This window comes from Haliotis asinina, chromosome 12, assembly GCF_037392515.1.
Source record: "Haliotis asinina isolate JCU_RB_2024 chromosome 12, JCU_Hal_asi_v2, whole genome shotgun sequence".
In the NCBI taxonomy this organism is placed as follows: domain Eukaryota; kingdom Metazoa; phylum Mollusca; class Gastropoda; order Lepetellida; family Haliotidae; genus Haliotis; species Haliotis asinina.
The window spans coordinates 55,997,824-56,142,002 of record NC_090291.1 but is presented as its reverse complement, the minus strand read 5'-3'; the positions used below and the strand labels follow the sequence as shown (position 1 = coordinate 56,142,002).

Here is a 144,179-nt window from a genome sequence, read left to right as displayed (position 1 = left end):
TACAACGCTAACAACCATACACGAAGACTGGATACGGGAAGACATACAGACACCATCACAACATGGCACCTGCATACAACGCAAACACCGATACACGAAGACTGGATACGGGGGATAAATACACACACCATCACAACATGGCACCTGCATACAACACAAACAACGATACACGAAGATTGGATACGGGGGACACATACACACACCATCACAACATGGAACCTGCATACAACGCTAACAACCATATACGAAGACTGGATACGGGGCATACAACGCAAACAACGATACACGGAGATTGGATACGGGGGATAAATACACACACCATCACAACATGGCACCTGCATACAACGCCAACAACCATACAAGAAGACTGGATACGGGAAGACATACAGACACCATCACAACATGGCACCTGCATACAACGCAAACACCGATACACGAAGACTGGATACGGGGGATAAATACACACACCATCACAACATGGCACCTGCATACAACGCAAACAACCTTACACGAAGATTGGATACGGGGGACACATACACACACCATCACAACATGGCACCTGCATACAACGCTAACAACCTTACACGAAGATTGGATACGGGGGACACATACACACACCATCACAACATGGCACCTGCATACAACGCAAACACCGATACACGAAGACTGGATACGGGGGATAAATACACACACCATCACAACATGGCACCTGCATACAACACAAACAACGATACACGAAGACAGGATACGTGGGACACATACACACACCATCACAAGATGACACCTGCATACAACGCTAACAACCATATACGAAGACTGGATACGGGGCATACAACGCAAACAACGATACACGGAGATTGGATACGGGGGATAAATACACACACCATCACAACATGGCACCTGCATACAACGCCAACAACCATACACGAAGACTGGATACGGGAAGACATACAGACACCATCACAACATGGCACCTGCATACAACGCAAACACCGATACACGAAGACTGGATACGGGGGATAAATACACACACCATCACAACATGGCACCTGCATACAACGATAACAACCTTACACGAAGACTGGATAAAGGGGACACATACAGACACTATCACAACATGGCACCTGCATACAACGCAAACAACCATACACAAAGACAGGATACGGGGGACACATACAGACACTATCACAAGATGACACCTGCATACAACGCAAAGAACCATACACGAAGACTGGATACTGGGGACACGTACAGACACCGATACAACGCGGGCACTTGCATACATACCACAAGCAAACAGTGATACACGAAGACTGGATACGGGGGACACGTACAGACACCATCACAACGCGAGCACCTGCATACGTACCCTAAGGAAACAGTAATCCAAGAAGACTGGATACGGGGGACACGTACAGATACCATCACAACGCGGGCACCTGCATACTTGCCACAAGCAAACAGTGATACTCGAAGTCTGGGTACAGGGAACACGTACAGACACCATCACAACGTGGCCACCCGGCAATGTACCACACGCAAACAACGATACACGAAGACTGGATAGGGTGGACACGTACAAACATCAAGTATACACATACATGTCCACATACACGTACAGACACCATCACAACGCGAGCACCTGCATACGTACCACAAGCAAACAGTGGTCCAAGAAGACTGGATACGGGGGATAAATACACACACCATCACAACATGGCACCTGCATACAACGCAAACAACCTTACACGAAGATTGGACACGGGGGACACATACACACACCATCACAACATGGCACCTGCATACAACGCAAACAACCTTACACGAAGATTGGATACGGGGGACACATACACACACCATCACAACATGGCACCTGCATACAACGCTAACAACCATATACGAAGACTGGATACGGGGCATACAACGCAAACAACGATACACGGAGATTGGATACGGGGGATAAATACACACACCATTACAACATGGCACCTGCATACAACGCTAACAACCATACACGAAGACTGGATACGGCAAGACATACAGACACCATCACAACATGGCACCTGCATACAACGCAAACACCGATACACGAAGACTGGATACGGGGGATAAACACACACAATCACAACATGGCACCTGCATACAACGCAAACAACGATACACGAAGATTGGATACGGGGGACACATACACACACCATCACAACATGGCACCTGCATACAACGCAAACAACCTTACACGAAGATTGGACACGGGGGACACATACACACACCATCACAACATGGCACCTGCATACAACGCTAACAACCATATACGAAGACTGGATACGGGGCATACAACGCAAACAACGATACACGGAGATTGGATACGGGGGATAAATACACACACCATCACAACATGGCACCTGCATACAACGCCAACAACCATACACGAAGACTGGATACGGGAAGACATACAGACACCATCACAACATGGCACCTGCATACAACGCAAACACCGATACACGAAGACTGGATACGGGGGATAAATACACACACCATCACAACATGGCACCTGCATACAACGATAACAACCTTACACGAAGATTGGATGCGGGGGACACATACACACACCATCACAACATGGCACCTGCATACAACGCAAACAACCTTACACGAAGATTGGACACGGGGGACACATACAGACACCATCACAACATGGCACCTGCATACAACGCTAACAACCATACACGAAGATTGGATACGGGGGACACATACACACACCATCACAACATGGCACCTGCATACAACGCAAACAACCTTACACGAAGATTGGATACAGGGGACACATACACACACCATCACAACATGACACCTGCATACAACGCAAACAACCTTACACGAAGATTGGATACAGGGGACACATACACACACCATCACAACATGACACCTGCATACAACGCAAACAACGATACACGGAGATTGGATACGGGGGATAAATACACACACCATTACAACATGGCACCTGCATACAACGCTAACAACCATACACGGAGATTGGATACGGGGAAGACATACAGACACCATCACAACATGGCACCTGCATACAACGCAAACAACGATACACGGAGATTGGATACGGGAGATAAATACACACACCATCACAACATGGCACCTGCATACAACGCTAACAACCATACACGAAGACTGGATACGGGGAAGACATACAGACACCATCACAACATGGCACCTGCATACAACGCAAACACCGATACACGAAGACTGGATACGGGGGATAAATACACACACCATCACAACATGGCACCTGCATACAACGCAAACAACCTTACACGAAGATTGGATGCGGGGGACACATACACACACCATCACAACATGGCACCTGCATACAACGCAAACAACGATACACGAAGATTGGATGTGGGGGACACATACACACACCATCACAACATGGCACCTGCATACAACGCTAACAACCATATACGAAGACTGGATACGGGGCATACAACGCAAACAACGATACACGGAGATTGGATACGGGGGATAAATACACACACCATCACAACATGGCACCTGCATACAACGCTAACAACCATACACGAAGACTGGATACGGCAAGACATACAGACACCATCACAACATGGCACCTGCATACAACGCAAACACCGATACACGAAGACTGGATACGGGGGATAAATACACACACCATCACAACATGGCACATGCATACAACGCAAACAACCTTACACGAAGATTGGATACGGGGGACACATACACACACCATCACAACATGGCACCTGCATACAACGCTAACAACCATATACGAAGACTGGATACGGGGCATACAACGCAAACAACGATATACGGAGATTGGATACGGGAGATAAATACACACACCATCACAACATGGCACCTGCATACAACGCTAACAACCATACACGAAGACTGGATACGGGAAGACATACAGACACCATCACAACATGGCACCTGCATACAACGCAAACACCGATACACGAAGACTGGATACGGGGGATAAAAACACACACCATCACAACATGGCACCTGCATACAACGCTAACAACCATACACGAAGACTGGATAAGGGGGACACATACAGACACTATCAAAAGATGGCACCTGCATACAACGCAAACAACCCTACAGGAAGATTGGATACGGGGGACACATACACACACCATCACAACATGGCACCTGCATACAACGCTAACAACCATATACGAAGACTGGATACGGGGCATACAACGCTAACAACGATATACGGAGATTGGATACGGGGGATAAATACACACACCATCACAACATGGCACCTGCATACAACGCTAACAACCATACACGAAGACTTGATACGGGGCATACAACGCAAACAACGATACACGGAGATTGGATACGGGGTATAAATACACACACCATCACAACATGGCACCTGCATACAACGCTAACAACCATACACGAAGACTGGATAAGGGGGACACATACAGACACTATCACAAGATGGCACCTGCATACAACGCAAACAACCATATACGAAGACTGGATACGGGGCATACAACGCTAACAACGATATACGGAGATTGGATACGGGGTATAAATACACACACCATCACAACATGGCACCTGCATACAACGCTAACAACCATACACGAAGACTTGATACGGGGCATACAACGCAAACAACGATATACGGAGATTGGATACGGGGTATAAATACACACACCATCACAACATGGCACCTGCATACAACGCTAACAACGATGTACGGAGATTGGATACGGGGTATAAATACACACACCATCACAACATGGCACCTGCATACAACGCTAACAACGATATACGGAGATTGGATACGGGGTATAAATACACACACCATTACAACATGGCACCTGCATACAACGCAAACAACGATACACGGAGATTGGATACGGGGTATAAATACACACACCATCACAACATGGCACCTGCATACAACGCTAACAACGATATACGGAGATTGGATACGGGGTATAAATACACACACCATCACAACATGGCACCTGCATACAACGCAAACAACCTTACACGAAGATTGGATACGGGGCATACAACGCTAACAACGATATACGGAGATTGGATACGGGGGATAAATACACACACCATCACAACATGGCACCTGCATACAACGCCAACAACCATACACGAAGACTTGATACGGGGCATACAACGCAAACAACGATATACGGAGATTGGATACGGGGGATAAATACACACACCATCACAACATGGCACCTGCATACAACGCCAACAACCATACACGAAGACTGGATACGGGAAGACATACAGACACCATCACAACATGGCACCTGCATACAACGCAAACACCGATACACGACGACTGGATACGGGGGATAAATACACACACCATCACAACATGGCACCTGCATACAACGCCAACAACCATACACGAAGACTGGATACGGGAAGACATACAGACACCATCACAACATGGCACCTGCATACAACGCAAACACCGATACACGACGACTGGATACGGGGGATAAATACACACACCATCACAACATGGCACCTGCATACAACGCCAACAACCATACACGAAGACTGGATAAGGGGGACACATACAGACACTATCACAAGATGGCACCTGCATACAACGCAAACAACCATACACAAAGACAGGATACGGGGGACACATACAGACACTATCACAAGATGACACCTGCATACAACGCAAAGAACCATACACGAAGACTGGATACTGGGGACACGTACAGACACCGATACAACGCGGGCACTTGCATACATACCACAAGCAAACAGTGATACACGAAGACTGGATACGGGGGACACGTACAGACACCATCACAACGCGAGCACCTGCATACGTACCCTAAGGAAACAGTAATCCAAGAAGACTGGATACGGGGGACACGTACAGACACCATCACAACGCGGGCACCTGCATACTTACCACAAGCAAACAGTGATACTCGAAGTCTGGGTACAGGGAACACGTACAGACACCATCACAACGTGGCCACCCGGCAATGTACCACACGCAAACAACGATACACGAAGACTGGATAGGGTGGACACGTACAAACATCAAGTATACACATACATGTCCACATACACGTACAGACACCATCACAACGCGAGCACCTGCATACGTACCACAAGCAAACAGTGGTCCAAGAAGACTGGATACGGGGGATAAATACACACACCATCACAACATGGCACCTGCATACAACGCAAACAACCTTACACGAAGATTGGATACGGGGGACACATGCACACACCATCACAACATGGCACCTGCATACAACGCAAACAACCTTGCACGAAGATTGGATACGGGGGACACATACACACACCATCACAACATGGCACCTGCATACAACGCTAACAACCATATACGAAGACTGGATACGGGGCATACAACGCAAACAACGATACACGGAGATTGGATACGGGGGATAAATACACACACCATCACAACATGGCACCTGCATACAACGCAAACAACCATACACGAAGACTGGATACGGGAAGACATACAGACACCATCACAACATGGCACCTGCATACAATGCAAACACCGATACACGAAGACTGGATACGGGGGATAAATACACACACCATCACAACATGGCACCTGCATACAACGCAAACAACGATACACGAAGATTGGATACGGGGGACACATACACACACCATCACAACATGGCACCTGCATACAACGCTAACAACCATATACGAAGACTGGATACGGGGCATACAACGCAAACAACGATACACGGAGATTGGATACGGGAGATAAATACACACACCATTACAACATGGCACCTGCATACAACGCTAACAACCATACATGAAGACTGGATACGGGAAGACATACAGACACCATCACAACATGGCACCTGCATACAACGCAAACACCGATACACGACGACTGGATACGGGGGATAAATACACACACCATCACAACATGGCACCTGCATACAACGCTAACAACCATACACGAAGACTGGATACGGGAAGACATACAGACACCATCACAACATGGCACTTGCATACAACGCAAACAACCTTACACAAAGATTGGACACGGGGGACACATACACACACCATCACAACATGGCACATGCATACAACGCTAACAACCATATACGAAGACTGGATACGGGGCATACAACGCAAACAACGATACACGGAGATTGGATACGGGAGATAAATACACACACCATTACAACATGGCACCTGCATACAACGCTAACAACCATACACGAAGACTGGATACGGGAAGACATACAGACACCATCACAACATGGCACCTGCATACAACGCAAACACCGATACACGACGACTGGATATGGGGGATAAATACACACACCATCACAACATGGCACCTGCATACAACGCTAACAACCATACACGAAGACTGGATAAGGGGGACACATACAGACACTATCACAAGATGGCACCTGCATACAACGCAAACAACCATACACAAAGACAGGATACGGGGGACACATACAGACACTATCACAAGATGACACCTGCATACAACGCAAAGAACCATACACGAAGATTGGATACGGGGGACACATACACACACCATCACAACATGGCACCTGCATACAACGCAAACAACCTTACACGAAGATTGGATACGGGGGACACATACACACACCATCACAACATGGCACCTGCATACAACGCTAACAACCATACACGAAGACTGGATAAGGGGGACACATACAGACACTATCACAACATGGCACCTGCATACAACGCAAACAACCATACACAAAGTCAGGATACGGGGGACACATACACACACCATCACAAGATGACACCTGCATACAACGCAAAGAACCATACACGAAGATTGGATACGGGGGACACATACACACACCATCAAAACATGGCACCTGCATACAACGCAAACAACCTTACACGAAGATTGGATACGGGGGACACATACACACACCATCACAACATGGCACCTGCATACAACGCTAACAACCATATACGAAGACTGGATACGGGGCATACAACGCAAACAACGATACACGGAGATTGGATACGGGGGATAAATACACACACCATCACAACATGGCACCTGCATACAACGCAAACAACCATACACGAAGACTGGATACGGGAAGACATACAGACACCATCACAACATGGCACCTGCATACAATGCAAACACCGATACACGAAGACTGGATACGGGGGATAAATACACACACCATCACAACATGGCACCTGCATACAACGCAAACAACGATACACGAAGATTGGATACGGGGGACACATACACACACCATCACAACATGGCACCTGCATACAACGCTAACAACCATATACGAAGACTGGATACGGGGCATACAACGCAAACAACGATACACGGAGATTGGATACGGGAGATAAATACACACACCATTACAACATGGCACCTGCATACAACGCTAACAACCATACATGAAGACTGGATACGGGAAGACATACAGACACCATCACAACATGGCACCTGCATACAACGCAAACACCGATACACGACGACTGGATACGGGGGATAAATACACACACCATCACAACATGGCACCTGCATATAACGCAAACAACCTTACACGAAGATTGGATACGGGGGACACATACACACACCATCACAACATGGCACTTGCATACAACGCAAACAACCTTACACAAAGATTGGACACGGGGGACACATACACACACCATCACAACATGGCACATGCATACAACGCTAACAACCATATACGAAGACTGGATACGGGGCATACAACGCAAACAACGATACACGGAGATTGGATACGGGAGATAAATACACACACCATTACAACATGGCACCTGCATACAACGCTAACAACCATACACGAAGACTGGATACGGGAAGACATACAGACACCATCACAACATGGCACCTGCATACAACGCTAACACCGATACACGACGACTGGATATGGGGGATAAATACACACACCATCACAACATGGCACCTGCATACAACGCTAACAACCATACACGAAGACTGGATAAGGGGGACACATACAGACACTATCACAAGATGGCACCTGCATACAACGCAAACAACCATACACAAAGACAGGATACGGGGGACATATACACACACCATTACAACATGGCACCTGCATACAACGCTAACAACCATACATGAAGACTGGATACGGGGGACACATACACACACCATCACAACATGGCACCTGCATACAACGCAAACACCGATACACGACGACTGGATATGGGGGATAAATACACACACCATCACAACATGGCACCTGCATACAACGCTAACAACCATACACGAAGACTGGATAAGGGGGACACATACAGACACTATCACAAGATGGCACCTGCATACAACGCAAAGAACCATACACAAAGACAGGATACGGGGGACACATACAGACACTATCACAAGATGACACCTGCATACAACGCAAAGAACCATACACGAAGATTGGATACGGGGGACACATACACACACCATCACAACATGGCACCTGCATACAACGCTAACAACCATATACGAAGACTGGATACGGGGCATACAACGCAAACAACCATACACGAAGACTGGATAAGGGGGACACATACACACACCATCACAACATGGCACCTGCATACAACGCTAACAACCATACACGAAGACTGGATACGGGAAGACATACAGACACCATCACAACATGGCACCTGCATACAACGCAAACAACGATACACGGAGATTGGATACGGGGGATAAATACACACACCATCACAACATGGCACCTGCATACAACGCTAACAACCATACACGAAGACTGGATACGGGAAGACATACAGACACCATCACAACATGGCACCTGCATACAATGCAAACACCGATACACGAAGACTGGATACGGGGGATAAATACACACACCATCACAACATGGCACCTGCATACAACGCAAACAACGATACACGAAGATTGGATACGGGGGACACATACACACACCATCACAACATGGCACCTGCATACAACGCAAACAACCTTACACGAAGATTGTACACGGGGGACACATACACACACCATCACAACATGGCACTTGCATACAACGCTAACAACCATATACGAAGACTGGATACGGGGCATACAACGCAAACAACGATACACGGAGATTGGATACGGGAGATAAATACACACACCATTACAACATGGCACCTGCATACAACGCTAACAACCATACACGAAGACTGGATACGGGAAGACATACAGACACCATCACAACATGGCACCTGCATACAACGCAAACACCGATACACGACGACTGGATATGGGGGATAAATACACACACCATCACAACATGGCACCTGCATACAACGCTAACAACCATACACGAAGACTGGATAAGGGGGACACATACAGACACTATCACAAGATGGCACCTGCATACAACGCAAACAACCATACACAAAGACAGGATACGGGGGACACATACAGACACTATCACAAGATGACACCTGCATACAACGCAAAGAACCATACACGAAGATTGGATACGGGGGACACATACACACACCATCACAACATGGCACCTGCATACAACGCTAACAACCATACACGAAGACTGGATAAGGGGGACACATACAGACACTATCACAAGATGGCACCTGCATACAACGCAAACAACCATACACAAAGACAGGATACGGGGGACACATACAGACACTATCACAAGATGACACCTGCATACAACGCAAAGAACCATACACGAAGACTGGATACTGGGGACACGTACAGACACCGATACAACGCGGGCACTTGCATACATACCACAAGCAAACAGTGATACACGAAGACTGGATACGGGGGACACGTACAGACACCATCACAACGCGAGCACCTGCATACGTACCCTAAGGAAACAGTAATCCAAGAAGACTGGATACGGGGGACACGTACAGACACCATCACAACGCGGGCACCTGCATACTTACCACAAGCAAACAGTGATACACGAAGTCTGGGTACAGGGAACACGTACAGACACCATCACAACGTGGCCACCCGGAAATGTACCACACGCAAACAACGATACACGAAGACTGGATAGGGTGGACACGTACAAACATCAAGTATACACATACATGTCCACATACACGTACAGACACCATCACAACGCGAGCACCTGCATACGTACCACAAGCAAACAGTGGTCCAAGAAGACTGGATACGGGGGACACGTACAGACACCATCACAACGCGGGCACCTGCATACTTACCACAAGCAAACAGTGATACACGAAGTCTGGGTACAGGGAACACGTACAGACACCATCACAACGTGGCCACCCGGAAACGTACCACACGCAAACAACGATACACGAAGACCGGATAGGGTGGACACGTACAAACATCAAGTATACACATACATGTCCACATACACGTACAGACACCATCACAACGCGAGCACCTGCATACGTACCACACTCAAACAGTGATACACGAAGGCTGGATACGGAGTACACGTACAAACCTCAAGTATACAAATACATGTCCACATACATACATCAAGTACACACAGATATACCACCACAAGTTTTATGACAACGTTAATATTTGATGTCTCAGCTGTTTCTGAACTGGCCTAAGGACAGAACTCAACGCTTCTTTCACACCCTTGGTTTCGTCAAAAGGTACATGATTACAGATTAACTGAGTATATCATTCTATCTTAAACGTGGCAAGGGTCACACTGATACAAACAAGGGTAACAAACAAGGAGTTTAATGCACAGCAGTCACAGGATCATTTTACTCGATAATTCAATAGTGTTACGAGTGTGTATTTCCGGTGTATTTTTGTTATTAATTCAGTAATAATTATTATTGGGTCACAATGTTTAGTGTTTTGAATAGTAAATATTATGGATCACATTTCGTTTTAATATCTGGTCAACACTTTTAGCATTCTGGCATTCCGGAATTTATCTTTTCCCAGTTTTCGATGTTTCACTTCCGGGATACTACAGTGTTGACGACGTTCGTTTGTGCCCGAACTTTCGGGAAAAACTTTGTAAATTTATATAAAGGCTGGTTGCCATGTGAAGGGCGACACTCACACTGACACTCATTTACATCACTGCCACGCTTGATAATCAAATCCTGTCAACGCCTGAATCTACAATATCTGCTGTCGCACCGATCGCTGTGTTTACATTTTGCCATAGCTGTTCCATCTCACATCAAGACTTTGGTGAGTTTGATATATTGTATTTTTGTGACCCACTGACTTAGATTTTGTCTCTCTTGAAATGTATTTGTAATCAGCATTGTTATATTGACTTGTGACTCTGTATATCTTGCTCTCGTCGTATAACAATATAGAATTTGAACGTTAACAACTTTGTTCTGTTTTGCTGGTTTACAAGGGGATTTCTTAAATAGTTTGTCACGGTAAATTCTTAACCGTAGCAATAGTAATATGTTACAATTATACTTATCAATCAGCTTTCAAAGAACATAAACACCATACTTTGATTCGGTATACAATTCGTTATACATACTACATTGGTCACTACACACATTCAAAAGTATACAACGTAATGTATATAATTTACATTGTACATAGTTACAACACAGCATAGTATTCACAACGTAATACAATAGATGAAATTTACTTCACAGCCACCCCTTGGTTTGCGACTGTCATTCCGTATTATATACCTATCGCGTTTCAGAAAATAGTTACGATAATGTCGTGATTGTGAACTTGAGATTATGTCATTTAGAGGACCAAGCTTACGGCATCGATGGCCAGTCGTGAGTATGCCAAGAAGGCATACGTGGCACGCACGTGATTTCACCAGTGTTAACTACAAACAGCCGCAAAGACATACATGCATTGCACCTTGGCTCTGTTAGCTTTAGAGATACTGGACACGGATTAAGTCCGATGCTCGTTATCACCGTGACCCCTTGACAGGTTTAACATTGATGAACGTAGTCAGTTGGTCTGTACATTTCCAGTTTTCAGTAACACATACAGTTATAAAATATTGGTAAAACTTTGTCCAATTTTCCCATGTTAATATAACCAAGGTGCAGTACATTTATTTGTCTTTACGGCTGTTTGTAGTTCATGCTGATCGAATCACGTGCGTGCTTCATATACATTCGTGGTATACACGTAAATGGTCGTCGATGCTTCGGTCAAACTATAGACTCAGTCTCAAGCTCACAATAACAACGTTATCGAAATTTTATCAGTAAATGGAAGCAGCACATAATACGGATGATATCTTTACCATCACTATTTTACCTTTATAATAACTTTAATCTGTGAATACCTTTACTATATGTTACGATCGTTTGGCACGTCCTTCAGATGCATTCAGAATATGTTAGGCACCCGTGGCGAGCCACCTCTTCGTGGTGGGTGCTGGGTAACGCTAAGAGCTCGCCGACACCCCCGTAGTGGACCCGGGGGGATATTTGGTCCACCAACCCGTTTGTCGTGGGTTGCGGCCCGTGTCAGTGGAGGAAGGGATCCTGGTGGTTGAGGGCAATAGGAGCCTGCAACTGTGTTCCTGTTGCCTAATACACCACTTCGGCCCTGACTTCACCTAGACGGGAGGTTGAATGGGCCAGGTTCAACCAATCGGCTGGTCATGCCAAGCCCTGAGCATTGTCATTATTTTTGCTCAAATTTGACTTTTTCAAATGTTTGTAAATGGGCCTTTGTCATATAGCTTGTAGACCAGTAATATCTATTGATATATTGATGCCACATTAACCAAACTGTTATTACCTAGAGTCTAATGCCCAGAGGCACCCATGAAGAGCCACCTTCTCGTGGTGGGTGCTGGGTAATGCTAAGTGCTCTTCTCCCGTGTGGACCCGGGACAGAATGTGTCCACAGCACCCCACTGCTTGTCGTAAGAGGCGACTAAATTGGGCAACCTGTTGGCCGTGGGTTGCGTCCCGTGTCGGTGGAGGACGGGATCCTGGTGGTTGAGGGCAGATGGGCTTTTAACTGCGTTTCATTTTCCCAACACACCACTTCGGCCCTTACTTCACCTAGACGGGTGGTTGAATGGGCCCGATTCAACCAATCAGCTGGTCATGCCAAGCCCTGTGCATGGATTATAATTATACAACCGCACAGAATTTTTATTCGGAATTGTTGAACTTATGGTCTTGGCACCCTTATTCTTGGAACAATATTTGACTTGACTTTGATATGGTTTTCGTGAACTTTGCCTAGAGTCCTATGCCAGAAGGCGGTGGCTCATGGGCCAATCTGGTAGAATCATTAATCTCTTAATTTTTCTGCTGGAGTATATCACCTGGGTATCCTTGGTGCTGCAAGCTGGAGATCCGCTTGTTTTTAGCATTGTCCTTGAGATACTCCGTGGTGGGTGGGGAGCTCGGGTGATGAACAAATATGTCTTAAACATGGAATACCAAACACCCCCTAAAAAAACAAAACGTCCACTCGATGATGTTGGAGAACAGCGAGAAGGTGCTTCTGCTGATCATTGGCCACGATTTTTGATAATGGAAACTCCGGATAAGACTCCCTTGAAACGTAATCCTTTTGCGGTTTCTAAAGGTATCAACAGAATAGCTGGAGAGGTACAAAACATCAAACACTTGCGTTCAGGATCCATTCTAATTGAATGTAGCAGAAAACAGCAGGCTATCAACCTTTTATCTACGGATATGTTTGTTGGAGTTACTGTGATAGTCTCTGCCCATAGATCACTAAATACCAGTAAAGGTATAATCAGAGACAGGGATCGACTGTTGGCTGCTATGTCTGAGTTAGACGTTGCTTCTGAAATGAAAGATCAGGGAGTAATATTTGTCTAGCGTTTTACTACCCGCAGAAATAATGAAACCATTCAGACAAATACCTACCTCTTTGCTTTCTCTTCACCGAATCCTCCAAAGTCAGTCAAGGTTGGTTACAGCAATATGTCTGTTGACATCTATATACCAAATCCTTTGAGATGTTTTAGATGTCAAAAATATGGACACAGTGTTAACAACTGTACAAAACCAATAACATGTGGCCACTGCAGTGAAACTACACATGTTACAGAAGACTGTACTAGTAACATAAAGAAGTGCACAAACTGTACAGGAAATCATTCTTCCTTCTCAAAAGACTGCCCAATTTGGAAAAAAACAAATGGAAATTACTAAAATCAAATTTACCCAAAATATTAGCTTTGTAGATGCCAAAAGAAATCGTTGAATCAACAGCACCAAGTGGTTCATATGCAGCAGTTGCCAGGACATCTTCGGACACTAACCCACAGGTAAACACCTTATCAGTACCCACCTCCTCAATACATTGTCAGACGGACTTGACATGGGTTAAAACCAACACACCTCAGCCACTCACACCTGAACAGTCTACTCAGACTGTGAACTCTGGAAATAACGTGGGTATCCAGCCAGACATTCCATCACAGTCTTCTAATCAAGATTCTTCTTCATCCGGGGAACATTCATTATCTCAGTCCAGCCAACAAACTCGAACTAAAGTCAATTCTAAAAACACTGTTCAAAGTATTCATAAACCAAGAACAGAATCACTGAAAAAAAGTGGCAGACCTCAAAAGGGTTCAGAAAATCCAATCAAGATATATAACAAATACGGTTCTCTAGAGGACATGGAAGTGTCCGAAAACTCCTATCCCAGGGCACATAGCTTGTCGCCCTCGAAGAAAGTGAGGGGCAGATCCCCTATCAATCCACCTAAAAGATAAGTCAACCTGCTACTATCGTACAGTGGAATTGTAGAGGTCTTAGGACTAATTTTAATGAATTACAGCTATGAGTCCAGGATCTAACACCATCGGTTTTTTGTCTACAAGAAACGTATCTAAAACAGACGGACAATTTTACTTTGCGCCAGTTTACAGCCTATCATTGTTTTTCCCCTGTAGGTGACAGGGCCACTGGAGGATCTTCTATACTTGTACGGAGGGATGTTACTCACAGTCCCGTTATACTAACAACTTCTCTCCAAGCTGTGGCAGTACGACTTACTCTCGGTGTTGCATTTACATTATGCTCTCTCTATATTCCACCTTCCTCTGCACTTCAACAGACTGATCTTCAATCACTCTATGATCAACTCCCGAAGCCATGTCTTATTATGGGTGATCTCAATGGTCACAACCCACTTTGGGGCAGCACTAACACTAGCATTAAAGGCAAAATACTTGAAGATTTTATTTCCAATAATGATCTGTGCATATTTAATAATGACGCAAGTACATATCTGCATCCTGCAAGTGGTACTTATTCTTCTCTGGATCTGTCTCTTGCAGATTCTAATTTACTGAATGAATTTGATTGGTCCGTTCATAATTACCTTTGTGGAAGTGATCACTTCCCAACTATTCTCTCAGAACTAACTCCATCTGCTTCTCCATCGCATACAAGATGGAACTTTCCGAAGGCTGACTGGCCTTTATTCCAAACTATTTGTAAATCGAAACTGCGACCTGGCTGTTTCAGTGATATAACTGATCCCATTCAAACATTTGCTGATATTTTAAATGAAATAACTGATGAGTGTATACCGAAGTCCTCTACGACTCCACATGTACGAAAACCATGGTTTAATACAGATTGTAGACAAGCTAGAAAAGCGAGAAAAAAAGGCAGAAAATTATTTCCGTCGCCACCCAACTGTCCACAACTTGAATAAATTTAAAATACTCAATGCGAAGGCACGTCGCACCTTCAAACAAAATAAAAGGCAATCTTGGAGGAACTATGTGTCCAAACTTAATTCACGTACACCAATGTCCAAGGTATGGAACATGGTTCAAAGAATTAAAGGTAAAGGTTCAAAAGCTGCTGTTCACCATCTTAAAGATGGGGATAATTTCATTACTGGCACATTTGAAATTGCAAATAAAATTGGCGAAACTCTGCCAAGAACTCATCGTCGGCGAATTATGTCCCTGAGTTTCAGAGATATCAGAAACAACAGGAAAAGATAAAGCTTAATTTCGATTCACATAACGGCGAAGATTACAATGAAGTGTTTTCTTTACATGAGCTCCATACGGCTCTTGAGCAAGCTCATGACACTGCTACAGGTGATGATAATATACATTACCAGCTACTAAAACACTTACCTGAATCATGTTTGATGACACTTTTGGATCTATTTGACCAAATATGGACGTCTGGCAAATTTCCTCCTTCATGGAGAAATGCCATTGTAGTTCCAGTACCAAAACCTGGTAAGGATCATACAGATCCGTCGAATTATAGACCAATATCGTTAACTAGCTGTGTCTGCAAAACCATGGAACGTATGGTGAATAATAGACTAGTTTGGTATCTTGAAACCAATAACCTTCTCACAAATATTCAATGTGGTTTCAGAAAAAATCATAGTACCATTGATCATTTGGTACGTTTAGAATCCTTCGTTAAAAATGCTATAGTCAGTAAACAACATGCTGTATCAATTTTCTTTGATCTTGAAAAGGCTTACGATACCACCTGGAAACATGGCATTTTGAAGGATCTGCATGATTTTGGTTTGAGAGGCCGTTTGCCTCTTTTTATATCACAATTTTTAAAAGACAGGCAATTTCAAGTCCGTGTGGGTTCAACCCTGTCTGATCATTATAATCAGGACCAGGGTGTTCCCCAGGGCAGTATTTTGTCGGTGACCTTATTTAGCATTAAGATCAATAGTTTATCCAAGGTTTTAAATGATTCAATTGATGGATCGCTTTTTGTGGATGATTTTAATATTTCCTGTCGTGGTAAAAATATGTATACTATTGAACGGCAATTACAGTTGTGTTTAAATAAAATAAATAAATGGTGTCTTGAAAACGGTTTCAAATTCTCCAAGTCGAAAACGAACTGTCTACACTTTTGTAGGAAATATAAACCGCATAAAGACCCTGAACTATATTTAAGTGGCACTCCCATTAAAGTTGTAAAGGAGGCCAAGTTCTTGGGCCTAGTTTTCGATTCCCATTTAACCTTTTTGCCGCATATTAAATCCCTAAAAGCCAAATGCCTGAAAGCACTCGATCTGTTGAAAGTTGTTTCCAACTCTAAGTGGGGAGGGGATCAGGCTACCCTCCTAAAACTATATCGATCACTGGTCCGTTCAAAACTTGATTATGGCTCCATCGTATATGATGGAGCCTGCAAAAGCAACCTGAAACTATTAGATTCTGTCCACCATCAAGGTCTGAGACTTTGCCTTGGGTCTTTCCGAACTTCACCTATTGACAGTCTTTACGTTGAGGCCGATGAACCATCTCTTACACAACGTCGTATAAAATTATCCTTACAATATATTACTAAATTATATTCTAATGAATCTAACCCTGCATATACCTGTGTGTTCAATGCATTTTATGAGGATTTGTACGACAAGAGATCTTCTCTTGTTCCACCTCTAGGGCACAGAATTAAACCATTTCTTTCTTCGGCCGGCATTGGGCTGGAAAACATATCTCCCTCCCGTCTTCTTTCTTCTCCTCCTTGGCAGTTGGTTAGGCCACAAGTTGACCAAACATTGACTTCATGTAAGAAATCAGAAACTAATGAACTACAATATAAACAAGAATATAATCAATTAAAAACAAAATATAGCAATTACAAACCCTTATTTACAGATGGATCCAAGGACGGTGGTGCAGTGGCTTGTGCCACTGTCATTGGATACAGAACAATATCTTCTAGACTACCAGATAACAGCTCTATTTTTACAGCAGAAGCTAACGCCATACTAACGGCTCTTAAATATATTCAAAGACACCCTAAACGTAAACAATATATAATCTATTCCGACTCTCTTTCTTGCCTTCAAGCTATTAAAAATATTTCTTGTAAACATCCTCTTTTAATAGAAATTATTTAATTGTATAATGATCTTGCTACTGGCCAATACGACATCGTCTTTTGTTGGTTACCCAGCCACGTAGGCATTTCAGGGAATACACTGGCTGATCTTGCTGCCAAGGCGGCACTCAACAAATCTGTGACTCCACTTCTTATTCCATATTCAGATTATAAATCTACAATTAGATCTTATATCCGTGATCTAATGCAGAAGAAGTGGGACACTCAAGTAGGTATCAATAAATTACATGAAATAAAACCGTATATTGGTTACACCTACTTGGGTTGTCAGTCCAGATTTGAGGAGGTCATTATGCGACGATGTCGCATTGGCCATACGCGGTATACACATGAGTACTTGTTAAAAGGTGAGGATCCTCCGTTTTGTATCGATTGTGATGAAAGAATCACAGTCAAGCATGTTTTGCTTGACTGTGTTGATTATTCCATCACAAGGGATAACTATTTTACATCACGAAGTATGAAGGATCTTTTTAGTAATGTTAGTTGTCATTTAATCATTGCGTTTTTAAAAGAATTAGATCTGTTTCAGAACTTATAAATAGATAAACATTTTATGATTGGAAGTTGAATTAGCAGATAACATTGTTAGTGGCTGTATCCTCGAAGGGGGTTGAAGTACCGTAAAATAATTGTCCTCCTGAGAGGGTACGTAAGTCCCAAAACATTGGAATCAGATTTAATCTTCCACATTTTTTAGCTGTAGTATATGTGTCATCGTAATTTTTGGCTAATCTTGTATACAGTCGCCAGCAGCTGAGGGATGGTGTAAACCCAGCTAGGGACCATGCAGGTAGCAGAGGTACTGTAAGTCCCCATGGCCCCTAGTATGGTGATCTACCCTCTGTTGTTGGCGATCTACGGCCTGTTTTTATACTGTACTGTCCCAATAGTGATACTATTATTTTTTAAGTTTCCACACTAGTATCACTAACTGTGATAATCTAGTGGTTTTACTGTCCTTCGTCGACAGGTTCTTCATAATATGCATATATATTCTTTTTGTCACGTGTGTTCTCGTCACGATATGGCTGCAATATTGCCGATGTGACGTTAAATATTAACTCACTCACTCACTAATGCCCAGAAGGCGATGGTGGATTTATTGATCTTGAATTGATACTTCTGCTGGAGTATATCATCCCAGTATCCTTGGTGCTGTCAGTAGGAAACCCACTGGCATATAGCATTGTCTTTATGATACTCCGTGGTGGGTGGGGAGCTGGGATGATGAAGTTCTATGACTTTACCATGATACCCCCAAAACAACTCAAACGTACTTTAGAGGATAGTTCATCTTCTGATGATGACACAGTCTCCAAAGGCAAATCTGACCATTGGTCTCGTTATTTAGTGATTTCTTCTTCAGATGATGGTCCGTTGAAACTGAATCCGTTTGCTCTGTCAAAAGCGATTTATGGCATTGCTGGTGACGTTGTGCCAATGAAAAAGATGCGATCTGGTCTTATATTACTTGAATGCAAATCAGCGTTTCAGTCATCTACACTCTTAGCTGTTAAGCATCTCGTGTCCGTACCTGTTACTGTGTCCCCACACAAAACTCTCAACTGTTCTAAGGGCATTGTCAGAGACCGAGAACGTTGTCTGTTAGACATGTCTGAAGATGAGATGGCGTTCGAACTAAAAGACCAGTGTGTAACAGGTGTAAAACGTTTTACAAATCGGCAAAATGGTCAGATTGTAAACTTAAACACGTATCTGCTCAACTTTTCTGTTCCTGTTCCACCGTCATCCATCAAAGCAGGGTACTGCAATATCAATGTTGATAAGTACCTACCGAACCCGCTTCGGTGTTACTCACCGAAGTTGAGGCCTGGTGCTAAATCTTGTACCAACAGCAAGAAATGTCATAGCTGTGGATAACTTGCTCATGACACGTTAGATTGTCCAAACAACCCTAAATGCGTTAATTGCTCTGGCGATCATGCTGTCTCATCAAAAGCTTGCCCTTTCTGGCAACAACAACATCAGATAGTGAAACTTAAACATGAAAGAAACATTACTTTTGCAGAGGCTAAACGTTTGGTTGCACATGATAACACTCCAATTGCAACTGTGTCATACTCTGCAGCTGTTACCCGTCAACGTACTAAGACTGTTAAATCAGTTGAATGCCAGACTGAAATCACTTGGGTGAATACTGAGACTTATTCTACGTGTGAAATGCAAACTGTTGCTTCCACGCAAACAGCATCACAATCCCGTCCACAATCTCGTTCACCATCACCTGTCATAGTGAATGCTAGCAAGACAGTGAACTATTCAAAAAAGTCAGATCGGGTTCCAAAGAGTCAACGAAATCCGGTACAAGTATTTAATAAGTATCAACTTCTGGAAGATATGGATGTCACTCCTCACCACCGTGTGCGCCAAAAAAGTCATTCGCCACGGTCCAGGAACAGATCGCCCGTGTTACCACCTAATGTAACATGAATAATACACTGATCCAGTGGAACTGCAGAGGCCTTAGGACAAACTTAAATGAAACACAATTATTAGTACAAGATTTTCAACCATCAGTTTTCTGTCTCCAGGAAACATATCTTAAGCAGACTGATAAATTTGACTTACGTCAGTATAGCTCTCACCATTCCTTTTCTCCTCCGGGTGACAAAGCCACTAGAGGCTCCTCTATCTTGGTGAGGCAGGGTATAATACACAGCCATGTTAATCTCACTACTAACCTTCAAGCTGTTGCAGTTCGGATTTCGTTACACATTGCGTTTCACAGCAAAAATAACTTGGTTTCCGTTCTTGCGGAAACCTGATGGATACTGGGTAATGTAGGTTTCCGCTAGGTTTCAGTTTCAGGAAACGCGCAATGAGAGTTTCCGCATAGTTTCCACAACTGAAACTAACAAGTCTTAGTTTCCGTCATGTTTCCGTCAACTGAAACTGTAGTTGGAAGTTTCCATTTAGTTTCAGTTTACTGAAACCTTTATAGCTGGAGTGAGTAAGTTTCTGGTCTTGCGGAAACCTTGTGGATCTTGGGTAATGTAGGTTTCCGCAAGGTTTCTGTACAAGGAAGATGACAATGAGAGTTCGCTTAGTTTAGAAAGCTGAAATATGTTGTATTATCTTGTTATATTTATTACATATTTACTTGAACAAAAAACAAACGCTGGAAATATTATGATCCAACTGTTTCATTTCTTAGAAAAGCTCACATTTTAATGCAACAGGGCAGTTGCAGTAGTACACAATTCGCTGTATTAAGAAACTGGGGCGCTCAGAGAAGAGTAACAGAATTCTCTGCACACAAGCATTGCTCAGGAAGTAGGCACACTGAATGAAGACGAGCTAGCCAGTACACAAATTGCTTGGTTCTTCTGTAGATGTTTGTTGGTGTATGCGAGTCCTGGTTAATATCTGGCGAAACATCTGAATCCGAATCAATCAGGCTCTCACATTGTGGTGGTAATAGCTCGCAAACCTTGAATGTGCTGTTAATATCTTGGTCACTGTCAGTGTCTGGAAAGGAAAAGGACCATCAGTTTGAATCACCAATTCAACTGAGAGACAATTCAATGAATGAAACACAGCAATATATATGATAATGCAGATAACATGTATTACAAATATTAAATACGTATTACCATTTGCTCACTTTCAGTTACTACAGTTACATGTATGATACATACATTAAATATATTAAACATGGATAGCAAAGTGACAGTGCAAACTCGATTTTTAGTGAAATCTAAACATTCTTTGATGACTAACCTGATGAAACATTTGTCATTCACCCGAAAAATCTTTACAAACTAACAAACATCTTGTTACGGAGATGGAGATAACGTGTTTTTCTTGAAACAGACGTCTGGCTGTGAGGACAGAAAAGCCGTATTTCTCCTGGAATTTAAAGTATATGTATATATTATGCTTGAATCCATGTACAGTTACACTTTGAGTGAGGTCAAAAAGGTTTGTTGTATGTATTAACATAGTGTCAGCTTCATTATAAAGCTATATGAATAATCAAGTCTTTGAATGTCATTTAGAAGTGAAAATACATAAGAATGAAGATTTTTATGGATATCAACTTCTTTATGAGAGAACACAACGTTTCGGAGTTAATGCTTACTCCTTCATGATGGCAGGTGAGCGAGGGACAGGAGATGACAGTTGAAATCCTCTGGGAACGAGGTTGTTGTCTCGGCATCGTAACAGGAAAGGAGTAAGCATTAACTCCGAAACGTTGTGTTCTCTCATAAAGAAGTTGATATCCATAAAAATCTTCATTCTTATATATGAATAATATTGTTATAAAAGAGATTCCCTTACCGGGCATCATTCTCCGAGTTTGTTGGTCCACAATCCATATCTGTAAATCAAATAACTGACACAACGATTCTTTCAGAAATATGAAACTTGAGGTGTGATGATAATGTCAATGCATTGTAGGGCTAACACATGCAACATGTACTGATGGACAAGGTTTTAATGGTTATAAAACAAATATCAAACCATGAAACTGATTAACTGGTACAACTGGATACACAGAACTGACACAGAACATAAGATACTAGATAATTTGATGAACTAATAAATGTATGATGTGACTTGGTTGAAATAATTCTGGAGTACAGATTATATGAATAGATATAACGAAGACATATATGCGGAATATCTCTGGGTACCCATGTTAAAACAAATATTGTAGAAACCAACCATATTTCAGAAACGTATTTCTCGTGATTTTAGGCTGTTTTTCTTGACAATTACTTGTCGCAATGTCCACAAAGAACTGTGTCCCTGCAGCAGAAAGTGCCACGAATAGTCTACAGAAATTATGCATGTACAAATCATAGCCAAAGGGTCAGTGGGATTGTGCTTCATTCTTCATTCACATTGACAAATGAATTAAGGTTTCAAAGGAATTGTGACACATCACCAAATTATATTAGTAATAGTAGTAAAGTTAACTTAAAGGGTAGATAGGGATAGTAGATCTGGGTGTATAACTGAAAAGAACAAACAATGTTAATATTTCTAACCCCCGTGCATGTTGTGAGCACAGTGCGTAAATTACTTACATGGTATGTGGTGGTGGTGGTGGGGGGTCCATCCAGCAGAAATATATCCGGATACTACCTTCTCCTGACAGGATTTTAGAAAATAACTTATTTGCCACAATAAAGTTTCCCATGAGTGCTAAATAAGTAGGACTCATGACGCTCGGGCATGTTAAAGTAAGGTGAACATGTTTTCACAATTAATCACTGTTGATAATCACAAGGTCTACATATTGATGCTTGACACTGAGAAAAAGCAATCAGTGACGCTAATGCGATGAAAAGACTGCTAAAACCATAACTGCTCACTGTTGTCACTTTGAGTACTTACATTCAATCCGCTGAATTCCACTTTTCACACTCCCCTTTGATGTCGGCAATGTAAACAAATAAACGAATGGCGACAGGATCACGTCCACGCGAGACTATCTAATTGTTAACAAAACAACTCACAACAGGGTGTACCTTCCTCTTTTGTTGTAGAACGAGGAAATCTACTGTCAAATGGTCACATTAGATTTATTTAAAAAAACACAATGACAAAACTGTGTATTTCCCGTGAGTGTTAGCGAGACGCCATCTTGTTTGGCGGGTAGGAACAAATTTGTTTTCCTAGCAATTATTTTTCAAAACTGTAAGCATAAGATGGCTGCGTCGTGTAAACTTTGCCATGGCCACCTCACTTTCCCCAAAAGCACTCGACGAAAGAATTCGCGACTTGGAAAAGAAAGCAGAGAACGGATACGAGCAACTCGGAGTACCTCGGATGTGTCAGGTAAGACCGAGGGTATTTTATTGTAAATAACGTTTAAAGATAGAATTGCGTTAATGACAGAAATCCGGATAGATTATAAAGTTTATCCCGCGAATGTATATTTTCACTCGTATTATTTTTAAATGTTATCGTTAAATCTAAGTAAAATAGGCCTGAAAAATAAGTTTGTTTATATTCCACTTCAAAAGATCGACATGGTATAGAATACACCAAGCTTGTATTTGTAAGTAACTATCTTAGTACTATCCACAAGTATTTATTTAAGTTTAAAGGGGCAGACTTTTGATTTTAGTGCTCCTGTTAATAGTTTGCAAATTTTAGCGTTGCAACTCGGTTAGCACTTGTACAAAAGGTGTGTGTGTGTGGGGGGGGGGGGATGAATTACGATCTGCATCAAAAAGATCCGCCATGTGAAATTGTTTACCCCCAAATTCGCTCAGAGGGGTCAGATGTGTTTCTGAACTATTTGAGGCAAACACTAAATTCATATAAGAAACTGTTAGCTCTGCATAGGATACATTTAAAATTTCATGTAATTTTTCAATAATTCAATACATACGTGTTGAGCATAATCATATATATATACCTGATTTAATCTTTTAGGCTGTTGTGAGAAAAATCTGGACACGACTGCTCCTGGAGGATGACCCTTGTCTATCGAAGGTATGTGCTCATGTTACTAGGTAATTTCACTTTGAATATTTCATTAATTCACTTCCCTACGTACGTTTTCTCATTTGCAAATGGATTTGAATAGCGGGTAAACTAAATCAGTTTAACATTACACCTGTGTGAAATTGCCATCAAACTGGCCCCTTGATTTTACAATGCTTAATTGCTGCAAGGTTATGTCATGTGATATAACTAAACTTCTTTTATCATGATCTTTATGTCAGTTGTTCACTTACCGGTTGCATAACTTTGGCAAACAGGATGTACATAGAATTTGCACGAAATAACACAAAGGATGGTTAGCCTTTTTGGAAATTATTTTAAATCATTTAACTACAAAATGGTAAACTTTCAGAACAACATATGTATTCAAAGTTATAAATCTGCAGTTTACTTGGTTGTATAATTTTCACTGACGATCGTTAATTTTAATAGACATTGTGTTGAATGCATGATTGAATGAAGTGCAAGAAAAATGACATTTGTTTTTATTTCAGTAAAGCCGATGACGAGGACTCTATGAATATAGTAGTCAAAGAAACAAGTGACTATATCACGACCAAGGATGGTCAATAGGATCTTGTGAAGGTAATTTTCACTCACCTGCCTGTCATTATAAATAGTTAATGATTTAAATAATAGTGTAAAGACAGATTTATGGATGTTAACTTCAGTAACCAAGCCAGCATGGCATATACAAATACCTTTGCCTAACAGATGAACTAAAATGTGTGAAACATGCTGTATAGTACTTTAAACATTTATTTTCAGAAGCGCTTTGTAGAGTGTGGCGGAACAGGCGTGATGATCTCAGTAGACAAGAAACCGGAAAGAAAGTGTCACACAGAACAGCAGCAAAAAAAAAACAAAAGCAAAAAGAATGAAATCCGTAAGTATATCTATTCGAATAATAACATGTAACAATTCTTCTCATTACAATGTGTGTCAGATTCTAAGTTCCGGAAATATACATTTAAAATGTTTATGGATTATTGCTTTTTACATTTTTAAGATATGTAACACACGATTCAGATCATAATTTCATAAATCATAACATAAGAATCAAGTCAGTTAATGGTGATATATAAACATGTTATTACACTTCAGTGACTTCATGTCACTTCAGAGCAACAGATTGTGTGTCCATAAGAAAACAGGATATGTCATTAAATGTGATGAACTGCTTAACTTGTGTTGGGGTGATTAATGAAGTAAATAATTTTTCACGACACTTCCTTTTTAATAATTTGCAATCCATCTTGTCATTATGGTTTATCTGTTGATTGATTTTTGTTTAATTTTCAGAAAATTGCACTGCGCATGAAAAGCCTGAAAACTATTGACTGGCCAGATCGACGAAAGGAAAGGGTTTCAACTATACTTACCTTGGAAATGACTTCACCAGTTGTGAGTGATGAAGAAGATGCCAATTCATTGCTCTCTTACCCCTTTACCTGGGAATCTAAACTCAAGATGTCTGCACTGGACTCAGCCACAATTTTCAACGCCACCACCAAAGCTAAGGCCAACATGAAGACCAGGATGCGGCATCCAACCACAATGACAGAGATATCCGCTCAAGGATGCCCAAGTGGGCTAGTAAATAGCTAATCGATCACATGAACGTAATTTTATCTGTGATCAATTAAATTTGAATTATTCTCAATGTAAAACTTTAATAGTTTTGATATTCTGATTGTATTTCAATTAATACAATTTTATTCAATCTTAATTTTTATCTATTTTCCAAGAGACCTTTGTTTACTTTAAATACATTTTTTGTACTTTCAATGTAACCTAAGTTCTTTATTGCATTTTATTTCATTGTTGTATTGTATTGCATGGTGTGTGTTATTATATGTTTAGCATTGACTGACTGGGGTGTGTTTTTCTGTGTCAGCGTGAGGAGGTGCAGGAGGAGTCAAGGGATGCAACTGTTATAGCATGTTTTTAGAAATATTTTTGTCATAAGTGACAAATATTGATCTGTTATCTAGTGCTATATCTTTTTATTATTTATTAGATATATGTTTGATCCATATTTGTCTGAAAATAAAACAGTGAATCTTATTGTATCTTTTGTTTTTCTTTATGCATACGTGATGATTGTACACAAACTCCTTATATTGTCTTTGTCAACCAGGAGTAACAAGAATGTTATATGCAATGACACACATTGAATGACTCCTGTGAACCCGAGTAAATGAAATGCTGTGGAAAGTTTTCTGGCAACAGAAACTCTGCGGAAACCTGATGGAGTCTTGGTAACTGAAACTCTGCGGAAACCTGATGGAGTCTTGGTGACTGAAACCCTGCGGAAACCTGATGGATCTCTAACTTAACTGAAACTCAACGGAAACTTGTTGGAGCATGGGTAACGGATACCGTGCGGAAACCCTTAGAAAGTGGGTAATTGACAGTTTCCGTCATTGCGGAAACTCAGTGTAAAAGAACGGAAACTCACTGGATTCTTGGTGGAAACTTAAGTTTCAGTCCACTTTCCATCAGGTTTCCGCACTGCGGAAACCAGGTTATTTTTGCTGTGTTTACTTTATGCTCTTTGTATATCCCTCCATCTTCAAACCTCCAGAAATCTGACCTTCAAGCTCTGTATGATCAGCTTCCTCATCCCTGCATACTCATGGGGGATTTGAATGGACATACTCCTTTATGGGGAAGTAATGTTATCAATACCAAGGGGAAAATAATAGAAGATTTTATTTCTGATAACAGCCTCTGCATATTTAATGATGGTACACACACATATTTACACCCTGCTACAGGTAGCTATTCTGCCTTGGACGTTACACTGACAGATGCAGATCTTCTGAATGAATTTTCATGGTCAGTTCATGATGATTTATGTGGAAGTGACCATTTCCCAACACTTCTCTCAGTCAATAACCCGTCTGATGTTCCACCCTCATCAAGGTGGAATTTTTCAAAGGCTAACTGGTCTAAATTCACATCACTGTGTACTCAGATACACTGCATACTATAGCTACCGAAACAATTCCTAAGTCCTCTGTACATCCACACATTCTTAAGCCATTGGTTGATGGCGATTGCAAACAGGTTAGGAAAAACAGGAAGAAGGCGGGAAAATATTTTCGCAAACATCCAACTGTACATACTTTGAATAATGTTAGAGTAACCAGAGCTAAAACTCGACGTACATTCAAGCAAAATAAACGGAAGTCATGGAGAGCCTATGTCTCCAAGATTAACTCCCGCACACCTATATCAAAGGTGTGGAATATGGTACAAAGGATCAAGGGCAAGGGTTCCAAAACAAGCGTTAAACACCTTAAAGACGGAGATCACATTTTGGAAGATGCTTCAGATATTGCAAACAAACTTGGTGAAACATTAGCTAAACATTCGTCATCATCAAACTATCTTCCTGAATTCCAGAGGTACCAGAAGTTAGAAGAAAAGAAAATCATTAATTTCACCTCTGACAATGGTGAAGACTACAACGAAGTATTTTCTTTACATGAACTACAAACTGCTCTAGTGCAAGCTCATGATACAGCAACAGGGGCTGATAATATTCACTATCAGCTCTTGAAGCATTTGCCTGATTCATGTCTTGAGGTACTTTTAGACATATTTGATGAAATTTGGACTTCAGGAACATTCCCTCCCTCTTGGCGGAATGCTATTGTGGTTCCTATACCTAAGCCAGGTAAAGACCATTCAGATGCATCTAATTATCGACCTATATCATTAACTAGCTGCGTTTGCAAACCTATGGAACGAATGGTAAATAATCGTTTAGTGTGGTATTTGGAGACCAATAATCTGATTTATAACATTCAGTGTGGTTTCCGTAAAAACAGAAGCACTATTGACCATTTGGTTCGATTGGAATCTTTCATTAAGAACTCTATTGTTAATAACCAGCATGCTGTATCTATATTTTTCGACCTTGAAAAGGCTTATGATACTACATGAAAACATGGTATTTTAAAAGATTTACATGAATTTGGTTTACGAGGTCGTTTGCCTCATTTCATATCACAGTTTTTAACGGGCAGACAGTTTCAAGTCCGAGTGGGGTCTACCCTCTCTGATCATTACCAACAGGACCAGGGTGTTCCACAAGGCAGTATTTTGTCTGTGACTTTATTTAGTATTAAAATAAATAGTCTTTCAAAGGTTTTAACAGATTCAATCAATGGTTCTCTTTTCGTGGATGACTTTAATATTTCTTGTCGTGGCAAAAACATGCGAACCATTGACAGACAGTTACAAATCTGTCTCAACAAAATTCATAAATGGTGCCTTGAGAACGTGTTTAAATTTTCTCAATCTAAAACAAACTGCATTCACTTCTGCCGAAAATACAAACCTCATAAAGACCCTGACTTATTTTTAAATGGTGCACCCATCAAAGTTGTCAAGGAAGCTAAGTTCCTTGGTCTCATCTTTGACTCACACTTAACCTTTCTGCCACATATTAAATACCTAAAAACCAAATGCCTGAAGGCGCTCGATTTGTTGAAAGTCGTTTCAAATACAAAGTGGGGAGGAGACCAAACAACCCTCCTACATTTATACAGGTCACTCATCAGATCTAAACTGGATTACGGCTCCATTGTCTATGGTGGAGCCTGTAAAAGTAACCTCAAAATACTTGATTCTATCCATCACCAAGGTCTAAGACTTTGTCTTGGATCATTCCGAACTTCTCCTGTTGACAGTCTATACGTTGAAGCAGACGAACCTTCTCTTGGCCAGCGTCGTATTAAATTATCTTTACAGTATCTCACTAAACTGTATTCAAATAAGTCCAATCCTGCATATAACTGTGTCTTCAATCCCCCGTATGGAGATTTGTACAATAAGATGTCTTCTCTTGTTCCGCCTGTTGGACTGAGAGTTAAACCTTTTCTTTCTGCTGCTGGCATTGAGCTGGATAATATAGCTCCTTCTCGCTTGTTTTCTTCTCCCCCTTGGCAACTGGTTAGACCACAAGTTGACCTTACATTAAGTAAATATAAAAAATCAGAAACTAATGACTTACAATACAAACAGGAATATAATCAATTAAAAAGTAAGTATAGTACATGTAAATCCTTATTTACAGATGGGTCCAAGGACGGTGGCACAGTTGCTTGTGCCACTGTCATTGGATCCAGAACAATATCTTCTAGATTACCAAATAGCAGTTCCATTTTTACAGCACAAGCACATGCCATATTAACAGCCCTAAACTATATTAAAAACACTCTAAATATAAACAATATATCATTTATTCAGACTCACTTTCATGCCTCCAGGCTATTAAAAATGTATCTTCTCAGCATCCACTTTTAGCTGACATTGTTGAATTGTATAATGAACTTGCTACTCTCCAATGTGACATCGTCTTCTGTTGGTTACCCAGCCATGTTGGAATCTCCGGTAACACAATTGCTGATCGTGCTGCCAAGGTAGCACTCAACAAATCTGTGACACCGATTCTCATACCCTATTCTGATTATAAGGCTGCCATAAGATCATATATCCGTGATCTAATGCAAAAGAAGTGGGACACCCAAGTAGGTATCAATAAATTACATGGAATAAAGCCCTATATCGGTTATACCCACTTGGGTTGTCGGTCCCGATTTGAAGAGGTTGTTATACGACGATGTCGCATTGGCCATACGCGATATACTCACGAACACTTGTTAAAAGGTGAGGATCCTCCGTTTTCTATCCCTTGTAATGAGAGAATCACTGTTAAGCATGTCCTGCTTGATTGTGTTGATTTTGCCATCACAAGGGATAAATATTTCAATGAGAAAACTGTAAAGGATCTTTTTTTATAACGTTAATCATCATTTAATAATTGAATTTTTGAAGGAAATAGAATTGCTACATAAATTCTGAATATGTTTTGTACATAGATAATATATCTTTTATGCATGGTATTGTAAATTAGCAACTGCGATCGTTAGTGGCTGTGCCCTCGAGGGAGGTTGAAGTAGCGTAAAATTATTGTCTTCCCAAGTGGGTACGTAAGTCCCAAAAACTTTCAAAGTCGATTTTGCTGAACCATACTTTTTAGTCGTAGTGTGTTTGTTGATTTAAATTCTGGCTAAATCTTTCTATCATCGCCACTGTCTGAAGCGCTGGTGTAAATCCAACCAGGGTCCATGCAGGTAGCAAAGGTACTGTAAGTCCCCATGGACCCTGGCATGGTGATCTACCTTCAGCTGCTGGTGATGTGTATAGCCCGTGTTTTATCTTGTCTTGTCCAAATAGTTCTATCAGTTTTACCGTTCCACACTAGTTTTATCCGTAGCTGTGATATTCTAGTTGTTTTACTGTCCTTTGACGACAATGTTTTTATAGTATGTACATTTCCCATTTAAATTTCCAATCTGTTCTCGTCACGATATGGCTGAAATATTGCCGATGTGACGTTAAATATTAACTCACTCACTCACTCACTCAGAATATGTTATCCTTTCATATACTTCTGTATTTCTGCTCCGTGACTGTTATAGATTGCATTACATAAAGTTGAGAGCAGTATGCTGTTTTGTGAATGTATGAACGCCTACTGGGATGGTGTGTATTGTACTGACCTATCATATTCCGTTGTCACTAATGTGTGACAAATCTACCTGAGGTGTTTATGTATAATATCAAAAAAAAAAAGAAACGCATAACTGATTTGTATTTTTTAAAGTCTATAAACTACCTATTGTGTTCAAACAATCGTCAAGTATCGTCAGCTTCGAAACAGTCACTCATAAAGCATGGAACAGTACCAGTGATACTATGACACTGGTACTGAAAAGTCACAATAAATACGTTACTTGGTGACACAAGCACAAGGTCATGTATCAATGCAGACGTTGCTGCAGAGGTAGGGCTGCAAGGTGAAACCAAAAATGTGACGGTCAATGTCTTCAATGACAAGACATCATCGGTTGTTCAGTGTTCACACTTAGCCAGACAGGATAGTAGGCTCCAGTCTGCGTACATGCGAACGGTTCGGGAACACACACCTAACAACGTACTTCCCGGAAAGCTCTCGAGCATGAAAAAACCCCAAACATGCTGGGTTCGAAGTGAAAGTTTAGTCGATTCATTTCGATACGTTAATAAGGCAGCACGCCATGGAGTGAGTTGAGTTGGTCTTTAGGTCACATCGGCACCATTCCATCCAGATCAAGAGTAAATTCATACACATTTTAAGTACAAAGTGCAAATGATTTCTTTTACATTTGAATATTCATTGCATTATTGTTTAAAAAAAACAGACAGTCTTGTAGCACCAATTTCAAAAATCAAGTGTGAAAGATCTTCAATAGTTATTTAAAGGTGTTAAGGAAACGAGAAGCATGTAGCTTGACACAGGTGTTAGACACTGTTCTGAAATATTTTCTCTGCACTTATGTTCTTCTTCATGCATGGTGTATCTGTACCTGAATCAACTATATTTCACCATCACCATTACAATGACACATATCACAAATATCAGGTATGAGAAGATGCGATACTTCAGACCTAAAACAAAGCTTCTGACCAAAAAACAGCCGGAAATTCTGTCAAAAGCGACCTTAAACCCTTATCACTTACTGACACAAATTGTCTCGTCCGTATTGTGGTCAGTTTCCAAGTAAGCTGAAGGTACGCAGTAAACCTGTTACAGCCGTTGTGTGCACTGTTCCTGCGGTTTATTGTTAACAACTCAGGCAAGTCGTAATGGCATTAGTTCATTCAGGTGGGCAGGAATGCCAAGTGAGGAGGCGTGACCATTGCATATTGAAAAATGAAACTCTACAGAGTTCATGGGTAAACTCACAAACGAGAGAGAGATGTTTAAAGGTTCAGTGCTCTTCAATCTCACGGTCTTTCTTAGAAGGATAACTCTTGTCGGACCTCTTATAAGTGAGTGAGTGAGTTAAAAGTTGAAGTCATATCGGCAATATTTCAGCGATATCGCGACTAAGACAAGTTTAGAATTCTCCATATATACGTGTTATAAAAACCTGTCATCACATGACAGTAAAACCGACTAGAATATCTCAGGAGAAAAGTAATTTTACCGGTTCTAATAAGAAGATCGAACCAGCTTGAGATTAATACATGTCAGTATCTGACATGTTGTATTTCTCAAAACGTATGGAGCGAGTTGTTGCATCAATAGGGGTACAAATAGCACAGTTGACAGATACAACAAGAGACAAACATGAATGTCTTTGCTCACGCCTGCACATCCTTAGGAGCGTCTGTGACCACCTCTAACCGCAATACAAGCCCAGACTCGCCCTCTCATCGATGTCGTCGGTTGACGAATGACGTCATTTGGAATCCTATTCCACATGTTCCGGAAAGTGTCTACAAGTTCTTGTCGGTATGCTAACGGTCGTGGTCGTCTTCTCACCTGGCCAGTCAGGTGATTCCATGAGTGTTCTGTGGGGTTAAGTGCGGTAAGCGTGTTGGCCATGAAAGAACTTGGATATTTCTTCAGACAATTCCAGCTGCGCTGATGGGGCAATTTCGATTGTCGTCTGTCAACTGAGATATATTGTCTATTTATACATGTCCTCGACAAGTATTTTGCAAAATCTCCGAGATGCACGTATTGTCTTTTATCGCAAATTTACATGCTTCTAACCAACCACCATGTTGCGTCATGATCTGTCAGTGTGTGGGCGAACCGTTTTCTTTTAACTCAAAAAAATAGCAAAAATCAAAGAGTGTTTACTTTCTTTCGCCCTTGAGTTAAGGTCTTTTCAGTTTATCGGACCAGCTTTGTGGAACAAATTACCTCCTCTCTTCCATCAGTAGAGACAATTTTCTGAAGGCTGCATATATGCGCTACATAAATGTAAAATGTATGTTTGTATGACTCGCTAATCCAGATTTTCTTGGATGAGTTGCTACTGCCCTGTTCTGTGTGTGGGTTCTGCGGTTCACTGTGTGTTATACTAGCCTCAAACGTCACCTTCCTGTATCACATTCCTTGCACTTTCGCTCATAACTGTCATGGATGACTTAGATTCCATTATCTGTAGGCAGCCTGGTCTAATAATGCATATTAGAAACGTGACAAAAACATAAACCTGCTTTCTCTTCCTGGTTGCATGTGAAAGTGGATCTAATCAAGGAGTACAGAGAAGGCAGTGAAATGTATCGTTTAGATCTGGATACAGATGCGTTGGGTAAGCAAGAGACTTCCGCTGGCCGTGATTATTACTAGTCCCCATACCAAAGTCTGGCTGTGATCATTACTAGTCCCCATACCAAAGCCTGGCCGGGATCATTACTAGTCCCCATACCAAAGCCTGGCCGTGATCAGTACTAGTCCCCATACCAAAGCCTGGTCGGGATCATTACTACTTCCCATAACAAAGCCTGGTCGGGATCATTACTAGTCCTCATACAAAAGCTTGGCCGTGATCATTACTAGTCCCCATACCAAAGCCTGGTCGTGATCATTACTAGTCCCCATACGAAAGCCTGGCCGTGATCATTACTTGTCTCCATACCAAAGCCTGGCCACGATTATTATTAGTTCCCATACCAAAGCCTGGTCAGGATCATTACTAGTCCCCATACCAAATCTTGGCCGTGATCATTACTAGTCTCCATACAAAAGCCTGGCCGTGATCATTACTAGTCCCCATACCAAAGCCTGGCCGTGATCATTACTAGTCCCCATACCAAAGCTTGGCCGTGATCATTACTAGTCCCCATACCAAAGCCTGGCCGTGATCATTACTAGTCTCAATACAAAAGCCTGGCCACGATTATTATTAGTTCCCATACCAAAGCCTGGTCAGGATCATTACTAGTCCCCATACCAAAGCCTGGCCGTGATCATTACTAGTCCCCATACAAAAGCCTGGTCGTGATCATTACTACTTCCCATAACAAAGCCTGTTCGGGATCATTACTAGTCCTCATACCAAAGCTTGGCCGTGATCATTACTAGTCCCCATACAAAAGCCTGGCCGTGATTATTACCAGTCCCCATACAAAAGCCTGACCGTGATCATTACTAGTCAACATACCAAACCCTGGCCGTGATCATTACTAGTCACCATACCAAAGTCTGGCCGTGATCATTACTAGTCCCCATACAAAAGTCTGGTCGGGATCATTACTACTTCCCATACCAAAGCCTGGCCGTGATCATTACTAGTCCCCATACCAAAGCCTGGCCGTGATCATTACTAGTCCCCATACCAAAGCCTGGCCGTGATCACTACTAGTCCCCATACCAAAGCCTGGCCGTGATCACTACTAGTCAACATACCAAACCCTGGCCGTGATTATTACTAGTCCCCATCTCAAAGTGTGGCCGTGATCATTACTAGTCCCCATACCAAAGCCTGGCCGTGATCATTACTAGTCCCCATACCAAAGCCTGGCCGTGATCATTACTGCTTCCCATAACAAAGCCTGGTCGGGATCATTACTAGTCCCCATACCAAAGCCTGGTCAGGATCATTACTAGTCCCCATACCAAAGCCTGGCCGTGATCATTACTAGTCCCCATACCAAAGTCTGACGGTGGTCATTACTAGTTCCCAGACCAAAGCCTGGTTGGGATCATTACTAGTCCCCATACCAAAGCCTGGCCGTGATCATTACTAGTCCCCAGACCAAAGCCTGGCCGTGATCATTACTAGTCTCCATACAAAAGCCTGGCCACGATCATTATTAGTTCCCATACCACAGCCTGGTCAGGACCATTGCTAGTCCTCATACCAAAGCCTGGTCGGGATCACATCTCATTTCCCTTTCAAAAGCCTGGTCGGGATCACATCTCATTTCCCTTTCAAAAGCCTGGTCGGGATCACATCTCATTTCCCATTCAAAAGCCTAGTCGGGATCATTACTAGTTCCCTTTCAAAATTCTGGCCGTGATCATTACTAGTCCCCATACCAAAGCCTGGTCGGGATCACATCTCATTTCCCTTTCAAAAGCCTGGTCGGGATCATTACTAGTCCCCATACGAAAGCCTGGTCGGGATCATTACTAGTCCCCATACAAAAGCCTGGTCAGGATCATTACTAGTCCCCATACAAAAGCCTGGTCGGGATCATTACTGCCTCCCTTACCAACGCTTAGTCTTGATTGATCATTAGTAGTGTCTATAGCAAAGCGTGATCGGGATCATACCGTGTCACTTTAGTACAGACCAATATGTTCAACCAGCTATATCTGTAAAAGAATGGAAAGAAAGGTAAATAATTGATTAATTTGTAATCTCGAAAGCAATAATCGAGCTAGAATTGTTTAGCAAACGTTCCGGAAAAAATGTTCAGTTAGTACGTTCAACTCCTTTGATAAAATGCTACGGTAAATACACAACACGTAGTATTCATTGTCTTTTATTCGGAGAAAGCCTACGTTACATTGTCTCTCTTGCAGTACCCGACATGTTGACCAACCTGTTTTCGATGATCACATGGTGACAGTCGCGATTAGTTCCCCACTGCGCAGACTATGATCTCGCTCGGTCGGATAAGAGGTTATTCATAAGCCAAAAAGGCACAATGACGATCCCGGGAAGTGTTTCATTTCACCTATTAACTACGGCGTTGTGGTGGTGACAGAAAACCCAGAGGTCAACCAAAACATATGTCAGCTGACCCACTTCCACGTGACCACATTTCTCTGTCTCCACATGACTATTTCTGGCACAAATGCGAAGTGGACTTCCCACCCGAGCAGGCGCAAACAACCGCCCACTGTTTGGAACAGGATGGCGTTTTCATAGATCAGCCTATTCTAAAGCATACAATAGCCAGTGGAGAGGGACACAATACACTGCACTGAAGGAAATCTGATTGTAATATCCCCGAGTGATTGATCATACAGGGTTCACGCAAAATTCAGTACAAACATTAGAAATCCCACAACATTCTTCAAGACCTGAAATCCACGTTTCAGGCCACGTATCAAGTATAATGCTGCAGGAGTGGGTGGCCACTATCATTTTGATTTATGCATGTGACTTTTGTCAAGACTAATACTATTACAATAACATGTATTATAATATTATTCGTGAATATATACTGGGCAAAAATAGTTCGGGATATTTGTAAATTTTGAAATTATGAATAATGATGTATTTATTCGTTGACACACTAATAAAATATCACTTTATAAGATACTTTTATCCCTAACATGGTTTGTCCCGTGTAGATAAGACTACACATGCTTGTCTACGTGCTTCGATGGTTCACGCATCGCAGGCTTACAAGGAAATAGGCGTACATGTATGCATATACGTTGATACGTATTCATTGTGGCGGGGTTTTTTTTCAAACTCTTAATGCCAAGACTACTTTTTATGAATTGAATGAATTAAATGAATTGAACGTTACATATATGATTACACGCACCAGTCGCAACTTGTTTCTTAGACCACTCGTTGTAAAGTACTAGCGACGTTCCAGCAGGGTTCTGGCACAAATCAAAACAACAGAAGCGTTCAAATGTTTAAATATCCAGTTATGAAATATTGTTTGATCATAATCCTCCTGGCAGCATACTATGACGCATGCCTCATCAACAGCCATCAGCATGTGTGATGTGTGAACAGGCCAGCAGCATGTGTGATGTGTAAACAGGCCAGCAGCATGTGTGATGTGGAAACAGGCCAGCAGCATTTGTGATGTGGAAACAGTTACATGCATGCATGGAGTCGAACCCGTGACGCGTATCCGGAACACGTCAGACACGGTACACGTTAGATGGGAATACACGTAAAATGCACAAACAGTAACCCTTTATATGATGACAGAAACACTCTTTATATGAAGACAAAGTAACACATATGCTACGCTGACTGTGAATAACGCCAGAAAATAACTTATAACTAATAAATTATATGAATGTTTCACTGAAAATCACTAATGCTACCAGGTGTAAGCAATGGTTGTTAGCAATCCCTCCACACCAGTTGCACAAGTGTAACTACTTGATAGGTAGCCAGTGACACATGTAGCGTAAACATAGTTTCTACTGTACATACGTGATGCGTAGACAGAGACACGCACAGTGTAAAGAGGGTTACAAGTGTACGCACGTGATGAGTAGACTGTAACACACACAGTGTAAACAGGGTTACAAGTGTACGCACGCGATGAGTAGACAGTGACACACAGTGTAAAGAGGGTTACAAGTGTACGCACGAGATGCGTAGACAGAGACACGCACAGTGTAAACAGGGTTACAAGTGTACGCACGTGATGAGTAGACAGTGACACACAGTGTAAAGAGGGTTACAAGTGTACGCACGTGATGAGTAGACAGTGACACACACAGTGTAAAGAGGGTTACAAGTGTACGCACGTGATGAGTAGACAGCGACACGCACAGTGTAAAGACGGTTACAAGTGTACGCACGCGATGAGTAGACAGTGACACACACAGTGTAAAGAGGGTTACAAGTGTACGCACATGATGAGTAGACAGTGACACACGTGGTGTAAGGAGAGTTGCAAGTGTACATGCGTGATGAGTAGACAGCGACACGCATAACGTAAAGAGAGTTGCAAATGTTGACATTACGATGTGACATGTAGCCCGCAATACGTCTAACTATTTAACAGTAACCTACGGATCTGACAGGTATTTTCTATGTCTCTATGTAATATTATGTGTTTTTCTGCCTTATGGATGCATACATACATTGCATGACCATGGTGGAAGTCCCGCCATTGGCCACTGATGTGTGCATTATCTACTCACAGTGTGTTCAGTTGTTTCTACACCAGGTACTTTGTGTCTGTTGGCTGGATACAATTTCACTGTGCTGTATATTTGTCAGGGTCGGGTAGTTTCTACACTGGTCAAGCATTATTTACACATGAAGGTATGCTATGAAGAGCCAAATAAGACAAACCTGACACTTGTTGGTATATGACTTGGTGTGATCTCTCTCGTAGAAAGGCTCTCCCCATCTCAGTACCATGATGATGTATGCCATGTCTTTTTCAAAGCGAAATGAAGCCATTGTCTCTGGCGAACAGTGAGTGAGTGAGTGAGTGAGTTAATATTATCACATCGGCAGTATTGCAGCCATATTGTGACGAGAGCATTCTTAAAAATGGAATCTATGCATGTAATAAAAACCTGTCGACGAAGGACAGTAAAACAACTTGAATATCACAATGAGAAATAAAACTAGCGTGAAAAGTTAAAACTAATATCCCTATTCAGACAATACAATATAAAAACAGGCTATATAGATCACCAACAACTGAAAGTAGATCACATACTAGGGGCCATGGGGACTTACAGTACTTCTGCTACCTGCATGGTCCCTAGCTGGATTTACACCATCCTCTCAGCTGCTGCTGACTGTATGCAAGATTAGCCACAAATTAAAATGACAGAAATACTACGACTAAAAAACAGGAAGATCAAATGTGACTTCAAATGTTTTGGGACTTACGTACCCTCTCAGGAGGACAATAATTTTACAGTGCTTTAACCCCCCTCGAGGATACAGCCACTAACACTCTAAGTTCCTAATTCGAAATTCCAAGCATAAAATATTTATATATTTGTAATTCATTTAGCAAATCTAATTCTTTTAAAAATGCAATAATTAAATGAGAACTAACATGATTAAAAAGAGCCTTCAAAGTTTTTTAATTAAAATATTTATCCCTTGTGATGGAATATTCAACACAGTCAAGCAGGACATGCTTGACTGTGATTCTTTCATCACAAGGGATACAAAACGGAGGATCTTCACCTTTTAATAGATAGCCGTGAGTATACCTCCTATGGTCAATGCGTCGCAAATCTGGACTGACAACCCAAGTAAGTATAACCGATATAAGGTTTTATTTCATGTAATTTATTTATACCTACCTGGGTGTCCCACTTCTTCTGCATCAGATCACGGATATAAGATCTTATTGTAGCTTTATAATCAGAGTATGGAATAAGAAGTGGTGTCACAGATTTGTTGAGTGCCGCCTTAGCAGCAAGATCGGCCATTGTGTTACCAGAAATGCCTACGTGACTGGGTAACCAACAAAGGACGACGTCACACTGGTCAGTAGCAAGATTATTGTACAATTCAATAATTTCTATTAAAAGTGGATGTTTACAAGAAATGTTTTTAATAACCTGAAGGCAAGAAAGAGAGTCTGAATATATTATATACTGTTTACGTTTCGGGTGTCTTTGAATATATTTAAGAGCTGTTAATATGGCGTTAGCTTCTGCTGAAAAAAAAACTGTTATCTGGTAATCTAGAAGATATTGTTCTGTATCCAATGACAGTACCACAAGCAACTGCGCCACCGTCCTTGGACCCATCTGTAAATAAGGATTTATAATTGCTATATTTATGTTTCAATTGATTATATTCTTGTTTACACTGTAATTCATTCGTTTCTGATTTTTTAAATGTCGTTAATGTTAGGTCAACCTGTGGCCTAACCAATTGCCAAGGAGGAGAAGAAAGAAGACGGGAAAGCGATATACTTTCCAGGTCTATACCGGCAGAAGAAATGAATGGTTTAATTCTGTGCCCGAGAGGTGGAGCAAGCAAAGACTTTTTGTTATACAAATCCGCATAAAGCGGATTGAAGACACAGTTATAGGCAGGGTTAGATTCATTAGAATATGATTTAGTAATGTATTGTAAAGACAATTTTATACGACGTTGAGTAAGAGATGGTTCATCGGCCTCAACGTAGAGACTATCAATAGGTGAAGTTCTGAAAGACCCAAGACAAAGTCTTAAGCCTTGATGGTGGACAGAATCAAGAAGTTGAAGATTGCTTTTGCAGGCTCCACCATATACGATGGAGCCATAATCGAGTTTCGAACGGACCAGTGATCGATATAGGTGTAAGAGTGTTGCTTGGTCCCCTCCCCACTTTGAGTTGGAAAGAACTTTCAACAAGTCAAGACCCTTCAGGCATTTAGTTTTAAGGGACTTAATATGAGGCAGAAATGTTAAGTGGGAGTAAAAGATTAGGCCCAAGAACTTGGCCTCCTTTACAACTTTGATGGGAGTGCCATCTAGAGATACTTCAGGGTCCTTATGTGGCTTATATTTTCTGCAAAAATGTATACAATTAGTTTTGGATGTAGAAAATTTAAAGCCGTTTTCTAGACACCATTTATTTATTTTGTTTAAACACAACTGCAGTTGCCGTTCAATAGTATGCATATTAAAATCATCCACAAATAACGATCCATCAATTGAATCGTTTTAAACTTTTGATAAACTATTTATCTTTATGCTAAAAAGTGTAACAGACAAAATACTGCCTTGTGGAACACCCTGATCCTGATTCTAATGATCAGACAGGGTAGAACCCACTCGGACTTGAAACTGTCTGTTATTTAAAAAATTGGCTATAAATTGAGGTAAACGACTTCGCAAGTCGAAGTCATGTAAGTCTCTTAAAATGCCATATTTCCAGGTTGTGTCATATGCTTTTTCAAGATAAAAAAAGATAGACACAGCATGTTGTTTATTAATTAGTGTATTTTTAACAAATGATTCTAAACGCACTAAGTGATCGACAGTACTTCTGTTTTTGCGGAAACCACACTGTATATCAGTTATAGGATTATTTGTTTCCAAGTAACAAACTAGTCGATTATTTATCATGCGTTCCATGGTCTTGCAAACACAGCTAGTTAACGAAATCGGACGATAATTAGATGCATCCGTATGATCACGTCCAGGTTTAGGTATTGGTACTACTATAGCGTCATGCCATGAAGAAGCAAATTTACCTGAAGTCCAAATATCATCAAAAATGCATAAGAGCGTCTCTAAATAGGATTCTGGTAAGTGCTTCAGGAGTTGATAATGTATGTTATCAGCTCCAGTAGCAGTGTCATGAGCTTGATCAAGAGCAGTATGGAGTTCGTGAACAGAAAATGTTTCCTTACACTCTTCTCCGTTATCAGAATTGAAATTAACAGTTTTACGTTTCTTGTTGTTTTTTATACTACTGGCATTTAGGTACATAATTAGAAGAGGAAGAATGTTTAGCAAGGGTTTCACCCAGTTTATTCGCAATATCTGATTTATCAGTAAGTAACTGATCTCCATGTTTAAGATGATGGACAGTAGATTTAGTACCCTTACCTTTAATTTTCTGGACCATGTTCCATACTTCGGACATGGGTGTCCGAGAATTTATTTTGGATACATAATTTTGCCAAGATTGGCGTTTGTTCTGTGTAATTGTACACCTCGCTTTAGCATTTAAAATTTTAAATTTATTTAAATTATAGGATGGCGACGGAAATAATGTTCTGCTTTTTTCCTTGCCTTCCTAGCTTCTTTGCACTCATCTTTGAACCATGGTTTTCGAATATGTGGAACTGCAGAGGACTTTGGTATACACTCATCAGCTATGGAATTCAGTTCCTCAGAAAAACATTTAATAGCATCAGGAATGTCAATAAAACGCTCGGGTTTAAGTGTTTCAGCATACAGTGTTTCATATAAAGCCCAGTTAGCCGTTTTAAAATTTCGTCTTGATGATGGAGGTCATCGTGGACTGACCATTCGAATTCATTTAATAGTTCTGAATTTGTAAGTGACAAGTCGAGAGCAGAATAAGTCCCTGTCCCAGGATGTAAATGTGTGTTGGAACCATCATTATAGATACATAAATCATTGTCAGAACAAAAGTCCTCCAACAATTTACCTTTAGTGTTTATATTTACACTACCCCAGAGTGGGTTGTGCCCATTTAAGTCTCCCATTATAATACAGAGCTTCGGGAGTTGGTCATATAGAGTTTGAAGATCAGTTTTGGCAAACGTCGAAGATGGCAAAATACAGAGGGAGCATAGCGTAAACGCTACATGTAAAGTAATTCTCACTGCAACAGCCTGCATATTAGTAATAAGTGAAACAGGGCTTTGAATAACGTTTTGTCTGACTGGAATGGATGATCCGCCAGTGGCCCTATCACCCGGAGGTGAAAAATAATGATACGCATTAAATTGACGAAGGTCAAATATATCTGTTTGTTTTAAATATGTCTCTTGGAGACATATCGCTGAAGGTGTAAAATCTTGGACTAATAGCTGTAATTCATGTCAATTAGTCCTCAATCCTCTGCAGTTCCACTGTACAATATTATTGGAATAAACTATCTTTTGGGGGGATTTATTGGGGATCTACCCCGCACTCTTTTGGAGGGCGACAAGCTATGTGCCCTAGAATGGACGTTTTCAGAAACGTTCATGTCTTCAAGAGACCCGTATTTATTAAACAATTGAATTTTGTTCTGTGACCCTTTAGGAGCTCTGCCACTTTGTTGTTTTGAAGCATCAGGCTTTGTCTTCGGTTTACTTTTCACGGTTTGTTCACTATCAGCTGTCGATTGAGACTTTGAGTGTGACTGAGATCATGATGATTTGTGATCAGAAGAAGACTTTGATGTACTAGGAAGTGAGAAGGCTGTGGAGAATCGCAATTTACCCAAGTCAAGGTAGTTTGGCAGCCTGTGGTTGAGGTTGTTTTAGAGCTAGAACCCGATGATGTTTTTGCTACTGTTGCATAACTTTCTGTAAGATCAGATCTCTTTACCAGTTTTTTCGGCCTCAGAAAAAGATATATTTTGAGTGAATTTTATTTTATTCATCTCCATTTGCTCTTTCCAAATAGGACACTGTTCAGAAAAGGACGAATGGTCGCCTGAGCAATTGGTGCATTTTGTATAATCACTGTCACAATCTTCTGTTGTGTGTGTCTTCTCACCACAGTGAGCACACACAACAGACAACGTGCAAGTATTTACACCGTGTCCATATTTCTGGCATTTAAAACACCTGAGCGGGTTGGGGATGTAGGTATCAACTTGTATGTTGCAGTAGCCTGCCTTCACTGATTTCGGAGCATTTGGACACGAGAAAGTAAACAGATACGTATTTGTTTTGACGGTTTCGTTGTTTCTGCGAGTTCAAAAGCGCTTGACATATAGTACACCTTGATCCTTCATTTCAGATCCAATATATCAAGGTCCGACATGTCATCAAACAATCGATCTCTATCTCTCACGATACCTTTGCTTGTATTCAAGGTTTTGTGTGCAGAAACCGTGACGGGAATGCCCACAAAAGATTTAATATTCATCAGATTTGTTGCTTGCTGCTTTTTCCCGCACGCGACTAGCAGGGCACCTGAACGTAAGCGTCTTATGTTCTTCACATCCCCAGTAATGCCTTGAATACCTTTGGATACTGCAAAGGGGTTCAACTTCAAAGGTGTCTTGTCAGGAGTCTCAATCACAATGAAACGTGGCCAATACTCAATCGATGTAGACGGTCTATGGTCAGTATCAACAGGGTTATATCAAGTGGACGTTTTGGTTTTTTTGTTGGAGTTTCATAAGCCATGGTTAGTGTAATATGGTTCATCATCCGAGCTCCCCACCCACCACGGAGTATCACAAGGACAATGCTAAAGCAAGCGGGCCTCCAGCTTACAGCACCAAGGATACCCGGATGATATACTCCAGCAGAAGAATTAGAAATAATTAATCTACCAGACTGGCCCATGAGCCACTAGGCAAAAGACTCTAGGCAAAAGTTCAGAACTTCAAAAATGCATTTTAAAATTCGAAACGCTCAATGAACAAATAGGCCAAGACCGAAAGTAAAAATCCAAATAAAATTTGTGCAATGATATATATATATATATATATATATATATATATATATATATATATATGTATATATATATATATATATATATACTTTACGCACAGGGCTTGGCATGACCAGCCGATTGGTCGAACCGGGCCCATTCGACCACCCGTCTAGGCGAAGTCAGGGCCGAAGTGGTGTGTTGGGCAATGGAACGCAGTTAAAAGTCCCAGTGCCCTCAACCACCAGGATCCCGTCCTCCACCGACACGGGACGCAACCCACGGCAAACGGGTTGGTGGACCAAATATCCCCTCGGGTCCACTACGGGGGTGTCGGCGAGCTCTTGGCGTTACCCAGCACCCACCACGAGGAGGTGGCTCGCCACGGGTTCCCTGGCGAACAGCACCATCTAAAGCGAATAAGTATTTGATACGTTGATTTCAAGATTGGTTACCTGGACAATAAGTTTTTATTTCGTGCTTTCGTTTCCTGTCTTTAAGGGCATTTAGGTTGGCAGCGGAACATTAAATATTTACTTTCATTGCCCCTAATGGCAGCACTGTTGGTATCCTTTACACTCAAGAAGCACTGAGAAAACAAGTTTCTTGTCAGCCGTCAGAACCCGCTGACCACTGAATACATACAATATAGTTCATTATCGGTGAGTGAGTGAGTGAGTTAATATTTAACGTCACATCGGCAGTCATTATCGGAAATAACGCATTTGTTTCATGTCTATCCTGCACGTTTGGTTGATTCTTATTCCATATTTAATGAATATGGCTATCACACACACGCTGAAAAGGCTGCTTGAGTGGTTATGAGCTGAATTTAAAAGTAACCTGTCACCGACCTCATACATTCTAATACATGCTGTTGGCGAAAGTGAGTCCAGATTTAGGTCCATATACTGGAGATCAAGGTGACCTTCAGTATATTTGCTACCCACATGGATCTAAGCGGGATTGGCAGCCGCTTTCGATTGAATTCCACGTAAGTCAAACATTAAATGAACACATACCCTGCGATTAAAACACGTTGAATAAAAATTACTATGAACGAAATGAAACCTCTCACGGGGACAATCATTTTACGCCTCTTCAACTCCCTTAGAAGGTATTGCTGCATTGGCCACTGTCATTGGATCCAGAACAATATCTTCTAGATTACCAGATAACAGTTCTATTTTTACAGCAGAAGCTAACGCCATATTAACAGCTCTTAAATATATTCAAAGACGCCATAAACATAAACAATATATTATCTATTCCGACTCTCTTTCTTGCCTTCAGGCTATTAAAAATCTTTCTTGTAAACATCCACTTTTAATTGAAATTATTGAATTGTATAATGATCTTGCTACTGGCCAGTACGACATCGTCTTCTGTTGGTTACCCAGCCACGTTGGCATTTCCGGTAACGCAATGGCCGATCTTGCTGCTAAGGCAGCACTCAACAAATCTGTGACACCACTTCTTATTCCTTATTCTGACTACAAAGCTAGCATTAGAGCTTACACTCGTGATCTGATGCAGAAGAAGTGGGACACCCAAGTAGGTATAAATAAACTACATGAAGTAAAACCCTACATTGGTTATACATACTTGGGTTGTCAGTCCGGATTTGAAGAAGTCATTTTGCGACGATGTCGTATTGGCCATACACGATACACTCATGCATACCTTTTAAAAGGTGAGGATCCTCCATTTTGTATCCCTTGTGATGAGAGAGTCACTGTCAAACATATTCTGCTTGACTGTGTTGAATTCTCCATCACAAGGGATAAATATTTCAATGTCAAAACTGTCAAGGATCTTTTTACAAACATTAATTCTCATTTAATTATAGGTTGTTTAAAAGAACTTGATTTTTGGTTGAATTTTGAATAACATGTTCTGTAAATAGATGTATTTTAATTATTGGTTGTTTAGATTCGTAACTAGAATTGTTAGTGCCTGTACCCTCAAAGGGGGTTGAAGTATTGTAAAATTATTGTCCTCCTGAGAGGGTACGTAAGTCCACAAACAGTAAAAGTAAATTCTAAATTTCCAGGTTTTTAATCGTAGAATAAATGTCTTTTTATTGTATGGCTAGATTTCACAAATTGCTGATGGCTGAGGGAATGATGTAAATCCAGCTAGGGTCCATGCAGGTAGCAAAAGTACTGTAAGTCCCCATGGTCCCTAGTATGGTGATCTACCTTCAGTTGTTAGCAATATATAGCCCATTTTTACATTGTATTGTCCTGTATAGATAAATTGTTTCAGGTATACTTACTAGTTTTATATTCTAATCTGTGATATCCTAGTTGTTTTACTGTCCTTCGCTGACAGATTTTATAATAGATATATATTTCATTTTAGTATTAAATGTTCTCGTCACGATATGGCTGAGATATTGCCGATGTGACGTTAAATATTAACTCACTCACTCACTCACTATTGCTGTATTGAAAATCAACATTTATCAATGTAATCATTTTTTTTAAATAAAACAAATAAGTATGAAATAATGATTAAGCTTATTAAATGTATACGTGACCGTTTTGCCATTTACATATTCATCCCTTGTAATAGAAAAATCAATACAGTCAGCAGAAGATGCTTGGCCATGATTGTCTCGCTCGTCATGTGAAGACAGGGTAACCTTGTCTAGAGGACCAAAACAACTTTGTGCTGGAACCTCAGAAGATGCTTGGCCATGATTGTCTCGCTCGTCATGTGAAGACAGGGTAACCTTGTCTAGAGGACCAAAACACCTTTGTGCTGGAACCTCAGAAGATGATTGGGGCAGCAGGTGTTTTGTGATCCAATTTCCTTCATTTCTTCTTTGTTGAATTGTCCATGGTTGGGACAGAAACAGACTTTTCAAATTGTTTCTTTCGGTGAATTTTGGTGTGGGAACTGGACCTAGATCGTGTGACTGGGGACGTAACTTGAAGGGCTTAAGCCAACGAAGTTGGTTTATCTGATTGTATGTAAACTGGAGGACCTTACTACAGAGCAACTGACAACAGCAAAGTAGGTTATGTTTCGTGGAGGTGAAGTCTGATTGGTCAAACTTGACATCAAGGCATGACATGTTCTTTTCAAATGATTTGTGAGTTCACATGGCAGATCTAGATACTTGGCCAAATATCAACCATTGTTTTTAATCTGTCAAATACCTTCAAAATTTTCCATTGATCTGCTCCCAAGCTCCCCCAATCTGCGTCTTAAATTAATCGTTCTGGGCTGCTGGGATAGAAATGATAGTGGAGTGAGTGAGTGAGTTTAGTTTTACGTCGCACTTAGCAATATTCCAGCTATATGGCGACGGTCTGTAAATAATCGAGTCTGGACCAGACAATCCAGTGATCACAACATGAGCATCGATCTGCGCAATGGGGAACCGATGACATGTGTCTACCAAGTCAGCTAGTCTGACCACCCGATCCCGTTAGTCGCCTCTTACGACAAGCATAGTCACCTTTTATGGCAAGCATGGGTTGCTGAAGGCCTATTCTACCCCGGGACCTTCACGGGTCAATGATAGTGGATGAAATCTTCCTTCAGTAGCCTAATCCAACACATCAAATGAGCAATGTTATTGCGACGGCCAGTAAATCTACTTTATGGTGTAGTATATATTCTAAAACTGCAACTACTTTCTGTGTAATCTAAATGTAACAAATCGTTCAATAAAAAGCAGACAAAAGGTGAAAACATTATAATCATTTAAATGTCATTGCAAATCTATGGGTTTTTTCATGATATATCAAACTTTCAAAATGCAAAGTCAAAGCGCAAAATTGTTTCTTGAAATGACGCATAAAATAAGTTTGGATCCAAAAGTGTTCCGGTACTTCCTACATTCAATCAGATATGATTGTGGCATAAGAAATCATTTGACTAATGTTCCACTGTATCGGGAGTATTTTCATTCGTATGTACAAAGATATGAGACATTTTGATAAATGACACTGATGTAAACGTTTAATCCACAATGCCAGAACAAAATTCAGTAATTGTGACTTCCTCACATTTAATACTTAATCTGAATGAAGCTGGCATGGATAGGCCCTTCCTTGCTGTTGGCGCTGGAACAATGATGACATGTTTCCAAGCTTCAGTAATGCTACCAGAACTCAGACATTAAAATATTTTCGATTATTAACATCGAAGAATCGTTATATGTTTAAGCATTTCATGCCACAGGTCATCTGCTTCAGAAGAGGAATGTATCAGTTTAATATGACATGTTTACGTTCATGGAAAGAGCTACTGTTCAACATGAAACCAAACATGGCAGGCAGAATGTTCACTGAAATCCCTATGGAAGTTATTAGGCTACTCGGAGCTGTAAGCTCATCGGCTGCCGCATTTGCCGGTAAGAGTGCATGTGACATTTTATGAGCAAAGCAGTAGGTGAGCAAAATAGTTTTTAGTTTTTCTCAGTGACAAATTCGACCCAGAGAACCACGTACCCCTCTGTGCTGGAACTTGATTTTTGTTACTTTTTTAACATACTTTGCGGGAACCTTACCCTTGCGATTAACTGCGTAAGTGCGAGTTAGTACTTGCTGACAGTTAGGACAAGTTGCTTGGGTTGGTAACACCCGTACCGCTGGCAAAAAGAAACAGTGCTCTCGGTGCAACCTAAATGTGAAAGTAGACAGAAAAGATTCGTGGGAGGGGGGTGTTTAGCATTGTCCAGAACAACCCAAGGTGCTGGACGAGATGCTGGGGAGACGTTACGAAGGGGTGTGGGGTGAGACACTGCTTCGACTGGTGAAGGTATGGGAGAGCGTGGAGGTGAGACAAACTGGAAGGGGTTTGCAGGAGTTACACTGCACTTACATGGGCGGCTCGTTTCAGATGGTTAAGCGAACGGGACTGTTAATAATGCGTTTAGGGCGTGCTTGAACAGGAGGAAACGACGTATTAGGATTTGCAGGAGATACGGGAGCAGTGTTCGTACTATTACTGCTGGTGTTAAAATTTTGAGTCAGTAATGAAGATACACCTGTGCTGGACACTGAACAATTGCCGCGCTGACTGTCACTCGTTCGTCGCTCAGTTGGTGGGTCACTGACGCTTGATGAACCCAGTGAGTCCTCGTTCAAGTCGTCAATCGCTCTCTGACCTGATGTCACCATCCGATAAGGGAGGAAAGAATTCCAACAGTGGATCTTGTGAAGAAGGGGGCTCACGATCTCGTACTACGTTAGGGGGTATATCTAAACTAGAGGATGACGACATGGCTTCTAATTTTTATCTTTCTCTTACACCGGGAATGTGTACCACACCCAGCTAGGGTCTCAAAATCATCGTATGCACGGGAAAAGCACAACAGGTGATGTCTAGATTTCATTCAAATTTCGCACTCACCAACAGCGTACGACATCACAATTCCTTTACTACAATTAGTTGTTATGCCAGTATTACCTCCATATGTCAACACGGTAACGGAAAAAAATAAAACGTTCACGGAGAACGATCTCATGAACTCGCCATCCTCATCTCATAGTGTGTGTCTACTGTTCAGCGGAGCCACCGAGACTTCTAAATGAGCTTGTCAATTAATACAATACAACCCACGTGGCAGCCTACAAACTAGCGTCTGAATACAATAAGTTCCACTCTGACGGTCACGTCTGAGGTAAGACGGAGGACTCTCGACCAGACGACCCGGGTTCGGTTCCCAGAAGCGGCGTCGTTTCTTTCAGACTTAGTTACATTCTTACTGAAGTTAGTTTAGTTAGTTATGTAGTTCACTTGAATGCTTACACCACTAACATTAGACGTATGAAAGTAGTATGATAATTCACAGGAAGTTGCCGGTGACGAGAAGACACGGGCGGAGCAAAGTCGGGGGAAGAAACACGGACACAAAGTAGGTCAATAAGGCGTTTTATTTGTTACCACCGCCCCTCCCTCTAATTTTTGAATATTACCCCCACACTTCTAAACCCACATTAAACGCTTTAAATATCACGGCGGAAACGTCACGGCTATGCTGATACATTTGTGTATTGGAGATCACGTGTGTCGAGTATTATAAGAAATGTGTGTTGGTCTATTCATTCATCGCGCAACGGTTCATGGCCGACACATTATAATTCATCATGATTCCATGCTATGTATCCTAATGCATTTGTGTGGCGGAGATCTTTGATGCATGCATGGTATATATTCTATAGTGTGTAGAAAACCTATGGAGAAAATACCCAATCCATCCATCATATAAATATTGTAAACTTGGGCGTAATTACTCTTATTACCTGGACCCATAAACATGCTGTATTGTCCATGATGCGAAACAGTCTGCGCCAGGACTACCTGCCGCTACATATTGAGTGACCATTTTGAGTGTTAAACTGCATGAACTTACGTTTTGTGTTGCGAATGTACAACAGCAGATCTGCTTGAAACGATCGCGTCTCCTATTGACGTTCGATATGTCTATGCTGAAAACATGTTGAGGCATTTGTCATATTCATAACCGGCGATGCGAAGAACATTAAACGCTTAGGTGTTGACTGAGTGTGGTGAAAGGCCGAAGTCAACCAACCGCGTGAAAACCGAGACGTATCTCCTGTTTCAGCCTCTGCTAAGAACAATGGAATCGTTTGAGACCGTGATCTATTGTTTACTATTTAGATGTAAGGTCAAGCTTTATGGGTGAACAACTTCTCTATTCGGACGCTTCTTGTATTGTTGTCAAGCAAGTAGGCGTCCATTTTCAGGTAATGCAAAGTTTCGTTACAGACTACTGCATCGTTGTGGAGTGATGTTGTTGATCCAAAACGTTTGTCCTTTTCTGACTCTTAAACTTCTAAATATGCCAATATGCCATACCTTGATAAAGACCACCATTTTTTATCACGACCGTAAAATGATCAAAAGCTGTATCCACAATGAGAGTAATATCGTCCTCTAAAGCATGAGGAACAACTGGACCAATTCGCAGTGAAACTGATCACCTAGGACACATCCTAACTCTATTTCCTTAGTGAACTCATTAATACATTATACACGAGGGGACTTAGGATGCAACCCTGACGGACACCAAGTTTACACTTGGCTATCTGAAAATTAATTATCGAACTTCACGCAAGAAGAGACACGATTAGGAATAGATAGGATACAGTTAAACACCTTAGACGATATTCCATTTTCCCTCAAAATCAACCACAGACGAGATCTATCAATACTGCCGAATGCTTTGGGAAAATCCACATAGAGAATCTTACCTTCCTTGAATACCATAATGTACACCAAGGAATGTGAATATCGGAAATCAACTATGCGATGTATATTAATGAATGTGTGTACAAGAAGTATCATTGAATATATGTAATGGAGATTTCGTATATGGAGTGAGTGAGTGAGTGAGTGAGTGATTTAAAATTTAACGTCACATCGGCAATGTTGCAGCCATATAGTGACGAGAGGTAATGTACATACACAACAATATAGGTACTTAAAGAACCAGTCATCGACGGACTGTAAAACAACTAGAGTATCACAAAAAGGAATTAAAACTAGCTAGTATGTATTTTTAAAAGGAGAAAACTATTTTAGACAATACCATGTAAAAATGGACTTTTTATCACCAACAACTGAAGGTAAATCACCATACTAGGGTCCATGGGGACTTACAGTGCTTCAGCTACCTGCATGGACCCTAGCTGGATTTACACCTTCCCCCAGCTGTTGGCGATTGTATGCAAGTTTAGCCAGGAATTAAAATGACAATAACACTACAACTAAAACAGTGGAAGATTAAATTTAGCTTGAAATGTGATGGGACTTACGTACCCTCTCAGGAGGACAATAATTTTATGGTTCTTCAACCACCCTTCAAGGATACCGCCACTACCAATCCGAGTGCTTAATTCACACTTCCAATCTTAAAATATTTATTTATTTACAACTCAGTCAATAAATTTAATTCTTTTAAAAACGCAATTATTAAATGAGTACTTGTATTGCTAAAAAGACCCTTCATAGTTCGTGATGGAAAATATTTATCCCTTGTGATGGAATATTCAACACAGTCAAGCAAAACATGCTTGACTGTGATTCTTTCATCACAAGGGATGCAAAATGGAGGATCGTCACCTTTCAATAGATAGTTATGCGTATATCTTGTATGGCCAGTACGACATCTTCTCATGATGACCTCTTCAAATCTGGACTGACAGCCCAAGTAGGTGTAACAAATATTCGCTTTTATTGCATGTAATTTATTTACACCTACCTGGGTGTCCCACCTCTTTTGCATTAAGGCACGCATATAAGATCTAATGACAGGTTTGAAATCACTATATGGCAGAAGAAGTGGCGTCACAGATTTAGCAAGTGCCGCTTTCGCTGCGTCATCAGCCATTGTGTTTCCCACAATGCCAACATGGCTTGGCAGCCAACAGAAGACGATGTCATACTGGCTAGTGGCAAGATCATTGTATAGTTCCAGTATGTCTAGAATGACAGGGTGGGCAGAAGACATGTTTTTCAGTGCCTGAAGACATGACAATGAATCAGAAAATAATACAAATTGTTTATGATGGGACTGACGTTTAACATATTCCAAGGCTGTCAATATTGCCATGGATTCTGCTGTGAAAATGGAGCTATTGCCTGGTAGTCGGAAAGAGATATTGTGTGATCCCATAACAGTGGCACAGGACACACTGCCGCCATCTTTAGATCCGTCAGTAAATATGGAGCGATGGGAAGTATATTGCTTCCGTAACTGGATGTATTCTTGTTGGTATATTAAGTCATTCGTGTCAGATTTCTTATGATGAGTAAGATCTAGTATGACGTTAGGTCGCACTAATTGCCATGGAGGCGCTGAGAAAAGTCTGCATGGACAAATAGTCTCCAGTTCAATATTTGCAGCTGTATTATGAGATTTCATCCGAATTCCCAAAGGTGGAATTTGTTTTGGGTTTTGTGTAAACAGTTCTTCATATTGTGGATTAAACACTGTATTATAAGCAGGATTTGATGGATTTGAACGTAACTTAGTGATGTACTGAAGAGATAATTTAATGCGTCGCTGATGAAGAGACGGTTCATCCGCTTCTAGATAAAGGTTATCAATAGGTGATGTTCTGAAAGCGCCTAGACACAATCTTAAACCTTGATGGTGAATTGTATCTAATTTTTGTAAAGTACTTTTACATGCCCCACCATATACAATTGAGCCATAATCTATTTTGGAGCGAATAAGTGCCCTTTACAAGTGGAGGAGGGTTTTGTGGTCCCCTCCCCATTTTGAATTAGACACAACTTTCAACAGGTCTAATGCCTTCAAGCATTTAGTCTTCAGCTGATTTATATGCGGTAAATATGTCAAATGATGGTCAAAAACAAGACCCAAAAAATTTGCTTGTTCAACAACCTTAATGGGAGTTCCATCAAGAAATAATTCAGGGACTTTATGTGGTTTATATTTCCGATAAAAATGAATACAATTTGTCTTAGATTTTGAGAATTTGAAACCATTCGCGAGACACCAATTTTGGATGTTATGAAGACACAGCTGTAACTGGCGTTCAATTGTACGCATATGTTTGCCTCGACACGAAATGTTGAAATCATCAACAAATAATGAACCATCTATTGACGCATTCAAAACTTTTGACAAACTGTTAATCTTAATGCTAAACAAGGTAACGGACAAGATACTACCTTGTGGTACACGATGATCTTGATAATAATGGTCAGACAGGGTAGGGCCCACACGGACCTTTAAACTGTCTGTCTTTTAAAAACTGAGATATAAAATGTGGCAAACGGCCTCTCAGGCCAAAATCATGTAAATCTCTTAGAATATCATGCTTCCATGTGGTATCGTATGCTTTTTCCAAATCAAAAAAGATTGACACCGCATGTTGTTTATTAACAATGGCATTTCGTACAAATGAATCATACAATACAAATGAACGGACTAAATGGTCAATAGTACTTCTGTGTTTACGGAAACCACATTGAATGTTGCTGATTAAATTATTAGTTTCCAAGTACCATACTAATCTATTATTTACCATACGTTCCATAGTTTTACAGACACAGCTGGTTAATGATATAGGTCTGTAATTAGAAGGATCGGAATGATCTCGACCAGGCTTAGGTATTGGTACCACGATGGCATCACGCCAAGAAGATGGGAAGTCCCCAGAAGCCCAGAAATATAGAAAGAAGAGTTTCCAGACTCGAGTCAGGCAGATGTTTCAAGAGTTGATAGTGGATGTTATCAACACCTGTTGCAGTATCGTGTGCTTGGGCAAGTGCAGTGTGGAGCTCATGAATTGAAAATATTTCGTTATAGTCTTCACCATTATCGGAAGAAAAGTTAATAGTCTTCTGCTCTTGTTGCATTTGATATTTTTGGAACTGAGGTACGTAATTCGATGATGAAGAATGTTTAGCCAGAGTTTTACCTATTTTATTTGCAATGTCAGTTTTGTCAGTAAGCAATTGATCTCCGTCTTTCAAATGATGAACAGCAGATTTTGTACCTTTGCCCTTGAGTCTTTGTATCATGTTCCACACCTTAGACATTGGCGTTCTAGAATTTATCTTAGATACATAATTTCTCCATGACCGGCGTTTATTCTGTTTAAAAGTTCGCCGTGCCTTGGCATTTGCTATTTTAACGGTATTGAGATTATGCACTGTAGGGTGTTTACGAAAATACTTCTCTGCCTTTTATCTAGCCTTCCTAGCCTTCTTACAGTCTATATCAAACCATGGTTTACGGATATGCGAAACTGCAGAGGACTTTGGAATAGTTTCTTCAGCAACGGCATTAAGTTTGTCTGTAAACAGCTGAATGGGATCAGGAACATTCATGAAAAGATCCGGTTGCAATATTTCTTCACACATTGATTTATAAGCAGGCCAGTCGGCCTTTGAAAAGTTCCACCTCGTTGTAGGTGGCTCATCAGCAGGGATGGTTGGCATAAGAATGGAAGGAAAATGGTCACTTCCACAGAGGTCATCGTGGACAGACCAGGAAAATTCATTCAACATACTGGAATCTGACAGTGAGAGATCCAGGACAGAATAGCTACCACTAGCAGGATGTAAGTAGGTCTTTGAGCCATCGTTAAAAATACATAGACTGTTGTCACTGATAAAGTCTTCAATGACTGTTCCCTTTGAATTAGTGTTTGTACCGCCCCATAAAGGGTTATGACCATTTAGGTCACCCATGATTATACATGGTTTCGGGAGCTGATCATATAATGACTGTAGTTCGGATCGCTGAAGAACCGAAGAGGGTGGAATATACAATGAGCACAAAGTAAAAGTAATGTGCAATGTGAGTCGAATTGCAACAGCCTGTAGATTGACAGTTAGAGGAACAGGATTGTGGATGACATCCTGCCTCACCAAACTAGAACACCCACCAGAAGCTTTCCCCGCCGGAGGTGAAAAAGAATGATACGAATTGTATTGACGAAATTCAAACTTATCTGTTGGCTTGAGATATGTCTCCTGGTGACAGAATGCTGAAGGTCGAAAGTCTTGTGCTAATAAATGCAATTCGCTGACATTGGTCCTTAGACTTCTGCAGTTCCATTGGATAAGTGGATGGTAAATGGTCACGTTATCTGGGGTGGGCGTACAGGTGATCTACTTTGCCCTGACCGTGGCGACTTGCTTCTATTGCGCCCACGGGGATGTGGCGACACATCCATATCTTCCAAGACAGCATACTTATTGAAGACTTGTATTGGGTCTCGGAGACCCTTTGATATCCTGTCAGAATGTTTAGAATGATCAATATTCTTGCTGGCATTTCTAACCACAGGAGATGGCGATGGTCTTTCGTGTTGTGTCTGCGTAGATGAGTTAATAGAAGTAATGTCAGGAACAGACGAAGTGTCAACGAAGGAATAGTGATCTGTTTTGATCCAGGTAATATCTGTCTGGGTTTCAACTGATTTAGCAGAGGTGGTCAAAGTTTTTGTTACTGCGGCAGAATAAGATAGAGCAAGAGCGTGTGGCTGACTTGCATGGATCAGGCGTTTAGCTTCAAGGAAAGAGATATTCTTTTCTTGCTTCAATTTAATGATTGTGTGCTCTGTTTGGAATACAGGACACTCTTTAGAGGAAGCCAAGTGTTCTCCGTTACAATTTACACACTTAGGATGTTTTGTACATTCATTCCCATCATGGCCCTGTTCACTACACCGGTAGCACGTCTTGGAATTTGTGCATGACTGTGAACCATGTCCAATTTTTGGGCATTTGTAACAACGGAGTGGATGTGGAATATAAGTTTCCACGCCGATGTTACAATAACCTGCTTTGACTACTTTTGGCAGTTTGTGAAGGGCAAAGGTAAAGAGATAGGTGTTGGTGTTGACGATTTCATTATTGATCTTCCTTGTAAAGCGTCTAATCTGAGTGACTCCTTCATCCCTTAGCTCTGTTGTAAGTTCTGTTTCACTCAGGTCTGAAAGAATGCGTTCCTTATCTCTCACAATGCCTTTACAGGTATTAAGTGTGTTATGTGGTGAAACCGTGACAGGTGTATTCACCAACGTTTTCAATGATTGAAGGATGTGTGATTGTTTCACATTCAATCAAGAGAAATCCATTTCTAATTTTCTGATGTTTTGAACATCACCAGCAATGCCATAGATATATTTGGCCGTAGCAAAGGGATTGAGTCGCAATGACTGAATATCAGTAGACTGTACTACTAAAAATCTGTTCCAACTATCTGGAGGGGAATGAGAAGACTCTTCTTCAGAAGAACTATCATCTAAGACTCGTTTGGATTTTTTGGGTTGTGCCATGGTTAGTTTGGATATGATTCATCATCCCAGCTCCCCACCCACCACGGAGTGTCATTTAGACGATGCTTAATGCCAGTAGGTCTCCGACTGGCAGCACCGAGGATACTGGGATGGTATACTCCAGCAGAAGAATTAACTGAAAATTAATTGATCCACTAGATTAGCCCATGAGCCACCGCCTTCTGGGCTTATAACTCTAGGCAAATTACATTAGACATGTTCAAAAATCAAAGTGATACATTTCAAAACAAAACGAGCCAAGACCTAACGTGAAAGATACAGGCAAGAATATAAATTGTGCAAAACAAGTAAAGCACAGGGCTCGACATGACCAGCCGATTGATAGGATCGGGCCGATTCTACCACCCGTCTAGGTGAAGTAAGGGCCGAAGTGGTGTGTTGAGCAAAAGGAACACGATTCAGGCTCCCAGTGCCCTCAACCACCAGACTACCGTCCTCCACCGACACGGGACGCAACCCACGGCAAAAAGGTTGCCCAATTTGGTCGCCTCTTACGACCAGCAATGGGGTGCTGTGGACACATTCTATCCCAGGTGCACACGACGGGAGGAGTGAGTGAGTGAATGAGTTATAATTTAACGTCACGTCGGCAATATTTCAGCCATATCGTGACGACAACAAACATGGTTATAAGAGAATATGTCCATATTATAGAATCTATTTTCAAAGTATGGTAAAACAAATAGAGTATAACAATTCGAAAGTAAAACTAGCACATAATGTTAAAACTAGCAGCACAATTTGGACAAGACATACTGTAAAAATAGGCTTAAGATCACCAACAGCTGAAGGTAGATCACCATACTAGGAACCAAGGGGACGTACATTGCTTTTGCTACCTGCATGGACCCTAGTTGGATTTACACCATCCCCTCAGCTGCTGGCAATTGTAGGGAAATGTAGCCAAATTAAAATGACAAAAAATACTGCGTTTAAAAAATTGGTAATTTTAAATTTGACTTTGAAGGTTTTGGGACTTACGTACCCTCTCAGGGGGACAATAATTTTACGATACTTTAACCCCCTTTGAGGGCACAGCCACTAACAATCGCAGTTCTTAATTCATACTACTATGGTTAAAATACGAACTTCCTATTTACAAATCATATTATTCAAAATTTATGCAATAATTCTATTTCTTTTAAAAATTCAATGATTAAATGATAATTAACATTACAAAGATCCTTCATTGTTTTGACATTAAAACATTTATCCCTTGTGATGGCAAAATCAATACAGTCAAGCAATGCATGCTTGATTGTGATTCCTTCATCACAAGTGTATCTAGTATGGCCAATGCGACATCGTCGCATAATGACCTCTTTAAATCTGGACTGACAACCCAAGTAGGTGTAACCAATATAGGGTTTTCTTGCATATAATTTATTGATACCTTCCTGGTTGTCCCACTTCTTCTGCGTCAGATCACGGATATACATTCTAATTGTAGCTTTATAGTCTGAGTATGGAATAGGAAGTGGTGTCACAGATTTGTTGAGTGCTGCTTTGGCAGCAAGATCGGCCATTGTGTTCCAGGAGATTCCTATATGACTGGGTAACCAACATAAGACTATGTCACATTGGCCAGTAGCAAGATGATTATATAACTCAATAATTTCTATTTAAAGTGGATGTTTACAAGATAAGTTTTTAATAGCCTGAAGACAAGAAGGAGAGTCAGAAAAGATTTTATATTGTTTATGTTTAGGATGTCTTTGAATATATTTGGGAGCTGTTAATATTGCGTTTGCTTCTGCTGTGAAAATAGAGCTGTTATCCAATAATCTAGAAGATATTGTTTTTGATCCAGTGACAGTGGCACAAGCAACGTATATACGTTATGTCACCAAGTAGAGAATCTTTACCTTTTTCACAAGTGAAGGTTCCGGGGTAGAATAGACCTTTAGCAACCCATGCTTGCGATAAAAGGTGACTGTGCTTGTCGTAAGAGGCGACAGACGGGATCGGGTGTCAGGCTCGCTGACTTGGTTGACATATGTCATCAGTATATAAGGATTTGTATGCACTGTATTTACTTTCTAATTGTTTATATTCTTGTTTATATTGCAATTCGTTAGTTTCTGATATTCTGATCTTTGTCAATGTAAGGTCAACTTGTGGCCTAACTAACTGCCAAGGAGGAGAAGAATGGAGACGGGAAGAAAATATGTTCTCTAACTTGATGCCAGCAGCAGAAATATATAGTTGGATTCTTATCCCTAGAGGTGGAACAAGTGAAGTTATTATAGAAATTCTCATAAAGAGGATTAAAAACACAGTTATGAGAAGGGTTGGATTCATTTGAATATAACTTTGTAATATTTTGTAGATGGATCATCTTCCTCAACGTAGAGACTGTCAAGGGGATGTTCTGAATGATCCAAGACAAAGTCTCAGACCTTGATGATGCACAGAATCTAATAGCTTTAGGTTACTTGTTCAGGCCCCACCATATGCAATGGAGCCGTAATCAAGTTTCGGACCAGAGATCTATATAAATGAAGGAGGGTAGTTTGGTCCCCACCCCATTTTGAATTAGGCACAACTTTTAATAAATCGAGTGCCTTCAGGCATTTGGCTTTGAGGTACTTAATATGTGGCAGAAATGTTAGATGCGAGTCAAATATGAGACCACGAAATTTAGCTTCCTTCACAACTTTGATGGGTGTGCCATTTAATGATAATTCGGGGTCTTCATGGGGTTTGTATTTCCTACACAATGTGTACAATCAGTTTTAGTTTTAGAAAATTTAAACCCGTTTTCAAGACACCATTTATGAATTTTGTTTAGACAAATCTGTAACTGTCTCTCAATAGTTCGCATATTTTTACCGCGGCAAGAAATATTAAAATCATCCACGAAAATGGATCCATCTGTTGAATCACTTAAAACCTTTGAAAGACTATTTATTTTAATAATAAATATTGTGACTGACCAAATACTGCCTTGTGGAACACCCTGATCCTTATTATAATGATCAGACAGGGTTGACCCCACGTGGACTTGAAACTGCCTGTCAGTTAAAAACTGTGATATAGAAAGAGGCAAACGACCTCGCAAACCAAAATCATGTAAATCTTTCAAAAATTCCTCGCTTACAAGTAGTATCATATGCTTTTTCTAGATCAAAGAATATAGATACTGCATGTGGTTTGGTAATAATAGCATTTTTGACCGAGGATTCTAAACATACTAAATGATCAATAGTACTTCGATTCTTCCCAAAACCACACTGAATATTTGTAATGAGGTCATTGGTTTCCAGATACCAAATTAATCTGCTATTTACCATACGTTCCATGGTTTTACAGACGCAGCTAGTTAAAGAAATCGGTCTGTAATTTGATGGATCCGTGTGATCCCGTCCAGGTTTGGGTATTGGCACGATAATTGCATTACGCCATGAAGGAGGAAAATTTCCAGACGTCCATATTTTGTCAAATAAATCTAAAAGCGTCTCCAGGCATGATTCAGGCAAATGTTTCAGTTGCGGAATGAATAGTGTCATCACCCACTGCAGTATCATGGACTTGGTTCAGAGCAGTGCGGAGCTCGTGTATTGAAAACACTTCATTATAGTCTTCACCGTTATCGGAATCAAAATTAACTTTTATCTTCTCCTGTTGTTTCTCCTATCTCTGAAATTCAGGGACATAATTTGCCGAGGAAGAATTTTTGGCAAGAGTTTCGCCAATTCTATTTGCAATGTCGGCTTTGTTAGTTACTAGTTTGCCACCATCTTTAAGATGGTGAACAGCAGATTTTGAACCTTTGCCTTATATTCGCTGAACCATGTTGCACACCTTAGACATGGGCGTGCGTGAATTAATTTTGATACATAATTTCTCCAAGATTGGCGCTTCTTGTGCTTATATGTACGCCGTGCCTTGGCACTAGTAATGTTTACATTGTTAAAGTTATGAACTGTAGGATGTCTGCGAAAATATTTTTCGGATTTCTTCCTACGTTTTCTTGCTTGTTTGGATTCGTCAGCAAACCATGGTTTACGAATATTAGTAGTTGCAGAGGACTTAGGAATTATTTGATCAGCATTTTCATTCAGTTGCGTTAAAAGACCTGGATGGGATCTGCTACATTACTGAAGTGGCCTGGTGTTAGTTTTTCAACACATAATTGTTTATACAAAGGCCAGTTTGCTTTCATAAAATTCCAACGAGATAAAGGAGGATTATGGTCTGGTCTTATAGCTTTCAGGACAGTAGGGAAGTGATCGCTGCCACAAAGGTCATCATGAACAGACCATTCAAATTCATTGTAAATGTTTGACTCTGTCAGAGCTAGATCAAGTGAAGAATATGACCCAGTGGCTGGATGCAAATACCTATGTGAATCATCATTAAAACACATAAATTATCAGAAATATATCTTCAATACCTTTTCCCTTATTGTTCGTATTTGTACTAACCCATAGAGGGTTGTGCCTATTGAGATCTCCCATGATAATGCAGGGCTTTGGCACTTGATCATACAAACTTTGAATGTCAGATTGTCGAAGAGCTGGTAGGTACATATAAAAAGCACAAAGTAAGAGCAATGTCCAAGATAAGTCGGACTGCAACAGCTTGAAGAGGAGTATTCAGTTGAATAGCACTGTGAATGATGTCCTGTCTGACCAAGATACTACATCCTCCAGTTGCTTTGTCCCCTTCAGGAGAAAATGAATGGTAGCCAATGTGTTGTCATAAGTTAAAAACATCGTTATGTTTAAGATATGTCTCCTGGAGACATATTGCTGACGGCTTACAATCCTGTATTAACAAAAGAATCTCATTATAATTTTTCTCATTATAATAAATAAAAGTCCTCTGCAGTTCCACTGGATCAAGTTCGACGACTGAATCACGGTGGTTCAATAGGCAATCGCTCTCTTAAACGGGAGGAAGAAAGATCCCTCCTGTTATCCTTTGTAGAAGGAGTAACCTCCATTTCCAAAGGATCAAAAGTGTTACGCACAGGTACCTCCGAAGGAATAGGGGACCTGACCTGCTTAAATCTTGTTTTGTCCTTCTGTGACATATGAGTAGTGCCTGGTTTCTTAGTTGTTAGCTCGGACTGACTGTCTGTCTCCTCAATAAGTTCACTTTGAGTTTGATTCTGTGTTTCTGAAGTGTAGAAGCTTCAGTAACGGTGCTGATGTTGACTGGCTGATCTGACGTAATCCATGTCATTTCAGTATGGCACATGACTGATGCAGCTGCGACAGGGCATGCTGCAGCAGCTGCATATGCGACGCTTAAAGAAGGTGTCGACTGGTTGGGCTACTAACCTTTTCGCTTCAGCAAATGAAATATTGTTCTGACATTTGATCTTCATAATCTGAGCTTGCCTTTGCCACTGAGGACACAGTTTTGAGGAGAACATATGTTTGTCACAACAATTTGAACAGTGAAAATCATTTTCACCGTCTGATCCATCATGGCTGCCACCGCAACGGTGACATACCATAGAGTTCGAACAGGAGCGTGAGCCGTGGCCAAACTGTTTACAATTATAACATCGTAGTGGATTTGGGATGTACATCTCCAAAATATTAAAATAACCAGCTTTGATAAACTGAGGAAGTGTTGACCGGGAAAAAGTGAACAGATACGTATTTGTTTTGCTAATGATCCCATCTTTTTGTGGAGAAACGTTTGACTGATGTGACACCTTGACTTTCAAGTTCAGCTGCAATTTCCTGTTCAGACACGTCAAGGAGGCAGTGAGCTCTGTCCCGGACAATGCCACGGCAAGAGTTCAATGTCCAGTGCACAGACACAGCAACATCAACATTGGCAAATTTAGTAACTGACAATAGATTCAAAGACTGCAGTCTCCGTGCACATTCAACCAGAAGGGAACAGCCACGCAGACGAGAAACAGTCTTAACTTCACCACAAATTCCTTGAATTGCTTTGGATATGGCAAATGGATTCAATTTAACTGGTTCATGGTCAGACGCCTCAATAACTAGGAATCGAGCCCATGAGTCTGTGTTTTGGGAAAGATGTTCATGGGTATGATCAAAATCCAGGCGTCTCTTTTTTTCATTTCGAATTGAACCAGAAGTGTGCTGTGACATGATTAGTAAATAGTATTCAGCATCCCCACTCCCCACCCGCCACCGAGTGTCAACAAGAACAGTGTTAAAGTGCACCGGGTATCCAGATGCAAACACCAGGGATATGGGAATGCTATACTACAGTAAATATGACTTGAATAGCCATCTTTGTCAAATACATTAATAGCTCGGCTGGTTCTGCCCATAGGAATTATTCATAGACAGACAGTATTCAGCGGTCAACATTACCAGATTGGCCCATGAGCCACCACCTTCTGCCATAGGACTCCAGGCATTAAATATATGGATAATTTGGAAATGAGAAGTCGAAATGGCCAAGACCCAAAGAGTGAGTGAGTGTGCAAACAATAGTATCTTTGCACAGGGCATGGCGTGACCAGCCGACTGATAGAACCGGGCCAGTTCTACCACCCGTCTTGGTGAAGTCAGGGCCAAAGTGGTGTGTAGAGCAACAGGAACACAGTTTCAAGCTGCCATTGCCCTCAACCACCAGGATCCCTTCCTCCACCGACACGGGACGCAACCCACGGCCAACAGGCTGCCCAATTTGGTCGCCTCTTACGACCAGCAATGGACCCTGCTGTGGACACATTCTATCCCGGGCCCACACGGGATCTCGTATATGGAATGTGCACATTAGTGCATTTATGTAAATGATATCATTGATACATATATTTCGCCACTGCTATCGGCAATCTGTAAATTTAAGCACTCAAATCTAATTAGGCAATGACATATGTGTTTAAAGACAACCACTGTGTAACAGATGGATTACTCGTCACGCAAACATGACATCAGCAGCACTGGAAGAAATATCATATGATTGGTATGCAGTGCATATGAGTTTGGTGATTCAGGAACATTGTTAAAACGGTTTTGGCATAGGTATCAATTAGCGAGGGACAGCATTTGTACTGTGTTTCTTTCATGGAGGATCTGTCTGGTTGTCATGGCACCTGCGGCCTTATGTAGAGTGCACCAAGATTGTACAGCTGTTTATGTTGTAATGAGGCAACGTTATCCTCTGTGCAACAATGTTTCAACTATGATACATTGTATCCTGAGAGTCAGTGGTTAATGGTGTATTTAACACAGACACGAGTGCCCAAATGAACTGGAACATTTGTCTGATGTCCATAACATCTGTGACAACTTACTTGTGTATATATGGAGGGAGTGAGCTACTACCTTTCAACATCAATATTATATATATGCACCAAGATATCAGCGCTGTGCCAAATCCTTGATGCAAAATAGATTGGTGTTGGTGAAATATGAATATCGCCATCATTTCCTTTATTGCTATACCACTGGTCTTGTATCATAAAGTCTCCGAATTGATATTGCCATAGACGTTTAGTGCTGGCACAGTGATGACGTTACACTGACCTGTGAACTTGGATAATGTTGATGTGCAACTGTTAATTACAGGACATTTCCTTGTTTGATAGTTCAACATGGAGTCGTTTTTTCCTTGATTGCTGGAGGGTTTAGATAAGAATCCTTAGTGCAGTAGGTAATTGTACTAGGTACTCTTACTGTAGTTTTGGAAGGTAGATGTTAGATTTCTGCCTGCAGATTTTCTTCAATTCTCCACGTCATCAGAAGAATCTTTTGTCTAATAAGACTAAAGTCATCAGAATTATCTCTTTTTCTAATAAGACTAACGTCATCAGAAGGATATTTTTTTTTCTAATACGACTAACGTCATCGGAAGTATCTTTTTTCTAATAAGACTAACTTCATCAGAAGGGTATTTTTTTCTAATAAGACTAACTTCATCAGAAGGGTATTTTTTTCTAATAAGACTAACGTCATCAGATGAATCTTTTTTCTAGTAAGACTAAGGATCCCGTAACGACCTAGGGGTCCACCGTCGTTGTGAAGATAGCTGAGAATTGTTGGAATTCGCGGCAATGGTACTTACAATGCTATTCCATTTTTGATGAGCAGTCGTCGACAGACGATGCCATTCATCATAAGGAACTGCTCCCACTTAACTACTTCCTAACTATTGGATCCTGACCAGCGGTTGGACGATGGTCAGCGTTTTAAACGTGTTGGGGGGCTGTTAAGTTGAGCTCTGTGATGTCAGTAGCTTGCTCATAGTCAGTTCATGAGCTTCTTCCTGCGAAGCCATGACAAGTCGAATTACACGTTCTATTGCCACCTGTCCTCATCCTGTCACCTGACGGGCATTTTCTCATTGTTAGTGTATGGTGATCTACCTTCAGTCATTGGCGGTCTGTAGCCCGTTTTTGTATTGTGTTGTGCTCTATAGTTAAATTGTTTTAGATTTGATTACTAGTTTTAAATATCTGTCTGTGATAGTCTAGTTGTTTCACTGTCCTTCGTTGACAGATTTATTCACCATTCTCTGTTATGTATATTGTTAATGGTTCTCGCCTCGATATGGCTGCAATATTGCGCATGTGACGTTAAATATTAAGTCACTCACTCACTACCTTTTAGTGAAATAATTGTGTCTAATATGTTAGTAGCTTTGAAATGAAGTTACTAAGTACTTGTGAACTGATCATGTATATCGTAAATACCCCGCAAATGACTAGATTACCAGCTTAACCATTGCACTGCCCTAGAGTATTAGACAGTGTGAAAAGCATCATTTGTATAAATTTCATATATTTAAAAAACACACTGTACCACTCTTTCATGCATCACTGACCTCGTGCTATGAGTGCGATATCGGTAACTGATCGGTTTATTACAAGGTACTACCATGCATCTTATTCATTACAGACAAATCAACAACTATTGTAAACCATCACCTCTTTAATATTTGTCTGGGGCAATTGAAAACCTGCACTGATATATGCATAAATACATACTGTCACATAAACACTCCGTTTTCACATTTTTCCTTTCTGGAAACGAGTGCGTATCACTTTAACATTCAGGCAACCGATAGAGGAGGATATGCTCAGTTTTCGGGAACTGCTGTGTGCCGTGGACCATGTACTAAATTAACTGAACGTGAATTTACATTACATGTTAAGAATTGTTGCACTACCTCTCTACGTCCTACATGGACGAGCCATGAAAACGAATGCGACTTAGTGTACGTCCTGTTGCTGACCGCCTGGTATCATCACTATTTTGATACTGACTCTCCTACATGATGCAATAGACGTTGTACAATAGTCACTCCTTTGAACGGAGACATTTAAGATATTGTTTTAAAAAACCGTGTACGGTGGATAAATGTCGCTTGTCAGTGTATTGTAGCCGAGATTCGGGATCGCTACCCATTATTAACCCTTTCATGTCAGTTCTACCCACAGCCAGCCCAGAAACAAGATACATTTAGGGGAACATTATTTTGTGCCTCGTTTCGCAACTGACCCAGTTTGGTATATTAAAACGTTTAACATTAACTTGATGGACACCAGCCAAGACAAACCTTTCCCGTATTACCTCAGGGACGTGTCAGATCGGGGATTGTCATGAGAAGAATTATTTATAGTAGCTAGTGATAAGGTATTACCTCACTCTACCAGTCACTTGTTACACCGTCATCGGTAATTCATCACTGCGTATCCACTGGTGACAACGGTGTTTTATTTATTCCTCAATCGTATTTCCCATGCTTGTTGCGTCTCAAAGTATTCATTTCGCGCTTGGATGTTAGGTCACTGAATATGAACTTTTTGTATTGCTCGTGTTTTATTGGTTTGTTTAACGATACATTTCTTCACACCATCATCATCACCTTTTTTATCTCACCACAGTCAACTTTACAGAATACATTTAGGTTACCGATACCAACTGTATTCACTCTTACGTGTTCCAGCACATCCGTCTTTCATTTCCTCAAGTACATTCTTAGTTATTATGGCGCATACTAAATTTCTATCAGATGCAATAGTTGGGCATTTTTCCTGACGTACAGATTGGTCTCTTCCGATATTGACAACTGTTTTGCAAGTAACAGAGCAGCGATAGATGCGATTTTTGAGTAGGTTTCAGCATATAGTCAGTATTTTGTAAATCTTTTTGCTTCCTTTTGATTCTGTACAACGTTTTCCTGTTGTCATTTCATATTCATTTCCTGTCATATTATCCAGCATGCATTAAGTTTCAGTTTTCGAGGATGATTTATGTGAATATTTGAGATAGATAGAGTCCAAGTTTGTGTAATACATCTTTCACAGTAGATTCCATCAAGTGTATGAAATCAGTAGTTGTTGGGTAGTCTGTAAAGCAGGCTGGTGCATATTCTTTCTCAGATGAGAGAATGTTTCACATTTCATAAGTACATTGTATTTATTTTCCACAGTCTTCACATTTTTCTCTAGACAGTAACCACGGATTCTTTCTTCATGGCGTGTATTGTTGTGTCTTCCAGGGGGTCTCAAACTCCCCTAGAGCAATGTTATTTGGAGTATTTTTAGTAAGCCTGACAGTGCTTGGATACTTTCAATGAACTTGTTACATGAAGTTTCCCACATTTCAACTCCATAACATAATATTGGAGCAAACATGTTTTCAAACACTTCAAGAATATCTTCACAGCTCAGTTTGCCAACTTTTTTTGGCAAAAGACAGCTAAATGCTTTACTCCATGAAAGTTTGGGGGTTAACACTATCCCCAGATATCTGTACAAAATACAACTTCACGTTTAGGTCCTGTGTAATTCTACCTCTCATATTTTCTTAGCCGTCTCCCTCTCCTTAATATCAGAACTATTGTTTTCTTTACACTGACTTCCATGCCCGAAGAGTCACAGAATTGTTCTATCACATCTACTTGCTTCTGCAACACTGTCAGCTATTAAGGACACACCGTCTGCATATACTAATGCATATGTCAACGGGGATCTATGGTCATCGGCTCGGGGTGAATTAGTTCATGATTTTGATGAACATTACGTTGACGAAGACAAATGAATACGTTGATGATGATGGCTAAGGCATAGTTTAGTGGTTCAAACGTCTTTAGTTGCTTTCACAAGACATGAGCAAGTATACATGAACGAGGTGAGCGGACTTTCAGCTCAACCCCAGGGCCTTTCCTGCGAGCGGTATAATCCTGCTCGCGGTCGTCCCTACAAAGACAGTCGGAATGCCGGTCTCCACACTCACATTTCACCTACAGTATAGATGTGAGCATACATATATATAGTTTTTAACAACAATAGACAGGCAAAGATTCAACTATGGACAGATAGAGAAACTAATAGCACTTCCTTCTACAGCTGATGTGATGACAGACACAGCCAAGGGGGATGACCAATAAAGGCCATAAATGTCATATACAGTAATTAATGGAAGTGGCGACAAAGAGGAACAAGGCAGCTGACAAAACAATGTACTCTGTGGTAGTGATAAAGATCAAGATTGTAGATTGAATAATAATAACTAAATATCATAAAGCCTGGCCACATAGTTTTTGGTCTGTAGAAATATTTGGACATGGCTGTCCTGAAGTAGACACTATAACAACTTCCCCCTGTTCCGTAAAGCTTGGATTCCAAGCTTAAATAAATTGAGCCCAAACTGTTAGGAGTGAAGCTTTGTAAATACCAACAGTGCAAATCAGTACATAACCACTGTAAAGTGATTCTTGATGTCGTTGGCATCCCGTGCAACAAATATATCTATGCATCGACGGTAAGAGAGTGATCATCTTGTCAATCTGACACCAGAAAAATAATCCAAGGATCATTGCAATGTACATTTCACATTCAGGTATTGGCTACTTCGGACAGTTTCAATAAATATTTCAAAATCTGAGCATGATACTCAAATCTGGAGTTTGGCTTTGTGGTGAGGCTCAGTACCAAATGATGATAACAATTAGCGTCATAAAAGTATGCATTAAACATCTCAGCAAATATTTCACATTAAGAAATTTGACACCAGGGAGTCGAATTTTACCGCGCGTCTCCGACGGTACTTGAGGGTACTGTTGCCCTTTTAAGTATGATGGGTGCTTTTACCGTGTCTGTGACGGAGCTTACCCATATAGTGTGGGTGCTATGCCCAATAAAAAAAATAATACTCCTACAATGGGGGCTATTCCTGTGTCATTGACAAAACTTGCCCATATATTGTGGGTGCTATGCCCAATAAAGAAGTATTAATAACAACCCTACTCTGACTTGCTGAATATTGCTTTGCTGTTAATGTTTTTATACTATCATGGAAAGTTAAAACTAATAGCACTATTTAGACAATACAATATAAAAACAGACTATAGATCGCCAACAACAGAAGGTGGATCACCACACTAGAAACCATGGGGACTTACAATACCTTTGCTACCTACATGGAGCCTAGTTGGATTTACACCATCCCTTCAGCTGCTGGCGATTGTACGAAACGTTAGCCGAAATTAAAAGAACATGAATACTACGATTAAAATCCTGGTAGACTTAAATTTACTGTGAATGTTTGTGGACTTACGTACCCTCTCAGGAGGACAATAATTTTACGGTACTTCAGCCCCCTTTGAGGGTACAGCCACCAACAATTCAAGTTACTAATTCAAACTACCAATCATTTACACAACATAATATTCAAAATTCCACCAAAAATCAATTTCTTTTAAAATGATTAAATGACACGTAACAGTGGTAAAAGGTCTTTGCTAGTTTTGACATTGAAAAACGTATCCCTTGTGATGGAGAATTCAACACAGTCAAGAAGAATATGCTTGACCGTGACTCTCTCATCACAAGGTATACAAAACGGAGGATCCTCACCTTTCAAAAGGTATGCATGAGTGTATCTTGTATGTCCAATACGACATCGTCGTAAAATAACCTCTTCAAACCTGGACTGACAACCCTAGTAGGTGTAACCAATATACGGTTTTATTTCATGTAATTTATTTATACCCACTTGGGTGTCCCACTTGTTCTGCATCAGATCACGGATGTAACGCTAGCTTTATAATCAGAGTATGGAATAGGAAGTGGTGTCACAGATTTGTTGAGTGCTGCCTTGGCGGAAATTGGTTACCGGAAATGCCTACCTGGCTGGGTAACCAACAAAAGACGATGTCGTATTGGCCAGTGGCAAGATTATTATACAATTCAATGATTTCAATTAAAAGTGGATGTTTACAAGAAATAGGTTTTATAGCCTGAAGGCAAGAAAGAGAGTCGGAATAGATTATATATTGTGTACGTTTGGGGTGTCTTTGAATATATTTAAGAGCTGCGAAAATGGTGCTAGCTTCTGCTGTGAAAATAGAACTGTTATCTGGTAAACTAGACGATATTGTTCTGGATCCATTAACAGCGGCACAAGCCACAGTACCGCCGTCCTTGGACCCATCTGTAAATAAGGATTTATAATTGCTATACAAGTATTTATGTTTCAATTCTTGTATTATATTCTTGTTTATATTGTAATTCATTCGTTTCTGATTTTGTAAATGTCGTTAATGGTAGGTCATCTTGTGGCCTAACCAACCGCCAAGAAAGAAGACAGGAAGGAGCTACTTTTTCCAGCTCAATGGTAGCAGCAGAAAAAAGTGGTTTTATTCTTAAACCAAGAGGCGGAACAAGAGAAGATTTCTTATTGTATAAATTCTCATACAGAGGATTGAAAACACAAGTTCTATGCAGGGTTTGACTCATTTGAACATGAGTTACATACTGTAAAGGTAATTTTATACGTCGCTGCTCAAGAGAAGGTTCATCAGCCTCAACATAGAGACTGTCAACAGGTGAAGTTCTAAAGGAGCCAAGACAAAGTATTAGACCCTGATGATGGACTGAATCCAATAGCCTCAACTTGCTTTTGCAGGCTCCACCATAGACGATGGGGCCATAATCAAGTTTAGAACGCACGAGAGATCGATATAGATGGAGAAGGGTAGCTTGATCCCCTCCCCATTTAGAATTTGAAACCACTTTCAACAAGCCAAGTGCTTTCAGGCATTTAGTTTTAAGTGACTTAATATGTGGTAACAACGTTAAGTGTGAATAAAAAAAATGAGACCCAAGAACTTAGCTTCCTTCACAACTTTAATTGGCGTACCATCTAGAGATAGTTCAGGGTCTATATGTGGTTTATACTTACGACAAATATGTATGCAGTTAGTTTTGGATTTAGAACATTTAAAGCCGTTTTCAAGACACCATTTATTAATCTTGTTTAAACACAACTGTAGTTGCCGTTCAATAGTATCCGTGTTTTTACCACCACAAGAAATATTAAAATCATCCACAAATAACGATCCATCAATTGAATCGTTTAAAACTTTTCATAAACTATTTATCTTGATACTAAAAAGTGTTACAGACTAAATACTGCCTTGTGGAACACCCTGGTCCTGATTGTAATGATCAGACAGGGTAGAACCCACGCAGACTTTAAATTGTCTGTTATTTAAAAATTTCCCTATGAATTCAGGCAAACGACCTTGCAAACCAAAATCATGTAGTGAGTGAGTGAGTGAGTTGACATTTAACGTCACATCGGCAGTATTGCAGCCATAGAGCATTCTTATAAATGGAATCTATGCATATGATAAGAACCTGTCGACGAAGGACAGTAAAACAACTAGAATTATCACAACGAGAAATAAAACTAGCGTGAAAAGTTAAAACTAATATCCCTATTCAGACAATACAATATAGAAACAGGCTATATAGATCACCATCAACTGAAAGTAGATCACCATACTAGGGGCCATGGGGACTTACAGTACTTCTGCTACCTGCATGGTCCCTAGCTGGATTTACACCATCCTCTCAGCTGCTGGTGACTGTATGCAAGATTAGCCACAAATTAAAATGACAGAAATACTACGACTAAAAAACAGGAAGATCAAATTTGACTTGAAATGTTTTGGGACTTACGTACCCTCTCAGGAGGACAATAATTTTACAGTGCTTTAACCCCCCTCGAGGATACAGCCACTAACACTCTAAGTTCCTAATTCGACATTCCAAGCATAAAATATTTATATATTTACAATTCATTTAGCAAATCTAATTCTTTTAAAAATGCAATAATTAAATGAGAATTAACATTATTAAAAAGATCCTTCAAAGTTTTTGAATTAAAATATTTATCCCTTGTGATGGAATATTCAACACAGTCAAGCAGGACATGCTTGACTGTGATTCTTTCATCACAAGGGATACAAAACGGAGGATCTTCACCTTTTAATAGATAACCGTGAGTATACCTCGTATGGCCAATGCGACATCGTCGCATAATGACCTCCTCAAATCTGGACTGACAACCCAAGTAAGTATAACCGATATCAGGTTTTATTTCATGTAATTTATTTATACCTACCTGGGTGTCCCACTTCTTCTGCATCAGATCACGGATATAAGATCTTATTGTAGCTTTATAATCTGAGTATGGAATAAGAAGTGGTGTCACAGATTTGTTGAGTGCCGCCTTAGCAGCAAGATCGGCCATTGTGTTACCAGAAATGCCTACGTGACCGGGTAACCAACAAAAGACGATGTCGTACTGGCCAGTAGCAAGATTATTGTACAATTCAATAATTTCTATTAAAAGTGGATGTTTACAAGAAATGTTTTAATAGCCTGAAGGCAAGAAAGAGAGTCGGAATATATTATATACTGTTTACGTTTCGGGTGTCTTTGAATATATTTAAGAGCTGTTAATATGGCGTTAGCTTCTGCAGTAAAAATAGAACTATTGTCTGGTAATCTAAAAGATATTGTTCTGGATCCAATGACAGTAGCACAAGCCACTGCGCCACCGCCCTTGGACCCATCAGTAAATAAGGGTTTGTAATTGCTATATTTATGTTTTAATTGATGATATTCTTGTTTATATTGTAAGTCATTTGTTTCTGATTTTTTAAAAGATGTTAATGTTAGGTCAACTTGTGGCCTAACCAATTGCCAAGGAAGAGAAGAAGGAAGATGGGAAGGCGATATGCTTTCCAGCTCTATATCGGCTGAAGAAATAAATGGTTTAATTCTGTGCCCAAGAGGTGGGACGAGAGAAGACTTTTTGTTATACAAATCCTGATAAAGCGGATTGAAGACACAGTTATAGGCATGGTTAGATTCATTAGAATATAATTTAGTAATATATTGTAAAGACAGTTTTATACGACGTTGAGTAAGAGATGGTTCATCGGCCTCAACGTAGAGACTATCAATAGGTGACGTTCTGAAAGACCCAAGACAAAGTCTTAAGCCTTGATGGTGGACAGAGTCAAGAAGTTTAAGGTTGCTTTTGCAGGCTCCACCATATACGATGGAGTCATAATCAAGTTTCGAACGCACGAGTGATCGATATAGATGTATGAGGGTTGCTTGATCCCCTCCCCACTTTGAGTTGGAAACAACTTTCAACAAGTCAAGCGCCTTCAGGCATTTAGTTTTAGGGGACTTAATATGAGGCAGAAATGTTAAGTGGGAGTCAAAGATTAGGCCCAAGAACTTGGCCTCCTTTACAACTTTGATGGGAGTGCCATCTAGAGATAGTTCAGGGTCTTTATGTGGCTTATATTTTCTGCAAAAATGTATACAATTAGTTTTGGATTTAGAAAATTTCAAGCCGTTTTCAAGACACCATTTATTTATTTTGTTTAAACACAACTGCAGTTGCCGTTTAATAGTATGCATGCCTTTCCCACGACAAGAAATATTAAAATCATCCACAAATAACGATCCATCAATTGAATCGTTTAAAACTTTTGATAAACTATTTATCTTTATGCTAAAACGTGTGACAGACAGAATACTGCCTTGTGGAACACCCTGATCCTGATTGTAATAACCCACTCGAACTTGAAACTGTCTGTTATTTAAAAAGTTGGCTATGAATTCAGGTAAACGACCTCGCAAGCCAAAGTCATGTAAATCTCTTAAAATACCACATTTCCAGGTTGTGCCATATGCTTTTTCGAGATCAAAAAAAAAAGACAGAGAATGTTGTTTATTAATTAGTGCATTTTTAACAAATGATTCTAAACGCACTAAGTGATCAACAGTACTTCTGTTTTTGCGGAAACCACACTGTATATCAGTTATAAGGTTATTTGTTTCCAAGTACCAAACTAGTCGATTATTTATCAGGCGTTCCATGGTCGTGCAAACACAGCTTGTTAATGAAATCGGACGAGAGTTGGATGGATCCGTATGATCACGTCCAGGTTTAGGTATTGGTACTACTATGGCGTCACGCCATGAAGGAGGAAAGTCACCCGATGTCCAAATACCATCAAAAATATTTAGGAGAGTTTCCAGACAGGATTCTGGTAAATGTTTCAGGAGTTGATCATGTATGTTATCAGCTCCTGTAGCAGTATCACGAGCTTGATCAAGTGCACATTGGAGTTCATGAATAGAAAACGTTTCATTATAATCTTCCCTATCATCAGAATTGAAATTAATAGTTTTCTTTTCTTGTTGTTTTTTTATATTGCTGAAATTTAGGTACATAATTAGAAGAGGAAGAATGTTTAGCAAGGGTTTCACCCAGTTTATTAGCAATATCTGATTTATCAGTAAGCAATTGATCTCCATGTTTAAGATGATGGACTGTAGATTTAGTACCTTTACCTTTAATTTTCTGGACCATGTTCCATACCTTGGACATGGGTGTCCGAGAATTTATTTTAGATACATAATTTTGCCAAGATTTGCGTTTGTTCTGTTTAAAAGTACGCCGTGCTTTAGCATTTAAAATTTTAAATTTATTTAAATTATGCACCATAGGATGGCGACGGAAATAATGTTCAGCTTCCTTCCTTGCCTTCCTAGCTTGTTTGCACTCATCGTTGAACCATGGTTTTCGAATATGTGGAACTGCAGAGGAATTTGGTATACACTCATCAGCTATAGAGTTCAATACATCAGAAAAGCATTGAATAGCATCAGGAACGTCAATAAAACGTTCGGGTTTAAGTTTCTCCTCACACAGTGTTTCATATAAACCCCAATTAGCCTTTTTAAAATTCCGCCTTGATGATGGAGGAACATCAGATGGAGTTACAGGTTTTAGTATAGTAGGAAAATGGTCACTTCCACACAGGTCATCGTGGAATGACCATTCGAATTCATTGAGTAGTTCTCAATTTGTGAGTGACAAGTCAAGAGCAGAATAGGTCCCTGACCCAGGGTGTAAATATGTACTGGAACCATCATTATAAATACATAAATCATTGTCAGAACAAAAGTCCTACCTTCAGTGTTTGTAGTTACACTACCCCAGAGTGGGTTGTGCCCATTTAAATCTCCCATTATAATACAGGGCTTCGGGAGTTGGTCATATACAGCTTGAAGATCAGTTTTAGTGAACGTGGAAGACGGCGAAATATAAAGAGAGCATAGCGTAAACGCTACATGTAAAGTAATTGTCACTGCAACAGCCTGCATATTAGTATTAAGTGGAACAGGGCTCTGAATAACGTTTTGTCTGACTAGAATGGATGATCCACCAGTGGCTCTATCACCCGGAGGTGAAAAACAATGATATGTATTAAAATGACGAAGGTCAAATGTATCTGTTTGTTTTAAATATGTCTCTTGGAGACATATCGCTGAAGGTGTAAAATCTTGGACTAATAGCTGTAATTCATGTCAATTAGTTCTCAATCCTCTGCAGTTCCACTGTACAATATTATTGCAATATACTATCTTTTGGGGGGATTTATTGGGGATCTACCCCGCACTCTTTTGGAGGGCGACAAGCTATGTGCCCTAGAATGGACGTTTTCAGAAACGTCCATGTCTTCAAGAGACCCGTATTTATTAAACAATTGAACTTTATTTTGTGACCCCTTGGGAGCTCTGCCACTTTGTTGTTTTGAAACATCAGGCTTATGCTTAGATTTACCTTTAGCAGTTTGTTGTCTATCAGTTGTAGACTGAGACTCAGTGCGTGACTGTGAAGATGATTTATGATCAGAAGAAGACTTTGATGTTCCAGGAAGTGATTCTTCAGTCTGTGATGACATAGCTGGGTATAGAAGTTGTGGAGAGTCACTGTTGACCCAAGTCAAGGTAGTTTGGCAGCTTGTAGATGACTTTGTTATTTTAGAGCTGCGCACAGATGATGCGTTTGCTACTGTAGCATACCTTTCTGTAAGGTCAGATCTCTTCACCAGTTTTTTTGCTTCAGAAAAAGAGATGTTTTGGGTGTACTTTATTCTGTTTATTTCCATTTGCTCTCTCCAGATTGGACACTGTTTCGATGAAGATGAATGGTCACCTGAGCAGTTGGTGCATTTATTAAAATCACTGTCACAATCTTCTGTTGTGTGTGTTTTCTCACCACAGTGAGCGCACACAACAGACAGTGTGCAAGTATTTACGCCATGCCCATACTTTTGGCACTTGAAGCATCTCAATGGATTTGGAATGTACGTTTCCACTTTGAGTTGACAGTAACCAGCCTTTATTGATGTAGGAGCAGTCGGAGTAGAAAAAGAGAACAAATATGTGTTTGTTTGTTGGATCTCATTGTTTTTCCGACTAGTGAAACGTTTTACATATAGCACACCTTGTTCCTTCATTTCTGAGGCAATATGAATCTCCAGCATATCAGCAAAAAGGCAGTCTCGGTCTCTCACTATGCCTTTGCTGGTGTTAAGTGTTTCGGTGAGCAGAGACTGATACGGGAATGCCGACAATATATTTAGTTGACAGGAGATTAGTTGCTTGTTGTTTCTTACTGCATTCAATAAGAAGAGACCCTGAACGCAAACGTCTAACGTTTTTAACATCTCCTGCTATGCCGTGTATGCCTTCTGAAATGGCAAAAGGGTTCAGCTTCAAGGGTGTCTTGTCAACGGTCTCAAGTACTATGAAACGTGGCCAATGGTCAATAGATGTGGAGGGTCTTAGTTCATTAATATCAGGTCCTGTGTCTAGAGGACGTTTTTTCTTGGTGACAGGGGTTTCGTAAGCCATGGCTAGTGCTTTAAGGCTCATCATCCGAGCTCCCCACCCACCACGGAGTATCACAAGGACAATGATAATAACAAGTGGGTCTCCAACTTGCAGCACCAAGGATACTCGGATGATATACTCCAGCAGAAGAGATATAAATAACAAATCCACCAGATTGGCCCATGAGCCACCGCCTTCTGGGCATAAGACTCTAGGCAAAGTTCAAAACATCATTTTGAAAAATCGTGAACATTTGATATAAACAAATGTACCAAGTCCAAAAGTAAAACATTTGCAAATTAAATGCGTGTAATGACATACAAGTCCATACACAGGGCTTGGCGTGACCAGCCGATTGATAGAATCGGGCCGATTCTACCACCCGTCTAGGTGAAGTAAGGGCCAAAGTGGTGTGTTGAGCAGCAGGAACACGGTTCAGGCTCCTACTGCCCTCAACCACCAGACTACCGTCCTCCACCGACACGGGACGCAACCCACGGCAAACAGGTTGCCCAATTCGGTCACTCCTTGCGACCAGCAATGGGGTGCTATGGACCTAGTTGACCCGGGTCCACACGGGGGTTTGAACGGCTCTTGGCGTGACCCAGCACCCACCACGAGGAGGTGGCCGTTCACGGGTGCCCAAAATCATGTAAATCTCTCAGAATGCCATACTTCCAGGTTGTGTCATATGCCTTCTGAAGATAAAAAATAGAAAACATAGACACAGCATATTGTTTATTAATCAGGTCGTTTTACACAAATGATTCTAAACGCACTAAGTGGTCGACAGTACTTCTGTTTTTACGGAAACCACATGGTATATCTGTGATAAGGTTATTTGTTTCCAAGTACCAAACAAGTCGATTATTTATCATGCGTTCCATGGTCGTGCAAACACAGCTAGTTAATGAAATCGGACGAGAGTTGGATGGATCCGTATGATCACGTCAACGTTTAGGTATTGGTACTACTATAGCATCACGACATGAAGAAGGAAATTTGCCGGAAGTCCAAATATCATCAAAAATTTATAAGAGCGTCTCTAAACAGGATTCTGGTAAGTGCTTCAGGAGTTGATAATGTATGTTATCAGCTCCCGTAGCAGTGTCACGAGCTTGATCAAGAGCAGTATGGAGTTCATGAATAGAAAACGTTTCATTATAATCTTCCCCATCATCAGAATTGAAATTAATAGTTTTCTTTTCTTGTTGTTTTTTTGATATTGCTGAAATTTAGGTACATAATTAGAAGAGGAAGAATGTTTAGCAAGAGTTTTGCCCAGTTTATTCGCAATATCTGATTTATCAGTAAGTAATTGATCTCCATGTTTAAGATGATGGACAGTATATTTAGCACCTTTACCTTTGATTTTCTGGACCATGTTCCATACCTTGGACATGGGTGTCCGAGAATTTATTTTGGATACATAATTTTGCCAAGATTTGCGTTTGTTCTGTTTAAAAGTACGCCGTGCTTTAGCATTTAAAATTTTAAATTTATTTAAATTATGCACGATAGGATGGCGACGGAAATAATGTTCTGCTTTCTTCCTTGCCTTCCTAGCTTGTTTCCACTCATCGTTGAACCATGGTTTACTTATGTGTGGATTTAAGTTTTTCAGCGCACAGTGTTTCATATAAAGCCCAGTTAGTCTTTTCTAAAATATCGTCTTGATGATGGAGGAACATCAGATGGAGTTACAGCTTTTGATACAGTTGGAAAATGATCACTTCCAAACAGGTCATCGTGGACTGACCATTCGAATTCATGGAGTAGTTCTGAATTTGTCAATGGCAAATCAAGAACAGAATAGGTCCCTGTACCAGGATGTAAATATGTGTTGGAACCATCATTATAAATACATAAATTATTGTCAGAACAAAAGTCCTCCAACAATTTGCCTTTAGTGTTTGTAGTTACACTACGCCAGAGTGGGTTGTGGCCATTTAAATCTCCCATTATAATACTGGGCTTCGGGAGTTGGTCATATAGAGCTTGGAGATCAGTCTTGGCAAACGTCGAAGATGGTGAAATACAGAGTGAGCATAGTGTAAACGCTACATGTAAAGTAATTCTCACTGCAACAGCCTGCATATTAGTATTAAGTGAAACAGGGCTTTGAACAACGTTTTGTCTGACTAGAACGGATGACCCGCCAGTGGCTCTATCACCCGGAGGTGAAAAAGAATGATACGCATTAAAATGACGAAGGTCAAATGTGTCTCTTGGAGACATATCGCTGAAGGTGTAAAATCTTGGACTAATAGCTGTAATTCATGTCAATTAGTCCTCAATCCTCTGCAGTTCCACTGTACAATATTATTTGAATAAACTATCTTTTGGGGGGATTTATTGGGGATCTACCCCGAACTCTTTTGGAGGCTATGTGCCCTAGAATGTCTTCAAGAGACCCGTATTTATTAAACAACTGAATTTTGTTCTGTGGCCCTTTACGAGCACTATCACTTTGTTGTTTTGAAGCATCAGGCTTTGGCTTAGGTTTACTTGTCACAATTTGGTAACTATCAACTGTCGATTGAGACTTTGAGTGTGACTGAGATGATGATGATTTGTGATCAGAAGAAGACTTTGATGTACTAGGAAGTGATTCCTCAGTCTGAGATGATATGGCAGGGTACAAAGGCTGTATAGAGAATTTATCCAAGTCAAGGTAGTTTGGCAGCCTGTGGATGTTTTTGTTATTTTAGAGGTAGACTCCGATGATGTTTTTGCTACCTTAGCATAACTTTCTGGAAGATCAGACCTCTTTACCAGTTTTTTTGCCTCAGAAAAGGAGCTCCCCACCCACCACGGAGTATCACAAGGACAATGCTAAAGCAAGCGGGCCACCAGCCTGCAGCACCAAAGATACCCGGATGATATACTCCAGCAGAAGAATTATGAATAATTGATCCACCAGATTGGCCCATGAGCCATCGCCTTCTGGGCATAAGACTCTAGGCAAAGTTCTAAACGTCATAATTCAAATCAAACATGTTTATAAAAATAAAACCAGGACCAAAATTACATCAATTTCAAATTATACTTGTGCAGTGATAAATATATATAGATTCCATGCACAGGGCTTGGCATGACCAGCCGATTGGTTGAAGCGGGCCCCATTCAACCTCCCGTCTAGGTGAAGTAAGGGTCGAAGGGGTGTGTTGAGCAAAGGGAATGCAGTCACAGGCTCCCAGTGCCCTCAACCCCCAGACTCCCGTCCTCCACCGACACAGGGCCGCAACCCACGGCAAACGGGTTGGTGGACCAAATATCCCCCCGGGTCCACTACGTGGGTGTCGGCAAGCCCTTGGCGTTACCCAGCACCCACCACGAGGAGGTGGCTCGCCACGGGTGCCCTTTGTGATCAGAAGAAGACCTTGAGGTACTAGGAAGTGATTCCTCAGTCTGTGATGGTATAGCAGGGTACAAAAGCTGTGGGCTGTGGAGAATCGCAATTTACCCAAGTCAAGGTAGTTTGTGGTTGATGTTTTAGAACTAGACCCCGATGATGTTTTTGCTACTGTAGCATAACTTTCTGGAAGATCAGATCTCTTTACCAGTTTTTTTTTGGACTCAGAAAAAGAGATATTTTGAGTGAATTTGATTTTATTGATCTCCATTTGTTCCTTCCAAATAGGACACTGTTAGAAAATGACGAATTGTCGTCTGAGCAATTGGTGCATTTTTTTATAATCACTGTCACAATCTTCTGTTGTGTGTCTTCTCACCACAGTGAGCACACACAACAGACAACGTGCAAGTATTTACACCGTGTCCATATTTCTGGCATTTAAAAGACCTAAGCGGGTTGGGGATGTATGTATCAACTTGTGTGTTGCAGTAGCCTTCCTTCACTTATTTCGGAGCATTTGGACATGAGAAAGTAAACAGATTCGTATTTGTTTTGACGGTTTCGTTGTTTCTGCGAGTTGAAAAGCGTTTGACATATAGTACACCTTGATACTTCATTTCAGATCCAATATCAAGGTCCGACATGTCATCAAACAATCGATCTCTATCTCTCACGATACCTTTGCTTGTATTCAAGGTTTTGTGTGCAGAAACCGTGACAGGAATGCCCACAAAAGATTTAATATCCATCAGATTTGTTGCTTGTTGCTTTTTCCCGCACTCGACTAGCAGGGCACCCGAACGTAAGCGTCTTATGTTCTTCACATCCCCAACAATGCGTTGACTACCTTTGGATACAGCAAAGGGGTTCAACTTCAAAGTTGTCTTGTCAGGAGTCTCAATCACAATGAAACGTGGCCAATACTCAATCGATGCAGACGGTCTATGGTCAGTATCAACAGGGTCAATATCAAGTGGACGTTTTGGTTTTTTTATTGGAGTTTCATAAGCCATGGTTAGTGTAATATGGTTCATCATCCGAGCTCCTCACCCACCACGGAGTGAGTGAGTGAGTGAGTTTAGTTTTACGTCGCACTTAGCAATATTCCAGCTATATGGCGACGGTCTGTAAATAATCGAGTCTGGACCAGACAATCCAGTGATCAACAACATGAGCATCAATCTGCGCAATGGGGAACCGATGACATGTGTCAACCAAGTCAGCTTGTCTGACCACCCGATCCCGTTAGTCGCCTCTTACGACAAGCATAGTCACCTTTTATGGCAAGCATGGGTTGCTGAAGGCCTATTCTACCCCGGAGTATCACACGGACAATGCTAAAGCAAGCGGGCCTCCAGCTTGCAGCACCAAGGATACCCGTATGATATACTCCAATAGAAGAATCAGAAATAATTAATCCACCAGATTGCTCCATGAGCCACCGCCTTCTGGGCATAAGACTCTAGGCAAAAGTTCAGAACTTAAAAAATGCATTTTAAAATCAGAAAAGTTCATGAACAAATAGGCTAAGACCGAAAGTAAAAATCCAAATACAATTTGTGCAATGATATATATTCTCCATGCACAGGGCTTGGCATCACCTGCCGATTGGTCGAACCGGGCCCATTCGACCTCCCGTCAGGGCCAAAATGGTGTATTGAGCAACAGGAACACGTTTGCAAGCCCCTATTGCCCTCAACCACCAGGATCCCTTCCTCCACCGACACAGGGCTGCAACCCACGGCAAACGGGTTGGTGGACCAAATATCCCCCTGGGTCCACTACGGAGGTGTCGGCGAGCTCTTAACGTTACCCAGCGCCCACCACGAGGAGGTGGTTCGCCACGGGTGCCTTTTGGTTTAGAGAGGAACTTCTGTACTATTGCCTTTAAGGTGAAGATATGGTCAGTGGTTGAGTATCTAGGCCTAAAGCCAGCTTGATATCCATGGATAATATTGATGTTGTCAAACCATGCTTGTAGCCTTTTATCAAAAAGGTTTGTCAAAATATTACATATTGAGATATTGGAAATATGCAAGGCACTATTCAAAACTGGACATACACATATCTATTGCTGCTTTGGCAGTATCGAAATGTGTGCAAGCTACATACAAACCGATTGGCAATCGCGAAGAAGACATTTGTACATCCAGTAACAGATATAAATTTAGAACAAAACAAAGAATATCCTTTCTTCATGGAGTAGACAAAAAAGGTTTGTAGGCTTGACTACTTGTCTGTGTATTGCACTACGTTCCTGTATGTTGGACTACATTTCTGTGTGTTGGACTACTTTTCAGTGTGTTGGACTATAGGTCTTTGTGTTGTACTACGTTTCTGTGCGTTGGACTACATTTCTATGTGTTGGACTACTTTTCAGTGTGTTGGACTATAGGTCTTTGTGTTGGGCTACTTTTTTGTGTGTTCTCTATGTTCCTTGCATTTAAGACTAATTTTTTGTATTCTGTGTGTTGAATACTTTTCTGTAAGTTTTTATGTTTCTTTTGTTGAACTACTTTTTTGTGTCCAGCTACATGTATCCTGCTGGGGCACGGTGTAAATGCATTATATAATCTTTGATGGTCATTCCTTGAATGAAGACACTTCAACAACATTTACTGCAAAGTGTGTAAAATTTGACTTAAATGTAAACATAATTCTCTATTTTTTCGTGGCAAATACGAACTATGTTTACAAATAACTGCACTACTCAGTAACTCTGTATTATTTGTTGTAAGCAACGTTTTCATGCAAACAGATAATAACATGATCTTTGTTGTTTTCTTTATTTATTTCTTTATTCTCCGTTTAACTGTTGACCGGACAAAATCTAAATCTGCATGGTTTGTCGCGTGATACGCCCTTGACGAGATGTGGTGTGATTCATAAGTTCAGTAGCGTGTGTCACCATTGTTGTTGTTGCAGACTTGACAAAGATGACACGAAGTGATTGAAGATACCTTGGGCAATGTTCTTCCATGTCTGAACTAACGCTTGACCCAGTTCAGCTAATATCACATGGCTGATTCCGGGCTTGACGTAACTAGAGCAGTCAAACTGGAAGTTTGGAATCAGCCGAATTTGCCGTCTTACTGATGTGACGTCACGCGTGGAGAGCCAGATCGAAGCAAATCTCTCTGAAAGCGTCTCCTTAGATATGAGATCATAGAATTTCAGGATATTCACATAAAAGGAACAGTACTAGAAAGTGTGATCTCCAAAGTAATTTCACATATCAGTCACCTATCACAGCTAAAGTAAGAAAGGCAAGTATACTACTCGCATAACTGAAAATTGTTATCAATACAGGCCAGTCATGAAGAAAACCTGAATGAACATTCAGCCTTCCAATGCTGCACGAAAGTTACGTCACAAACGAAAAGTGTTCCAAGGTCAAGGTCGAAGAGCAATGGTTGCCTGGCATTGGTGTCCCATAGACTGGACCAGATTCCGGATGACGTGCCTGGGAATAAGTTGCTACTCTTCCTCAAGGCCACAAACACAGCAGGTAACGTCTGTGGCTCAGGGTCAGGATGTCGCACACGACGATCCAATTCGCCCTACAAATGTTCAACAGGGTTAAGATCCGGTGATCGTGAGGACCAAGAACCTAAACGTTGTTCTGGGCAAGGGAATCCCTGGTTATTCGTACTGTATGCGGCCGAGCGTTGTGCTGAAAAAAATGACGTTCTGGTGGTTCATGAAAGGAAGGGCATGAGCCCTGATGTAACATCGAGCTGTCAAATTGCCTTGATCTGAATGAGATCTGTCCTGCCACTGTATGAGATATCAGTCCAAAACATGACACTGTCCACCAAATCTGTCCACTTCCTGTACACAATGTGCAGCGTAGCGTTCGTTACGACGTCGATATACACGTGCCCTTCCGTGGGGACGTCGCAGCATGTAACGTGACTCATCACTGAAGATAACAGTTCTAAACCTTTGCAATGACCATGGGAGATGTTGGCGACACCACTGTCTGCGTTGTTGCCGATGTTGACGTGTAAGGACAGGCCCCCGCAAAGGTCTTCTGGAACGAATACAGCCTCACGTAAGCGGTTCCTCACAGTCTGATCAGAAATTGTTCTGAGTCCTGGCACAACCATTGTTGTTGAGGATGTTGTGGTGAACCTGTTCCGCAAATGTGGAAGCCGAATAAACCTGTCCTGAGCGGGCGTGGTGACATGGGGTGGACCTGACCTGGGGCGATCACGTGTTGACCCTTGCTGCTGGTAGCGATGCCAAAGTCTTGCTATAGTACTCTGTGACACATTCAGTTGCCTTGCAATCGCAGACTGAGACTCCCCAGCCTCCAAATGACTAATCGCATCGTTGCGCTGAACCTCAGTAGTGAGTGAGTTAATATTTAACGTCACATCGGCAATATCGCAGCCATATCGTGACGAGAACATATATGACAAAAAGAATACATATGGATATTATGAAGAACCTGTCTACGAAGGACAGTAAAAATACTAGATTATCACAGTTTGTTTTAAAACTAGCGTGGAAACTTAAAAAATGATAGTATCACTATTTGGACAGTACAGTATAAAAACAGGTGAACCTCAGTAAGTCTAGACCAATTTAGGATTGTCAACTGTCGCAAAGGCATTGAAACCCCATGACTTTTATTGGAAATGATACATGGAATGTGAATGCAAAAGGAAAAGCATGAATTTCTTCCCGTTCACAATGTATTGCATTTATTGAGGAAAACAGATTTTGGTGCGTTTTGGCGAGTTGTCCTCAATTACAATGGATTCAAACTCGGAAATGGATATAATGATTACATAGACACCAATGATTCAAATTCGAAAAGTTAATGGAAAAATACTACCCGTGCGTTTCCTTTTTGTAGTTTATGTGAACAGAAATTATTGAAGCATTATTAAACATTGATACGTGTACATCAAACACATTTACATATTCAACAACTGTGTAAGCCGGACACTTTTAGGAAGTTTTAGGAAGTTAGCTTCCTAGTCACGGTAAATGTATATACATTTTGTGGTATCATATTACTCTATGATTTGACTCATAAAATACTTACCACAGTTGGATATAATATTCTTGATTAAAATAAATATCGCATCTAGTGCATAGTTATGCTTTCCTTATATCCCAAACATTAACTGCAGTTGCAGTGTTCCGGAAACCAGCTTATTTTTCTAGTGCTGGGAATTTGTGAAACGCAATTCTACATCTACAACTCTGAGCCATATTTTCAGTTGACGCCTTGTTACAATCCCAGGTGATGTGATAAATTAGATTGTTTCGTCATAATCGTTGCAAAAGGGCTATCCACACAGTTTATTTCTCAGAGGAAACGGTTGATAATATTCTGTGAATGATTCTGTACTGCAACCATCTTAAATTCAGGACTTTCAGGAGTACATTTTATCAAGTTGAAACATTTCCAGTCAAGGTCCGAGTAGTGCTAACCAGTGACACATTCACACTTTTCAAAGCAAGGGAGTTTAACAAAGCCTGAATCAGTTAACATATCATCCACTTTCTGATGTCCCAGGCGACTGTACATTACATTATAACCGAATATACATTATTACATAGTTTACATCCGGATAGAGTAGAATATCACTGCCCTTATATTGTTAACGCCCTCATATTTAAGAAAGTCTGTGTCTTGGGAGTGAAAGCACAACAATCTTCCTTAGAATGAAATCTGCTGTTTTCATTCAATAAATCGTTTACGAATATTACACCTTTTTTGTTATCATTACTCCAAATTCTTTGGGAAAGAAGATCACATTCAGTTTTTACATTTTTCACAAATCCGTTGTATATTCTAACAATATTAAACCAATTTTAAATACATCTATCCAAAAAGGATTTGCAATAATTACACAATTTGTAACATGTGTTGCGAAGATATAACCATTTTTAACCATCGGAACTGACAATGTTCTTTTTTGTAGACATCATTTAATGAATTAAGTAGAACCATAACCATGTCTTTCAAAAAGAATTTGTCGAATTCCAATGTAAAGCCATCAGGCCAGGACTCTTTCTGTTGTTCATTCCTTTAGGCGCTTTTGCTAGGGGCAGTAAATAGCAGTAGTTTTCTTTTAAATGAGGCACTCGAGTTACCTCCCATCCAGGACTTGCTTCGTGTTTTATACATGGAGGCCTGTACAAGTCGGATGAGCAACGTCATTCTTGCACAACGTGTGCATTCATACTCGTTTTCCTTGTGTCAACAACTGACATTAAGCCAGTTTGTCAAAATCTAAATCTAACCTCTACATTATCTTTACACTACGTTACACTACCTTTCACACCGGAATAACATGAAAGTGCTTGTACAGATAACACAAATAATAATAATAAACATTTGGACTGATGCACGAATACAAGTTATTACTTGCATTATACATATTTTAGCAGCCTGAGTTGTATGGCTCTCAGTCATCAAGTCATTAAGCAGGGTAATGATGTTAACAGTTTAACAGTGCACCATGTGCCGTGAGTCAGTATATTTATGTACACATATTAACATCTTCATTGTCACTGTTTAATTACCTTGGGTATTCCTCACTCGAATATTGCAGTTTGACGTGATAGCCCTCATAATCACGTATGATATCCGCAATACACGAACAGGCAGATGTCCCAGCAGAGTGAATATGACCTTAGATGACAGGTTACTCAGAACACACAGGCTGGCTATTTGTCAAATAACCTAAACATGGACATGTCCTAAGTTGTATTGTTTGCAATGAACATTTTCCAGGCAAAGCCAGTAAGGTGACTTGAAGAATACCTTTTTTGTAGCCTTTTCTAGCATTGTCTCGCAAAGGCCTTTAAATCTAAAAGCGTGATACATGATACACAAACTAATAAAATAGTGGGATGCTGGTTTTGAGTTTATGTATCGCCTAAACATTCCATTCCATTGCTGCATTGAAAGTGAATGACTTTCAGCCAGAGCTGGTTTTGATGTTTAGTAGTGTCTCTAGCACTTGCTGTTGTGATCTCAGTGAGCGTGAGGACTGATACGGGGCAGTAACTCTGCGAGGTAGCCAGGGGCCATTCTGTTCAGACACATCGTTACAATGATTTTTTAGACAAATTCTTGCAGTGATTGGTAGCCAGTGTAAATCTTTTAGTATTGGAGTAATGTGATCGGAGACTTTAGACTTTGTAATGATTCTTGCAGCAGTGTTTAGGATTGCCTGATGTAGCTGATCTTGGTTGACGTTGTTGAGAAGGCTGTTACAGTAATCAGCTCGGGATATGGCCAGAGATAGTACATGTTTTGAAGTAGCATCAGCTCTCAGATAATTGAAGAGTTTTCCGATGTTTCTGAGATGTATGTGAGCTATGCTAATGCTGTTGGAGATATGCTTGTTCACCTTTAGATTTACATCGAGAATAACTCCTAGATTCTTCTCGAAGCTGGGGGTAGTATTTCCTACCTGGAAAGAATCTTGGCTTGTCTAGTAGAGTCTTGCTTTCATCCAGTAAGGAGGAATTCTGTTTTACCTTCATTACATTTCAGTAGGTTTTTAGCCATCCATTGTATGCCATTGCAGGAATCACATAGAAGATCCAAAGATGGCAGAGTTTCCGTGGCAGGGAGTGAAAGAGAAATTGTCGTCTGCATATTGATATTGGTTAACTTGATGCTTGTCTGCTATTCTCCGCAGTGGTGTAGTGTTTACAGACTTGAGCACCGGTCCTAGCACAGAACCGTCAGGGACACTACTCCTGAGATCTGTAAGCCTTGATGTTTTGCTCTCAATCTTAACTACGTGAGATCGATCTGTCAGGTAGGATTGCAACCACGAATGAACAGTGCCCTTTACTTTCAGGTCTCTTTCCATTCTTGACAGCAGTGTGTGATGGTCATTAGTGTCAAAGGCCGCCGAAACATCTAGAAGAACCTGTGGTCATAAAGTTCCTTTGTCTGCTTCTGTTAGAATGTCATTGGTGACTTTTATGTGTTGTTTCAGTGGAGTAGTTTGGTCGATATGCAGATTCATGTTTGTCAAGCAAGTTGTGTTTCTTCAGATGTTCAGAGAGGAGGATACAGACAGCCTTCTCTCACACCCTCGAGACGAATGGAAAATAAGATACAAGTCAGTACTTGTTCAGAGTACTTTTGTCCATTTTTTTCTTTTTTTAAGATATTTTATTCAATCCAGTACTAGTGAGGGCACCCGTGAACGGCCACCTCTTCGTGGTGGGTGCAGGGTAACGCCAAGAGCCGTTCACCCCCGTCGTGGACCCGGGGGCATCTTTGGTCCACCAACCCGTTTGCCGTGGTTTGCAGCCCTGTGTCGATGGAGGAGGGGGATCCTGGTGGTTGGTAGCAGGACCAGTGTTCCTAATGCTGAACACACCACTTCGGCCCTAACTTCACCTATACGGGTGGTTAAATGGGCCCGGTTCAACCAATCGGCTGGTCACGCCAATCCCTGAGTATTGCTTTATGTAATGTTGCATGAAATTGTCAGAATTGTAATTTGTGTATTTTTAGGTCTTGGTCGATTTTTTAACCTTCTGAATTTCAGTTTTACAAATTTATGTTTTTGCCTAGAGTCCTATGCCAGAAGGCGGTGGCACATGGGCCAATGTGGTGGACTTATTAATCTTTAAATTCTTCTGCTGGAGTATATCATCCGGGTATCCTTGATGCTGCAAGCTGGAGGCCCACTTGCTTTAGCATTGTCCTTATGATACTCCATGATGAGTGGGGAGCTTGGATGATGAACCATATGACACCAACCATGGCTAATGAAATGAAGCAAACAAGGGTCACCATAACCAACTCCATGCTAACCAGATACAACAAGAATCCAGAAGATTTTCATGTTAGACTAGTAACCTGTGTGAATTCACCACTATGATCCTGAGAGCAAACAAGAATCCATGGAATGGAAACATGTCACTTCTCCCAGGACCAAAAAGTTCAAAGCCTCCAGATCAGTGCAGAAGGTAATGGCGACAGTCTTCTGGGATAGCAAAGGCGTCATCCACATAGATTACTTACCAAAAGGAAGAACAATGAATGGGGAATATTACGCTAACTTGTTGAGGCAAGTGCGACAGTCAATCAAGGAGAAGCCCCGGGGCAAGATCAGACGTGTTATTCTTCTACATCAAGACAATGCTCCAGTACACACCTCTCGCGTTGCAGCCGCTGCTGTCCAGGAATGAGGGTACAAAATCTTGCCGCATCCTCCCTACTCTCCAGACTTGGTACCAAGTCATTACCATCTGTTCCCAAATCTCAAGAAATACTTGCATCGTCGTAGATTTCAGGATGACAATGAGCTTATTGCTGCTACTGAGGCTTGGTTTGAGGACCAAAATGGCGCCTTCTACAGAGATGGCATCAGCGACTGGCAACTAGTGTCTTGACTATGTTGAAAAATAAATGTGGTTCATACCAAGATTTTGTGTTGTGCTATGCAAGGCTCAAAACGTAATGACATCCCCTCGTACCTAGACTTAGGTCAGTTCCGACTCCCCAAAGGTTTTATACCTTGCTATATCATCCTAGACTGAGGAATCACTTCCTAGTACATCAAAATCTTCTGATCATAAATCATCTTCACAGTCACGCACTGAGTCTCAATCTACAACTGATAGACAACAAACTGCTAAAGGTAAATCTAAGCATAAGCCTGATGTTTCAAAACAACAAAGTGGCAGAGCTCCCAAGGGGTCACAAAATAAAGTTCAATTGTTTAATAAATACGGGTCTCTTGAAGACATGGACGTATCTGAAAACGTCCATTCTAGGGCACATAGCTTGTCGCCCTCCAAAAGAGTGCGGGGTAGATCCCCAATAAATCCCCCCAAAAGATAGTTCATTCCATTAATATTGTACAGTGGAACTGCAGGGGATTGAGGACTAATTTACATGAATTACAGCTATTAGTTCAAGATTTTACACCTTCAACGATATGTCTCCAAGAAACATATTTAAAACAGACAGATACTTTGGACCTTCGTCATTACAAAGCATATCATTGTTTTCCACCTCCAGGTGATAAGGCCACGGGAGGATATCCCATTCTAGTCAAAGAGAACATTATCCAAAGCCCCGTTTCACTTACTACTAATCTGCAGGCTGATGCAGTACGACTAACTTTGCACGTTGCGTTTATATTATGCCCTCTCTAGATCTCTCCGTCTTTGACGTTTCACAAAACCGATGACTCCCGAAGTACGATATTATAATGGGACATCTGAATGGGCACAACCCACTCTGGGGTAGTTTAACTACAAAGGCTAAAGGTAAATTACTGGAGGAGTTTTGTTCTGACAATGACTTATGTATTTATAATGATGGTTGCAACACATATTTACAACCTGGTACAGGAACCTATTCTGCTCTCGACTTGTCACTCACAAATTCAGAACTACTCAATGAATTAAATGGTCAGTCCACGATGACCTCTATGGAAGTGACCATTTTCCTACTATACTAAAACCTGTAACTCCATCTGATGTTCCTCCACCATCAAGGCAGAATTTCAAAAAGGCAAACTGGGCTTTATATGAAACACTGTGTGCTGAAAAACTTAAACCTGAACGTTTTATTGACGTTCCTGATGCTATTAAATGTTCTCTGTTGAAATGAACTCCATAGCCCATGAGTGTATACCAAAGTCCTCGGCAGTTCCACACATTCGAAAACCATGCTTCAGTGATGAATGCAAATGTCGCCGTCCTATGGTGCACAATTTAAATAAATTTAAAACTTTTAAATGCTAAAACGCGGCGTAAACAGAATAAACACCAATCTTGGCAAAATTATGAATTCAAAATAGGTATGGAACATGGTCCAGAAAATTAAAGGTAAAGGTACTAAATCTGGTGCTCATCATCTTAAACATTGAGATCACTTACTTAAAGATAAATCAGATATTGCAAATAAACTTGGTGAAACTCTCGCTAAATTCCAACAATACCAAAAATACCCCAAGAAAAGAAAACTATTAACTTCAGTTCTAATAATGTAATGAACTATTTTCTATTCATGAGCTCTAGACCGCCCTTGACCAAGCCCACGATACTGCTACAGTAGCTGATATGATACATTAACAACTCCTGAAGCACTTACCAAAATTATGTTTTCAAACTCTGCTGACTATTTTTGATGATATTTGGACATCGGGTAACTTTCCTCCCTCATGGCGTGATGCTATAGTAGTACCATTACCTAATCCTGGACGTGATCATACGGATCCGTCCAATTATCGACCAATTTTAACTAGCTGTGTTTGCAAGACCATGGAACGCATGATAAATAATCGACTAGTTTGGTACTTGGAAAGAAATAATCCTATAACTGATATACAGTGTGGTTTCCGCAAAAACAGAAGTACTGTCGATCACTTAGTGCGTTTAAAATCATTTGTTATAAATGCACTAATTAATAAACAACATGCTTTGTCTATCTTTTTTGATCTTGAAAAAGCATATGACACAACATGGAAATATGGTATTTTAAGAGACTTACATGACTTCGACTTGCGAGGTCGTTTACCTCAATTTATAGCCAATTGTTTAAATAACAGACAGTTTCAAGTCCGAGTGGGTTCTACCCTGTCTGATCATTACAATCAGGATCAGGGTGTTCCACAAGGCAGTATTTTGTCTGTCACTCTTTTAAGCATCAAGATCAACAGTTTATCTAAAGTTTTAAACGATTCAATAGATGGATCGTTATTTGTGGATGATTTTCATATTTCTTGTCGTGGAAAAAATATGCATACTATTGAACGGCAACTACAGTTGTGTTTAAACAAAATAGATAAATGGTGTCTTGAAAAGAGCTTCACATTTTCTAAATCAAAAACAAATTGTATACACTTCTGTCGTAAATACAAACCTCATAAAGACCCAGAACTATCTCAAGTGGTACCCCAATCAAAGTGGTGAAGGAGGCCAAGTTCTTGGGACATATTTTCGATTCACATTTGACCTCTCTGCCGCATATTAAACCCCTTAAAGCCAGATGCCTGAAGGCACTCGATTTATTAAAGGTTGCTTTTAATTCAAAATGAGGAGGGGATCAAACTACCTTTCTTCACTTATATAGATCACTGGTGCGATCTAAACTTGATTATGGCTCCGTCGTATATGGTGGAGTCTGTCAAGCAACCTAAAACTACTTGATTCTGTCCACCACTAAGGCCTAAGACTTTGTATTGGTTCTTTTAGAACCTCTCCTATCGACAGTCTTTACGTCGAAACTGATGAGCCTTCTCACAACCAACGTCGTATAAAACTTTATCTTCAATACATTACAAAATTAGCTTCTAACAGTCTAATCCCGCATTTATTTGTGTCTTTGATCCTTTTTATGAGGATTTGTATAACAAAACGTCTTCCCTTGTTCCGCCTCTTGGGTTCAGAATTAAGCCATTTCTTGCTACTTCTAGCATTGCGCTGGAAAATATAGCTCCCTCCCGACTTCTTTCTTCTCCTCCTGTGCCACTGTCACTGGATCCAGAACAATATCCCATAGAGTACCAGATAACAGTTCTATTTTTACAGCTGAAGCTAAAGCCATACGAACGGCTCTTAAATATATTTAAAGACACCCTAAATATAAACAGTATATAATCTATTCCTACGCTCTTTCTTGTCTTCAGGCTATTAAAAATATTTCTTGTAAACATCCACTTTTAATTGAAATTATGGAATAGTATAATAATCTTGCTACCGGCAAATACGACATCGTCTTCTGTTGATTACCCAGCCACGTGGGCATTTCTGGTAACGCAATTGCCGATCTTGCTGCCAAGGCAGCACTCAACAAATCTGTGACACCACTTCTTATTCCATACACTGATTACAAAACTAGCATTAGAACTTACATTAGTGATCTGAAAACAGAAGAAGTGGGACAGCCAAGTAGGTATAAATAAATTACATGAAATAAAACCGTATATTGGTTACACGTACTTGAGCTGCCAGTCCAAATTTGAAGAGGTTTTTTTAAGACGATGTCGTATTGGCCATACCAGGTATACTCATGCATACCTTTTAAAAGGTGCGGATCCTCTATTTTGTATCCCTTGTGATGAGAGTGTCACGGACAAACATATCCTGCTTGACTGTGTTGAATTTTCCATCACAAGGGATAAGCATTTTACTGTAAAAACCGTTAAGGATGTTTTTAACAGCGTTAGTTCTCATTTAATCATTGTTTTGTTTTTAAAGAAATTGATTTCATGACTGAATTTGGAATATTATGTGCTGTAGATAGTTGTTGCATTTTGAATAATGGTAACTTAAATTGTTAGTGGCTGTACGCTAAAAGGGGGTTGAAGCACCATAAAATTATTGTTGTCATGAGAGGGTACGTAAGTCCCAAAACAATCCATGTACGTTTAAACTGTCCGCTGTTCGTAGTATATGTGTGTTTTTAATTTGTGGCTAGATGTGACTAAATTGCTAACATCTGAAGGGATGGTGTAAATCCAACTAGGGTCCATGCAGGAAGCAAGGTACTGTAAGTCCCCATGGTCCCTAGTATGGTAATCTACCTTCAGGTGTTGGCAATCTATAGCCTGATTTTATAGTGTATTGTCCAAATGGTGATGTTGTTTTTAACTTTCCACGCTAGTTTTAATTCCATTTGTGATATTCTAGTTGTTTTAGTGTCCTTCGTTGACAGGTTTTATAGCAGACATATATTAAATTTTCATATTAGATGTCCTTGTCACGACATGGCTGAGATATTGCCGATGTGAGGTTAAATGTTAACTCACTCATTTCAGTGAGGCAGTTACATAGTTACATCTTCAAACAAGAATATGGATGTACAAGAGATTGTAACAATAGTTGCACCATGTGTTACCCAAATCATATGAGGTATATTCATTTCAGAAAGGCTGTTACACAAATGCAATTCCCATTATGTGCGAATATAGATGTACGTGGATGCTATAGTGCTACTGACATAATATATTTCTAAAACGTCTAGACAGTCTTCATTTCGGCGAGGCAGTTACGTAATTACCTCAGTAATTGTATGGGAATATATGTGTACATAGGTACTGACACGGTATTAGCATGATATATTTCTATTTCATAATGGCTGTGTATATATATTCAAATAAAATACATTCAAGACATGAAAATCAGTTCTCAAACCGTCCAGAGTGAACAGTTACATTCAGGCTACATCACGTTTATGTATTAATATAGTGTAATATAGGCGTGGCCAACATGACATTAACATGGCAGGTACACTGGGCAAAACGTTTTGTCCAAGTTACTTTTCTTCCGTATGAGTCTCATCCTGTGCAATACTTCAATTTGCCAGATGGCCATCGGGGTCTTTAAAGTTTGTATTTGCTAAAGATTGGTGTTGATATTCCTATGCACAAAGCGTTGAAATACGTGTACCACGGTAAATATGAATCATATAATCCTGCATGATTCCCTAATATTAATTTCGCAAAAGTTGCAAAAAGAGATAATTTACTGAAGGCCTGCAAGTTGTTACAATAACAACCGGCGATGGGACTCTGGTCTCATAACAGCTTGTATAAAGGTTTTAAACTCAGCTGTTGATGTTGTTTATTGACACAACTAACCTCAAGGCATGATTTCACAAGTCGAGTTGGTATAGGGTCCAGATCACAGCTCTTTTCGGGTAGAAACATACTTATATTTTTTATTTTAATGCTTGAGAAAGGCTGTATTTCATCAAAACAGCCCGACGTAGCTGAGGTAAACGCCTTGCACTGGTCATCTTGAGTGGAGGGGCTGTCATCTAGCGTTGAAGCCAAAGTTACTAATTTGCTGTAAATACTCTCGATTTTCTCTCTCAAGTATTTTGTCGGGGTTTCTTTGGTTGGTTGGTCCTCGGGCAGACTGCTATCAAAAGACCTGTTACACAGTTCAGAGGCGAGTCGATGTAGCTGTTTAGAGGATCTGCATCTAGCACCATCGGTGTTAAGGTACTCGGTGTTAGCCCTTTATTTACCATTGAATGTTAACATAGAGAGACGATAATTCTTTGTAAGAATGATACAATATAAACACATGAAATAAAAGAGTATAGCACGGCACATTACATATCCTATGTATGACACGGGTCCTTGTTCGTGCCTGGGGACCATAGTAGACGATAGAATAACGTGTACTCGAAATACGATAGATTTAGATCCAAACCAGACCGACTGAGTGAAACCTGTCCCTGCATGCGTAATGATAAGCATAGACAGATATTGTCGTACACTATGAAACCTTACAATGAGAAACTTTGTCATTATGTGTGCAGAATAAGATAATAATGATTAAAGAACATTCGTATACCAATCATATTCACAATAGCTATTTTATGTTAATAATGTTTCAAAGGGAATATATGATACGCATTAAAGTAGAAACTTTGCATTTACTCGCGACTTTGCCGATTACTACACACGCTTGCTACCCTGACGGAATTCACTACTCTGATCGGATACATGTTCTGTGTTTAAGGTAACACAACTGAGTTATTGCTATAGTAGATACACACACACATATTTAATATAGTTTACTAACCTGATGAGAATTTAGCTGACAGCTATGCTTTCATCTTCGTTTTTTTTTCAGTTTTGTCAGGGGACGATATCACGTGTCAGCGTGTGAGATGTTCGTGCACTATTGATTATGCGATCAAAACTAAGCTATTATCTATTTGAACTGTTTCAGCGCTGATATCAGCTGATATCAAGAAATCTTTTTTTTTCAAAATACATGAATTATTAACTATTTCAGTTCAGCCACTGTACTAAGGTGAAAATAAAGTAATATATTAAAACATATTTACATTGTAGGTTTTAACACCTGTTGCGTGCTGAAATAGATATATCGAAATAATGATAAGTGAAATCCTGGCTAGCCAATGGAAAGAAGGATAAGAGCATTAACGACCGAGCTGGAGATGGGTCAGTTGATTGTGGGGTCGAATGTCAGGCTGACAGGAAACACTACATTCTGCATACCTTGTGATCACATGAAACCGGGGCCGGCGAGGAAATAAACTCCTGCTCTGCAAAATCCATATACTCAGGACCGAAGAAATAATAGTCTGACCCCAGGCGTGGTGAAATAGTCAGCACTAATGTTCAAGGAACACGACAACGTTGATATGAATCCAAATCACGGATTTGCTAGAACGTGCAAATTGCTGTCCCTCAGATCTCTATGCATAAATGGATAAAACATGTCTAGGTGTGTGTTGTCATTATTCACTACTGCTTGATGTATGAGGACATTTGTTGAAACATTCATCAAACACAACGTTGGTCCATGGCAGTATTCGTACACACCCTGTCATGTATGACTGTAGTTCAGTTCTGGATGGTTGGTTCGTTGTTTAACGGCGCGCTCAGTAACATCCTAGCAATATGACGGCGGTCTGTAAATAATTGAGTCTAGGCAAGACACTTCGGCCGGCGACTGACACCAGGAGTATCTACCTGCACATTTGGAATATAATGACATGTGTCAATAAGTCAGCAAACCTGACCACCCGATCTTGTTTGTCACGTCTTACGGCAAGCATTGGTTTCTGAAGACCAATTTTAACCCGGACTTTTACGAGAAGATGACAGAGACGGAGCATACTCGTTAACGATCACCTAAATATTACGTTATGTTGTTGTTTATAATTTTCTCGGAACTATAAATAACCCATATGATGATTAACCAAGTCAATTCAGTTATAAATAGATAATTCAGAATAGATAAATAGTAGCGACACATGTTGTGATAGGGAAAGAGCGAATGGAACCCTGTTATTGCGCACACTTGTGTCAAGCTCGTTACAATGTAGCCAGCAAGGCACAATATACCCATGAGAACTGCAGAACGATGCAGTTTCTGTGTCGTTCACCTTCTGTTGGGCTCTTCTGTGCAAACTCTTCGCCCTTCCCCACATGTTCTAGTGTAAAATATATGACAATTGTTCTTTGACAGACAAGGATTCATGTTGCGTAAAGACCTTCAAAAGTGTTACACTATCTCACAGAACCCCCATTCTATGCTATAATAAAACATCCTTTCATTGAACTGTTTGCATAATGATGTACGTCTATAGACACGTCACCGGTGGAACAATCAGCTTTCTGGAAAAACGAAGAGCTTGTCCATATCTTCTTTTGGTGATTTAGCCTCAGTCAACTCTGCATCACCATTTATATACTATAACTGTGGTAAGATATACAAACATATCGCTCTCTAGATTGTGACAATTGCATCATGCTAAATTTGTACCTGTCCTGAGTGTACTTACCTGATACATATACGCAAAGAATAAAGATTGTAATCTCGCCACAATCCACAGATATAAATGCACTTACCTGAAAAGAGCACATACGTACATTCATTTACTGTAAGCATTTCACTGCATCCTCTTCCTCATGACGCCGTTAATTCAACAAGACCAATATCAACCATGAGTTACGAACATACACTGCAAAGCCACTGGATAGGATGACCTAACACGTACATTTGCCTCACTGCCAGGTGCCAGCTGCAGATATGGAGACTCTTGCCATGGAAACAGCTGATGACAAAGACGTCCAAGAGATATCGTCACCTGCAAGAGGGAACTGGTCAAACCAGTTGGACTATGTAGTGTCTGTGTTGGGTTGCATTGTCGGCTACGGCAATCTGTGGCGGTTTCCCTATATCTGTAACAGGAATGGCGGTGGTGAGTTGCAGTTATCTCTGTATCGTTATTTGCCTGTCTTTTGAACCCACTGACATGTAGTTTGTCTTCGCTGCATACAATCTTACTTCCACTGACCAGGATTATTGACGCCAACGTAGATCAGACACCGATAAACAGCAGTGTTTCCAGACGCGTGTTCTGTTCTGTTTATCAAGATATTTGGACGATGTTTAACATGTTTCAGGAGCATTCCTGATCCCGTTTCTTCTGTTACTTGTGACTTGTGGACTGCCACTCATGTTTCTCGAGATTTCAATCGGTCAGTTTGCTGCCAAAAGTAGCGCACACATATGGGACGTGTGTCCAATCCTAAAAGGTATTTAAAGTGGACATAAATTCTCAATGATTATAAATAATTCTACAGTCATAAAACGTGTTTATTTATTCACGCAATACACTTACATGGCACAGATATAACTATAACAATTTCGATAGATAATATTTTCTATATGCATGCCCCACTCAGAAAACAAAATCAAAAGCATCAATGCGAACATCTGTCATTGTTATGCCAACAGGCATTGGCGTCGGTCAGTTCCTTGTATGCACGTGCATTGTCATCTACTACCAGACCATTATAGCCTGGTCAATCTACTACCTGGTTATGTCATGTGCTTCTGTACTTCCCTGGTCAACATGTACCAATGAGTGGAACACGGAGTCTTGTCTGGAGGAAACCCTTGGCAATGTCACAGCGAACAGCATTGCTCGAAACAAAACTTATGGTCAACCGTCCAACACAAAGAGCATCGTGAACGCAACGACAGTTCCACAGTTTGCATTTGTCCACACGGATGTGGAGGAATTCTGGCAGTAAGAAATAGTATTAAGCATTCGTTATTACAACTACTTGCCCACCTTCAGGACGGAAAATTACATCATTATTTAATAGTCAGGAGTGAGTGAGTAAGTGATTGAGTGTAGTTTTACGCCGCACTCAGCAGTATTCTAGCTATATGGCGGCGGTCTGTAAATAATCGAGTCTGCACCAGACAATGCAGTGATCAACGACATGAGCATCGATCTGCGCTATTGGGAACCAATGACATGTGTCAACAAAGTCAGCGAGCCTGACCACCCGATCCCGTTAGTCGCCTTTTACGACAAGCACAGTCGCCTTTTATGGCAAGCATGGGTTGCTTAAGACCTATTCTACCTCGGGACTATAATAGTCAGGACAAATGAAAGGAAAAAAATACATATATCTTATCAAACAGTAACCAGTAAGCGCTTCCTTGAGTCTTCAGGTTGACTGTTCTGAATGTTTCAGGCACAAGGCTCTAGGTGTGTCTGAAGGGGTTCATCAAATTGGCCAAGTTCAGTGGCATCTGGCTCTGTCCCTGCTTGCATCTTGGACACTTGTGTTTGCATCACTTATCAAAGGAGTAAAGAGTGTAGGAAAGGTAGGACATTTGTCATATGCTGCACTGAATGAATGAATGACTGAATGAATGAAGTCTACACCAATAAATACGTTAAAAGGTATTGGTAAACAGAATTCGTTGACGGATTTCTAACTTTTCGCTTTAGTGAGTGAGTGAGTGAGTGAGTTAATATTTAACGTCACATCGGCAGTATCTCAGCCATATCGTGACGAGAACATTTAATTCTGAAATGAAATATATGCCTATTATAAAACCTGTCAACGAAGGACAGTAAAAGAACTAGAATATCACAGAGTAGAATATAAAACTAGTAACTATACCTAAAACAATTTATCTATAGAGGACAATGCAATATAAAAATGGGCTATAGATTGCTAACAACTGAAAGTAGATCACCATACTAGGGACCATGGGGACTTACAGTACCTTTGCTACCTGCATGGACCCTAGCTGGATTTACATCATCCCCTCAGGCGTCAGCAATTCGGGAAATCTAGCCATTCAGTGAAAAGACACTTATTCTACGATTAAAAACATGGAAAGTTTGAAATTACTTTGAATGTTTGTGGACTTACGTACCCTCTCTGGAGGACAATAGTTTTACAGTACTTCAACCCCCTTTGAGGATACAGTCACTAACAAGCACAGTTAGCAATTAAACTTCCGATAATAAAATATTATCTATTTACAATTCATTTAATAAATCTAGTTCTTTTAAAAATCCAATAATTAAATGAGAACTGATATTAGGAAAAAGGTCCTTCATACTACGTGAATTAAAATAGGTATCCCTTGTGGTGGAATATTCCACGCAGTCAAGCAAGAAATGCTTGACCGTGATTCTTTCATCACAAGGGATACAAAATGGAGGATCCTCACCTTTCAAAAGGTATTTATGCGTATATCTGGTGTGACCAATACGACATCGTCGCATAACGACCTCTTCAAATCTGGACTGACAGCCCAAGTAGGTGTAACCAATATACGGTTTTTATTCATGTAATTTTATACTTTATGTGGTTTGTATTTACGAGTGAGTGAGTTAAGATTTAACGTCACATCGGCAATGTTGCAGCCATATCGTAACGAGAACATACGTGACATAAAAAATATATATGTGTGCATACTATGTAGAACCTGTCGACGAAGGACAGTAAAACCACTAGACTATCACAGTTAATATTAAAACTAGTGTGGAAACTTATAAAAATATAACAGTATCATTATTTGGACAGTACAATATAAAAACAGGCCATAGATCGCCAACAACAGAGGGTAGATCACCATACTAGTGACCATGGGGACTTACAATACCTCTGCTACCTGCATGGTCCCTAACTGGATTTACACCATCCCCTCAGCTGCTAGCGATTGTATGCAAGATTAGCCACAAATTAAAATGACACATATTCTACGGCTAAAAAGGTGGAAGAATAAATCTGACTTCAACAGTTTTTGGACTTACGTACCCTCTCAGGAGGACAATATTTTTACGGTACTTCAACCCCCTTCGAGGATACAGCCACTAACAATCGTAGTTCCTGATTCGACTTCCAATCTTAAAATATTTATCTATTTACAAGTCATGTAATAAATCTAATTCTTTTAAAAACGCAATGATTAAATGATTACTAACGTTACTAAAAAGATCCTTCATAGTTCCCGATTTAAAATAGTTATCCCTTGTGATGGAATATTAAACACAGTCAAGCAAAACGTGCTTGACTGTGATTCTTTCATCACAAGGGATACAGAACGGAGGATCTTCACCTTTAAGTAAATATTCATGCGTATATCTTGTGTGGCCAATGCGACATCGTCGCATGATGACCTCTTCAAATCTGGACTGACAACCCACGTAGGTGTAACCAATGTAGGGTTGTATTTCATGTAATTTGTTGATACCGACTTGAGTGTCCCACCTTTTCTGCATCAGATCACGAATGTAAGGCCTAATGGTAGCTTTATAATCAGTGTGTGGAATGAGAATTGGTGTCACAGATTTGTTGAGTGCTGCTTTAGCAGCAAGGTCAGCGAGTGTGTTCCCAGAAATGCCAACGTGGCTGGGTAACCAACAAAAGACGATGTCGCATTGGCCGGTAGCAAGATCATTATACAATTCAATGATTTCTATTAAAAGTGGGTGTTTACAAGAAATATTTTTAATAGCTTGAAGGCAAGAAAGAGAGTCAGAAAAGATTATATATTGTTTACGTTTGGGGTGTCTTTGAATATATTTAAGAGCTGTTAATATTGCATTTGCTTCGGCAGTAAAAATGGAGCTGTTATCTGGAATTCTAGAAGATATTGTTCTGGATCCAATGACAGTGGCACAAGCAACTGCACCACCGTCCTTGGAACCATCTGTAAATAAGGGTTTGTACTTGCTATATGTACTTTTTAATTGATTATATTCTTGTTTATATTGTAAATCATTAGTTTCTGATTTTTTAAATGAAGTTAATGTTAGGTCGACTTGGGGCCTAACCAACTGCCAAGGAGGAGAAGAAAGAAGACGGAAAGGAGCTATGTTTTCCAGCCCAATGCCGGTCGAAGAAAGAAAGGGTTTAATTCTGAGCCCTAGAGGTGGAACCAGAGAAGACTTCTTGCCGTACAAATCCTCATGAAGGGGATTGAATACACAATTATAGGCAGGGTTAGATTTATTGGAGTATAATTTAGTAATGTATTGTAAAGACAATTTTATACGGCGTTGTGTAAGAGATGGTTCATCGGCCTCAACATAAAGACTGTCAATAGGTGAAGTTCGAAAAGATCCAAGACAAAGTCTTAAACCTTGATGGTGGACAGAATCAAGAAGTTTAAGGTTGCTTTTGCAGGCTCCACCATATACGATGGAGCCATAATCAAGTTTTGAACGGACGAGTGATCGATATAAGTGTAAGAGGGTAGTTTGATCCCCTCCCCACTTTGAGTTGGAAACAACTTTCAACAAATCAAGTGCCTTCAGGCATTTAGCTTTAAGGGATTTAATGTGCGGTAAGAAGGTTAAATGAGAATCGAAAATAAGTCCCAAGAACTTGGCCTCCTTTACGACTTTGATGGAAGTGCCATTTAGAGATAGTTCAGGGTCCTTATGTGGCTTATATTTTCTACAAAAGTGTATACAATTAGTTTTAGACTGAGAAAATTTAAAGCCGTTTTCAAGACACCATTTATTTATTTTGTTTAAACACAACTGCAATTGTCTTTCAATAGTATGCATATTTTTACCTCGGCAAGAAATATTAAAATCATCCACAAAAAGTGATCCATCAATGGAATCGTTTAAAACCTTGGATAAACTGTTTATCTTAATACTAAATAATGTGACAGACAAAATACTGCCTTGTGGAACACCCTGATCCTGATTATAATGATCAGACAGGGTAGAACCCACTCGGACTTGAAATTGCCTGTCTTTTAAAAACTGTGATATAAAATGAGGTAAACGACCTCTCAACCCAAAATCATGTAAATCCTTTAAAATGCCATGCTTCCAGGTGGTATCATACGCTTTCCCGAGATCAAAGAATATCGATACAGCATGTTGTTTATTTACTATAGCATTTTTGACAAAGGATTCTAAACGTACCAAATGATCAGTGGTACTTCTATTCTTCCGAAAACCACACTGAATATTTGTAATGAGGTTATTGGTTTCCAGATACCAAATTAATCTGTTATTTACCATTCGTTCCATGGTTTTGCAGACACAGCTGGTTAATGAGATCGGTCTGTAATTGGAAGGATCAGTATGATCCTTACCAGGTTTGGGTATAGGGATTACAATGGCATTACGCCAAGAAGGAGGAAAGTTTCCAGATGTCCATATTTTGTCAAAGATATCTAAAAGTGTGACCAGACATGGTTCAGGCAAATGTTTCAGCAGCTGATAGTGAATATTGTCATCACCTGCTGCTGTGTCATGAGCTTGTTCAAGAGCAGTATATAGCTCATGCAACGAAAACATTTCATTATAGTCTTCACCGTTATCCGATTCAAAATGAATGCTTGTCTTCTCCTGTTGTTTCTGATATCTCTGAAACTCAGGGACATAATTTGCTGATGAAGAATTTTTGGCAAGAGTTTCGCCAATTTTATTTGCAATTTGACATTTGTCAGTAATTAAATTATCACCATCTTTGAGATGGCGTACGGTAGATTTTGAACCTTTACCTTTAATTCTTTGAACCATGTTCCATACTTTGAACACTGGCGTGCGTGAATTAAGTTTGGACACATACTTTCTCCACGATTGGCGTTTGGTTGTTTAAAGGTACGACGCGCCTTTGCATTCAGTATTTTGAATTTGTCTAGGTTATGGACAGTTGGATGACGGCGAAAATAATGTTCTGCCTTTTTCCTCGCTTTTCTGGCCTGTTTACAATCTGCATTGAACCACGGTTTTCGTACATGTGGAGTCGTAGAGGACTGTGGTATACACTCATCAGCTATTTTATTTAGAATGTCAGCAAAAGTGTGAATTGGATCAGTTACATCACTGAAACATTCAGGTCGCAGTTTTGATTGACACATAGTTTGATATAAAGACCAGTTAGCCTTCGAAGAGTTCCATCTTGTAAACGATGGAGAATCGGATGGAGTAATTTCTGAGAGGATAGTTGGGAAGTGGTCACTTCCACAAAGGTCATTATGAACTGACCAATCAAATTCATTGAGGAGGTTAGAATCAGCAAGAGATAAATCCAGAGAAGAATAAGTGCCAGTTGCAGGATGCAGATAGGTGCTTGAATCATCATTAAATATGCACAGGTCATTATTTGAAATGAAATCTTCAATTATTTTGCCTTTAGTGTTAGTGTTAGTACTGCCCCAGAGTGGGTTGTGACCGTTTAGGTCACCCATAATAACACATGGTTTTGGGAGTTGGTCATAGAGTGATTGAAGGTCAGTATGTTGAAGTGTTGAAGAAGGCGGAATATCCAGAGAACATAGTGTAAATGCTACACCCAGAGTCAGTCGCACTGCAACAGCTTGGAGATTAGTGTTTAGTATAACAGGGCTATGAATAACAGCTTGCCGTATAAGAATAGTAGAGCCTCCAGTGGCCCTATCACCCAGAGGGGAAAGAGAATGATAGGCGTTAAACTGGCGTAAGTTAAAATTATCTGTCTGTTTCAGATGTGTTTCATTCAGACAGAATGCGGATGGTGTGAGATCCTGGACTAAAAGCTGTAGTTCATTGAAATTAGTTCTTAGACCTCTACAATTATACTGTACGATATTAGTTAAATGACCTATCTTTTAGGTGGATGGATAGGGGATCTACCCCTTGCTTTTTTGGAGGGCGACAAGCTAAGTGCCCTGGGATGGATGTTTTCTGACACATCCATGTCCTCCAATGAACCATATTTGTTAAATAATTGAAGATGGTTCTCCGAACCCTTTGAAGCTCTGACACCTTTTTTCACTGTTTCGGCCCTAGTCTTGACTGTATTTTTAACTGTTTTCTTTGAACTTGTTTCTGGACGAGTCTTCTGAGTGGACTGAAGCAATGACTGTGATTGATCCTGAACTTGGATCTGACTGTTCATACATGGTTCCGAAGTCTGAGTAGACTGTTCTTCAGGTATAAGAAGGTGAGGGGTGTCAGCTGTTACCCAAGTCAAATCTGTTTGACACTCTATGGAAAAACTAGTGACTGCCGAATTTACTCTTGACAAACTTTCAGACGGTGTCTTAATGACTGATGCATATGAAACATTGGGTACTGTTGATTCAACAATCTTTTTAGCATCAGCGAAGCTAATATTTTGAGTAAATTTAACTTTGTTGATTTCCATTTGTTTTTTCCATACTGTACAGTCTTTGGAAAAGGATGAATGATTACCGGAACAGTTTGTGCATTTTTTAAACGTACTTTCACAATCTTCAGTTACGTGTGAAGTCTCGCTACAGTGAGCACATGTTATTGGCTTTGTGCACGTGTTGACACCATGACCATATTTTTGGCATCTGAAACATCGCAAAGGATTTGGAATGTAAACATCAACTGACATAGTGCAGTAACCAACCTTGACACACTTAGGAGGATTTGGTGAAGAGAAGGAAAAGAGGTACGTATTTGTTGGAATGACATCATTATTTTTCCGGGTGGTGAATCGCTTGACATATGTGACTCCCTGATCCTTCATTTCAGAAACGATGTCCAGTTCTGACATTTCGGCCAACAAACGATCCCTGTCTCTAATGATACCTTTGCTGCTGTTCAGTGTTCTGTGTTCAGTAACTGAACCCTGGATTCCAGCAAACGTTTCTGTATTCATCAAGTTAGTGGCTTGCTGTTTCCTGCTGCATTCAATCAGAAAAGATCCTGAACGCAAACGTTTTATATTCTTCACCTCACCTGCAATGCCATATATGCCCTTAGAGATTACGAAAGGGTTTAGTTTAAGTGGTGTCTTGTCTACACTACTGAGAACCAGAAAACGTGGCCAATTGTCTGTTGAGTTGGATGACCTCTGTTCATTATCATTGTCGAGCTGACGTTTGGTTTTTTTTGTAGGGGTTTGGTAGTCCATGGTAAGATTATTTTGATTCATCATCCGGGCTCCCCACCCACCACGGAGTATCACAAGGACAATGCTAATTGCAAGTGGGTTTCCTACTTGCAGCACCAAGGATACCCGGATGATATACTCCAGCAGAAAAATTATAAATAATTACTCCACCAGATTGGCGCATGAGCCACCGCTTTCTGGGCATAAGACTCTAGGCAAAGTTCAAAACAACATAATTCAACATGAAACATGTTTTAGACAATAAAGCCAAGACTAAAAGCAATCAAAATTAATTCCAAATCATACTTGTGCAATGATAAATAAATTTATAATCTATGCACAGGGCTTGGCATGACCAGCCGATTGGTTGAACCGGGCCCATTCAACCTCCCGTCTAGGTGAAGTAAGGGTCGAAGGGGTGTGTTGAGCAAAGGGAACGCGGTCACAGGCCCCCAGTGCCCTCAACCCCCAGACTCCCGTCCTCCACCGACACAGGGCCGCAACCCACGGCAAACGGGTTGGTGGACCAAGTATGCCCCCGGATCCACACGGGGGGTTGGCGAGCACTTAGCGTTACCCAGCACCCACCACGAGGAGGTGGCTCGCCACGGGTGCCTCTTTTCGTTTTAAGTATATACACAAGGATTGTTAATAAGTGAAATCTACGAATCGTTTCACATCAGTATCGCGTGTATCCGCCACGTGGCTGTACTGTGGTTGGATGACAGCCTCTATCCCGCTCTTCATGCGGATACTTTAACAAGGCAACTGCCGACAGTCCTCATGCAATTTTGCCTCCAATTCCAATTCACTCACACTTTGATCAGGCACACTTTATTTAGGGTCATTGCAGACCAAGGGACAGTCTCAATGGCTATATTTTGCTGGATGCAAACTCTTGAAGCATGTTACCTAAGTTTCGGCACACCTTTTCATATGCAAAACTTGTCATAGTTTAAATGAAATGTGATACTAAACAATGGCATCAAAATGTGTTTGATTAACTTCCGTGTGCATATTGATGAGGCTTTCAGGTTTGCAAACTGTTTAACATGTGAAATGAATATCACGCTCATCAATGTTCACCAGAACATAGTCTATTTCCCTTTCTTCTGATGAAATATCAGATGCATAACTCTTGCTCGAAAGTTATTTTAAAAGGATTTGTATACGAGCGCCTGTTGTCATCACTATTTCATTCAAGTAAATTCATAAACACATATAATGAAAAGCTGACAGAAAGGATCGTGCAAAGGTTTCATGAGTACGATGGAACTTCTCGGCAGCGATAATGAATGACACTCGCAAATGATAAAACAAACCCCAAAACGCATTAATACCCGATAAATAAAAAAGATTTCCTTTTGGGATTTAGTGCAGGCCTGATATTTATAATCTTGAAAGCTAACCTAATAGGTAATATGAAGGGAAAATCCCATTCTTAGCCACACATGAACCAGGAAATATGGTGATATCTCATGATAATATAATACTGAGTGTGTTGTATAAGAATGAGCTTAGTTGTACGCCGCACTCAGCAAAATTCCAGCTATATGGTGGTGGTGGCGGTGTTGTGTTGGAAGATGGGTGGAGTTCATTCGCACAACTTTAAATTCTTTTCAAGAACTTCATTTGACATCAACAAGGCGATGAGAACGCACGCGTCACCAAGCATGTGCTATGTATTAACTGAAATGTTAAATGCATTTAAAGGTAAAGTGTCGACTCTTTCAAACTGATGACCTGTGTGATTCTAATCCTCCCCTACCTGCTATTGTGAAATGTCTACCTTGTTATATAGGTGGCCCATTTGACTGTATTCCTCCCCTGCCTGCTGCTGTGAAATGTCGACCTTGTTATATAGGTGGCCAATTTGACTGTATTCCTCCCCTACCTGCTGCTGTGAAATGTCGACCTTGTTATATAGGTGGCCAATTTGACTGTATTCCTCCCCTACCTGCTGCTGTGAAATGTCGATCTTGTTATATAGGTGGCCTGCGTCATTGTATTCCTCCCCTACCTGCTACTGTGAAATGTCGACCTTGTTATACAGGTGGCCTATGTGACTGTATTCCTCCCTTGCCTTGTTATACAGGTGGCCTATGTGACTGTATTCCTCCCCTTCCTGCTGATGTGAAATGTCGACATTGTTATATAGGTGGCCTATGTGACTCTATTCCTCCCCTACCTGCTACTGTGAAATGTCGACATTGTTATACAGGTGGCCTGCGTCATTGTATTCCTCCCCTACCTGCTACTGTGAAATGTCGACCTTGTTATACAGGTGGCCTATGTGACTGTATTCCTCCCTTGCCTTGTTATACAGGTGGCCTGTGTGACTGTATTCCTCCCCTTCCTGCTGATGTGAAATGTCGATCTTGTTATATAGGTGGCCTGCGTCATTGTATTCCTCCCCTACCTGCTACTGTGAAATGTCGACCTTGTTATACAGGTGGCCTATGTGACTGTATTCCTCCCTTGCCTTGTTATACAGGTGGCCAATTTGACTGTATTCCTCCCCTTCCTGCTGATGTGAAATGTCTATCTTGTTATATAGGTGGCCTGCGTCATTGTATTCCTCCCTTGCCTTGTTATACAGGTGGCCTGTGTGACTGTATTCCTCCCCTTCCTGCTGATGTGAAATGTCGATCTTGTTATATAGGTGGCCTGCGTCATTGTATTCCTCCCCTACCTGCTACTGTGAAATGTCGACCTTGTTATACAGGTGGCCTATGTGACTGTATTCCTCCTCTACCTTGTTATACAGGTGGCCTATGTGACTGTATTCCTCCCCTACCTGCTGCTGGTTGTCCTGTTGATCAGAACTCTGCTACTTCCTGGAGCAGTGGATGGCATTGTCTTCTACCTGAAACCAGATCTCACCAGGCTCTTGGATTTGCAGGTAGGCCAGTTAATTAGTTGTCTGCAACGCATGTATAAGATGTAGAGACAGGAACAGCCTGTACGCTATTTTTTTAGTATAGGGATATTTATGATACTGTGATATAATAGAATAAGATATATGTCCTGTAATGATTTTATGTATGTATGTATGTATGTATGTATGTATGTATGTATGTATGTATGTATGTATGTATGTATGTATGTATGTATGTATGTATGTATGTATGTATGTATGTATGACATAATTGCCATATTTTACATTCTACAGTAACCAAATCTCTGAGAGACAGAATTAACTGAACTTTCCTCTAATGGCTGCAACAACATCACGTCATAAGCCAAGCGTGAGTAAGTGAGTTAATATTTAAAGTCACATTGGCAATATTGTAGCCGTATCGTGACGAGAACGAACGTGACAAAAAAGAATATATATGCATATTATGAAGAACCTGTCGACGGGGGACAGTAAAACCACAAGACTATCACATTTAGTATTTAAAACTAGCGTGGAAACTTAAAAAAATAATAGTATCACTATTTTGACAGTACAATGTAAAACAGGCCATACATTGCCAGCAACAGAGGTAGATCACCATACTAGGGGCCATGGGGACTTACAGTACCTCTGCTACCTGCATGGTCCCTAGCTGGATTTACACCATCCCCTAAGCTGCTGGCGACTATATGCAAGATTAGCGACAAATTACAATGACACATATTCTACAGCTAAAATGTGGAAGATTAAATCTGATCCCAAATGTTTATGAACTCACGTACTCACGTAGGAGGACAATAATTTTACGGTACTTCAACTCCCCTCGAGGATACAGCCACTAACAATGCTATCTGCTAATTCAACTTCCATTCATACAATATTTATCTCCTTAGAAGTCCTGAAGCAGATCTAATTCTTTTAAAAACGCAATGATTAAATGACAACTAACATTACTAGAAAGATCCTTCATAATTCGTGATTTAAAATAGTTATCTCTTGTGATGGAATATTCAACAGTCAAGGGCAAAACATGCTTGACTGTAATTCTTTCATCACAAGGGATACAAAACGGAGGATCCTCACCTTTTACCAAGTACTCATGTGTATACCGCGAATGGCCAATACGACATCGTCGCATAATGACCTCCTCAAATCTGGACTGACAACCCAAATAGGTGTAACCAATATACGGTTCTATTTCATGTAATTCATTGATACCTACTTGAGTGCCCCGCGTCTTCTGCATCAGATCACGGATATAAGATCTAATTGTAGCTTTTTAATCTGAATATGGAATAAGAAGTGGTGTCACAGATTTGTTCAGTGCTGCCTTGGCAGCAAGATCAGCCATTGTATTCCCAGAAATGCCTACATGGCTGGGTAACCAACGAAAGACGATGTCGTTCTGGCTAGTAGCAAGATCATTATGCAGTTCAATAATTTCAAGTGGATGTTTCTTTTTTAATTGATTATAGTCTTGTTTATATTGTAATTCATTAGTTTCTGATTTTTAAATGTAGTTAATGTTAGGTCGACTTGTGGACTAACCAACTGCCAAGGAGGAGAAGAAAGAAGACGGGAGGGAGCTATGTTTTTCAGCTCAATGCCGGCCGAAGAAAGAAAGGGTTTAATTCTGTGCCCTAGAGGTGGAACAAATCCTCATAAAGTGGATTGAACACACAGCTATATGCAGGGTTAGATTCATTAGTGTATTATTTAGTAATGTACTGTAAGGATAATTTTATACGACTTTGTGGGTGAAGTTCGGAAAGACCCCAGACATAGTCTTAAACCTTGGTGGTGGACAGAATGAAGAAGTTTAAGGTTGCTTTTGCAGGCTCCACCATATACGGTGGAGCCGTAATCAAGTTTCGAACAGACCAATGATCGATAAAGTTGTAGGAGGAAATCTTGGTCCCCTCCCCACTTACAATTAGAAATGACTTTCAACAAGTAAAGTGCCTTCAGGCATTTAGTTTTAAGGGATTTGATATGGGCGAGGAACGTGAAGAATCAATCCCAAGAACATGGCCACTTTTACAACTTTAATAGCTATTGAGAAACAGTTCAAGGTCTTTATGTGCTTTATATAGTCTACAGAAATGTATACAATTAGTTTCCGATTTAGAAAATTTGAAACCATTCTCAAGCCGTTTTCAAGACACCATTAATTTTGCTTAAACACAACTGCAGTTGCGTCACAAAAGTATGCATATTTTTACCACAACAAGAAATATTAAAATCATCCACAAAAAGTGATCCGTCAATCGAATCATTTAACGCATTGGATAAACTGTTGATTCTAATGCTAAATAAAGTAACAGACAAAATACTCCTTTGTGGAACACCCTGATCCTGATTATAATGCTCACACAGGGTAGAACCCACTCGAACTTGAAATTGCCTGTCATTTAAAAAGTTGGATGTAAGTTGAGGCAATCTGACTCGCAATCCAAAGCCATATGAACCTTTTAAAATGCGGTATTTCCATGTAGTATATGCTTTTTCTAAATCAAAAAAGATAGACACCGCATGTTGTTTATTAATTATAGCGTTTTTGACAAATGATTCTAAACGCACTAAGTATTCAATGATACTTCTCTTTTTACGAACGCCACACTGAATATCTGTTATGAGGTTATTGGTTTCTAAGTACCAAACTAGTCTATTGTTTATCATGCGTTCCATGGTTTTCTAAACGCAGCTTGTGAGAGAAATCGGGCGATAATTTCAAGGATTGGTATGTCAAGGTTTAAGTATTGGGACTACTATAGCATCTCGCCATAATGACCGAAATTTTCCCGACGTCCAAATATCATCAAAAATATTTAAAAGGGTTTCTAAACAGGATTCTGGTAAGTGCTTCAGAGGTTGATAATTATCAGCTCCTGTAGCATTATCGTCGGCCTGGTCAAGGAGCTCATGAATTGAAAATACATCATTATAACCTTCCCAGTTAGCGATTAAGATTTTTCATTCGTTCAAGTTATTGACCATAAGATGACGATGAAAATAATGCTCAGCCATTTTCAGTGCCTTGCGAGCCTGTTTGCATTCCACATTAAGCCAATACTCCAGCAGAAACATAAAAAAATAACAATTCTACCAGATTGGCCCATAAGCCACCGCCTTCTGGGCATAAGACTCTAGGCAAAGTTCAAAACATCATATATAACATTTGATATAAACAAATGTGCCAAGTCCAAAAGTAAACTTTTTCAAATTAAATTTGTGTAACGACATACAAGTCCATACACAGGGCTTGGCGTGACCAGCGGATTGATAGAATCGGGCCAAATCTATGGTGTGTTGAGCAACAGGAGCACGATTCAGGCTCCTACTGCCCTCAACCACCAGACTACCGTCCTCCACCGACCTGGGACGCAACCCACAGCAAACAGGTTGCCCAATTCGGTCGCTCCTTGCGACCAGCAATAGGGTGCTATGGACCTAGTTGACTCGGGTCCACACGGGGGTTTGAACGGCTCTTGACGTTACCCAGCACCCACCACGAGGATGTGGCCGTTCACGGGTGCCACACGATTTTAGAGAAATAATTACTGTCAAAATCATGTCAGCCTGGTCGTGCATACGATATGACAGTAACATTACGAATTGTTGTCAAATGCCTATACAGCAACAACATTCCACAAGTACATATTTCCGGACATATCTTAGCCACATCCTATTATGTTGGCATCACAATGGACACCAAAGCTTCGGAAGTGTGCTTCACTTTTGTAACATGACACATCACTATGTTAGACGATTACTAGACCATGATGACTATGATCTAGACTTCTGACAATTTTGACAAACATAATCATCATGTAATTCATTTTTAATCCTACTAACGACTGAAGACCGATTGACGTCATATGAAAAATGCCTCATTGAGTTACTTATGGATATTATCTTCCTCCTGATGATGTTATGATTGAATGTGCATCGGTCATGAAATTCTGATTCTTTTACCTGTTGCTTTTCCAATTGACTGTGAACATGGTATCTTCTGAGTGAATATCTTCTGTTGATAATGAACTCATCCCGTGTTTCAGGTTTGGCTGGAGGCTCTGTTACAGTTGTTCTACTCACTAAGCCCAGGCTGGGGTGTCATTGTTACCCTGGCCAGCTATAACAAATTTCATGACAACGCTTTAAGGTACATGTACATTTTATGAAAGGAATTCGGGTTTCCTTAGTAAAAGTTACATAAAGTGGCACATATTTCCATATCATAAGAGAATGAACAGACCCTAAACCGTAATGCTCTCATAATATGGCAGTACCCTGCCTGCAGTATTGTACTGGATTAAACAATGAAGGCCGGGTGGGACAACTTAGGAATGGCCAGCGAGTCCTAACCTGACACACAGACGGGAGCAAGCTACAAAGACATATTTTATATCATTGGAAAGATCTCGAGGAGATGAACACGAAAACTTTATGTGCCAGTGTGTCCACGTGTTAATAAGCTCACAAATTGGCTCTGAAAATGCAATTTTTATTTCTGCAGAAATTTCTGACAGAAATTTCTATTTCTACAGAAATTTCTGTAGAATTTTTTTTCTGCAGAAATTTCTGGCAGAAATTTTTTATTTCACTACCAGAATTATCTAAATTTAACAACATTTGAGAGTATAAGTAATGATACTGCTGCGTGAGTGGTAGTTTCATGTTTATTCCAAGTAATAAGCACTTAGCGTGATCAACTGATCTGTTAGTTTGGTTTCGCTACCAGAATTATTTTAGTTGAATAAGATTAAACACCATCGTTATATAATTTAATCTAGACTTTCTTTAAATGATGTCGTTTTCCCTGTTTAACGCCTATTAGTACCAGACAATTTTACAGTGTGAATTTGACCGTATTTCATTATAGCTTTTACAATTTAAAAGGCTTATGCATTATTCCCATCCGCTTCATTATAACACAGTTGTAACTTCTTAGTGGATTCACGTCGTGAAAGATTAATTTAAAAGTACTGGGGTGCATTTTCCAATCCTAATAAGCCTACATTGATTTTGTATGCGATATGGGTTGAAGGCGAATAGAGGCGAAACCGGACATATACTACATACATACAGAAATAACAATGTAATATATTTGAGCCATAATTTGAATTCATCAATATGCCCGAAAAGACCAGCGTACCAGATGAGATGATAAACAATACCTATGCGACAATGCAAGAGTGTTCAAAGTGACAATACCCGCGAAAATGTAATTGCCTCGTTGAAACAATGATTTATGCCGAAGTGGCCACCGAGTTTTCACACCTGTTCATCCCATTCAAGAATGACTAATGTGGTACAACATCCCCTTTATATTTGTTATTCCTACCTTTTTTTAACCAAGACCCTAGTGAGTGAATTATCGTCCCGTCATGACAGAAGCTAGTGAGAAAAGTTGATTGGCGTGTTTTCGTAACAAAGGCCAGTGGTTGAAATGTTAAACTGAATTAATGTGTTTGTGATGATGACAGTTTATATCACTGTTCTAATGTACCGTCGGCATATTCTCAGTTACATGTTTTTCAAACAGGAATAGAAAGAATTATGTTGGTCACTCGTGGATTCGTACAAAATACAGCTTTAAACGTTTTGAAAATATTCCAATCATTATGATTCATTCATCCACTTCTAAGCATACACAATAGAAGAAGTTGTTATCCATAACTATTATACACTGAAATGTTGGGTTTTGTACATACAGACCTTGAAACTGACAGTTTTCACCCAGTTCCGCCCGACCCAGTCATCCGGGAAAAATGGAGGTAGTTTGTTTGCAACCCACAGACGTAATAACATGTCATGTGTACAGGAATCGCACCCGCCTGTCTGTTTAATTACATAATGTGACAGAGACAGACCCCAGGTGCACGAGCCATAAATCATTGTAGTTTGTTTATGGTGTATAGCCTGACAGGTGTTAAGTTGGTCAATGATTGAAGTTGAGTATTGCATATTGTCATTAGCAGACAAGCAGAGTGACAGGTGACAATAAACAGACATTGCGCTTTGTCTTTGACATAGACTGCTTGTCACAATCAATATATTTTCTATGTTTCCATATACATTATTTAAAACATTTCAGTTTTCAGGCTGAACAGTGAAATTAGCATTTCTAATACTACACATTTTTTTTAAAACATGGATCGCAAATATGCAGGTACTGTACCAGTGTATTGTTATTACTGCCGACCCAGGATGCTTGTAACCACAACAAGCATCTCTTGTTCTCCCGCTTCGACCGCAAAGATAATCTTGCACACATCACTTGTGTTTATACGAGTTGGCTTCCCGGTTCAAACTAATCACTGCAAATGTGCTATGGGTGGTGAAACCACTTTCCCCCCTGCGCCGGTGAAGCGTTTTTTAATCGCGTTATTTTTCAACTTCATAACTTTAATTTGCATTTTTGATAATTTGTTACCGAACCGAATCAGAATCTGCAAAGAACTGTTTTGTGTTGCATGTGACCTTGAACCGACAAGACGTACTGGATATACTCTATAAAACGTCTATTGTCCATGCAGCACCAACTGGCATTGTTTCGGTGTATTCCACGGGTGGCCGCTCTCTGGCTTGCGCAATTATTAACCGCGGTGTCCACTCAAGGACAACTGAACCGGAACGATGACCACTTATAGAGACAACGTGATAAACTACCAATTAACAGGTGTGAATACTCGGTGGCCACTTCGGCATAAATCATTGTTTCAACGAGGCAATTACATTTTCGCGGGTATTGTCACTTTGAACACTCTTGCATTGTCGCATAGGTTTTGTTTATCATCTCATCTGGTACGCTGGTCTTTTCGGGCATGTTGATGAATTCAACTTATGGCTCACATGTATTACATTGTTATTTCTGTATGTATGTAGTATATGTCCGGTTTCGCCTCTATTCGCCTTCAACCCATATCGCATACAAAATCAATGTAGGCTTATTAGGATTGGAAAATGCACCCCAGTACTTTTAAATTAATCTTTCACGACGTGAATCCACTAAGAAGTTACAACTGTGTTATAATGAAGCGGATGGGAATAATGCATAAGCCTTTTAAATTGTAAAAGCTATAATGAAATACGGTCAAATTCACACTGTAAAATTGTCTGGTACTAATAGGCGTTAAACAGGGAAAACGACATCATTTAAAGAAAGTCTAAATTAAATTATATAACGATGGTGTTTAATCTTATTCAACTAAAATAATTCTGGTAGCGAAACCAAACTAACAGATCAGTTGATCACGCTAAGTGCTTATTACTTGGAATAAACATGAAACTACCACTCACGCAGCAGTATCATTACTCATACTCTCTAATGTTGTTAAATTAAGATAATTCTGGTAGTGAAATAAAAACTTTCTGCCAGAAATTTCTGCAGAAAAAAAATTCTACAGAAATTTCTGTAGAAATAGAAATTTCTGCCAGAAATTTCTGCAGAAATAAAAATTGCATTTTCAGAGCCAATTTGTGAGCTTATTAACACGTGGACACACTGGCACATAAAGTTTTCGTGTTCATCTCCTCGAGATCTTTCCAATGATATAAAATATGTCTTTGTAGCTTGCTCCCTTCTGTGTGTCAAGTTAGGACTCGTTGGCCATTCCTAAGTTGTCCCGCCCGGCCTTAATATTTACGAGGCACAATAAAGTACTGTCCTATCAGGAATTCTGCCGTGCTGACCTTCTGTGGTGAGGGTACAAGTCTGATCTCGGGTCTGGTCATCTTCACGGTTCTCGGGTTCATGGCCAGCAGTGCTGGAGTTGGTGTATCAGAAGTAGCATCTTCAGGTATGTAGTCTTCAACAAGTAGGATGCTCAGATGACTGTATTTCCTGAAGTAGTATCTTCAGGTCAGTCGCGTGTGGCAATATTCCAGCATTTCCTGGGAACATGAGGATGGCATTTACATATAGTACAAATGTGGGGAATCGAAGCCGGGTCTTCATTCTGAAGAGCAGATACTTTAATCACTAGACTAAACGTTATGTTTATTTTTCAGTGTGACCCCATTTAACAATAATCTTCAATTTTTACATATTTACATTTAAGCTCTTACACATCACATTTCTTGCATACGTGGACATCCTTTCAAGTGAGCCTTATTGGTAGCGATAAACGTTTTCACGCGGATAATTACAGATATGTGTGCCTCGGCATTAAAGAAGTTATAGTATGTCATGATTTCAGCAGGAGTATGGGGAGCGTAATTTGTAATCAGTATATCATTGTACTTCCTTGGACAATGGAAAAATCTGTAGGCACACTCTCTAATTGTTGCCAGTCGTTCCATAATTTTACAGTAGAGTGAATAGTGGATGGCTGCTCAGAAACAATGCCTAACAATATGCACGAGTCACAATCTACATTTCGATCATATATGTCATATAAAACTGATTTTGAGTATCAATGTAGAACACTTGAGAGCAGTCAACATTCGACACACTTTTGTCTGTTCACTCTAGGATAACTTCCATTCGGCCTACCAATCAAATCACAGCAGGGGACAACTCTCCTCAGACTTCACGGCTGTTGATTTCTTGATTGGCAGGTCCAGGCCTTGCATTCGTGGCTTACCCAGGAGGCCTGTCTCAACTTCCCCTGCCTCAACTCTGGTCCTTCCTGTTCTTCCTGATGATGCTGACAGTTGGATTGGACAGTCAGGTATGGTGAGTGAGTGAGTGAGTGAGTTAATATTGAACGTCACATCAGCAATTTCTCAGCCATATCGTGACGAGAACATTTAACATTTAAATGAAATATATGCATATGGTAAAATCTGTCAACGAAGGACAGTAAAACAACTAGAATATCACAAATTGAATTAAAACTAGCATGGAAAGTTAAAATTAATATCATGATTTAGACAATACAATAAAAACAGGCTATAGATCGCCAATAGCAGACGGTAGATCACCATCATGACTAGGTAGGCACCATGGGGACTCACAGTACCTTTACTACCTACATGGACCCCAGTTGGATTTACACCACCTCTCCAGCTGCTGGCGATTGTAGGAACATATTATTCAAAATTCCCTCCCTCCATTTTGAGACTGAGTGAGAATTGTTTCCATTGCAACTGGGAAAATGATAAATCACAAAAGTCTGTAAATAGCAAAAGGCACCACTTTAGGGTCTCCACTACATATCTGCCAATTTTTGTAGAAAGATATTTAGAAGTTTTTGAGTTCTGCTCCGGAAACAAAGCCCATCCCTACATAATGAGACTAAGTCCGAAACGTTTCCATGGAAACCGAAAAAATTATAAATCACAAAAATCTGTAAATAGCAAAAGGCACCACGTTGGGATCTGAAACATATATTTAGCAAGTTTTGTTGACAGATATTAGGAACTTTTTGAGATGTGCTCCGGAAACTAACAAACGGCACCATTTTAGCTTCTGATTGGTATATCCACCAAGTTTTGCAGAAATATAGAGGACGGATTTTGAGTTCTGCTCCGAAAACGAAGCCCATCCCTCCATTTTGAGACTAGGTCAAAAACGTTTCCATTGAAACCGAGAAAATACTATATCACAAAAACCTGTAAGTACCAAAAGACACCATTTTAGGTTCTGACTGATGTCTGTAACAAGTTTTGCAGAAAAATATTGAATGGGTTTTTAATTCTGCTACGGAAACGAAGCCCATCCCTCCATTTTGAGACTAAATCCGAAACGTTTCCATTGAAACCGTGAAAATAATAAATCACAAAGACCTGTAAATAGCAAAAGGCACCATTTTGGGGTCTGCCACACGATACTTCCAAGTGTGCAGAAAACTATTGAACGGTTTTTGAGTTCTGCAACAGAAACGAAGCCCATCCCTCCATTTTGAGACTAAGTTAGAAACATGTCCATGAAAACGGAGAAAATAATCAATCACCAGGGTGGGATATACATATCTAACAACCTTTGCTGACAGATATTATAAAGTCTTTCAGATGTGCTCCGGAAACGAAACACACCACAAAAAGATAGACACAGCGTGCTGTTTATTAATTTGAGCATTTTTAACAAAGTATTCCAGTCGCACTAGGTGATCGACAGTACTTCTGTTTTTACGGAAACCAGACTGAATATATGTTTTGAGGTTATTTGTTTCCAAGTACCAATTAAGTCGATTATTTATAATGTGTTCCATGGTCTTGCAAAAACAGTTAGTTAATGAAATCGGACGATAATTGGATGGATCCGTATGATCACGTCCAGGTTTAGGTATTGGTACTACAAAAGCGTCACGCCATGAAGAAATACATTTCCCGGAAGTTCAAATATCACAATATCAAAAATATATAAGAGCGTCTCTAAACAGGATTCTGGTAAGAGCTTCAAGAGTTGATATTGTATGTTATCAGCTCCTGTAGCAGTGTCATGAGCTTGATGGAGCAGTATGGAGTTCATGAAAAGAAAATGTTTTATTTTAATCTTCCCCATTATCTGAATTGAAATTATTAGTTTTCTTTTCATATTGTTTTTGATACTGCTGGAATTTAGGTATATGATTAGAAGACGAAGAGTGTTTAGCGAGAGTTTCACCCAGTATATTTTCAATATCTGATTTATCTGTCAGCAATTGATCTCCATGTCTAAGATGTTGGACACTAGATTTAGTACCTTTACCTCAGATTTTCATGCCTTGGATATGGGTGTCCGAGAAGTTATTTTGGATACATAATTTTGCCAAGATTGGCGTTTATTCTCTTTACACGTACGCCGTGCTTTAGCTTTTAAAATTTAATTTATGCACCTTAGGATTTCGACGGTAATAATGTTCTGCTTTTTTCCTAGCTTGTTTGCAATGGTCAGTGAACCCTGGTTTCTCGATATGTGGAACTGCAAAGGGTTTTGGTATACTCTCATCAGCTATGGAGTTCAATTCATCAGAAAAGCATCAGGAACGTCAATAAAACGTTCAGGTTTAAGTTTTACAGCACACAGTGTTTCGTATAAAGCCCAGTTAGCCTTTTAAAATTTCGGCCTTGATGATGGAGGCACATCAGATGGAGTTACAGATTTTAGTATAGTAGGAAAATGGTCACTTCCACAGAGGACCATTCAAATGGACCATGACAAATCGAGAGCATAATAGGTTCCTGTACCAGGGTGTAACTGTGTGTTGGAAGCATCATTATAAATACATAAATCATTGTCAGAACAAAAGTCATCCAACAATTTACCTTTAGCGTTTGTAGTTACACTACCCCAGAGTGGGTTGTGCCCATTTAAATCTCCCATTATAATACGGGGCTGCAGGAGTTGATCGTATAGAGCTTGAATATAAGCTTTGTTAAACGTTGAAGACGGAGAGAGAGAGGGGGAAAGAGAAAGAGAGAGAGAGAATAGTGTAAACGCTACATGTAAAGTAATTCTCACTGCAACAGCCTGCATGTTGGTAATAAGTGAAGCAGGGCTGTGGATAACGTCTTGTCTGACTAGAATGAAGGATCCTCCAGTGGCCCTATCACCCGGAGGTGAAAAACAATGATATGCATTAAAATGACGAAGGTCAAATGTATCTGTTTGTTTTAAATATGTCTCTTGGAGACATAACGCTGAAGGTGTAAAATCTTGGACTAATAGCTGTAATTCATGTAAATTAGTCCTCAATCCTCTGCAGTTCCACTGTACAGTATTATTGGAATCTTTTGGGCGGATTTATTGGGGATCTGCCCCGGCAAGCTATGTGCCCTAGAATGGACGTTTTCAGAAACGTCAATCTCTCTTCAAGAGACCCATATTTGTTGAACAATTTAATTTTATTTTGTGACCCTTTTGGGGGCTCTGCCACTTTGCTGTTTGAAGCATCAGGCTTAGGCTTAGGTTTACTTTAAACAGTTTGTTGACTATCAGCTGTCGATTGAGACTTGTGACAGAGATGATGACTTGTGATCAGAAGAAGACTTTGATGTACCAGGAAGTGATTCCTCAGTCTGAGATGATGTAGCAAGGTACAAAAGCTGTGGAGAGTCGCAAATTACCCAAGTCAAGGTAGTTTGGGCACCTGGGGTTGATGTTGTTGTTTTAAAGCTGGACTCAGATGATGTTTGTTGCTACTGTAGAATAACTTTCTGGAAGATCAGATCTTTTTAACAGATTCTACCACCCGTCTAGGTGAAGTAAGGGCCAAAGTGGTGTGTTGAGCAAAAGGAACAATGTTCAAGCTCCCACTGCCCTCAACCACCAGACTACTGTCTTCCACCGACACGGCAAACAGGTTGCCCAATTTGGTCGCCTCTTGCGACCAGCAATGGGGTGCTGTGGACACATTCTGCCCCGGGTCCACACGGGAGTCAGGCAAGGCAGCAGCCATACACGTTTACAAGGAATACATTAACTGACGCACATACAGGTTCGATTCAGTGAGTGGTTACACAATGTAGAAATCTGCAAGTTTAAATTTTACTTACTGACACAGGGGCTGGTAACGTTGAACACTGCCGTCAAGGTATATACTGTCACTGACGGGTCGTAGTAATATATGAAATGGAAAGTTCGTTTCAGGGTAAATTCAACAGTGCTCACTGTATCTATCCAATATGTATTATGCCCACATTTCAAGCCAATAGATTTGCCTCCAAAATGAGACACATGGGACAAAGATCGATGCAGTCCTTTGGGAGCTAAGACCTTCGGAATCTCGAAACATTTCTCGTTTCCGAGCCAAAATCCCTGCTCAGAATTTGTAGCGGTAACTCTCCTATTTTCTTGATTATTTCCCAGTACATACAATCGACATGCACCAAAACATCTTGATTTAATGGCACCTGTAAGCTTGCTAATTGCCGTTCTTATGGAGACACTTACGCCTTGCTGTCATAATTATTTTACGTATATTTATTCATTGCAAACAGAATTGTGTCGTGCTCCTTCACCAAAGAAGACCTTGGCTTTGAAAATGTGTCCCATCAGATCGCTGACTCTCACACGCAGTTTTTAGCGTTAGAAGCCCTTATCAGGTAATCTAGACAGGTTATTGTCTAATAATAGCATTGTGGATTAAAGTATGCATGTGGTCCCATTGCTCAGTGTGTACAAACAACATCCAAGAGACATCATTAAGTGTCATTGTATGTGTTACAGTTTGCGTGGATGGAAACGGTGATAACCAATGTGATTGACCAGTACCCAGCTGTGCTACGGAAGCGGCGGATTCTGGTCACAGCGGTGTCCTGTACGGCCTGCTTCCTGCTTGGTCTGCCTTTCGTTACAAATGTGAACATGAGTTTTCTCTCAAATTGATTTTCTTTGTGGTGAAATTGTACGTACGGAAAGCGAAATAGCAATCGTGATTGAAAAATGTATTCATGAAAATCCCATGACTTCATAGTTTCTTAACGCCAAGGAAAACCTGCTGTATTGTACACCAGATCATGAACTATGTCCAGTATGAATGGCTTGTGTTACCGAGAACACTTTACGAAATAAGCGAGATATATTTGATGAAGCTCTTCATACTCATACATTCAATGGTTGTTTTTTCAAACAGAACGGCACAATCACACAGGTAAATTTACTTTTACAGGGAGGGATCTTCTATTTCCAACTCGCTGACTGGTACATGGGTGTCTTGTGTGCAATTCTGTTTGGCATTTTGGAGTGCATAGCTTTCAGCTGGATTTATGGTAGGTGGCTGTGATGTATTACTATTGTGTACAATTATGTGATTTTTAATCATATATGGGACAGTATACAACTCTGAGTAATAAGTTGTTAAATGTGCTCTCCATAATCAGGTGGGAATTACATTTTACAGTTTACAGTTTTGTGTTTTGTTACAGACAATCTCGGGCATATACAACTACTTTGACATGCGCATACATAAGCACATGCATCTATCTGTTTATCAGGTTCAAGAAGATTTGGTGAGGACATGGAGTTAATGCTTTGCAGGAGAGTCCCCATGTTCTTCACCATTATGCTTGGTTACATCACGCCAGGCTTACTTACGGTAAGGAAAACTGTTTTTCTTCTTGCTTCAAAAACTCCCTGGAATGTTTCAAAGACTAACAATTCTTTCTGCAGCTCTAAGTGCATCAGGCAACACTTTGTAGATTAATGATTCTGACTGTCTTAATCGTCCTGATAACATTCATGCAGATCGCCTTGTTCCTCGTTCTGTGGAGGTTCCAACCCCCGACCTATGGTGACTATCAGTACCCCTGGGTGTGTCAGGTGGCAGGGTGGATCTTAGCCTCCATGTCTGTCATCCCTGTACCTGTCATGGCAGCTGTCACCTTGTTCAAGGCCAAAGGATCGTTCATGGATGTAAGTGACATTGTTGTGCATGGGTAATCTGTTATATGTAGGGATACAATTGCGTGAAAAAAAGTCTTATGAAGCTGTTGTTCAGGTTACTAGATGCACACTCGGATGGGTTGGGGGTCAGGGCGGTTTTATGTTGAGTGAGTGATTGTGTGAATAAGTATGTAAATATCATAGGACAGGTGACACTAGTAGTATACATAATGGTGTTTCTGGCTCAACCTATATAATCCATAATATAATTTTCATCTTCCATGTAAAAGTTTACGATTAATGGTAGTGTTCAGGCTCAGCCTATGTAATTCATAATATAATAACCTATCCTTCCCTCACCCATCTTAATTTATAAACCAGGACCACTTTTCATCTCCCATTTAAAAGTTTACGATTAGTGATAAAAAGGCACTATGTTGGGGTCGGGATTGTCCTGTATAACTCATGATATATATATATATATATATATATATATATATATATATATATATATATATATATATATATAAGATCAATCTAAAATATTGATCTCAGCAAAACAGCTTAATGTGTATCTTCCATTATGTCTTTGGTTTTTGTAATAAATGTTTGTTGGGCTTGGTGTATCCCTAATTTTATATATGTTTTTTTTTTTCGTCCTCCTTTATTACAGCACTTTTTTAATCTTTGACCTAATAATATATTCTTTCATTTTATTGCACTTTTCTGGTTCACTTAGGATCAAACGAAACTCTTCTTCTGAGAATTTATTATCATTGAGTGCGGTAGAAATATGATCTTCTATAGTGTTTAACTTTGCCTCAGTAAGGATTCTAATTTCATCGTGTTTCTTTGCTTTATGATTCAATTTGCGGGATACAAATTTAAATACCATCCGAGCTGTTCCTGTAACTATAGCTGCTAATTCAAGTCCTGACACCACAGATGCGCCTACGATTGTTGTCAACAACCCAACTCCTACTGCTCCTAATCCCATGCTAGTTGTCATTAGTGTGGTATCAGCTCCATCTATTAAAGCTCTATTGTATTTTTTATGTAGTGATGCACGAATATCACGCTCTTGTTCTAGCTGTCATTTTATTTCACATATCTGTTTTAGTCGAAACCCCTCTACACTCCCCTTTACATTTCCTTCTTCATCTAGGGCTGGATACAACCCCAATCTGTGTGACTATAATATATGAAATACTTTAAAGTGTAGGAGATATGGGATGTCTTCTTCACCAGGTGAATTGAAATGCTTTGTGTCACCTAGATCACCGAATGTTACATAGGAGTGATTGCTTTCCATTGCTTATATAACTGTTAGAAAATAGTTTCACATTGTTTTTCTGATAATGTCACAGTGGTCATTTTGAAACCAATAAAACTTAAGTGTTCATATAAATAAATAGCGGCTACAGATATATTGTCTTCCAAGTTAACCTTACGCCTTATATGCTTGTTCGTGCTTCATGGATCACCCGAATAAAAATAGAGCAAACCTGATTCTCGTGTTTTTCACCCCAAGTGAGAGTGATTCCATTCATGAGTTTAACAGGGTCAGTTCTTGATTCACCTAGGTAGACTTGGATGGCCATTGCTGAAGTTCTCCGGAAGTTTGTTCAGAAGGGTGGACACACTGTCAAATTCACTATCCAACTGCAATGTTGACGCGTTCTCTCTGGTTTCACTCGTTAGCATAGTCGGGACAGGTTTGATGATTACATTGCGTCTATTTAATGGGACGTAAGCTACGAGCAGGGTTCTATTATTTACGACTTTGTTTACATAGTGGTCTTTACTTTCTGTGAAAATGTATGGTGAACTTAGTGTTATGTTGAGAAGCCAATCGATTCAAGATGGTAACAACACATTGTTGTCAGTAAGCATTAGATAGTACGGTTTGTTTTCTACAACGTTTACTCTTTCAAAGTCTTCTAAATCGAATAATTTACCACCGAAAGATGGGTATATTCTCCATTCATCATCATTATTGCGAACTATATCATATCGTGTGTTGCTGATAGCTCTTGATGTATCTAAGTTAAAGGCACTACCAGAATCACCACTGACAGCGGGAACTTCAGCGCGTTTGTAAATACTGTTCACGAGCTTAAAAGCATATATTTTGCCATCTATTCCTGTGTCACCAAACCCTCTAGTATCACCTAGGTCTGATAAACCAATATTAATGCATTTTTTTATTCACATTCCTGGGCCTTGATTACTAGCCATTATTGTATATGTAGTGTTACGCTTAAGTATTCTATGTCTATTGTATTATTTTTTGTATCTAAAATTGAAATTTTTTATTCAGAAATATTACGATTTATAGATTTTTTTATACTGTCTCAATGAAAATGAATCAGTTCGTCCATCATTGTATTTTTTCTGTTTTAACCAGGACAGCCCTCAACAATGTGGAAGGGTTTTCACGTTTTATGTTACAAATTTTGATGAACTGATCGAGATGAACATATGGCTCGTGGTATGGAACTAGCTCTGGTACTTTCCTACCGATCACGGTAATATCAGGTTTTATTTCTTCTGCTAGTAATCCCAGTATATCCGCCAACGGTCGACCTAGTCTCAGTGATGTTAGACTGTTATTAATCAACACCACTGTTCCATTTGAGTCATTTATTTCAGGTTGAGCTCCTAAGGGTTTGAAAATTTCATCGCTGTAGTATCCATTGGTTATTAGGTGTCTGGCGCCACGGATGAACATTTTATTATTATTTTTATTAATGTTTGTCCATCATGGGTAGTATGTCATATAGCATAGTGCTATTTCGAGTTGACCAGACGTGTTATCAATAGCATGTGTAAGTTGAACTGCCTCACCATTCGTTATATCCGGAAGGGGAATGTACATATTATTATATGATATAAATATAATAATATGTATAAACCCGAACTACGTTACCCCAAAAACAATAATATAAATCATTCTGACTTCACACACATGAAAATTTTAGTTGATGTAGATGGTTCGTATTTTAAAACCCAGTTTGTAGATGTGTTTGGAATGTATAAACTATCAGTTACTGATGAGAAATCTGTCCACGCATTGTGCAATAACCCCATGCAGTTTGGGCCGAACCAACTCCATTTCCCAATGCGGTGTGCTACGAGTGGGTACGGTCTGACTTTGACGGACACTAGGCATGCTGCTTTCAGTAAATCAGTTTTCACGTTTCACATGTACTACCCAATTAGGCGGATATCAGGCTAACTGCCCCCTGGACAACTGCCCCCTGGCAAAATGCCCCCACCCATTGTGCCCCCCGGGTTAATACCCCCCCGGACAACCCCCACCCCCCCCACCCCCCCCCCCCCCATCATAACAAAACACAAAAACTAAATGTTATGATGTTATTTTTATTCATAGCACTATATAATACCACAGCCCATCATCTTTAGATTCAATATGAGTATCAATTCATTTAAAAGGCCAGATTGTGGGATATGGCTCTTAAAAATTCCAAAATGTCATATACCTCAACAACACGTGCAAGTCTGTTGGCACTGTCACGGTAGGTTTTTTTGTTTTGGGGGCGGTTCCTGGCCAGTCACCATCTTGGTCATCTGTACTTCATTCAGTGCCTGTTCTTTTTGCAAGACTCCAATAAATGTCCAGATGTTGGGATGGCTAGTCTGTACGCTGGACTGCAGGTGATGATGAAAGCCTTCATCAGCATTGTTTGTCCATGCTATGTCTGACTCATTTCTGCCGTGAACATTCCAAAGGTCTATTTTGTAGTGAGGGGGACGTCGACCTCGTCGATGGGGGCCAATGTATGTATCTTCCAAGTAGTTGATTACTGATTGGAGGACCTCTGGAAGGTTCTGTTCAATGGTTTCACAGGCAGTTGGTGTGTTGTTATTATGGGGGGCACTTGGCCCTGGGGGCAATTAGCCTAGGGGACAGTTGTCCAGGGGGCAATTAGCCTAGGGGACAGTTGTCCAGGGGGCAATTAGCCTAGGGGACAGTTGTCCAGGGGGCAATTAGCCTAGGGGGCAGTTGTCCAGGGGGCAATTCGCCTAGGGGACAGTTGTCCAGGGGGCACAATGGACGGGGGCCATGGACGTGGTGTATTATCAGTTTAAACGATTCGATTAGAACGTATGTGTGGGCTATTCTAGGTACATAATCACAGACGCGCTCCAGTATCATAGGTAATGGAACCGCTTATGACTTGAAGAAACAATTCGTGGCTAATATTGAGGATGCTATTGCATCACCGGTAGATCTACCTAGTGCTATAAAATGATACCAAAGCATGTTGCAATATGCCAGGTCAAAAGTCGACTATGTTTTTGGTGTGGGATTATACATGGCTCCGAGTGACATGCGGCTGAGAATAAATAAAATAACGGGATACAACAGTGACATAATTATCGCCACGGCCAATCAAAAATTGGGTGTATCCCCCACAGTATCACCCATTGTGCAAGTGTCCAACCAACAACATATCGACTAAAAAACAGTGTTACTTGTTGGAGGTATCGTTGTCAGCTTGTTTCTTATTTAGTTATAAATTCCCTAGCTATAACGTAGTCCAGCCCACCTACAGCGACGATGAATGCCCACGATACAATACTTCCTAGTATACCGGGCAGGGCTTCTGCAGCCTTACCAGCTAGTTTAGCTAGGGTTTCCCCAAGTGATTTGAGATGGGTTTTTTATCCAGTTTCTGACGTCACCACCACTCTGCATTGGGTGTGGGGTAGTCCCACTGGGGGATCCAAATCCAGTAACTGATATTACAGTAGTTGAAATAATGGACCCTAATGCTGTCAGAATGCTGACAATAGTGATACCTTGCTCACGGATAAAATTCTAATCTTGTCAGTTAATGTTGTGTCCTCGTTCAGTATTTTATCGATAGTTTGCCGAATGTGGCTGATCTGAGTTCGATTCTGTTCACAATTCGAGGAAGCAGATTCTAATCGGGTACATCTCTCATCTTCTACATTACTAATTCGTTCCGTGATGCGATGTTTCATATCATCGTCTTCCATTTCCCTGACTTTAACTTTCACACTAGCGAGTTTGTTCAGTTTTCCCATATTGTTCACTAGTTCCCCGCGTACGTGTTTCAAGGCTTCGTCTAGACCGTACAGTTCCCTCATTGGAAATTCAAATCCAGGTAATGGTTTATCCCCGTGTTTACGCAACAGTTTTTCAATACTGTCCAATGCTTCTGTAGCACACTGTGTTATGTCAGTGGGGGTGTCTTGCAGTCGGCTCTCTGCAGGACCACCCACAAGTTCAGATCGTATGATTTGCAGATCTTGAACAACCTTCGGAGGTATCTTAAGTTTTACACCACCATGATCTGGCATGTTTAGTTTATCGCCGATAAAACTGCTACCATGGCGACTGGCTAGAGTTGATAAGGCAAGTGGTTTTTTATTGTGCCTCCTAATGATATCAATCTCCGGATTATCCTTAATATGTAGGATGCCTTTATCATCTATGGTAAAATTTGTTTCGACCTTGAGGTTCCACATAGTTTTTATCACTTTTTAATGCATCATAATGATCATCTACTGTTGTTTTTAACATTTGATCATTTGAACAAGCAATCTATGAAGTGTATGGGAACAGGTTTTTTTATCCCACTTGACTTTGAGTTATTAACTGGGCATGTGCCGTTTTACCAAGCCGCATTGGGTGACAGGTTGGAATACGTACTCACGTTCAATGATTACAGCAAAGTCGTGTATACACCACATGGTGAAGATGAGGGTAGCTATGAGAAAAACAACATATCGTTGGAGTTGGACAAGATTACTAGTCCGGATCTTTCCAGGCAGATTCGAAATCAGTACGCCGGTGAAATGACCATACTGCACAATAGGATACTGAGACAAAGAATGGTAGTACTCAGTAAAAGAGATACGGTATGGAATTTCAATATGAACGTTCCAGCACGATCGATGAAAGGTATTTTAATTATACCCGTGGATGAATACAAACACTTTGCAAGAAACAGTGAGAATTTTTTTAACCCTGAAATCGCCAGAGTAGGAGTGACCATATAGGGAGTGCCTAATCAGTTATTTAGCCATGGAATTAGAGCATACCAGCAGTGGGATGAAACAAAGAAGCTACCAGCGATTAAACGTAACTAAATAGTCGAAAACGTGGTTAGTGAATTGGATCTATGCTCCGTTAATATCAGTGATTACTTATACACAAAGTATGTGTTATGGTTGGATTTGAGATTGACGAATGATAACACTTCACATGGTAGCGGTCGTAGCATTGAAAATGGAAGCGAGCGTATAACAATTCAAATAACGAAGAAGGCTCAATAATCTGGTAAATTAAAATTATATTTATATATAATTATATAGACAACTTAATATAGACAATGGAAGATTCGTGCAAGCTATCTACTGACCTGCGGTCGGTTGGTTACAAAACTTAGCTTGGGGTATTCCCCACTATTAATTTACCATGTACTCCGCACTGCGCTATGATAATTATGTGGGCAGACTGGTTGTGGTAAGACAGTTTTCCTGCTGGATTTGTTGGAGGGGTACTATAAATACATATTTGATAAAATATTTATATTATGCCCTACTATAAACATGAACAAGACTTACAAGGATAGATCTTGGGTAATGACAGACACAGACGTGCATAAAGTCGACCCGGGTACACGTTTACAAGAGTGTTTAAATATTTTCACAACCAATTTAAAGGAATACCAACGCTCTTCATCCTGGATGACTGTAGCGCTAACAGAGAGTTAACAAAAAGAGAGACACCTAGCATTTTCAGGCAGACATGCAAATCAGAGCATATGGGTGTTGACACAAAAATTCAACTCGGTGTTGAAAGATTTGAGGAACAGACGCGATGGGTAGCATTATTTCACTGCAAGGACAGGGATTCGTTCGAGGAGTATTTGAGAGAGAACGATGTGATGAGTAAAACAGAATGGGAACGGGTGAAGAAACAGCTCGCTGAAACTAAACATGCGAAGCTAGTGTTGAAAACTGACCAACCAGTGGATTACCAAGTAATGGCCTAGCAGTGACCTGCGGTCAGATTTTGTTCTGTAAATTTTAGTAATGTTTTAGTAAATTTTAGTAATGCCCGGCCTTTATTTTTTATAAGATTTTAGTAAATGCGACCTGCCTGTGGCTGGCCTTTGTTTTTCAATAATATTTTAGTAATTTTTAGTAAATTTTAGTAATGTTTTAGTCATTTTTAATAATGTTTTAGTAAATTTTAATAAATTCTAGTATACATGTCTGTTTTTGAAGTTCTAGTCGTATGTAACCTAACCTTTATCTCTGTGTATTTAGTGTACTATAATTATTAGAACAGATGTTAGTTTCAGATGAATAAAAGGACAGTGAGACAGACTGGTAACGATAGTCGTGGGTGGTAAGGGAAAACAATATTTAGATGACAACATCACAGCTGATAAAATTCAGAAAATGTCAGATGAGGAAATCAACAAATTATACGCTAGATATGAAGCACGACTCGGAGCCGAGATGACAAAGGTTATAGGTTCTACTATTACCCAGATTTATACCGACATAGTGTCACACTTTTAACCAACCCCACCAGAACATCGACTATATTTGTGGGAGGACTTAGGTACAAGTTTTTCTACATTTGCTAGCAGACCATTCATCAGGTTATGTTGATACTCAGACATCCATTCTTGGTTAACTCTCAACCTTTCAGGAGCTACAGGGTAACTATTGTGAGATCTGTGTAATTCCTCTGGGTACTCTAAGTTCACTTCAAGTATATAACCCTTGTTTGAATCCGGTGTGATGCTCATGACATCCATCTGCTGGTCAGTCAACCATTCAAATCCACCCATAGGTAGATATTGACTCATAGCCCAGCCATACAGGTTGTTAGTATTGAGGTGTAGTAGGGCGTTTGAAGGTTTGTTAGGGATGTATCCTACTACATACTTGTTATTAGCTTTAGCACAACGTTTTGATACCATGGAAATACCACCACATAATCCTTTCTCAATAAACAGATGCATGTCGTAATCAGTAAATAATTCTAATTCAATACCGGTTTTCTTCAGTAAAGCATCCCATGAGAGTCCGGGACTCGAATAATACCAACTCATATTGTTTCAAACACATTTTTCTAAATATTTCAAAAGCATCAGCTAACAATGACACATCTGTTTTCAAATATAAATCATGGTAATCAAACATATTTTTACAGTTTAGCTTTTTCCATACGTTTATAGCATGTTCATAATCATCTTGTGAAACAGATGCATCAGAAAGCTTACTGTAGAATCGGTCAATCTGATTTAATTAATCATTAAACTTAGACCAGTCATCCATGTATTCATATGGGTATATTCCCTTATGTAACAGGAAAGCTCTAGTTTCCTCCTCTGTGTACCGATTAGTTATAGCCAAGTCATTAGGGTTATTTGCTTTAACCAAGCTGTCTACAGAAGACAACAGAAACTGAACACTATCTATAAATCTGAACCTGTTTAGTGAAAAGGATATATATCTTTCCATATTGTTTGGGATACATGATATATTACCTTTGACTTTTGAAATAGCTTGCATAATCAGGTGTGAATCATATTCACGTAAATTGTGAAAAACGACTGGAATATGAATATTTTTTTTATTAATCCTTAGTTTCAAGTTACACTCATTGTGAGCAGCACCACTATATTTAGCAGTAATGTGACAGTAATGTTGTGTGTTTTCCTATCCTCTTGCATCCTACGCATTGAAATTTTGTTGTATAATTTTTATGTAATCTTTTTCTCTTCTTGTTGTAAACATTTAAAAAATTCTTCAGTTGCACCTGGGCTTCTATAAATAATGGGAGGGTTAGTTTAACCATCGCAATGAATGACCACATAACTGAACCCACATGCTTCATGCACCTGTACTCTTTGTGTGAAACTTTGATTAAGGGATTGTGTTACTGTATCAGTTGGTTTAATTATAGCTTCGAAATCAGCGTAGATAATATATGATACTGGCATTTTATTTTTGTGGTTAGTATATTCTAAAATATTATCATTTTCTTTTGGCATATCTATTCGTGACCCGTGAAGGTCCCAGGGTAGAATAGGTCTTCAGCAACCCATGCTTGCCATAAAAGGTGACTATGCTTGTCGTAAGAGGTGACTTACGGGATCGAGTGGTCAGGATCACTGATTTGGTTGACACATGTCATCAGTTCCCAATTGCGCAGATCAATGCTCATGTTCTTGATCACTGGATTGTCTGGTTCAGACTCGATTATTTACAGACCACCGCCATACAGTTGGAATATTGCTGAGTGTGATGTAATACTAAACTCACTCACTCACTCACTATCTATTGGTATGGCTGTCTTCCCTACACCTAGGCAATCATCCTTATGCGAATCAAGTAGATCTGACCTAGAAAATCCATGAAGGCACCTTTCACAAAACTGTTTCTGTCCCCTGTGTTTTGATTGATGATACAACAGTCGGCTAAAATTCTATATCCATGTATAGTGATATTTTTCACCTTGTTGTACCATAAATATATTAATCCTTATACATTAAAGGACTTATCCTGTGTACTACTACATTTTTACTTTTGTGTCTGAATACGTTTATAGCTAAGTCTGGATTTTGTTTTTCTATTTTTGGGACCTGAGAGATAGGGCTGGGTTCATCCATACCTTCCCAATTGATACCATCATCTTCTGGGTAACTAGAAAGTCTGTCAGAATTTTTTTTAGCTGGAAGTTTAGCAGATCTTATTGCTATCCACATACAATTATCACCAGGGTTTTTAAGGTTAACCATAGCATGTTTTTTCTTAAAATGCTCAGGCAATGGTAAGTACTTTCCACCTCTCAATAGTACATAGTTTGCTATATCCAGGTAAACCATGTTAATCTTATCAGCAACCCAACCAGACCCCCTGTTAGTGTAACGTTCTAGTGTTTCTCGAATGTTTTCAAATGATCTATCTATAGAAGAGTTGATAGTGTCAGGTTGCGTTGTAACTGCTTGACTACCTCTGAAATAAACACTGATGTATTCAGTTGCTTCATTTGGCTGTTGTTTTTCAAGCGCCTTTTTAATGTGAGTTGACCCGTGAAGGTCCCGGGGTAGAATAGGCCTTCAGCAACCCATGCTGGCCATAAAAGGCGACTATGCTTGTCATTAGAGGCGCCTAATGGGATGGGGTGGTCAGACTCGCTGACTTGGTTGACACATGTTATTGGTTCCCAATTGCGCAGATCGATGCTCATGTTGTTGATCACTGGATTGTCCTTTCCAGACTCAATTATTTACAGACCGCCGCCATATAGCTGGAATATTGCTGAGTGCGGCGTAAAACTAAACTCACTCACTCACTCACTTTAATGTGAGTTGAAATTTAATACCTCTTAAATCTTTCATTTCTTGGGTTACTTTTTCAAATACCATTTGTTTTATATCTTCAATCTATATTTCGTTGAATTTCCATCTTCCAACCTCTCAAATATTTCCCTACAGCATGCTCAGTAGGTATGAATTGTAATTCTAAAGGTTTTTGCTCCTGCGGTAATTCAATGAGCTGAGATTTCCTCATACGAGAATAACCCCGCATTCCTCGTTCACGAGCTTGTTTTATGAGCTCTTGCACAGTAGGTGTCTTTTGATACTTTAAACCTAACAAATCTAATAACTCTCATGCGAGAATAACGTTTAAGACCATGTTCACTCGCTTGATTTTTCAATTCATTCACTATAAACGTGTTGCATGCACCGTGATTATATTACTTGTGAAACAATTCTCTAAATGGTTGATTGTGTAATCTGATACTATAAGCTTGTAGGTCTCAGCGCGCAGAGTTCAGCTGTGTATTGTTCGTAACCTATAAATTCACATTTAGACTTTTATGTTTTTAATTAGTATACCATGACAACACACGCAGATACTTTATCCGACATGTTAACATTTGACGGGGATAGGACAATAACAAAGAATGATACAAATTATGTAAAAATTTATTTTAACAAGAAATTACTCAGACTTTCAAATGAAATTCAAGCGAACAGAATTTTACCTAAAATTGACACGCCTTATGGTTTGACTATTTCAATAACAAAAACGCACACAATTCCAGATTCAGATGGAAACCCACAAGAGGCTTCATTATTTAAGTCTATTTCATATATTTCTAGGGTAATCCAAAAAGAAATTACAAAAAAGTGATAGATGAAACTTCATATTTTCCACACAAAGAAAAAGATACCGATTCACCACGGAATGGAATAAAGATTTATAACTTACAACTTTTCACACAAATTCAAACAACTGTTAAAAATGGCACCCCTTTAGATAATCCCATTTTAAGAATTAAAATACATGAATTACCTAGTTCATCTCAATTTACTGATTGGGTAAAATTTTACGATAAAAGTAAACTAATCATTATAGATGGTAAAATATCTGGTTATTATCCATTAAGGGAAAATGATAAAGACCCTGATCAGAATGATATTCATAGACTTCTTGTTAAAGGGTCAAAATATTCAGGGGGGTTGATGTTAGTTCTTTATGTATTAATAGTACTGGTACTTCACTTGGCGTTAAGTTACCAACTGTGATTGTAGAAAAGGGTGAAGATAAACATAAAGATAATTGAGATGAATTACTAAATGATGAAACAGAAGAGAAGGTCACTGATAATGAATATTTAAATTGATCTTATATATGCTATGAGTTATATAGTGTGATCCAGAACCACTCATAGTGCCTTTTTATCACTATTCGTAAACTTTTACATGGAATATGAAAAGTGGTCCTGTTATGGGGTTTATAAATTAAGATGGGTGAGCGAAGGATAGGTTATTATATTATGAATTATATAGGTTGAGTCAGAACCACCATTGTGTATACTACTACACTTGTCCATAGTCATTTATTAATTAGTTTATTTGACAGGACAATGTTACACAGTTTAAGTGCATGTTGTTGATGTGCTTCGACCATAGTTGTCAGTAATGTATTATTACCTGATATTATTACCTGAATTCCTACATGTTGATGTAACATATGGTATATGTGGGATTAGACTTGCTTAGTAAAGTACAGATTCTAGTACTTTTTAAACCCCGGATGGGACTGAACTAAAAAAAGTACTTGTACTTTACTAAGAAAGTGTACTCTCAAATATAGCTTATGTTACATAAGATCACTTTCTAAAATGGCCTTGTGTAATAATACACGTTGATTCTTTGTGGTCTTACATAATAGTATAATCTTACATAATTATATATTTTCACTCTGGATATTCGGGATAGGACTCATTGATTTATTTGTGTCAGTTACCAGTATGGGTTTTGCAAAGTGCTGACCAGCCAGTCATGTGAGACCAGAAAACGGACATTTAGATCACGTGAACAGGTATTATAGTGACTTTTCTTCGACCAGAAAACCATACATCGTATTAATCAATGTCTTCCAGAGACTGACAGCGAGTTGCAGGCCTAAAGATTCGTGGGGACCTTCACTGAAGAAACACAGAAACATACATGGGAAAGAACCGGAAATTACGAAATTTATCTGAATCCTTGTAGACTCCAGCTTTCTTCTGATTTTGTAGATGTGGTCACGCTGTGCACTGAACTTTGGAAACACCGAGAACCTTCTTGATTAACTGAATGACATTTGTATTGGTCAGTGGTTAGTGTATTTGCTCCAGCAGACAGCTTCTTTCTATACATTATTGTTGGAGATGCATCCCCCGGCACAATGATCAGTGTTGTTGTTTGGGGGTGGGGGGTGGGGGGTTGTTTGTTTGTTTTTGGGGGGAGGGGGGGTTGCTTTGGGGTATATTTTGTTCAGTAAACAGTTTCATATATATATTATTGTCGGAGAGCTTTCTGTTAGTTTGATGCTTTTAAACGCACATTTGTAGGCTTACAGTAAATGGTGAAACGTACAATATATGGAAAGACGAATCCGTAAAGGGGACCCAGTGCTAAAGGTGAAACAGGCTCTAGTGTTTTTCGTTGATGCATGTGTGTTGATGTGACTGAGTGTGATAGTGAATGAGTGAATGAGTGAGTGAGTTAATATTCAACATCACATGGGCAATCTTGCAGCCATATCGTGACGAGAACATTCTTGAAAAGATGAATTTTTATATTTAGTAAACAACCTGTCAACGAAGGACAGTAAAACAACTAGAGTATCACAATAATAAATAAAACTAGCGTGGAAAGTTAAAACTAATATCACTATTCAGACAATACAATAAAAACAGGCTATATAGATCGCGGTCAACAACTGAAGATAGATCACCATACTAGAGGCCATAGGGACTTACAGTACTTCTGCTACCTGCATGGTTCCTAGCTGGATTTACACCATCCCCTAAGCTGCTGGCGATTGTATGCAAGATTAGCCACAAATTAAAATGACAGAAATACTACAGCTACAAGAGATGGAAGATGAAATTTGACCTCAAATGTTTTGGGACATACCCTCTCAGGACAATAATTTTACGGTACTTCAACCCCCCTCGAGGATACAGCCACTAACAATCTCAGTTACTAATTCAACTTCTTATCATAAAATGCTTATTTATTTACAAGTCAGTCAACAAATCTAATTCTTTTCAAAATGCAAATATTAAATGGGAACTTACGTTAGTAAAAGGTCCTTCATAGTTCTTGATTTGAAATAATTGTCCCTTGTGATGGAATATTCAACACAGTGAAGCAAGACATGCTTGACCGTGATTATTTCATCACAAGGGATGCAGAACGGAGGATCCTCACCTTTCAAAAGATAATCATGCGTATACCTGGTGTGGCCAATATGACATCGTCGTATAATGACCTCTTCATATCTGGACTGACAACCCAAGTAGGTGTAACCAACATATGGGTTTATTTCATGTCATTTATTAATACCTACCAGCGTGTCCCACTTCTTCTGCATCAGGTCACGGATGTAAGATCTAATGGTAGCTTTATAATCTGAATATCGAATGAAAAGTGGTGTCACAGATTTGTTGAGTGCTGCCTTGGCAGCAAGATCAGCCATTGTGTTCCCAGAAATGCCAACATGGCTAGGTAACCAAAAAAACATGATGTCGTATTGGGTGGTAGCAAGATTATTAAACATTTCAATAAGTTCTATTAAAAGTGGATGTTTGCAAGAAAGATTTTTAATAGCCTGAAGGCAAGAACGAGAGTCTGAATAGATTACATACTGTTTATGTTTGGGGTGTTCTTTCAATATATTTAAGAGTTGTCAATATGGTGTTTGCTTCCACTGTGAAAATTGTTGTGATTTGTGATCCGGTAATCTGGAAGAGGCTGTTTTGGACCCAATGACTTTGGCACAAGCCACTGCACCATCATCCTTGGATCCATCTCTGAATAAGGATTTCTGTGTATTGTATTTGCTTTTTAATTGATTAAATTCTTGTTTATATTGTAATTCATTAGTCTCTGATTTTCTAAATGTTGTCAGTGTAAGGTCAACTTGTGGTCTCACCAACTGCCAAGGAGGAGAAGAAAGTAAAGGAGAAGTAACTATATTTTCTAGCTGAATGCCAGCAGCAGAAATATAAAGGATTAAATACACAGTTATATGCAGGGTTTGATTTGTTGGAACACAATTTTGTTACATACTGTAAAGTTAATTTTATACGGCGTTATCATCAACTTCGACATAGAGGCTGTCAACAGGTGATGTTCGAAAAGAGCCAAGGCAAAGTCTGAGACCTTGATGGTGAACAGAATCTAAAAGTTTTAGGTTGCTTTTGCTTCACCATATATAATGGAGCCATAATCAAGTTTTGAACGGATCAATGGTTGATAAAGTTGTAAGAGGGTAGCTTGATCCCCTCCCTGCCTAGAATGTGAAACAACTTTCAACAAGTCAAGTGCCTTCAGGCATTTAGTTTTGAGGGATTTGATATGTGGTAGAAACGTTAAATGTGAGTCAAAAATTAAACCTAAGAACTTTGTCTCCTTTACAACTTTGAAGGGAGTTTCATTGAGAAACAGTTCAGGGTCTTTATGCGGCTTATAGTTTCTACAAAAATGTATACAATTAGTCTTGGTTTTAGAAAATTTCAAACCGTTTTCAAGACACCATTTATTTATTTCATTTAAACACAACTGTAGTTGCCGTTTACTAGTATGCATATTTTGTCCTCGACAAGAAACATTCAAATCATCCACATAAAGAGATCCATCAATTCCTTCATTTAAAACCTTTGACAAACTGTTGATCTTTACACGTAGCAATACTACTGACAAAATACTGCCTTGTGGGACAACCTGATCCTAACTGTAATGATCAGACAGGGTAGACCCCACTCGGACTTGAAATTGTCTGTCTGCTAAAAACTGTGATATAAAAAGGGGTAAACGACCCCTCAAACCAAAATCATGGAGATCGTTCAAAAGGCCATACTTCCATGTCGTATCATATGCCTTTTCAAGATCGAAAAAAATCGATACGGCATGTTGTTTATTTAGCATGGAATGTTTGATGACAGACTCTAAGCGTATCAAATGATCGATGGTACTACGATTTTTCCGGAAACCACATTGAATGTCAGTGACGAGTTTGTTGGTTTCCAGGTACCAAACTAGACGATTATTAACCATACGTTCCATTGTCTTGCAAACACAGCTAGTTAAAGAAATTGGTTTGTAATTGGATGGATCGGTATGATCCCGGCCAGGTTTAGGAATAGGAATGATTATGGCATTACGCCATGATGGTGGGAAATTATCAGAAGTCCAGATACTGTCAAAGATATCAGTAATGTTTCTAAACACGAGTCAGGTGGATGTTTAAGGAGCTGATGTCATGAGCTTGCCCAAGTGCAGTATGGAGCTCATGAATTGAAAAGATTTCATTATAATCCTCTCCATTATCTGAACTAAAATTAATTGACTTTTTTTCTTGCTGATTTTTAAAGGTTGGTGGATATTTGGATGAGGAAGAATGTTTAGCTAATGGTTCACTTGCTAGCTGGCAATATCAGATTTTTCTGTTAAAAATTGTCTCCCTCTTTAAGATGGTGTACACTACATTTGGAACCTTTACCTTTAATCTTCTTCACCATATTACATACCTTAGAAATAGGTGTTCGTGAGGTTAATTTGGAAATATAGTTTTGCCATGACTCTCGTTTATGTTGTTTTAATGTACGACGAGCCTTGGCGTTTGAAATTTTAAATTGGTTTAAATTATGGACTGTTGGAAGCCGGCGAAAATATTTTTCTGCCTTTTTCCTAGCCTTTCGAGCTTGTTTGCAGTCAATGGTAAACCATGGTTTACGAATGTATGGAACCATAGAGGATTTGGGAATACAATCATCAGCAATCATATTTAATTCATCAGAAAACAGCTGAATAGGATCAGACACATTTAAAAAGATTTCGGGTTTTAATCTGTTTGTGCATAAGGTCTCGAATAAAGACCAGTCTGCCTTGTTAAAGTTCCATCTAGACGACGGTGCAGCGTCACTTGGATTTATGGCTGTAAGTATAGTGGGAAAATGATCACTTCCACAAAGATCATCGTGGACTGACAATTCACATTCATTGTATGAGCTGGTATTCGCAACTGTTAAATCTAGAGAGGAGTATGAGCCAGTTGCAGGGTGAAGATATGTGTTAGAATTATCATTGAAAATACATAAATCAGAATTGGTGAAAAAATCCTCAAGAATCTTTCCTTTTGTGTTGGTGTTATTGCTACCCCAAAGCGGATTATGACCATTTAAATCTCCCATGATAATACAAGGATTTGGGAGTTGATCATAAAGCATCTGAAGATCAGATTGCTGCAGAGACGATGATGGCGTCCTTGTAAAACGTTTAACAGAAATAACACCTTGAGATTTGAATTCTGCAACAATGTCATCCTTTGACATGTCAGACAGACATTTTGAGCGATCCCGGACAATGCCTTTACAGTTGTTTAGTGATTTGTGTGCAGAGACAATGATCTCAGTATCAGCAAAGTAGTGAGCAAGTTCACAGACTGCTTTTTCATGGCACATTCGACCAGCAGACAACCACTACAAAGACGTGTGACATTTTTCACAGTACTACAAATACCCTCTATAGATTTTGAAATAACAAACGGATTGATCTTCAGTGGTGTTAGTTCCCTCCACAACCAGAAATCGTAGCCAGGAATTGGGGTTAACTTCAGGACATTCATCATCTGACGATGCAATTGTGTCTGTTTCTGCATGTCTTCCTTTATTTGTAGAACGAGAACCAGCATATTGTAGGTTTGCCATGTTGTAAAGAAGTAAATTCGACATCCCTGCTCCCCACCCGCCATCGAGTGTCAACAAGGACGACACTGCAGTGGAAACCAAACTGCAACACCAGGGTTACAGGAATGTTATACTCCAGCAATTGGGACATGAAAAGCTATGAAAACAAAACGAATAAATGTCAGGCTGGCTCAGTCCATGACAACATTCCCAAGAACCACAGATTTCAGAGGCCCATATTACCAGATTGGCCCATGAGCCACCGCCTTCTGGCATAGGACTCTAGGCAATGTGATACATCAATATATGTTTGTACATTTCAGATCAAAAAGACCAATTCCCAATAAGTTAAAAGTTCAAAAATACATTCTATGCACAGGGCATGGCGTGACCAGCCGATTGATAGAACCGGGCCTGTTCTATCACCCGTCTAGGTGAAGTCAGGGTCAAAGTGGTGCGTTAGGCAATAGGAACACGGTTGCAGGCTCCCATTGCCCTCAACCACCAGGATCCCGTCCTCCACAGGGCCGCAACCCACGGCAGGGGGAAAATAACAGCTGCTGGTCTTAAAGTGATGTTAAATGTATGGTCAGTGTTTATGTTGAAGTTTTGATGTGAAACAGTATCACAGAGTGTACCACTTACATGCATGGAACTGAGCGATTTGCTCCAAGTTCCGTTGACGAAGTAATTAGTTGACAGAATAAAAAACCGGGCTATGACGAGGAAAAGAACCATTTCCGACAACGGTATATAGAACCTGGTACAAGGTGAACTGGGTGATATGAAGGTGACATTTTTCACAGTGCGCGTACCCTCGTTATCGACTTCATCACGGCATATGTCGCCAACACATGATATCACCACAACTTGTGCGTCGAAACGGACTTTTGTCGCTTTTTCGTCAATACATTGTTCTTTAAACTAAACTGATAGATCGAGACATTGTAGAAACACATTGTGGAGCATATTTTTAACTACTACAAAAATGAAAGCGACCACACCATGAACTTAAGTGTGTGAAATCTCAACTCAAACACACTCATTGTATGATATGGACTATGTCATATACATGTATTATCAGATGATAAAATGGTGAATCGGCTAAGGGGAAACTTTGACCTGTTGTAGCATACGGTATAGATTATTGTCCTACGGGTGTTTCATTAGAACGTCTAATTCATCCTCAAAACAAAATTTCATTAATACATCTTCAGTGGTCTTGGAGGCGAGTTCACCTAGAAACGGATATCCGGTCACAAACCTGCGCAAAGCCTCATCCATGAATTCAAGTGTAACCTTACTAGTCCCAAGGCTATATGAACAATGCATAGTATGGAACCTTTGTTATTCATGCTACAGGGAGAATAGATGTAAACTGCGAGCGCCAGCCAGGGTAGATCGAGTTACAGTGTTCCCAGAAATTATTGAGAAAATCTTTATTTTTTTTTCTAATGATGCTAAGATTTGAAAAAGGGCTTTCACTATGCACTAAGCATACTAAATAAGGGAGACAACTCTTGAAGGCTTAGAAGGCAGCTCATTACGTCAAGAGTTATCTCCCTTGTCTGAGCAGACGGCTTCCTATGTTGACATGGCAGAATTTACAGCAAGAGAGAAAAGAAAGCTCCTTCTAGATGATTTTGAAAGGGGTGAGGCTGATGCTAAAGTGTTAGCTTGTAGACATGGTATTCCTCTGTCTACAGTATACAGAACTTTGAAGAATATTCAAACAGGAACCGGGATAGAGCAGGTCGGCCTAGGAAATTCAGTGTTGTGGATCGCCGAAGACTTGGGCAGATTGTGAGTGGGGGCAAATTGAAAAGTGTTGAGAACATCAGAAATGAAATGATTAGCAGAGGAAGTCCTCAGGTATGCAATGAAACAGTTAGGCAGGAATTACAGAGACTTAATTGGGTGAAAAAACGTGGAAGTCCCTCGCCGTTGATGAAAGATGCACAAAAGGAAAAACGTTTAATCTGGTGTCGGGCTCATGAAAATCAAGATTGTGATAATGTTTTCTTTTCGGATGAAAGTTCTGTTTGGCTTTTCCCTAATTGTGTGAAAATTTTGACCAAAGATACTGTCAAACCTATCTACCAGCGACCAAAACATAGCCCGAAGTTTCACATGTGGGGTGGCATATCGGCTCGCGGAGTGACGCCATTGTGTGTTTTCACGGGAAACGTGACAAAAGAAAGATACGTTGATATTCTAAATGGTGACCTTCTTCCGACAGCACAAACATTGTATGAAGATGATTGGATTTTCCAACATGATAATGACCCAAAACACACTGCGCGCTACACAAACAGTGGTTGTCGGGCGAAAATGTTCAAGTTTTAGACTGTCCCAGTTACAGCCCAGACCTAAACCCAATTGAGAATGTGTGGGGAGTCATGAAGGACAGAATAAACCAAAAGGGACTGAGAAATATTGAAGATATGAAGGCCGAGGTGGTCCAATATTGGGATACCCTGTCACACGATTACCTACAAACTTTGATGGGTAGTGTGCCCAGGCGTATTCAGGCATGCATTGCTGAGCGAGGCGGTCTAACAAAGTACTAAAACAAGACTGAGACTGTAAAAGGATGATGTTTTAACATGTTTATGTAAGTAAAACGCCAGAAGTTAATAAACGTAATGAGTTACATGACGCAACGTGATTCTCAATAATTTCTGGGAATACTATACTACAGACAGGATTCTATGACAATCTATATGTAGCATATATGTGTATATATCTTCCAGTTTTCAGTGTTATGGTCATAACTGCAGTCGACCTCATGAGAATACACATTCAGCAGATTTGTGTACACAAACAGCGTATGGTTCGAAACAGGACAAGAAGTCGGGCTATCTTTATAGATAACCTGCGAACATCAATGTATTGAGTGTAACAAAGGAGTCACGGATACAGCCCGAAACCAACATTCTGCCATCAGTGCTA

General features: G+C 40.1%; 1 protein-coding gene and 1 long non-coding RNA gene across 2 annotated transcripts; both read left to right on the top strand.

The window, feature by feature from the left end:
* The first annotated feature begins 25,928 nt into the window (after positions 1-25,928).
* On the top strand, positions 25,929-26,931 carry LOC137257635 (uncharacterized). The gene is made up of 3 exons (XR_010954599.1): positions 25,929-26,016; positions 26,200-26,317; positions 26,734-26,931. It is a non-coding gene; the product is annotated as an uncharacterized lncRNA (long non-coding RNA).
* A 23,937-nt stretch (positions 26,932-50,868) lies between these two features.
* On the top strand, positions 50,869-137,228 carry LOC137258673 (sodium- and chloride-dependent glycine transporter 2-like). The gene is made up of 14 exons (XM_067796364.1): positions 50,869-50,916; positions 98,689-98,875; positions 99,081-99,212; positions 99,415-99,709; positions 100,167-100,299; positions 109,573-109,707; positions 113,763-113,866; positions 117,382-117,506; positions 118,267-118,379; positions 122,801-122,932; positions 123,243-123,342; positions 123,568-123,668; positions 123,818-123,985; positions 136,431-137,228. The coding sequence occupies exons 2-14, from the start codon at positions 98,704-98,706 to the stop codon at positions 136,530-136,532; spliced, it is 1,812 nt and encodes a 603-aa protein (XP_067652465.1). The 5' UTR covers positions 50,869-50,916; positions 98,689-98,703; the 3' UTR covers positions 136,533-137,228.
* Positions 137,229-144,179: the final 6,951 nt, after the last annotated feature.

What these genes read in the sequence shown, in the direction of transcription:
- LOC137258673 (XM_067796364.1), top strand. Translation starts at nt 98,704, where the DNA reads ATGGAGACTCTTGCCATGGAAACAGCTGATGACAAAGACGTCCAAGAG. An exon ending in CGTGTGTCCAATCCTAAAAG is followed by an intron (nt 99,213 to 99,414) that starts GTATTTAAAGTG and finishes TTATGCCAACAG; the next exon opens with GCATTGGCGTCGGTCAGTTC. An exon ending in CCAAAGGATCGTTCATGGAT is followed by an intron (nt 123,986 to 136,430) that starts GTAAGTGACATT and finishes AATGTCTTCCAG; the next exon opens with AGACTGACAGCGAGTTGCAG.